Source organism: Heptranchias perlo, chromosome 2 (genome assembly GCF_035084215.1).
Source record: "Heptranchias perlo isolate sHepPer1 chromosome 2, sHepPer1.hap1, whole genome shotgun sequence".
Lineage (NCBI taxonomy): Eukaryota > Metazoa > Chordata > Chondrichthyes > Hexanchiformes > Hexanchidae > Heptranchias > Heptranchias perlo.
In genome coordinates, this window is record NC_090326.1 from 158788808 (window position 1) to 158923389 (window position 134582).

At 46.4% G+C, this 134582-nt stretch overlaps 2 protein-coding genes across 4 annotated transcripts; both read left to right on the top strand.

Moving 5' to 3' along the window:
- The first annotated feature begins 25475 nt into the window (after positions 1-25475).
- Positions 25476-39045, top strand: LOC137299414 (HIG1 domain family member 1A, mitochondrial-like). Its single transcript, XM_067968138.1, has 4 exons — positions 25476-25583; positions 32814-32921; positions 35969-36103; positions 36992-39045. The coding sequence occupies exons 2-4, from the start codon at positions 32819-32821 to the stop codon at positions 37063-37065; spliced, it is 312 nt and encodes a 103-aa protein (XP_067824239.1). The 5' UTR covers positions 25476-25583; positions 32814-32818; the 3' UTR covers positions 37066-39045.
- Positions 39046-50040: 10995 nt separating this feature from the next.
- Positions 50041-121431, top strand: ccdc13 (coiled-coil domain containing 13). 3 transcript variants are annotated; one of them, XM_067968152.1, is made up of 15 exons: positions 50043-50613; positions 64552-64700; positions 69316-69458; positions 73857-73955; positions 75318-75434; positions 75842-75955; positions 78219-78389; positions 79102-79278; positions 85278-85484; positions 86939-87093; positions 89973-90056; positions 97267-97386; positions 97576-97730; positions 115438-115552; positions 119811-121431. In XM_067968152.1, the coding sequence occupies exons 1-15, from the start codon at positions 50411-50413 to the stop codon at positions 119965-119967; spliced, it is 2166 nt and encodes a 721-aa protein (XP_067824253.1). In that variant the 5' UTR covers positions 50043-50410; the 3' UTR covers positions 119968-121431. The 3 variants fall into 3 exon arrangements, with proteins under 3 accessions (XP_067824266.1, XP_067824253.1, XP_067824260.1); XM_067968159.1 differs by having other exon boundaries at positions 50045-50613; positions 75851-75955; XM_067968165.1 differs by lacking the exon at positions 89973-90056 and having other exon boundaries at positions 50041-50613.
- The last annotated feature ends 13151 nt before the right edge of the window (positions 121432-134582 follow it).

Consider the following 134582-nt stretch of genomic DNA (forward strand, 5'->3'; position numbering starts at 1 on the left):
TGTATTGATGAGTTCCATAACTGTTTTCCATTGTTCCGAATGTACCTTGATGGTTCACCTTTTGTCCTGGGATTTCTCCTGCTCGAATGTTGATGTGTAGGTCGGCCATGTTGATGGCTTGCCTCAGGGCTTGAATGCAACTGCATTGTTTAAAGAAACCTGTCTGAAACACGGAACCTGCCATGTGTCTGACCGCAGCCATTTTGAAAGACCCTGGATTTTTTAAAACACAGTCACACCAGGGTTTCTTTAATAACTCCAATAAATCTTCGGGGGGTGGGGGGGGAACATGTGACATTTTGCGAATCCCTTCAGTGGGCAGAGAGGAAGGGCAGGAGAAGGAGGGAAAGGGGGAAGAGGAAGAAGAGGATAAAAGACTCAACTTAGTGAGCTCACAACTTTATTTAAGCGCTCCTTTTAGGGCCCCTTGCTGTGACGAATGTATTGCTCTCACAGTATTTCTCTTCAGGATTTTCTAATCTGTAATATGTGGACATAGTTCTTTTAAAGACAGGTGTACTACCAGATAATGGGCGGTATCACTTCTACTGCCAGTTATAATGAGAGGATACTGAGAGATGTAGAGGAAGTGAGGGACCTTGGAGTGCATGTCCACAGATCCCTGAAGGCAGCAGGACAGGTAGATAAGGTGGTTAAAAAGGCATATGGAATGCTTTCCTTTATTAGCTGAGGCATAGAATATAAGAGCAGGGAGGTTATGCTAGAATTGTATCAAACATTGGTTAGGCCACAGGTTGAGCACTGCGTACAGTTCTGGTCACCACATTACAGGAAAGATGTGACTGCAGTCGAGAGGGTACAGAGGAGATTTACGAGGATGTTGCCAGGGATGGAGAATTTTAGCTATAAGAAAAGATTGGATAGGCTGGGGTTGTTTTCCTTGGAACAAAGGAGGCTGAGGGGAGATTTAATTGAGGTATATATAAAATTATGACAGGACGAGATAAAGTGAATAGGGAGGACCTATTTCCCTTAGCAGAGGGATTAGTGGCCAGGGGGCATAGATTTAAAGTAATTGGTAGAAGGATTCGACGGGAGCTGAGGAGAAATCTTTTCACCCAGAGGGTGGTGGGGGTCTGGAACTCACTGCCTGAAAGGGTGGTGGAGGCAGAAACTCTCAACTCATTTAAAAAGTACTTCGATGTGCACTTGAAGTGCCGTAACCTACAGGGCTACGGACCAAGTGCTGGAAAGTGGGATTAAGCTGGAGAGTTCTTTTTCGGCCAGCACGGACATGATGGGCCCAATGGCCACCTTCTGTGCCGTAACTTTCTATGATTCTATGAACGGGTGGTAGATGCGAAACAGCCCATTTTGCGTCCCGGCTCGAGTCCAATCTCTCCCCCAATGTGTTTTAAAGCTTTATAATGTTGTGTATCAGTGGGACCTCCAGTGGCGATGCTGTGGGTACAAGGATGGGGATCTGCAGCTGTTGGGGCTCATGGAGCTCCCTCCGGTGGTAGAAGTGTGCAGCTGGAGGCGTGACTCTGCGTCACAGAAAGGTGATGCCCAAATAAGGAGGGCACAACATACGTTGCAGATTTAACGTATTCTATATAACGCATAAGGTTATTGACAGTCTGTGCCCGCATGCAGCAAGACCTGGACAACATCCAGGCTTGGGCTGATAAGTGGCAAGTAACATTCGCGCCAGACAAGTGCCAGGCAATGACCATCTCCAACAAGAGAGCGTCTAACCACCTCCCCTTGACATTCAACGGCATTACCATCGCCGAATCCCCCACCATCAACATCCTGGGGGTCACCATTGACCAGAAACTTAACTGGACCAGCCACATAAATACTGTGGCTACAAGAGCAGCTCAGAGGCTGGGTATTCTGTGGCGAGTGACTCACCTCCTGACTCCCCAAAGCCTTCCCGCCATCTACAAGGCACAAGTCAGGAGTGTGATGGAATACTCTCCATTTGCCTGGATGAGTGCAGCTCCAACAACATTCATGAAGCTCGACATCATCCAGGAAAAAGCAGCCCGCTTGATTGGCACCCCATCCACCACCCTAAACACTCACTGCCTCCACCACCGGCGTACTGTGGCTGCAGTGTGTACCATCCACAGGATGCACTGCAGCAACTCGCCAAGGCTTCATTGACAGCACCTCCCAAACCCGTGACCTCTACTACCTAGAAGGACAAGGGCAGCAGGCACATGGGAACAACACCACCTGCACGTTCCCCTCCATGTCACACACCATCCCGACTTGGAAATATATCACCGTTCGTTCATCGTCGCTGGGTCAAAATCCTGGAAATCATGCAGTATCAAATCACTCTCTCTTTCTAACAGCACTGTGGGAGAACCTTCACCACACGGACTGCAGCGGTTCAAGAAGGCGGCTCACCACCACCTTCTCAAGGGCAATTAGGGATGGGCAATAAATGCCGGCCTCGCCAGCGACGCCCACATCCCATGAACGAATAAAAAAAACACGGGGTAACCCTGAACATTACTAAGTCCTTGATCTGAAAGTTAAGCACAGCAAAGGCTCTAAGGTGACATGGGTCTGTGGGTATGTTCCAACTTCAGGACTGCTATGACATCCTGTTGGCTGCCACGCTTCCCAAGTTACAACAGTGACTGCATTTCAAAAACACTTTTTTGGCTGTAAAGCTATCCAATTAGTACCGTTTACCCTGCTCTTTCCCCATGACCCTGTAATTTTTTTCCCTTCAAATATTTATTCAATTCCCTTTTGAAAGTTACTATTGAATCTGCTTCCACCGCCCTTTCAGGCAGCGCGTTCCAGATCATCACAACTCACTGCATAAAAAATGTTTCCTCATGTCGCCTCTGGTCCTTTTGCCCATTTCCTTCAATCTGTGTCCTCTGGTTACCGACCCTTCTGCCACTGGAAACAGTTTCTCCTTATTTACTCTATCAATACCATTCATGATTTTGAACACCTCTATTAAATCTTCCCTTAACCTTCTCTGTTCTAAGGAGAACAACCCCAGCTTCTCCAGTCTCTCCACATAACTGAAGTCCCTCATCCCCGGTACCATTCTAACATACTTCTTCTGCACCCTCTCTAAGGCCTTGACATCTTTCCTAAAGTGTGGTGCCCAGAATTGAACACTGTACACCGGCTGAGGCCTAACCAGTATTTTATAAAAGTTTGATGTGGAGATGCCGGTGATGGACTGGGGTTGACAAATGTAAACAATCTTACAACGCCAAGTTATAGTCCAACAATTTTATTTGAAAATCACAAGCTTTCGGAAGCTTCCTCCTTCGTCAAGTGAATGTCAGGAAATCCTTGAACGTTTCGCATTTATATTCAGAGAACAATACCTGGTGATTACAGATAATCATTGCCCGTTGTCAAGGCAATCAAAGTGTTCAGACAGAGAGGTGTTACCTACAGGTTGTTTGATTGCCTTGACAACGGGCAATGATTATCTGTAATCACCAGGTATTGTTCTCTGAATATAAATGCGAAACGTTCAAGGATTTCCACATTCACCTGACGAAGGAGGAAGCTTCCGAAAGCTTGTGATTTTCAAATAAAATTGTTGGACTATAACTTGGTGTTGTAAGATTGTTTACATTTATAAAAGTTTAGCATAACTTCCTTGCTTTTGTACTCTATGCCTCTATTAATAAAGCCCAGGATACCATATTGCTTTTTTAACAGCATTCTCAACTTATCCTACCACCAACAAAGATTTGTGTGCATACACCCCCAGGTCTCTCTGTTCCTGCACTCCCTTTAAAATTGTACCATTTAGTTTATATTGCCTCTCCTCATTCTTCCTATCAAAATGTCTCACTTCACACTTCTCTGCATTAAATTTCATCTTCCATGTGTCTGCTCATTTCACCAGTCTGTCTATGTCCTCCTGAAGTCTGCGACTATCCTTCACATTGTTTGTTTCATTTCCGAGTTTCGTGTCATCTGTAAACTTTGAAATTAGACCCTCTGTACCCAAGTCCAGGTCATTAATATAATGTCACTGTGCCACATCACCACCTGCTGGCAGAAAATCGACACTACCGGAACATTAAATCCCCATTTTATAACAGAAACAAAGGGCCCGATTTTAGCACCCGCTCTCGGGTGCGTTCTCGGCGGGGGGGGGCGCCTTGAAAATCGGCAAAAGGACGACCCCGACCGGATCCCGCCTCGATCCCGCCCACTTCCGGGTTCCACGCCGACGCGCCAGCGTGCGCGCGCAGACCCCACAGGTGGGAATCCCGCAGGCACTTAAAGCCAGCAGGGTTCCACTTGAGAGTATTTATGTAGCTATTTCAGGTCATTAACTGACCTGATTGAGCTGTTTTTTTTTTACCAAGTGTGGGATTTTACGTTGAACTGAGACTGTTTCCCATACTGGGGGAAACACTCTCACTCCCAACGGACGTGTTGCAGCCAGCAGCCTGTGGCAGCTGCCAAGGTGCATTCCACAGGTGCGGGGGGGGGAGACCCTTCACCAACGCAGGAGGACACTCCGTAACATTGGGCAATGCCTGCCCTCCACCACCCTCCTCCAAGCAAGAAGATTCACCGACGTGGAACCGCAACCACCGGTGCGAGGACACACTTTTCTACCGTGCACAACCCCTCAGACCTACACCTGCCAGATGGGGGCTGCGTTGACATCCTCGGAGGACGAACAGCATGACCAGCCTCAGCAGCCTCGCAGTCCACGCCGTCCGCCTCAGAGACGTGGCTCCCCACAACACGGTGCTGTGGCACACCCACCTGCACAGCAGGAGGGAGGGCAACCGCAGAGAGAGATGCGTCGCAGGAGGCACTACCCTCCGCACAGGGTCTACAGACCGAGGCTCAGCTTCCTGGACCTCTCTGAGGAGCAGTGCATACGGAGGCTCAGAGACAGTCGCCAGGTAGTCGCCGACATCTGCAGCCTCCTTAATGACGAGCTGCTCCCGGATGGACCAAGCAGCATCTTCTTACCCGTCGCCGTCAAAGTCACCACTGCCCTCAACTTCTTCGCCTCCGGATCCTTCCAGGGTGCCACGGGGGACATCACCGGGGTCTCTCAGTCGTCTGCACACAAGTGCATAAGGCAGGTCACCGATGGGTTGTTCCGCAGGGCCTCGAACTACATCAACTTCGCCATGGATGAGCGCAGCCAGACGGAGAGGGCGGTTGGATTCCATGCTGTGGCCGGCTTCCCACGGGTGCAGGGTGTAATCGATTGCACCAACATCGCAATACGGGCACCTCCACATGAGCCAGGACTGTTCATCAACAGGAAGGGGTATCACTCCATGAACGCCCAGCTCATCTGTGACCACCGCCAGAGATTCCTACACGTGTGCGCCAGATACCCTGGCAGCTGCCACGATGCCTTCGTCCTCAGGGAGTCCACCGTCCCGCCCCTCTTCCACGCACCCAACGCCGGCAACGGCTGGCTCCTCGGCGACAAGGGATATCCCCTGCACACGTGGCTTATGACACCTCTGAGGAACCCCATTACCGAGCCGCAGCGTCGATATAATGACAGCCACATTGCTACCAGGTCTACAATTGAGCAGGCTATAGGGCTGCTCAAGATGCGCTTCAGGTGCCTTGATCGTTCCGGGGGAGCGCTCCAATACACACCACTCCGAGTGGGACGAATTATAGTCGTCTGCTGTGCCCCGCACAACATGGCACAACAGAGAGGGGTGCTGCTGGAGGAGGCCCCATGCACACCCGCCACCCACATTGAGGACGACGATGAGGAGGAGGAGGAGGAGGACGAGGAGGAGTACGAGCGAGAGGAGGAGGAACGACCCATGGGCCGAACACCGGCTCACCTGCGTGCTCGTCAGGCCAGGGAGGCACTCATATGCCAACGGTTCTCCTAACATCACACTGTGTGAGGCGTTCACATATCATCACGTGCACAGACGAGGGTCCATACAAGCCCCGTCCACATAAGAGTGGTGCCTGTACACCTGCACCCACTGTATTATGCCCAATGGGCGGGACGGGGTGGTCGTCGTCATGATGAGGCGCACGGAAGGGACCTATTGCACAAGCCGCAGAATTATGGACAAGAGGTGGCAGCATTGGTGAGAAAAATTGAGTTTATTGTGTGGTGCCAATCAAGGACTAGAAATAAAAAGATAACAAATCGTCAAACACCCTGGTGCAATCCCTGTGTGTTCACAGAACCTTGGGTTTTCTTTTTCTGGAGCCCCTACGTGGTGCTACCCCTGTGGCTCCAGCAGAGGTGGTGGCAGGTTGCTCTTGATCGTGCCCTGACCGGGTAGGTGCTTTGGGCCGACGCCCCCTGGGTTTCGGTGCCCGTGAGGGCACCTCCACAGACTGCTCCTCCTGCACCTGTGCAGGGGCAGACTCGGCCACCTGGAGAGGAGGGGCTATTGCGGGCACTGGTTGAGAGGGGGGCAACGGGTGAGACGTGGGGGCACCTTGAGTAGCGTCCACATTTCCATGTCCCCGTTCACCATCTTCCCTCTCATGGCCTAGGCCCACATCACCCCTTCCACCCTGCTGGACGGCAGTTTGGATGACGTGTGTGAGACCTTGCAAGGCCACCTCCAATGTATCTGTCAACCTGTTTATGGCGGCAGAATGTTGCTCACCCTGAATCCAAACAGCCGTTGTGAGGGCCTGGATGGACTCATTGTTGAGCTGTGCATGACGCTCGAGGGAGGCTAGCCTTTCCTCCACCGCAGACATTCCCGCACCTACCCGCGACACTATCTCAGAGATGCCTTCACGTCCCTGCGACACTATCTCGGCGATACCCTCCTGCACCTGTGCCACCATTCCCCTCATGCAGAAGTTGGACTCCTCCATCCTCCGTGCGATTGTGGAGAGTGCACGTGGCACCTCTCCCAGTACCTCGGCAATGTTCTGGTGCCCCTCGACGACTCTCCTTTTGACTGGTGGTCCCCTGGGTTCAGCATCTGGGTCCGGCTGAGCAGAGCCTAGAGAAGAGTGCTCCCACCGACACGGACCCTCCGCGGCTGCCCCTGCCACCAGAGTCTGCTCATGCTCACGTGTGTGCGGTGACTCACCATGTGCAATCCCAACTAACTGAGGGGGGGGACCCACCGAGGTGTATGTATCTGCGCTGATGCATGCTTGGCTCATGTGTGACGATGCACCCTCAGAGACCGGCATGTCCGCTGAGGAATCGCCCTCAACGGATACGGAGCTCGCAGACAGCCCTGCAAGAGAGCAGAGGGCAATATCAGGCATGTGGCCAAATGTTGAGGTGCGGCAGATGCCAAGTGATGCTAAGATCATTCGCGATCATGAGTGCTGAGTTTCAGCTTTCCCTTACCGGCCGTTTCTGCAGACCCAGCCTCGCCATCCGCCACGGACAGGCAATGTAGCGTGTGGCTGATCTCCAAAGCCTCCACCTCGGCGTCTGTCAGAGCCACCTCGTGTGGCGGGCCCCCTCTGGTGCGGGCCCTTTCCCGGGCGTTCTTGCAACTCTTCTCCTGTGAGGGCAAAACACAAAAACGTTATTGAGTGATGATTGCATTGTGAGACGCTTCAAGCATTGGTGTGGGTGGGTTGAGCGTGTGGCAGATGGATGGGAGGATGCGTGTGCCACATGGCCATCCCATTGTATGGGCATTGGGGTGTGTGGTAGTGGTCGAGTGGGGACAGGGACGGTGGGTACATGCAGGCACTGTGAGGATGATAGTTGGGTGGCTGTGAGGATTGTTGCGGGAGCGCAGTGCTGTCAGTGGAGATGGGGTTGTGAGGTGTTTGAGGTGATGTGGAAGACAGAGTGAGGCAGAGTGCGTTAGTGTACTCACTTTCCCAGACCTGGTGAGGTCATTGAATCTCTTCCGACACTGCATCCAAGTGCGGGTGGTGTTGCCCCTGCTGGTGACCTCCGACACCACCTCCTCCCATGCCTTCTTGGTGGCGGAGCCAGGGCACCTCCTTCCATCACTCGGGAACAGCATCTCCCTCCTCATCCGGACCCCGTCCAGCAGCACCTGGAGGGCGTGGTCCGTAAATCGGGGAGCAGCCTTACCCCTGCCTTCCTCCATGTTGCCTGGACTCTTGGTTGTGGCTGGAGGGGCTTTGGTGGACTGCCCCTTTAAATGGAGCTCCACCATCGCTCAGACGTCACTGCGCATGCGCAGCCCGCCGGCGCGCAGCTGAGAAGCGGAGAACCCGTAACTGCCGGCTAATTGCCTCAATCATCCCGCGATCGCGCGCGCAACGCACTCAATTCGGACGCCGCGTTTTTCACGCGCCCGAATGACCACCCGCCGAGAACCCGCACCCCTGGTAAAATCGGGCCCAAAGGTTTAATTTGTTTTTGCTCATTCCAAATTTCCAGATTTTGTTTTTATGGTTTTCATTTTTTTTTTAAATGTTCTCCTTTTCACTGTCACTATCTTCCCTCCTTCACCCAGCTGGCGTGATGTCTCTGCCACCAAGTCGGTTGCTGTACCTTCCTGGTGGTGAAACACTTGACCCATGTTGATATAGATTCAATGGTTAGTGAGGTCTGTGAGATGATGAGCCAAACAATGTTGACTGATTCTCTCCTCATGTCAGAAGCAGATGGGTGTAAGTTTAAACCAAAGCTTTTGATCGTGGTTTTGCAGAAACGAAACATGTCTGAAACTATAATTAGGGGGGGGAAGAGGGTGTAGCGACTTTTGATAAATTGCGATGGGTTGATGTTAAAGGACCAGTTTCTGGAAACTTCCTGCAGATCTACATCAGCAAATCTGAAGCCATTCTGAATGGCTCTTGCCTCTGAAGCGGAAGGCTGTGCGTTCAAGTCCCATTCCAGAGGCTTGAGCGCATAATTTAGGCCGATGCTCCAGCGCAGTACTGAGGGAGTGCTGCACTGTCGGAGGCGCCGTCTTTCGGATGAGATGTTAAACTGAGGGCCCCCTGTCTGCCCTCTCAGATGATGTAAAATATCCCACGGCCACTATTTCGAAGAAGAGCAGAGGAGTTCTCCCCAGTGTCCAGGCCAATATTTATCCCTCACCCAGCATCACTAAAAAGCAAATTATCACATTGCAGTTTTTGGGACCTTGCTGCGCCCAAATTGGTTGTTGCAATTATTTATTTCTTCCCTTCCTTCCTCTGAATCATCTCCTGCACGATGTTTCACATCAGTCCCAGCTCCAGTAGCTCCTTGTGCCTCTGAAAGATCTTGACCTTTGTTGCAAGTCTCCCTACAACCTTGCACAACCCTGTGTGGAAAATCTACATCTTGGCCCACATCGTCGGCTTATCTGACTCTACATTACTGCTCATCCCCAACCCTTCCTTCCACCATTACAGGCCTCCTATTAACTCTTGACTGTGACCACCCCCACCCCCCCACCAGCTGCCCCTTCGGTATTCACTCACTTTCTGCTCCATGTCCCCCCACCCCCGGCTTCGTAATGTGCTCCGAGACATTCTTTTCACTTTAAAGTGGAGTATATACGTAATTTGTTGTTGGTACATTCGGCAAGCCAAGCAGGTGGAGAAGCAAAGTGGCTCAGAAAGTCATCAAAATATTTCATGGGTGAGGAGCATAAGTGGGAACACGGACTCTGACCCTGAAGGGATAAACACTTACGAGGGTTTCAAACCCACTGTAATGGATACAGGTGACTTCTTACGAAGTTATATACAGGAGTTACAACACAAAAACAGGCCATTCGGCCCAACCGGTCCATATCAGTGTTTACCCTCCACATGATCAAATAGTTCTAATCACAGCCTGTTCCCATTTCCCTTCATCCCCTTTTCCTTCATCCCCCTATCCAATCTAGTCTTGAATGTTGACGTAGTTTCTGCCTCAACCACTAACCCTGGAAGTGAATTCCACCTCCTCACAACTCTCTGTGTAAAAGAAGTTTCTTCTCCCCTCTGTTCTAAATCTCTTATATTTAATCTTGTATCTATGGATACATTCTAGACCCCCTCAACTATTGGAAACAGTGTGTTTCTATCTACCCCCGTCCCAACTTTTCATTATTTTTAAGACTTCTTTCATATCACCTCAGGATCTGCATTGTTCTATTGAAAAAAGGCCCAGTTTTTGAAGTCTTTCTTCATATTTGTATTTCTCGTACCAGGCAGCATCCTAGTATTGTACCCGCTCTAAAGCCCTAACATCCTTCGTCCGATGTTAGGCCCAATACTGCACACAGTACCCTAACTTATGTCTTACTAAGGTTTTATTACCTCTTGGCTTTTATATTCTGTACCTCTCGAGATGAAACCTAGAATTCTATTATCTTTCTTTAATAGCCTCGACGTGCTGAGGTGCTGCATTTAATGTCCTGGGAACCTGTACCTCCAAACTCCCCTGCCCTTCCGCAGCACTGAGCCTCCTTCTATTCAGAGTAAAATTACTGCTGTCATTCCTTTTTAAACGAAAATACATCGCCCCGCGCTTACTGACACTGAATTCCATCTGCCGCTTTTTAAGCCTATTCCCCCATCTTATCGCTATCCCTATGCAGCTTTCTTTGGTTGTCAAAGTTGTCCTGTTCACCCTGTCGTGCCTGCTCCTAACCCATTTCGGCAGATTCTGCCTGGGGAGGGAGGGGGAAACTCCAGGTACAGAGCCCTAAATGCTGCAGCTGCATCTCTACACTGAGTGTGCGAGGTCAGTTTATTCAGCGAGAGCTTATATAAACTGCCCTCCAAAGAGAATGAAAGCTTTTCTCTCTTCCCTTGCACATAAGAAAATAAAAAATAGGAGCAGGAGTCGGCCACACGACCCCTCGAGCCTGCTCCGCCGTTCAATCAGATCATGGTTGATCTTCAACCTCAACTCCACTTTCCTGCCCGATCCCCATATCCCTTGATTCCCCTCAAGTCCAACAATCTATCGATCTCAGCCTTGAATATACTCAACGACTGAGCATCCACAGCCCTCTGGGGTAGAGAATTTCAAAGATTCACAACCCTCTGAGTGGAGAAATTCCTCCTCATCTCAGTCCTAAATGGCCGACCCCGTACCCTGAGACTGTGCCCCCTAGTTCTAGACTCTAATCCAAGGAAGGATATACTTGCCGTGGAAACGGTGCAACGAAGGTTCACTAGATTAATTCCTGGGATGAGAGGATTGTCCTATGAGGAGAGATTAAGTAGAATGGGCCTATACTCTGGAGTTTAGAAGAATAAGAGATGATCTCATTGAAACATATAAGATTCTGAGGGGGCTTGACAGGGTAGATGCTGAGAGGTGGTTTCCCATGGCTGGAGAGTCTAGAACTAAGGGAGCATAGTCGCAGGATAAGGGGTCGGACATTTAGGACTGAGATGAGGAGGAATTTCTTCACTCAGAGGGTTGTGAATCTTTGAAATTCTCAACCCCAGGGGGCTGTGGATGCTCAGTCGTTGAGTATAATCAAGGGTGAGATTGATAGATTTTTGGACTCTAGGTGAATCAAGGGACATGGGGATCGGGCAGGAAAGTGGAGTTGAGGTCAAAGATCAACTGTGATCTTATTGAATGGCGGAGCAGGCTCGAGGGGCCGAATGGCCTACTCCTGCTCCTATTTCTTATGTTCTTATGTTCCAGCCTCCTATCCCGGCCAGCACTGCCTGTGCTCTGACACTCGAGGGCATGTTTTAACCCCGAAGAATGGGTGGCTTGGAGGGGGCGGGGTGGGGGGGGGGGGGGGGCAGTAAAAATTTAAAAAATTTGGAGCGGGAACGAATAACAAGTTTCACCGGTGCGTTCGCGCTTCGGAAAACCGGAAGACTCGCCGGCAATTAAAACCGTCGGGATGACATTTAAAGTGGGGGGGGTTAAGACCGTTGGATTATATAAATCACTTAAATTTGTGGGGATTGAGGTAGACAAACAATTTTAACTCTGCCTGAACGTGTCTCCCGTGGCCTCTGAAATACGCCACGGAGACGGAGGCGAGTTGCAGCCAGCAGCCATTTGGACGGTGATTGACAAATGGGAATAAAAGGTCAGTTTTTGCAGCAGGGCAAACAGTTCCCTCAGACAAACCTATGGCTGGGAGTTCTTAGTGTTTAGACTCAGATTTCTTTGTTCTCACTCAGAATTCTTCTGTTCAGACATATTTGCCTGCATTTTGGGCCTCGTCAAACCGACACCATCAGGATTGGGGGGGGGGGGGCGGAATGGATGTATTCAGCACTACATCTGAGGAGGAGGCACATCACTATCTACGCCAGGCCGACATGAAGTTCTGGGAGTTGCAGCTCCACCAGACAGAGGTTCGCCACAGGGACCTGCAGACGAGCAGAGAGGGGAACAATGGAGGAACTGATGTCAAAGGAGGCACGACCCTCGTGAGGCAGAGGCGGAGTTTCCTGGACCTCTCTGAGGGGCCGTGCCTATGAAGGCTCAGATTGAGTCGCCAGGTGGGTCGCAGACATCTGCAGGCTCCTTCACGCGGACCTGCTCCCGACTCGGCCTGGTGGCCACGCATTGCCCGTCGCAGTTAAAGTCACCGCTGCCCTCAACTTCTTCGCCTCCGGATCCTTCCAGGGCGCCACCGGTGACATCACCAGGATCTCTCAGTCATCCGTCCATAAGTATATACGACAGGTCACTTGACGGCTTGTTTGCCAGGGCATCCCACTACGTCAACTTCCCCATCGACGACACCATCCAGACTGAGACGGCAGCAGGTTTCCACTCTCTGGCTGGCTTCCCATGGGTACAGGGTGCAATTGATTGCACACATGTAGCAATCCGAGCACCTCCACAGGAGCCCGGAATGTTCTTCAACAGAAAAGGATATCACTATCAAAGCGCACCTGGTTTCCGACCACCGGAAGAGGTTTCTGCAGGTCTGTGCCAAATTCCCGGGCAGCTGCCGTGATTCCTTCATTCTGTGTGAATCCAACATCCCGGCCCTCTTCCACGCACAAGACACACTTGAGGGATGGCTCCTTGGAGACAAGGGAAACCCCCTGCAGACGTGGGTCATGACACCTGTGAGGAACCCCACCAGCGAAGCATAGAAGCGTTACGACGACAGTCACAGCACCACCAGGTCTGTCGTAGAGCAAGCCATAGGACTGCTGAAGATGTGCTTCCGGTGCCTGGACTGATCTGGGGGAGCCCTTCAGTACTCACCGACGAGGGCCTGTAGAATAATACTCGTGAGCTGCGTCTTGCACAATATCACTCAACAGAGAGGGTTACAGGTGGACGAGGTCCCGTGCACTCCACAAGCAGACGCAACTACCATCAACATTGAAGAAGAAGTCGCGGATGCAGAGGAGGAGGATGAGGATAAGGAGGAGGAGGATGACAGGCAGAGCTGCGTCTCACTTGGCTGCTCGTCATGCCAGGGAGCCATTCATATTTGATAGATTCTCACAGGGAGATCTGCAAGGTGACTGCAGCCAAGTACTCAGACCACCTGTAATGACCACCACAACCACAATCCCACACCCACCCCCACCCCCAGGATGCACCCAGTGGGTGGCATCAAGTCTCGCTTTTAAGACCATAATAGATAGGAGCAGGAGCAGGCCATTCGGCCCCTCGAGCCTGCTCTGCCATTTAATGAGATCATGGCTGATCTGATTTTTACCTCAACTCCACTTTCCCGCCTTTTCCCCATATCCTTTGACTCCCTTGCTGATCAAAAATTTGTCTGACTCAGCCTTGAATGTATTCAATGACTCAGCCTCCGCAGCTTTTTGGGGTAAAGAATTCCAAAGATTCACGACCCTCTGGGAGAAGAAATTCCTCCTCATTTCCGTCTTAAACGGGCGACCCCTTATTCTGAGACTATGCCCCCTAGTTTTAGATTCCCCCATGTGGGGTAACATCCTCTCAGCATCTACCCTATTGAGTCCCCTCAGAATCTTGTATGTTTCAATAAGATCTCCTCTCATTCTTCTAAACTCCAATGAGTAAACACCCAACCTGTTCAATCTTTCCTCATAAGACAACCCTTCCATAGCCGGAATCAACCTAGTGAACCTTCTCTGAACTGCCTCCAATGCAAGTATATCCTTCCTTAAATAAGGGCACCAGAACTGTACGCAGTACTCCAGGTGTGGTCTCACCCGCACCCTGTACAGTTGTAGCATGACTTTCCTGCTTTTATACTCCAATCCACTAGAAATAAAGGCCAATATTCCATTTGCCTTCCAGATTACCTGCTGTACCTGTATGTTGACTTTTTGTGTTTCATGTACGAGGACACCCAGATCCCTCTGTACCGCAGCATTTTGTAGCTCAGAACTAAGTCATACAGCACACCATAAACCTTTGCTGTCTAAATGTAATTGCCAGCTTGATACAGGCTGACTACAAACAGAAAATACATATTTTTTTTTAAACAGTAACAAACTGAAGCAATTGTAAACTGAAGTCATATTCTTTTCCCCACTCAACTACAAAGGTTACTACAAGGGCTAATTAAACATTTAAGTACACAGGATGTTTTTTTGCATATATCAACATCTTGATGTTCTGTATAAATTATCTGCACTGCATATATACTTGGGGTGGGGGAAATTATCTGTACTGAGCTGAGATAAAAGTTTCTGCGAGGGCTTCATTTCTGTCAGGGTAGTGAGAGCCTCAGGTCAGAATAGGATCCACTTGTGCTGCTTATGAAGCACTTTGTACTTTCTGGATAGCAAGCACTTAAACAGTATGAAGACTTCACCACTTCTATACCTGTGCATTAAGCAGGTCACCTCACAGCTGGTCATCGCTTTTCTCCCTCTCGATCTTCCTGCGCCCCCAAATGTCTGGCGCAATATTCACCGCCTCTCTGTTACTCTTACCGTGGACTGAAGTCCCCACTTTCTCCCAGTGCATCCTTCACATTATCCATATTTATTTCTTTCCACGTCCATTTCTCCTCCACCTTTGTGACACAATCGTTGCTCCTTTCTGCTCCTCCAGCAATCTCTGCTATTTTTGCTGCCTCGTTCGCCAACGATCGCTCAACTCGTCTGTCTTCTGATCGGTGCGCGTAAATGTAAAAGATGTCACTCTGCTCTGAGCCACCTATCTGGTACTTCCAGTTATTTCACTCCATTCTGTGCTGGCTGGAATGAAGGTTGTCGGAATATCACTCAAATCAGAAACATAACTCTCCACACAATCCCAGGACCGGAGCTGCAGTACCACAGAGAATCAAAAGAGGGAGCAAGTGGGAGGGCAATTATTTTGCTGTGGCACATTTGGGCAAAAAAAGGTCTTTTCCAATATAAGTGGTGAACAAAAGAAGGAGGTAACCAATTAAAAAGGTAGACAACCACTGTGGAAGAAAGCAGACATGTAAATTCACCAATCATAACATAAGGACTATTAAAATATTACCTTAGATATATTGTAAACAATTTTACAACACCAAGTTATAGTCCAGCAATTTTATTTTAAATTCACAAGCTTTCGGAGGCTTCCTAAGCTTGTGAATTTAAAATAAAATTGCTGGACTATAACTTGGTGTTGTAAAATTGTTTACAATTGTCAACCCCAGTCCATCACCGGCATCTCCACATCATGACCTTAGATATACACACTGGACAGCACTTTCTGGGGCACAAAACATCAATATTTCACCTTGACAGTTAGCTATTCTTCCAACAGAAAATAATATAATTCAAATCACATTCCTGGGCTCTGCTTGCACAATGTTATGCCACACGCATCAGTGCCAAAACCAAGGAACTCCATCAATGAAGGGCTGAATCCAGTAGAGATCTGAGTCTTCTGTGGAGGGTTGATTAAATTCCTGATGTAGATGCATTTTGTGGTTTTCCTGCAATTATTTATGAATTGCACAAGATTATTGAAGGTATAATTGTTCAATCACTAGATACTCTCACAATCCAGCATGCCTCAGCTACCACTGACACAAAATATGCAGACTTTCAGGCATGGCTGACTTGTCTGTGTGTGTCTCCCAACAGTCAATTGGCTTCTACATGCAACAGCTAGTTCGGTCAGGCTTCCAGGTATACCATTGCTCATTTATTTCTTCACTGGTCAGTTTTAAACTTTCAAACATTCAGACAAGTTTACTCATCCAAGCACCATCAGGCTGCCAACAAGTTTACATGTCAGTAGCACATCATATCAATCATCTGAAAAGTAAGTGTTTTGCTGCCTGGAGACAAAATCCCCCCCTTAAACTCCTTAAACGAAAGGCGGTGCCGCTACTTTTGGGGCGGGGGGTGGGGGCGGGGGGGAAGAGAGGGAAAGAGGAAGCGACAAGGGTTAAGAACAAGAAAATGTAATTACAGAGTGACATGTTTACATAAGCAGTTTCCATTGTAAATGTGGACGTAGACATTTATAATGTAATGGCTGGCAGGAAATGGTTGCACTTTTCATAACTAGATAGCTAGATGTTCACACAGGATCACTGCCTATCAAGAAATGGTCAGCTGCAAGATGGGCTTTCCCTGAACCCCGTGAATGGTGTAGAACTCCACAGGCTCCAGAATTCTGGAATGAAATATTACTCCTTTGTGCTAACACTGTAGCTCTTCAACCCATTCCACCATAAGCTCTCCAGTCCTGCAGCTTCTTGTGTTGTATTTAATAAAAAAATTAGTTTTACACATGTAGCAGTTTGTAAGTAATCAGTGACTTCGACATACCACTAAGATGGTTGTCTGGGCAGTGGGGGAAAAAAAACACAATTGTGCAATTATGGCTGCTGCTCTGAACGAGGTGCAGACACATGTCAAAGCAGAGTAAAATGGACATTGCTCTGCAGCTAACTGAGCTATACTTGTCCAGAAAGTACTTGATGCAACAAGGTGACAAAATTGGCATGTTTCCCAGCATTCTATCGTAAGGGGAACAGACAGGGGATTCTATCGTAAGGGGAACAGACAGGCGTTTCTGTGGCCGTAAACGTGACTCCAGGATGGTTTGTTGCCTCCCTGGTGCCAGGGTCATGGATGTCACTGAGCGGCTTCAGGGCATTCTCAAGGGGGAGGGTGAGCAGGCAGAGGTCGTGGTCCACATTGGGACCAACGACATAGGTAGGAAGGGAGATGAGGTCCTGCATCAAGAATTTAGGGAGCTAGGTAGCAGATTAAAGAGCAGGACCTCAAAGGTTGTAATCTCTGGATTCCTCCAGTGCCACGGGCTAGTGAGTATAGAAATAGGAGGATAGAACAGATGAATGCATGGCTAAAGAGTTGGTGCAGGAGGGAGGGTTTCAGTTTCCTGGATCACTGGGCCTGCTTCTGGGGAAGGTGGGACTTGTACAAGTCGGACGGGTTGCATCTGAACCAGAGCGGGACAAATATCCTTGCGGGGAGGTTTGCTAGCACTGTTGGGGGGGGTTTAAACTAACTTGGCAGGGGGATGGGATACAGAGTGGAGCTACAATAGGGGGTGATGTGCAGCCAAATATTGAGAAAAAAACAAGTCAGCTTGGAAGACAGGGCAAATATGTAAGAGCAAGGCTGGATGGCATCTATTTTAATGCAAGGAGTCTTGCAAATAAGGTGGATGAACTGAAGGTGTTGATAAACACATGGGAGTATGATATTGTTGCTGTCACAGAGACATGGTTGAGGGAGGGGCAAGACTGGCAGCTCAATATTCCGGGGTACAGAATCTTCAGGCGAGACAGAGGGGGAGGTATAAGAGGAGGGGGGGTCGCAATATTAATTAAAGAATCAATTACTGCCATAAGGAGGGATGATATATTAGCAGGTTCCTCAAATGAGGCCATATGGGTGGAGCTTAAAAACAAAAAGGGGGCAAGCACTTTGATGGGAGTGTACTATAGACCCCCAAACAGTCAGGGGGAGATAGAGGAACAGATATGTAGGCAAATCTCAGAAAATTGTGCAAATAATAGGGTAATAATAGTGGGGGATTTCAACTTCCCCAATATTAACTGGGATACTCAGAGTGTAAAAGGCTTAGAGGGTACAAAATTCTTAACGTGCATCCAGGAGAGCTTTTTGAGCCAGCATGTAGAAAGTCCTACAAGAGAGGGGGCGGTACTGGACCTAATTCTAGAGAATGTGGCCGGCCAAGTGGAAGAAGTGCTAGTAGGTGAGCACTTTGGTGACAGTGACCATAATTCGGTGAGATTTAAGGTGGTCATGGAAAAGGACAGGGAGGGGCCGGAAATAAAGGTTCTAAATTGGGGGAAGGCCGATTTTAATAGGATAAGGCAGGATCTGGCCAAAATGGACTGGGATCAGCTGCTTGTAGGAAAATCCGCATCGGAGCAATGGGAGTCTTTCAGAAGGGAGATTGAGACCATACAATGGCAACATGTTCCCGTAAAGGTCAAGGGTGGTTCCAAGAACTCCAGGGAACCTTGGATGTCAGGGGATATACGAGAATGGATTAGGAAAAAAAGGAGGGCTTTTGGCAGATACAAAAGGCTAAGGACGGAGGAAGCCCTAGAGGAGTACAAAAAGTGCAGGGGGATACTTAAAAAGGAAATTAGGAGATCAAGGAGGGGCCATGAAAAAACACTGGCGAGCAAAATAAAGGAAAATCCTAAGATGTTTTATGAGTATATTAAGGGTAAGAGGATAACTAGGGAAAAAATAGGGCCCATTAGGGACAAAAATGGCAATCTGTGTGTGGAGCCGGAAGATGTAGGAGGGGTTCTAAATGAATTTTTTGCATCTGTTTTCACTATGGAGAAGGACGATGTAGACATAGAAATACGGCAGGGGGACTGTGATATACTCGAACATATTAACATCGAGCGGGAGGAGGTATTGGCGGTTTTAGCAGGCCTAAAAATGGATAAATCCCCAGGCCCGGATGAAATGTATCCCAGGCTACTTTGTGAGGCAAAGGAGGAGATTGCGGGGGCTCTAACACATATATTCAGAACCTCTCTGGCCACAGGGGATGTGCCAGAGGACTGGAGAACCGCTAATGTAGTACCATTATTCAAGAAGGGGAGTAGGGAAAAACCGGGGAACTACAGGCCAGTGAGCCTAACATCAGTGGTAGGAAAATTATTGGAAAAAATTCTGAAGGACAAAATTAGTCTCCACTTGGAGAAGCAAGGATTAATCAGGGATAGTCAACATGGCTTTGTCAAGGGAAGATCATGTCTGACTAATTTGATTGAATTTTTTGAGGGGGTGACTTGGCGCGTGGATGAGGGTAACGCAGTGGATGTGGTATACATGGATTTCAGTAAGGCCTTCGATAAAGTCCCCCACAGGAGACTGGTCAAGAAGGTACGAGCCCATGGAATCCAGGGTGCCTTGGCACTTTGGATACAAAACTGGCTTAGTGGCAGAAGGCAGAGGGTGATGGTCGAAGGTTGTTTTTGTGATTGGAAGCCTGTGGCCAGTGGGGTACCACAGGGATCTGTGCTGGGGCCCTTCCTGTTTGTGGTCTACATTAACGACTTGGATATGAATGTAAAAGGTATGATCAGCAAGTTCGCTGATGATACAAAAATTGGTAGGGTGGTAAATAGCGAGGAGGATAGCCTCAGTCTGCAGGACGATATAGATGGGTTGGTCAGATGGGCGGAACAGTGGCAAATGGAATTTAACCCGGAAAAGTGCGAGGTGATGCACTTTGGAGGGACTAACAAGGCAAGGGAATACACAATGAATGGGAAGACCCTAGGCAAGACAGAGGGTCAGAGGGATCTTGGTGTGCAAGTTCACAGATCCCTGAAGGCGGCGGAACAGGTAGATAAGGTGGTAAAGAAGGCATATGGGATACTTGCCTTTATTAGCCGAGGCATAGAATATAAGAGCAAGGAGGTTATGATGGAGCTGTATAAAACACTGGTTAGGCCACAGCTGGAGTACTGTGTGCAGTTGTGATCACCGCACTACAGGAAGGATGTGATCGCTTTGGAGAGGGTGCAGAGGAGATTCACCAGGATGTTACCAGGGCTGGAGCGCTTCAGCTATGAAGAGAGACTGGGAAGATTGGGTTTGTTTTCCTTGGAGCAGAGGAGGCTGAGGGGGGACATGATTGAGGTGTACAAAATTATGAGGGGCATAGATAGGATGGATACTAAGGAGCTTTTTCCTTTCGTTGAGGGTTCTATAACAAGGGGGCATAGATTCAAGGTAAAAGGCGGGAGGTTTAGAGGGGATTTGAGAAAGAACTTTTTCACCCAGAGGGTGGTTGGAGTCTGGAACTCACTGCCTGAGAGGGTTGTGGAGGCAGGAACCCTCACAACATTCAAGAAGCATTTGGATGAGCACTTGAAATGCCATAGCATACAAGGCTACGGACCAAATGCTGGAATATGGGATTAGATTAGACAGGGCTTGATGGCCGGCGCGGACACGATGGGCCGAAGGGCCTCTATCCGTGCTGTATAACTCTATGACTCTAAAGTTGTTCACATTAATGCATATGTAAAAGATTAAGGAAACAAAATATATTTGCATACAACAGGCACTTTCACACAAGATATATTTTGCTAGGCATAATCATACATATTTATATGCAAAAAAACATACATCCTCCCCCTTCTCAGTTTCACTTGCATAATTCTGACGCGATCACACACCTATTTGGTTTATTGACTATCTTCAGGTTTTTACAGCAGGCCAGCAATGCTCATTATCTAGCGGCCTTGCTGTCCTGACAACGATAGCTGGAAGCTGTGAGGTAAGAAAGTTCAAGAAAAGGTGTACGATAAAAGATGCCAAGAAAATGAACAGAAGCAGTAGAATGCAATTCACAGTAAAATGCAATATCAAAGTTATTTTACAGTAGCACACCAATTAAACAGCTACTTTTTAGGAATGACATTTTCCTACCACTTTTTTTTCCCCAGAAGGATGTGATCCATGGATCTTAAGGCCATTGCATAGAGTATTTACAACTCCAGGTTTGGCCAGCTTTGCTACAGTTTCACCCATAAGTTGCCTTTCGTATCTTGTGACTATTGTCTCATCACTCTCATGAGCAACCACATGAAAGGGTGCTTTCACAAAAGGGACTCAAGAAAGGACAAGACGTGGCAGTGGTGGTGAGAATCATAACATTTAATGTGATGTTAACATAAACCAATTAGAAATGAAAAAACATGACAGTCTGTCAGACACCCTTGTGCATACCCATCGTGATTACAAAACCTTTGACTTCCTCTTCCTACAGCTTCTACGTGGTGCATCCCCTGTGGCTGCAGCAGAAGTAGTGGCAGGTTGCTTGTGCTAATGGCCGGTCTGCTTAAATGCTTTCGATCTACGACCTCTGGGTTTTGGAGCCGATGAGGGCCCCTCCAAAGACTGCTCCACCTGCATCTATGCAGGGGCAGACTAGGCCACCTGGAGAGGAGGCAGCATCGCGGGTACCAGCTGAGGGGGGGAGGGGGGCCAACGGATGAGACGTGGGAGTGCTTTGAGTGGAGTCCTGACTTCGATGTCCCCTTCGGCCATCATCCCTCTCCTGGGCCAGGGCCACATCACTCCGACCACCCTGCTGGACAACAGCTTGGAGGACATGTGTGATGCCTTGTAAGGCCAGTGCTAATGTATCTGTCTATCTGTCTAAGGCAACAAAATGTAGATCGCCCTGAGTCTGCACGGCCGTTGCCAGGGCCTGAATGAACTCATTTATGAGCCGTGCTTGAAGCTCAACGGAGGCTGCCATCCACTCCATCGCAGACATTGCTGCCCTTACCTGCTCTGCCAGTGCACTAGCGATGGAGTTCGATTCCTCCATCCTCTCCTCTGTTGTGGTGAGTGTGCATGGCACGTTTTCCACTCCCTCGCAAAGTTGCTCCTGTACCTCTTTCAATCTCTTTTTCAAGGATGACCCCCGGCGTTCAGCATCAGTGCCAAGCTTGGAGAGGAGTGCACCCACCGACGCGGACTCTCCACCGCTGCCCCTGCCACCACTGCCCGCTTGTCTAACAGGACCCACCAAGGTGTGAGTATCTGCGCTGGTGGATGGCTCGCTAAGATGTGACGGTGCACCCTCAGAGGCAGGGAGCTCCTCTGAGGAATCGCCCTTGACCACGTCTTCGGTCCATGACTCCCCTGAAAGAGAGCATACAGCAATATTAATAAACATCGCAGAATTAATGTTGCGATGAGCATACTGAGGTGTGCAACAGATCAATCATTGATATCGTCAATCCCATGTTGTGTGTGAGGGATGTTAAAGTTCTGTCACCAGATGTTGGCGGGGTGCCAGTCTCGGCACCCCCGACGGACAGGCACTCCACTGTCTGGCTTATTTGCAAATCCTCCTCCTCTGCCTCTGTGAGGGCCACGATTTGTGGAGGACCCCCTCCAGTCCTCTCCCTCTCCCCTGCATTTTGCGCTCTCTTCTGCTACAAGGGGAGAAAGTACAGACGTGTGAGTGAGTGAGGGTGATGTGGTCACCCGACGGATGCATTGCTTTGGGTCAGGATGACAATGAAGCAGATGCATCAGAGGGTGACTGTCAGACAGATTGATCACATTGCATCAGGACTGGGGTGAGTGGGAGAGATGGGTGCATAAATTGGGGGTGAAGAAATGCACAGAATGTGAAGGTAAGTTGACAATGAACCCTAAGTTGGTGTGAGGAGTGATGTGATGGAGTAGGCTTCACAGAGCAGTGTGAGGTGGGGGCACTGTTCACCACGGAATGCAGGTCAATCAGTAACTGTACTCACTTTTCCTGACCTGGTTAGGTCATTAAATCTCTTTCTGCATTGCAGCCATGACCAGGGCACTGCGCTCCTGCTGCTGACCTGAACTGCCCACCTCCAGCCACGCCTGCTTTGTAACAGAGCCAGATTTTTTACTCCTGTCTGGTGGATAAAGCTCCCCCCTCCAGCTTCTCACTTTGCCCAGCAATGTCTCCAGAGCGGCGTTGGAGAACCTATGTGCTGTCTTGGCTCTGGAATGTTGCATGGTCATTGTAGCCTCCTTTCTCCACCAAAATGCATTGTTGGAGTTGCCCTTTAAATAGTGGGCTTTAAACATGTCATGCGGGTGTGCAGTCCGCCCGCTGCGCAGCTTGAAGACACGAAGCCCGGAAGTGGCTTCAATTTAGTCGCAATCACTCAGGAAACCACACGATTTTTTTTCCACCGGGTTTCCCTCCTGATTATTGACCCCCCCCCCCCACTGCTGAGATCCCTCCATCTAGTTAAAATTTAGGCCCTAGGTTACTGCTTGTGCCCTGTTCCTTCCCTCTACCATTGGAGGCTGTTCTTTCAGTCATTGTGGCCCCACCTCTAGAGTTCTCTCCAAAACCTCTTTGCCTTGATAGCTACCTCCCCCTGTATCGTCTCCAAAACCTTCTCTTTGACCATGCTTTTAGTCTCCTTCTACCCCTAAATTTTCCTTCCTTTTGCTGCTAAATGTAAACTTTTTCCATCTGGGTAAGTTTCTTTTTTTTTATTCGTTCATGGGATGTGGGCGTCGCTGGCAAGGCCGGCATTCATTGCCCTTCTCTAATTGCCCTTGAGAAGGTGGTGGTGAGCCGCCTTCTTGAACCGCTGCAGTCCATGTGGTGAAGGTTCTCCCACAGTGCTGTTAGGTAGGGAGTTCCAGGATTTTGACCGAGCGACGATGAAGGAACGGCGATATATTTCCAAGTCGGGATGGTGTGTGACTTGGAGGGGAACGTGCAGGTGGTGTTGTTCCCATGTGCCTGCTGCCCTTGTCCTTCTAGGTAGTAGAGGTCACGGGTTTGGGAGGTGCTGTCAATGAAGCCTTGGCGAGTTGCTGCAGTGCATCCTGTGGATGGTACACACTGCAGCCACAGTGCGCCGGTGGTGAAGGGAGTGAATGTTTAGGGTGGTGGATGGGGTGCCAATCAAGCGGGCTGCTTTTTCCTGGATGATGTCAAGCTTCTTGAGTGTTGTTGGAGCTGCACTCATCCAAGCAAATGGAGAGTATTCCATCACACTGCTGACTTGTGCCTTGTAGATGGTGGAAAGGCTTTGGGAAGTCAGGAGGTGAGTCACTCACTGCAGAATACCTAGCCTCTGACCTGCTCTTGTAGCCACAGTATTTATGTGGCTGGTCCAGTTAAGTTTCTGGTCAATGGTGACCCCCAGGGTGTTGATGGTGGGGGATTCGGCGATGGTAATGCCGTTGAATGTCAAGGAGAGGTGGTTAGACTCTCTCTTGATGGAGATGGTCATTGCCTGGCACTTGTCTGGCGTGAATGTTACTTGCCACTTATGAGCCCAAGCCTGGATGTTGTCCAGGTCTTGCTGCATGCGGGCATGGATTGCTTCATTATTTGAGGGGTTGCGAATGGAACTGAATACTGTTCAATCTTCAGCGAACATCCCCATTTCTGACCTTATAATGGAGGGAAGGTCATTGATGAAGCAGCTGAAGATGGTTGGGCCGAGGACACTGCCCTGAGGAACTCCTGCAGCAATGTCCTGGGGCTGAGATGATTGGCCTCCAACAACCACTACCATCTTCCTTTGTGCTAGGTATGACTCCAGCCACTGAAGAGTTTTCCCCCTGATTCCCATTGACTTCAATTTTACGAGGGCTCCTTGGTGCCACACTCGGTCAAATGCTGCCTTGATGTCAAGGGCAGTCACTCTCACCTCACCTCTGGAATTCAGCCCTTTTGTCCATGTTTGGATCAAGGCTGTAATGAGGTCTGGAGCCGAGTGGTTCTGGCGGAACCCAAACTGAGCATCGGTGAGCAGGTTATTGGTGAGTAAGTGCCACTTGATAGCACTGTCGACAATCATTTGAATCTCTGAATCTCTCAGTCTCTGAATCATTTTCTTTTAATGTGAGGTGCAGTGTATAAATGTTTGATACAAAATTGTTTACCAACCAGGAATAAGATAATTGTTCATATATTTAAATTGTTTGTATATTTAAAATAAAAGGTGCAGGCGCCTTGTTGAGCAATTGGGGTGAGTGGTGAACATCATTTGTTTCCCAATAGTAAAAATCCCCACTCGGGTTGCACAACCCTCAACCTGTTCTAACCGTTGATTGGCTCTTTATTAACGTCAATCACACGAACGTTCCATGACGTCCGAAAAACTCGAGCGCTCCCGTTTTATGAATGAAACCCAATCTTTTTAATTTTTTTTAATCCCTCTCTATCTCTCAATTATTGTTCAATCAGTGATAAATTCTAATACCTCACGCACATTATTTTTAAAAATAAAAACAGATTTTTAAAAAAAATCTTCGTCACAGAAGCTGTGGGCGCTGCCAGACCGCGTTTCCACAGCAACCAGAAAGCTTCCCGCCCCTTTTTTTGTAAAAACAATTTTTTTTTGTTTTTAATTTGTTGGAGAAAAAGGCATTAAATTATCATCAACTAAACATCAAAACGTAACACTTCGATAAATATTACTTTTTAAAAAAAAATTATAAGGTAAAGTTGAATTTCGTTTTTTTTTTATTTAGGCCCCCCCCCCCTTTTATAAGGCGGGGGGGGGGGAATTTCGGTTTTTTTAAAAAAGGGTGGCGGGAAATCACGTGATCGGATTATGTAATGCCAGGTTGACGTCAGTTCATCCCACCCGACCGATTGACGTCAACTCGACACTCCTCCCCCGAATGACGTCAGTTCATCACTCCACCCCCCCCCCCTCCCCCATGACGTCAGTTCTTTCCGGCTGCCATTTACCGGCACAGTGAGCACGGCGGCAGACGGCGGTTGGACGGAGTTGCAGCTGGCGGTTCTCTCAGACGGTTCTTCAGATCAGGTGAGGAGATACGGCCATTAGAATTTAACCCTATTCCTTTTAACCCCCTTCCTCCTTCCTCATTTACCTGAGGAAGGAGGAAGCCTCCGAAAGCTTGTGAAGTTAAAATAAAATTGCTGGACTATAACTTGGTGTTGTAAAATTGTTTACCATTCCTTTCCAGCCACCATCCTGGGCAGGTTTCGTTGGCAACGAGTTGTATTTGGGAGATAATTGTTCCCCCTCCCCGCCGCCTGTGGCCCCTTCTCCTCCTCTCAAACCCCCCCCCCCCCCATTCATTCTCGGGCTGTGGGAGTCGCTGGCGAGGCCGGCATTTGTTGCCCCTTGAGAAGGTGGTGGTGGACCGATGGTGTCAGCCGTGCTGCAGTGAGTGGGCAGCACTCTTCCCCTCTCAGATCAGATGGTCTTGGGTTCAAGTCCCACTCCAGCAAATCCAGGCTAACACTCCCCGGTGCAGTACTGAGGGAGCGCTGCACGGTCGGAGGTGCCGTCTTTCAGATGAGGCGTTAAACCAAGGGATCCTGTCTGCCGTCTGGGGTGGACGGAAAAGATCCCATGGCACTATTTGGAAAAAGAGCAGCGGTGTTATCCCTGGTGTCCTGGCTGATATTTATCCCTCAACCAACATCACTTATGATGTGGAGATGCCGGTGATGGACTGGGGTTGACAATTGTAAACAATTTTACAACACCAAGTTATAGTCCAGCAATTTTATTTTAAATTCACAAGCTTTTGGAGGCTTCTTGTGAAGGAGGAAGCCTCCGAAAGCTTGTGAATTTAAAATAAAATTGCTGGACTATAACTTGGTGTTGTAAAATTGTTTACAAACATCACTTAAAACAGATTATGATCACATTGCTGTGAGACTTGGCTGCTGTGCTTCCTACCTTCCAAAACTTGAAAAATTGGCTGTAAAGTGCTTTGAGATGACATGAGGTTGTGAAAGGTGCTATATAAATAGTTTGTTCTTTTCTGCTTGATCTGCTGCAGTCCATGTGGTGAAGGTACTTCCACAGTGCTGTTGGGTGGGGAGTTCCAGGATTTTGACTCAGCAAGGAAGGAATGGTTGATATAAATCCAAGTCAGGATGGTGTGTGAGTTGGAGGGGAACTTAGAGGTGATGGTGTTTCTGTGCACCTGTTGCCCTTGTCCTAGCTGGTGGAGGTTGTGGGTTTGGGAGGTGCTGTTGAAGAAGCTGTGATGTGTTGCTGCAGTGCATCTTGTAGATTGGATAGACTGGAACCGCAGTGTGCCGGTGGTGGAGGAGGTAGATGTTTAATGTGGTGGATGGGCTGCTGATCAAGCGGACTGCTTTGTCCTGGATGGTGTTGAGCTGCTTGGGTTTTGCAACTGCACCCATCCAAAGCAGAGAGTATTGCATCACATGCCTGACTTGTGCCTTGTAGATCGTGGAGAGGCTTTGGGGAGTCAGTCACTCCTCCTAATGCATTGTCAGCCTGGGATGTCCCCTTAATCTGCATTAGTGCTGCTTCTTCAGAAGTTTTATTTTATACATTGGTTTAGGCAAAATTAAATCCAATATTTTTTTGATCTCACTGCTAAAAGAGTAATGTCTGTGGGTTTGCAATCTCGATCAGACTCTTAATCAATAGATGCTGTCAGCTTTATAACCCATGTGTCACCTTGTTATGGCATTTGTGATTTGAGGGTGTTCATTAAATGGATTTTAAATAAACATAAGGAAACCTGGGCTTTATAAATAGAGTACAAAAGCAAAGAGGTTATGTTGAACCTTTATAAAACACTGGTTTGGCCACAACTGGAGTGTTGTCCAGTTCTGGGCATTGCACTTTAGGAAAGATGTGAAGGCCTTGGAGAGGGTGCAGAAAAGATTTATAGAATGGCTCCAGGATGAGGGGCTTCACATTACGTAGATAGACTGGAGAAGCTGGGGTTGTACTCAGTTGAGATTTAATAAGTGTTCAAAATCATGAATGGTTTAGATAAAGTAAATAAAGAGAAACAGTTCCCATTGGCAGAAGGGTCGAGAACATGGAACACCGATTTAAGGCGTTTGGCAAAAGAACGAAAGGCAACATGAAGAAAAACTTCTATGCAGCGAGTAGTTATGATCTGGAATGCACTAGTTGAAAGGGTGATGGAAGCAGGGTCAATCGTGTCTTTCAAAAAGGAATTGGATAAATACTTGAAGGGGAAAAAATTTGCAGGGCTACAGGGAAAGAGCGGGGGATTGGGACTAACTGGATTGCTCTTACAAGAGCCAGCATGGGCTCGTATGGCTTCCTTCTCTGCTGTAACCATTCAATGATTGCCTTCAATCCCACCATAGAATCAACCAGTCACTTTATTCCTTTCCCCTTCCCCTTTGTTGGTTGTGTACAAACTTGAGGCAAAAAATGTTTTCAGATGAGCTGATGGTTTCTAAGAGTTGCAATTACAGGTTTGTTTAGTGTCTGTCCTGGAAGAAGTTATTGATAACAAGTAAACTGCAACTTTAAAAAAAAATCACTTTCCTCATTGAATTTTCTGGTGCATGCTTCACAGTTATCTTGTGATGGTTTACTGTCTTCAAGACTAGTTACAGATGGTTTTTGTGAGATCAGAAGGGAGTTCCCTATATAAATACATTAACTAGCTTTATTGACTTTTCCTGTCATGGAAATAAAATAGGGTGTGAGCTGGAATGGTGATGAGTTATACTTAAGGAAATACATGAAGGTCCCATAATTGGTTTGTAGTACTGTATGTTAAAAATTCTGATTGGATGATGTGGCGAGTTAGTCTATGGGTGAGATGTAGTGTCTGCTACGTTCTGGAACTTTGAAAGAGTGTTTTGTTCACGTGCTTGTGGTGACAGTCCTTTTGTTACATTGCAGTAGTCAGGGAGAGAGCCTGTGCTAGCAGTATTAGTGATGAACATTCAGCATTTAATAGATTGTAAACATCAGATTGCAATCTGTCCCCAACTTCCCCTCCCCCCACCATATCTGCAAACTGCTTTTGTGTATTTGTGTTTTTATTGATTATAGCATTCAATGCTTTTTATTTTCAGTACAAGAAAATAAACCTTTTTTGGTAAGAGGCAAAAGGGCCATAGAGGCCAGAAATTACTGTTGATGACAATAGCATAGCATACAAATGCCTAACATGTTTGACTTTCCTCTGTGTGCTATCATAATGGAGGACATTAACTTCATTATTTTAAATGGGTTAACCCTGTTGTAAATATATTAAAAAAGAATATAGTTGTTTGATCAGAAGTGAGGTTGATTTGTAAGGTCCAGATCAATGATCTTGCTTTGCTAGTACCAAACTGTTGGTGCTGGGATATACAGATATATAGTAAATACATAAATAAAGTAGCTAATTTGACTGCTTATCTTGTTTATAGACTAGAGATGCAGTTTGAGATAATGTGACTACTACCAATATACTGGCATATGATCAATACACAGCCCCTTTATTAAAAATGAAGTTTAGTTTTTTATTTAAGATAAATGTGATATTTTAGGACTCGATCACTTTCGCAAAAAGGATTTGGAAGTGAGTTATGTTTGTGTTACTTTATAAAAAAAAAATGAAATAGCATTTTTTATTGAAACTGCAGCTCTTGAAGATGTGAATTAAAGCTAGATGAGCCAGTTTCTGTAATTGCTCAGCGTCTACTTCAGACAGACAGTGAGAATCAAGTGATTCATTAAGCCACAGTGCTCCTTATTCATTATGAAACCCACAGCCCAAAAAGAGAGGAGTAGCAGCTTGTTTTACTGACAGGCCTACTGGTGAATCACTGAACGGGGATGAAATCAGAGGGACAGATTTCCTGCTTGCTGGAAACATGGAGGAAGGGACCAGGGATATGGGGGCAGTCACAGCTAAGTCTGGGGAGGCAGCCTGGCCTCGCGAGGGAATACCTGCTCATCTCAAGCTCCGAACCAGTCAGAATAGTTTGTATTCTCTTGCAATTTATAGAAGTGAGTAGAGTATATTGCCAGTCTGCAGTAGGGGCAGCCATTCACTGCAACTGGGGTTTTTACATAAGTGTTTCTTATTTGCATTTGAAGTGTTTATTTTATTTTCAATATGCTGATTATAAAAATGTGGGACAAACTGTCTATTTATAAAGTTCAGTTTGTAATAGCCTGTTTGTGCAGAATTCTCCTGAGTTACAAAACTCTCACTAATGTTCCACAAATTAACACCTCCTGCTAACCTTGTACTGTATGTGTATGTGTGTTTTTATACCTGTATTTGTCATTTTTGGGCTGGAAACTTTTTATTCCTCGTGGTTAACCATGGCATCCAGAAAGTGTATTAAAGCAGTTAAATAGATATTACCTTAGTTGTGGAAACATAGGAACATTAGTAGGCCATTCAGCCCCTTGAGCCTGTACCACCATTCAATTAGATCATGGCCTCAACTTCATCTACTTGCCTTAGTTCCATATCCCTTAATACCCTTACCTAATGAAAATCCCTCAATCTCAGTCTTAAATTCTACTGACCAACATCCACAGCCTTTTGAGGAAGTGAGTTCCAGATTTCCACTACCCTTTATGTGAATAAGTGCTTCCTGATTTCATTCCTAAATTACCCTTTTATCATTAAGGACCTTGATTAAATCACCCCTCAACCTTTCTAAACTCAAGCGAATACAAGTCAAATTTGTACAACTTATCCTCATAATTTAATCCTTTAAGCCCAGTTATTCTGGTGAATCTGTGCTAGACCTCTTCCAAGGCCAGAATATCTTTCCTGAGGTTTGGTGCTCAAAACTGAATGCAGTCCTCCAGATGGGATCTGATCAAGGTTCTGTTCAACTGAAGTATCTCTTCCTCAATTTTGAATTCCAGCCCACTTGAGATAAAGAGCAACGTTCCATTAGCCTCTTTGATTACTTTTTGTACCTGTGCACTAGCTTTTAGTGATTTGTGTACATGGACACCCAAATCCTCCCCTGCTCCTAATGTCTCAGCATTAAGAAAATATTCCAACCTTTCCCAGATCTAAAGTGGATAGCCCCACATTGAACGCCATCTGTGCTGCTTTTGTTCACTCACTTAGTCTGTCTGTGTCTCTTTGTAACTTCCACCTCCCATCCACACAACTTACTGTGCCTACTAACTTTTATACACGGACGCGCGCGCGCACATTTATTCCTGGGGAACACCACTTGTCATGTTCCGCCAATCAGAATGAACCGCTTAGCCCTCCGTCTCCTACCCAATTACCAACCCATATCTCAAGGTTACCTCCAATTTCATGCGTTTTTTTATTTTTTTACTAATAATCTCTTGTGCAGAATCTTATCAAATGCCTTCCCCACATAGACACTTCCCTATCCACCATGCAAGTGACCTCCTTAAAACATTGAACTACATTTAGTCAGATATGACCTACCCGTCACAAATCCATGCTGACTGATCAGCTGATACTTGTCCAAGTCCTTAGTCACTCTGTCCCTGATAGATTCCAATAACTTCCCCACAATTAATGTTAAGCTGACAGGTCTGTAGTTATTTGGTTTCTCTCTCCTTTCCTTCTTAAATAATGGAGTGACATTTGCAATTTTCCAATCCACAGGCACAATTCCTGAATCTAGAGCTTTGCAAAATTACAATTTTACCATGACGACCTGTAAAACTATGTGTGTTTAGTATCAACACCCTTAAGTGGTGTATGAAAATAGCCCTGAGGCCATTGTGTCATGGGGCCACTTAAAACAGCAGTGGTGCATGTCTTACTGCTCTGAGATGGCACACGCACTCAACTGTGCATTCACTTTCTAAGAGCATATAATTTGTGGAGAGGTCAAATCTCAAGGCAGAATTAGTATTAGGAAAAACGAGATCCCAATTACCTGAAGCGTTTCTCTTTCCCCCCCCCCCCCGCCCCCCCCCCCCAAACCCGATTTTTCTGTGACGTAAGGTAAGTGACCTACTTCATTGGCATCTTTCAGTGATAGAGTTGACCACCAGGAGACAAATGGGTGATGAGCTGCTTCTTCCTCCCTCCCTCCCTCCCTCCCTCAATGTGAAGTATTATCTGTGGCTCAGTGAGTAGCACTCACCAGAGTCAGAAGGTTGTGGGTTCAAGTCCTCCTCCAGAGACTTCAGCACAAAATCTGGGCTGACGCTCCAGTGTGAGGGAGTGCTACGCTATCTAAGGTGCCGTCTTTTAGATGAGACATTAAACCTAAGTCCTCTCTGCCTTCTCAGGTAAACGATCACCTCGCCAATATTTATCTCTCAACTAACATCATTAAAACTGATTATCTTGTCCTTATCACATTGCTGTTTGTGGAACCTTGCTGTGTGCAAATTGGCTGCCTAGTTTCCTACATTACAACATTAACTACGCTTCAAAAGTACTTTATTGGCTGTGAAATGCTTTTGGAATGTCCTATTTACATAGCACCATCATGAAAGGCGCTATATAAATGTAAGTTCGTTCTTTTCCTTTGAAGTGACATTTGGCCTCCACTCAGCCCCATACTATAGTGACGTGGCTTTAAGGTCCCCAACGTATTGGAATAGGAATTGAAGATGCATCCTGTTGCTCAAAAATATCTTTCTCACACCTAGCAGAGTAAGAATTTATTTAATTCTAAGAAAAACTCAATACTATTTCTGCTTTTGAGGTTGAGGTTAGTCAGCCTCTTGACTTTTTTTGTCAAATTTAACTGGCAACTCTCCACCTTGGTTTCTATTTTCCAGTTTTTGTTCACTGATGTAGCAGCTAGCAATTTTGTCATGTCATTGTGAGTAGCTAATGAGACTTTCCTGTAAACCAAACCCAGGGGCTGAAGCAATCTGCTGCGAATGACTCATAAGACTGTACATCATGTGGTTTATGGAAATGGTTTGCAAGTAATTCTAGCTTGGATTACCTATCTATGCAAATCACTTGCAGGTGATGAAATCAAATCCAAATTGAGCTTATTCATTCGCTTCAGGAAGTTATAGTCCTTCCTTGAAATGTTTTTTTTTGCAGGAAGAGAGAAGAAAGGAGAGTGTCAGAGCTTTGGCTGAGGAGTGCAGGTTTCAGTTTTCATAGGTGGGAAGGTGATTGACCAAATATGTAATGCCTCCCTTTTTCTGCTTCATGAAAATGTGACTCTTGCTAATTTAAGGGTAGCTTTTGTGTGTTCGTAGCTATTACTTTGCTGACGTTCATGCAATATGGTAGCAACACCCACAAGACTGACTTTTAACTGGATCACTTAACTGTAATCTTCATTTTTGCAGCCATCATGTCTTCGAGCAGCGTGAGCCTGGTTCCTGTGCTTACCCCAGAAGATGACCAAACCTCAAAGCTTATTCGAAAATCAAAGGAGTCCCCATTTGTTCCTGTTGGTAAGTTACTGTAGACATGCATGAACAGTTACTTGACCATAGTAAAGACGAAATGCATGATGGATATTTGACCAATGTTAACTCCTTGGCTCCCATAATGGGGTAGCTACCACACACACACACACACACACACACACACACACACACACACACACACACAATTACGGTGGCTGTCCAGGTGCTCGGTACTGTCCACCCCCCCCCACCGAGCAGATACGGGTATTGCTGACTATAAAATATAATGCGAATACAGTTGCGTGAGGCCATGTGGCCTTGAGACTGACTTCAGCCCTACTGATAAGCCAGCTTTAGAATTTAAGGAGGGTAGTGTTCTCAGGCCTACGTGCCAAATCAGGAATGAGCTATGGATGTCCAGAGGAGGCAGGCTCACTACTTGATTGACCAACTACCTGAACCAATAGAGAGTGTACATGTACGCCCATATTCTATGACAGGTGGGCATTGCTAATTACACTGTATAAATGTGAACTGTGTCCTTTGTTCAGTGAAGAGGTTATTCTGACCGTTGTTCAGAATACAGCTTCCCTTGTACACAAGTCAATTAAAGTAAAACTTTTCCCTTTGTGATACTGGTCTGAGTGTGTTAGTGCATTGGTATAGTGTTAAGTTTTCGACATTGCTTTCTATATCTCTTTACCATCATCCCCATTTCACCAAAGGCTGTACGGGTGGGGTGGAGGGGGGGTGATTTGCAGGGCTATGGGGAAAGAGCAGGGGCATGGGACTAACTGGATAGCTCTTTCAAAGGGCAGGCATGATGGGCTGAATGGCCTCCTTCTGTGCTGTATCATTCTATGATAAATCCTTGTATTCCAAGTGACTGAGCAAAAAATTAAATGCTATGAATAGAGATAAGACAGCAGCAGGGAGCTGAGACCAAGTACGTAAATATTTTTCTTTAGCTTCAGATTGGTGGCATTGTGGACAGTGAAGAAGGTTATCTAGGATTGCAACGGGATCTTGATAAATTGGGCCAGTGGGCCGATGAATGGCAGATGGAGTTTAATTTAGATAAATGTGAGGTGATGCATTTTGGGAGATCGAATCGGGCCAGGACCTACTCCGTTAATGGTAGGGCGTTGGGGAGAGTTATAGAACAAAGAGATCTAGGAGTACAGGTTCATAGCTCCTTGAAAGTGGAGTCACAGGTGGATAGGGTGGTGAAGAAGGCATTCAGCTTGCTTGGTTTCATTGGTCAGAACATTGAATACAGGAGTTGGGATGTCTTGTTGAAGTTGTACAAGACATTAGTTAGGCCACACTTGGAATACTGTGTACAGTTCTGGTCACCCTATTATAGAAAGGATATTATTAAACTAGAAAGAGTGCAGAAAAGATTTACTAGGATGCTGCCGGGACTTGATGGTTTGACTTAGAGGGAGAGGTTAGATAGACTGGGACTTTTTTCCCTGGAGAGTAGGAGGTTTAGGGGTGATCTTATAGAAGTCTATAAAATAATGAGGGGCATAGATAAGGTAGATAGTCAAAATCTTTTCCCAAAGGTAGGGGAGTCTATAACAAGGGGGCATAGATTTAAGGTGAGAGGGGAGAGATACAAAAGGGTCCAGAGGGGCAATTTTTTCACTCAAAGGGTGGTGAGTGTCTGGAACGAGCTGCCAGAGGCAGTAGTAGAGGCGGGTACAATTTTGTCTTTTAAAAAGCATTTGGACAGTTACATGGGTAAGATGGGTATAGAGGGATATGGGCCAAGTGCAGGGAATTGGGACTAGCTTAGTGGTATAAACTGGGCGACATGGACATGTTGGGCCGAAGGGCCTGTTTCCATGTTGTAAACTTCTATGATTCTCTTCTATTCTAGAATTCTGCGGCAATTCAGTTGGATATAATTTGCTTTTAAAGCCTTGAAAGAAAAGTGTCTCACGCCAGACTTTCTCCTTTCTCCGTCCCCTCTGGGATAAAGTGCTGTAAAGAAAGAAAGACTTGCATTTATGTAATGCCTTTCATGACCTCAGGACATCCATTGGCTGTAAAGCGCTTTGGACTTACAGCCAGTGTAGTCACTGTTGTAATGTAAGAAACACAGCAGCCAATTTGCGCACAGCAAGGACCCATAATCAGCAGAGATAACGACCAGGTAATCTGTTTTTAGTCGTGTTGGTTGAGGGAATTGCTGCAGATTATGAAGTATAGGTTTTTAAATCTGGCCTTTCCTCATCTTTCTCCTTGTTCCCCTCCCTTCCACAGCCATGTTTGAAGTTCTGACATCTTGCCTCTGAGGCAGGAGGCTGTGGATTCCAATCCCATCCCCAGAGACATGAGCACAAACCTAGGCTGACATCTCAGTGCAGTATTGAGGGAGTGCTGCATTGTCGGAGGTGAAATCTTTTGGATGAGACGTTAAACCGAGTCCCCCCATCTGCCTACTCTGGTGGATATAAGAAATCCCATGGCACTGTTTGAAGAGGAGCTGGGGAGTTCTGTGTCCTGGTCAACATTTATCCTTGATCAACTTTTTAAAACAAAAACAGACACACATTATTTGGTCATTTATCTCTGCTATTTGTGAGTCCTTGCTGTGTGCAATTTGGCTGCTGCGTTTTCCCACGTTACAATAGTGACTACATTTCAAAAATAACTCATCAACTGACTGTGAAGTACTTTGAGACGTCCTGAGGATGTGAAAGGCACTGCCTAAATGCTTGTTTTCCTTTTATCCTAGCTCATTATTGAAGCTACTCTGTTTGCAGTGATTTTACAAAGTACGTTGAATGTGCTAGGAACTGCCCACATACCTTCCTTTGGTATCTATATAAGGGGGAAAGCATATAATGGATTATTTAAACTTTCAGCAAATTGTGGCACACGGCAACCGGTTAACAGTGGAAACTTATTCAAATTTAATCAGGTTGGAGTGACACTTTACAGAGTAAGCAATACAATGTGAAAGCATTACAGGAACTGGCTTCCGTAGTTTCATGATTGTCTAAGAATATGATTTTGGCTATATTCTGAATAAAATGGCTATATTCTGAATAAAATAACAATATTCCTTTTTTGTGTTCTAGGGATTGCTGGGTTTGCATCTGTGGTAGCCTATGGACTCTACAAACTGAAGACAAGAGGGAACACAAAAATGTCTGTGCATCTTATCCATATGCGCGTGGCAGCCCAAGGATGTGTAGTGGGAGCCATGACTATAGGTAATCTATTACCTCCAATATTTAAGATCTCTAAGTGCAACACGTTTATAATGAGCAATGTCACAAAATCATGATTGTGCCTTTGCTGCGTAAATATCCAACTCCAGTTATGCAAGTAACTCCAGCTCTCATCTTTTCCAACGTTGTACTCTCCTGAAGGTGCAGACTGATGGCTGGGTTTTGGTTCTACAGGCACTGGCCATTCTTCTGTATCTGATCCTAGACTGTAGCAGGTTATTTGAGTGGGGAAAGGAAATGCTGACCCTCAAAGCCGAGTTTTCATGCATTTTCCACTCTAGCCCACCCCTTGTTCTCAACCTAGGCGAATTGTGCGCCTACCACCATCCCATCTTGGATCTGCTAACAGATTGGGCTTATCTCTGCTTTAAAACACTCTTAAGGATTTGCATTGTCCATTTTATTTCAGAATATTTCTGTACTTGTCACTTGTTAATTATTCTGTGTCTTTGAGTAAAAGCATGAATTGGGAAAGTAGGTGTAGTTTAATATTTTAGATTACATTTTTTTGGAGCTCTAAATATATAAAGTTCATTTCTCAATGGTGTAGAAATTAAAAACGGAAGCAGGCCATTCAGCCCAACCAGTCCATGTTGATGTTCAGTCTCCAAGTCAACAGTAGTCCTGATCCTATGTATCCTGTTTTTGTATTCCTTTATTTCCCCCCCCCCCCCCCCAACCTTTTCCATCAACCACCTATATAAACCTATTCTTAAGTGTTAAAATGGTCCCTGTTTCAATTACTAATTCTGATAGTGCATTCCATGGCCTTATAGCCCTCTTAAAATTGTGTGTTGTATAACTTAGTTAAGGATAACTTGATGAGATTGAGAGCTGATGAATGTTGACATATGTGTTTTAATATTGCAGGAGTTCTCTACTCGATGTACAAAGAATATATTGTGAAGCCCAGGGAACAGAAAAGTGCTGTGCTTCACAAATGAATCTGCTGTTCTCCAAGAATTTTAAATTTTAGACTTTTGGGTGTACCTCATATTGAGGTGATCAGGATTTTTCCTTTCACCTTATACAAGTACTCTTTGGATATTTAAATCTTAGTTTAGACTTGAATCATTTTCAGATATTATGTTCACCTTTACTTAACTGGCTACAAATGTAAGTAATTTTGCCTGAAAGGACTTAATGCTGCAGGGTGCAGAAAATCACAATTTTATCATTTACCCATATTTACAAACAAAACAGACTTTTTTTAATGTATTGTCCCCTTTGCATAGTTGTATTTTACTAGCCTTTAGTAAAGAAGAACTGATTGATTAATTCCACATTAGGGAGATGTAACTGGAACATCTTTGTAGACCCTAGAGTGCTTCAAGACCGTTTGTCATATTGGTTTGTTTGGAGGGTTTTGGCTGGGTAGGTAGACTTATTCCCACCATTGAGTGAGATTTTTTAAGTATCATTAAGATAGAATGATGTATCCAAGACCACTTTTGGACTACAGTATTGTATAATTTATATTTTTTTCCTTGTACTGTTAAGAGTTTGTGAATATTTTAAAGCAGCAGTGCCCTGGTATTGCAAGGTTATTTTTGTAATGCCCAGGCAGGGGAACAGTAAGCTGTTGATATTTCGCAATACAAATTGAAGGTACTCCATTTCGCATTGTGTTGAAATCTTTTAATTTTAAAGTGTGCTGCTTATTCATGTTGCTGAATTGTGCTCTTGTCCTGTTACATGACCAGAACTCCTGAATGCACAACGGTTGTGTTGGTGGTCCTTCTAGTACAGTTTCTTCACAGGCAGTCATCAGCTTCTTCTATCCAGATATTGCTTTAAATTGGAACAACTGGGGGATTGCGATTATCAGTTAGTCACGGGTTTTTCTCCAAGATCTTCTGCAACTTATTAGGTTTTAAGCATCATTAGCTTCATAAAGTATTTGAAGTAGAATAGATTTTTATGCTACATAATTTTCTTGAAATTGCAAATTCCATATCTCAACATTTGTAAAGCTGCAGAAAATGCTGGAAATACCCAGGTTGAGTGTATTAGCATCTGTCAGTACAAGACTGATTAACATTTTGGGAGTAGACAGTTTGTCACAATGTTTAAGACACCTTCTAAAATCTGTTGTGACAACTTAAACTGTACACAAACTTTTGCACATACCTGGGAAAAGTTACCATTTCCAACTCGTTTACAGGTGAATTTTTAAAAAGGGCACTTTGAAGCACTTCGGCTCTGAATTCCAGACGGTTGAAGAGGCATTATTTCCTCACTTTATTCATTTTTATTCACATTATTGGAAGATGCTAGTCTCCAGCACATTCTGGATTCTGCAGCTTTTTTAATTCTAATGTTCACTTTAAATTGCACAAAACACGTGTTTTGAATTGGAAATAATACCAGAAAACAATAGAAATGCACAGCAGGCAGGACTTTTATTTCTACATTGAAGCGGGGCTTTGATGGGTTTAAAGAAGTAACTTTGTACCTAGGCTTTAACCTTAATGGTGGTAAATTTTAAGTGTAACTAGATTAGATTGGATTTCTAAAAACTTGGAAAATGTTAGTGTTTGTGAAAGTGAGACTGATTAGAGGTTAATTTAAACATCAGGTAGTCTTTTGTTTTTCAGTAAAATAACTATTAAACCAGTGAGTCTCACACTTCAAATGAGAAGCTTGATAGGTCTACTTAAATATGTCAAAGCATTATTGCAGTGGGCATTCTGTTCATACAGGTTCCAGTGGGACTCGGCTACATCTTTTAACAATATAATTTAAAGAGTAAACCTCAAGACGAGTTGCAGTCTCAAATTGCAATAAGCATCTTGTACTATATTTTAAATGCCTGAATTGAGGCTGTATTTTGCTTAAACTGATATATTTATGCATTATATTTGTATCCCCCTATTCTGCTGGACCTAATAATACAAAATGCAATAAAAGTGGCTTTTGCTGTTCTTCTGTGATTTTTTTTAAATAAAGACTTATCAATGTAAGAGCCAAGCAGGCCTGGGAATTGAAGAGGCTTGGTTGGTAGTAATCTGCAACAAATTCCAGCTCTGGTCTAACTTGAGTATGTAATCCAGGCTCATACTCCAGTACAGTAACCAAGATTAAATGTGTTTATATACTGTCTTTCATGTTCTCATGACATCCCAACATATTACACGAAGTGTAGTCACTATTATATTGGCAAATATCTGCTATATTGTCAAACATGGCAACTGATTTCAAACAAACTTCCATAAATAGAAATTGAGAGAAATAATTTAATCTGTTTTCAGTTATGTGGGTTGAAGGTGGAATGTTGGCCAGGACACTACAAGAACCTTTTGCTCTTTAAATTGTAGCGTGGAATCTTTAACATTCGCCTGAACAGGCAACTGTGGCCTTGGTGTAACAGTGAAAGCTTGGCACCTCTGACAGTGCAGCGCTCCCCCAGTACAGCATTGAAGTATCTGCCTATATTGCATGCTCTAGTCTTGGAGTGGAGCTTGAACTCAACAGTGGTGAGTGCTACCACTGAACCAAACTCTCACTTGCCAAGCAGTACTGAGACTGCTGCATTATCTTGAGTTACTGACCCTCTGATGAACAGTTAAATTGCTTGATATTAAATGCCATTCAAGGATTTTTTTTTTTGCAAAATATTAGGTGTAGCTTACAGAACTAAAAGCTGACAGCTGTCCCTGGCAATCCTGAACCTCCGCTCTTTTATTCTGCTTCCTGGCACATCAAAATATTTTCAAGTTTTCTTTATCTAGTAAAGTATATTTTTATAAGGCCTCTTTTTGAGTTAATTATTTTTAATGTGGAAGAGTCCTGGCTTATCAAGTCACTGATCATAGATCTTCCTTCGGAGGGTGAGAATCAGCTGTGATGCTCTCCTTTGCACTGACCCTTATTTTACAGCAACTGTGGTATGTGGGAATTTGAACACATTTGGCAATACAACCCAGCTTTGCTTATTGCTGCTTTATTTAGACATAGCAGTGAGTCAACTAAACATCCCACCCCACCTCTGCCTTAGCTTGGCAATTTCTATCCCAGCCATGGAGCCTATTACTTCCAGTCTGCAGTGTTTTGCTTTGTCTATACTGAACTTCATTTGCCCCTGATGAACTCCAGGTACAAACAGTCTTGTCAAGCTCACTTTGTAAGATCTTAAGTCATGTATCTTTCTCTTCCCCCAGCTCCCCAGTTCTAGATTGACGCCTGCCTGCTCCTACATCTTTTGATTTCTGCTTGATCAGGAAGTCTCAGCCTGATCCTGAGCTGACTCATGCAGTCCTGGCCTGATGTATTTTTCCCCCACTCTTCCCCCCCACCCCCACCCCCCCCTCAAAAAAAATGACAATATGTTGAAACAGATGGAGAGACTGGTTTAGGCACCCTCACAATCTGTTTGACTGGAGGGAGAGGAAATGAATCACTGAAAGACTAGAGTCTTAAATAAAGCCAATTACATAGGTACAAGGGGTGAGTTGGCTAAGGTAGATTGGGAAATTAGATTAAAAGCTATGACAGTAAATAAGCAATGGCAAACATTTAAAGAAATATTTCAAGATTCTCAATGAATATACATTCCATTGAAAAATAAAAACTCCATGGCTAACTAAAGAAGTTAAGGATAGTATTAGATTAAAAGAGGCCTATAATGTTGCGAAAAAGAGTCATAAGCCTGAGGATTGGCATTGTTAGAAACCAGCGAAAGAGTTCCAGACCCCAACCACCCTCTGGGTGAAAAGATTCCTCCTCCGCTTCGCTCTAATCCTTCTACCAATTACTTTAAATCTATGCCCCCTGGCCACTGACCCCTCTGCTAAGGGAAATAGGTCCTCCCTAACCACTAGTCCTGTCATAATTTTATATAACTCCATTAAATCTCCCCTCAGCCTCCTTTGTTCCAAAGAAAACAACCCCAGCCTATCCAAACTTTTCTCATAGCTAAAATTCTCCAGCCCTGGAAACATCCTCGTAAATCTCCTCTGTACCCTCTAGTTCAATCACATCCTTCCTGTAATGTGGTGACCAGAACTGTACGCAGTACTCAATATGTGGCCTAACCAATGTTTTATACAGTTCTAGCATAACCTACCTGCTCTTAGAATATAAGCCTCATATGCCTTTTTAACCACCGTATCTACCTGTCCTGCTACCTTCAGGGATCTGTGAACATGCACTCCAAGGTCCCTTTGTTCCTCTACACTTCTCAGTACCCTCCCATTTATTGTGTACTCCCTTGCCTTGTTTGTCCTCTGCAAATCCATTACCTCACACTTCTCTGGATTGAACTCCATTTGCCATTTTTCTGCCCATCTGACAAGTCCATTTATATCTTTCTGCAGTCTACAGCTTTCCTCTTCACTATCAACCACATCAGGCCAATTTTGTATCATCTGCAAACTCCTTGATCAAGTCCCCCACATTCAAGTCTAAATCATTAAAATATACCACAAAAAGCAAGGGACCAAGTACTGAGCCTTGCAGAACCCCACTGCAAATAGCCTTCCAGTCACAAAAACACCTGTCAACCAATACCCTTTGCTTCCTGCCATTGAGCCAATTTTGGATCCAACTAGCCAATTTCCCTTGAATTCCATGGGCTTTTATCTTTTTGACCAGTCTGCCATATGGGACCTTGTCAAAAGCCTTGCTAAAATCCATGTACGCGACATCAAATGCGTTATCCTCATCGACCCTCCTTGTTACCTCCTCTAAAATTTCGATCAAGTTAGTCAGACACGACCTTCCCTTAACAAATCCATCCTGACTGTCCTTGATTAACCTGTGCCTTTCCAAATGACGATTTATGCTGTCCCTCAGAATCGATTCTAATAATTCGCCTACCACCGAGGTTAGACTGACTGGCCTGTAATTACTCGGTTTATCTCCTTCTCCCTTTTTAAACAACGTTAGTAGTCCTCCAATCTTTTGGCACCATGCCTGAAGCCAGGGAGGATTGGAAAATTATAGTTCGAGCCTCCATTATTTCTTCCCTTTCTCCTTTTAACAGCCTGGGATACATTTCATCCGGGCCTGGCAATTTATTTACTTTCAAAGATGCTAAATCCCTTAATACTTCCTCTCTCACTATGTTTATCCCATCCAATATGTCACACTCCTCAACTACAATCTCTGCATTGTCCCCCTCTTTTGTGAAGACAGACGCAAAGTATTCATGAAGAACCATACCAACATCCTTTTTTTTTTATTTGTTCATGGGACCTGGGCGTCGCTGGCAAGGCCAGCATTTATTGCCCATCCCTAATTGCCCTTGAGAAGGTGGTGGTGAGCTGCCTTCTTGAACCACTGCAGGGTACGGTAGCATAGTGGTTATGTTACTGGACTAGTAATCCAGAGGCCTGGACTAAAATCCAGAGTCATGAGTTCAAATCCCGCCACGGCAGCTGGCGAATTTAAATTCAATTAATTAAATTCAATTAATTAAATAAAATCTGGAATTAAAATACTAGTATCAGTAATGATGGCCATGAAACTACTGGATTGTCGTAAAAACCCATCTGGTTCACCAATGTCCTTCAGGGAAGGAAACCTGCCGTCCTTACCCGGTCTGGCCTATATGTGACTCCAGACCCACAGCAATGTGGTTGATTCTTAATTGCCCTCTGAAATGGCCTAGCAAGCCACTCAGTTGTAAAATCTCGCTACGAAAAGTCATAAGAATAAAACCGGACGGACCACTAAGCACCGGACACAACAACGGCAAAACACCAAGCCCAGTCGACCCTGCAAGGTCCTCCTTACTAACATCTGGGGACTTGTGCCAAAATTGGGAGAGCTGTCCCACAGACTAGTCAAGCAACAGCCTGACATAGCCATACTCACAGAATCATACCTTTCAGCCAGCGTCCCAGACTCTTCCATCACCATCCCTGGGTATGTCCTGTCCCACCGGCAGGACAGACCCACCAGAGGTGGCGGTACAGTGATTTACAGTCAGGAGGGTGTGGCCCTGGGAGTCCTCAACATTGACTCTGGACCCCATGAAATCTCATGGCATCAGGTCAAACATGGGCAAGGAAACCTGCTGATTACCACCTACCGTCCTCCCTCAGCTGATGAATCAGTCCTCCTCCATGATGAGCACCACTTGGAGGAAGCACTGAGGGTAGCAAGGGCACAAAATGTACTCTGGGTGGGGGACTTCAATGTCCATCACCAAGAGTGGCTCGGTAGCACCACCACTGACCGAGCTGGCCGAGTCCTGAAGGACATAGCTGCTAGACTGGGCCTGCGGCAGGTGGTGAGCGAACCAACACGAGGGAAAAACTTACTTGACCTCGTCCTCACCAATCTACCTGTCGCAAATGCATCTGTCCATGACAGTATTGGTAGGAGTGACCACCTCACAGTCCTCGTGGAGATGAAGTCCCGTCTTCGCACTGAGGACACCATCCAACGTGTTGTGTGGCACTACCACCGTGCTAAATGGGATAGATTCAGAACAGATCTAAGCAGCTCAAAACTGGGCATCCATGAGGCGCTGTGGGCCATCAGCAGCAGCAGAATTGTATTCCAGCACAATCTGTAACCTCATGGCCCAGCATATTCCTCACTCTACCATTACCAACAAGCCAGGGGATCAACGAGGAGTGTAGAAGAGCATGCCAGGAGCAGCACCAGGCGTACCGAAAAATGAGGTGCCAACCTGCTGAAGCTACAACTCAGGACTACATGCATGCTAAACAGCGGAAGCAACATGCTATAGACAGAGCTAAGCAATTCCACAACCAACGGATCAGATCAAAGCTCTGCAGTCCTGCCACATCCAGTCGTGAATGGTGGTGGACAATTAAACAACTAACGGGAGGAGGAGACTCTGCAAACATCCCCATCCTCAATGATGGCGGAGTCCAGCACGTGAGTGCAAAAGACAAGGCTGAAGCATTTGCAACCATCTTCAGCCAGAAGTGCCGAGTGGATGATCCATCTCGGCCTCCTCCCGATATCCCCACCATCACGGAAGCCAGTCTTCGGCCAATTCGATTCACTCCACGTGATATCAAGAAACGGCTGAGTGCACTGGATACAGCAAAGGCTATGGGCCACGACAACATCCCAGCTGTAGTGCTGAAGACTTGTGCTCCAGAACTAGCTGCGCCTCCAGCCAAGCTGTTCCAGTACAGCTACAACACTGGCATCTACCCGACAATGTGGAAAATTGCCCAGGTATGTCCTGTCCACAAAAAGCAGGACAAATCCAATCCGGCCAATTACCGCCCCATCAGTCTACTCTCAATCATCAGCAAAGTGATGGAAGGTGTCGTCGACAGTGCTATCAAATGGCATTTACTCACCAATAACCTGCTCACCGATGCTCAGTTTGGGTTCTGCCAGGACCACTCGGCTCCAGACCTCATTACAGCCCTGGTCCAAACATGGACAAAAGAGCTGAATTCCAGAGGTGAGGTGAGAGTGACTGCCCTTGACATCAAGGCAGCATTTGACCGAGTGTGGCACCAAGGAGCCCTTGTAAAATTGAAGTCAATGGGAATCAGGGGGAAAACTCTCCAGTGGCTGGAGTCATACCTAGCACAAAGGAAGATGGTAGTGGTTGTTGGAGGCCAATCATCTCAGCCCCAGGACATTGCTGCAGGAGTTCCTCAGGGCAGTGTCCTAGGCCCAACCATCTTCAGTTGCTTCATCAATGACCTTCCCTCCATCATAAGGTCAGAAATGGGGATGTTCGCTGATGACTGCACAGTATTCAGTTCCATTCGCAACCCCTCAAATAATGAAGCAGTCCGAGCCCGCATGCAGCAAGACCTGGACAACATCCAGGCTTGGGCTCATAAGTGGCAATTAACATTCGCGCCAGATAAGTGCCATCTCCAACAAGAGAGAGTCTAACCACCTCCCCTTGACATTCAACGGCATTACAATTGCCGAATCCCCCACCATCAACATCCTGGGGGTCACCATTGACCAGAAACTTAACTGGACCAGCCATATAAATACTGTGGCTACGAGAGCAGGTCAGAGGCTGGGTATTCTGCGGCGAGTGACTCACCTCCTGACTCCCCAAAGCCTTTCCACCATCTACAAGGCACAAGTCAGGAGTGTGATGGAATACTCTCCACTTGCCTGGATGAGTGCAGCTCCAACAACACTCAAGAAGCTCGACACCATCCAAGATAAAGCAGCCCGCTTGATTGGCACCCCATCCACCACCCTAAACATTCACTCCCTTCACCACCGGCGCACTGTGGCTGCAGTGTGCACCATCCACAGGATGCACTGCAGCAACTCGCCAAGGCTTCTTCGACAGCACCTCCCAAACCCGCGACCTCTACCACCTAGAAGGACAAGAGCAGCAGGTACATGGGAACAACACCACCTGCACGTTCCCCTCCAAGTCACACACCATCCCGACTTGGAAATATATCGCCGTTCCTTCATTGTCGCTGGGTCAAAATCCTGGAACACCCTTCCTAACAGCACTGTGGGAGAACCTTCACCACACGGACTGCAGCGGTTCAAGAAGGCGGCTCACCACCACCTTCTCAAGGGCAATTAGGGATGGGCAATAAATGCTGGCCTCGCCAGCGACGCCCACATCCCGTGAACGAATAAAAAAAAAGTCTGTGTGGTGAAGGTTCTTCCACAGTATTGTCAGGTAGGGAGCGCCAGGATTTTGACCCAGCGACGATGAAGGAACGGCGATATATTTCCAAGTCGGGATGGTGTGTGACTTGGAGGGGAATGTGCACACAACTTCCGCTTCCACACAAAGGTTACCTTTCTGGTCTCTAATAGGCCCCACTCTTTCCTTAGTTATCCTTTTGCTCTTTATGGATTTATAATCATTTTTGGGTTTTCCTTAATTTTACTTGCCTGTATTTTTCATGCCCTTTCTTTACTTTCCTAATTTCCTTTTAAATTTCACCCTGCACTTTTTACACTCCTCTAGGCTTTCTGCAGTATTGAGCTCTCGGTGTCTGACATAAGCTTCCCTTTTCTGCCTTATCTTACCCTGTATGGTCCTTGTCATCCAGGTGGCTCTAGATTTGGCAGTCCCATCCTTTTTCTTTGTGCGAACATGTTTACTCTGAACCCCTTGAATGCCTCCCACTGCTCTGACACTGATTTACCTTCAAGTAGCTGTTTCCAGTCCACTTTTGCTAAATCACTTCTCAGCTTAGTAAAATTGGTCTTTCCCCACTTTCGAACTTTTACTCCTGTTCTATCTTTGTCCTTATCCATAACTATGCTAAATCTAACTGAATTATGATCTCTACCACCAAAATGCTCTGCCACTGATACTCCTTCCACTGGCTCGGCTTCATTCCCTAAAACTAAATCTAGAACTGCCTCCCCGCCCCTGCATTGGGCTTGCAACCTACTGACTAAAAGAGTTCTCCTGAATGCAACTTAAGAATTCTGCACCCTCTGTACCTTTTGCACTGATTTTATTCCAGTTAATATTAGGGTAGTTGAAATCCCCTATTATTTATTATACGACTACTACCTACTATTGTTATTTATTATTTCCTCCAATCCAATATCCTTTCTCACCACGCGTGTATATGTGTAAATGTAATGGAGTATTTTTGGTTTGCGTAGTATAACTCTGATCTTTTTTTAAAATTCGTTCACGGGATGTGGGCGTCGCTGGCGAGGCCGGCATTTATTGCCCATCCCTAATTGCCCTCGAGAAGGTGGTGGTGAGCCGCCTTCTTGAACCGCTGCAGTCCGTGTGGTGACGGTTCTCCCACAGTGCTGTTAGGAAGGGAGTTCCAGGATTTTGACCCAGCGACGATGAAGGAACGGCGATATATTTCCAAGTCGGGATGGTGTGTGACTTGGAGGGGAACGTGCAGGTGGTGTTATTCCCATGTGCCTGCTGCTCTTGTCCTTCTAGGTGGTAGAGGTCGCGGGTTTGGGAGGTGCTGTCGAAGAAGCCTTGGCGAGTTGCTGCAGTGCATCCTGTGGATGGTACACACTGCAGCCACAGTGCGCCGGTGGTGAAGGGAGTGAATGTTTAGGGTGATGGATGGGGTGCCAATCAAGCGGGCTGCTTTATCTTGGATGGTGTCGAGCTTCTTGAGTGTTGTTGGAGCTGCACTCATCCAGGCAAGTGGAGAGTATTCCATCACACTCCTGACTTGTGCCTTGTAGATGGTGGAAAGGCTTTGGGGAGTCAGGAGGTGAGTCACTCGCCGCAGAACACCCAGCCTCTGACCTGCTCTCGTAGCCACAGTATTTATATGGCTGGTCCAGTTAAGTTTCTGGTCAATGGTGACCCCCAGGATGTTGATGGTGGGGGATTCGGCGATGGTAATGCCGTTGAATGTCAAGGGGAGGTGGTTAGACTCTCTCTTGTTGGAGATGGTCATTGCCTGGCACTTATCTGGCGCAAATGTTACTTGCCACTTATGAGCCCAAGCCTGGATGTTGTCCAGGTCTTGCTGCATGCGGGCTCGGACTGCTTCATTATCTGAGGGGTTGCGAATGGAACTGAACACTGTGCAGTCATCAGCGAACATCCCCATTTCTGACCTTATGATGGAGGGAAGGTCATTGATGAAGCAGCTGAAGATGGTTGGGCCTAGGACACTGCCCTGAGGAACTCCTGCAGCAATGTCCTGGGGCTGAGATGATTGGCCTCCAACAACCACTACCATCTTCCTTTGTGCTAGGTATGACTCCAGCCACTGGAGAGTTTTCCCCCTGTTTCCCATGGACTTCAATTTTATTAGGGCTCCTTGATGCCACACTCGGTCAAATGCTGCCTTGATGTCAAGGGCAGTCACTCTCACCTCACCTCTGGAATTCATCTCTTTTGTCCATGTTTGGACCAAGGCTGTAAGGAGGTCTGGAGCCGAGTGGTCCTGGCGGAATCCAAACTGAGCATCGGTGAGCAGGTTATTGGTGAGTAAGTGCCGCTTGATAGCACTGTCGACGACACCTTCCATCACTTTGCTGATGATTGAGAGTAGACTGATGGGGCGGTAATTGGCCGGATTGGATTTGTCCTGCTTTTTGTGGACAGGACATACCTGGGCAATTTTCCACATTGTCGGGTAGATGCCAGTGTTGTAGCTGTACTGGAACAGCTTGGCTGGAGGCGCAGCTAGTTCTGGAGCACAAGTCTTCAGCACTACAGCTGGGATGTTGTCGGGGCCCATAGCCTTTGCTGTATCCATTGCACTCAGCCGTTTCTTGATATCACGTGGAGTGAATCGAATTGGCCGAAGACTGGCTTCCGTGATGGTGGGGATATCGGGAGGAGGCTGAGATGGATCATCCACTCGGCACTTCTGGCTGAAGATGGTTGCAAACGCTTCAGCCTTGTCTTTTGCACTCACGTGCTGGACTCCGCCATCATTGAGAATGGGGATGTTTGCAGAGCCTCCTCCTTCCGTTAGTTGTTTAATTGTCCACCACCATTCACGACTGGATGTGGCAGGACTGCATTACTCTGATCACGCCAAGTGGTGTGCTACTAAAAATATATAATCAATGGTACTGGGTGTAAAGTGATGAAGCCTGAATTGTGCAGCATGTTCTATGTTACTGCGTTGTATCTAGGGGATGGAAATGTTTCGTTGAATCTCCTGTGAACTCAGTTGAAAAGCACACCCAAGTGAATAGCAAGCAATAGCAATAGGAACAGGAGTAGGCCATTTAGCCCCTCAAGCCTGTTCCGCCATTTAATGAGATCATGGCTGATCTGTGACCTAACTCCATATGCCTGCTTAGCCCCATATCACTTAATACGTCTGGTTAACAAAAATCTATCAAAGATTTAAAATTAACAATTGAGTTGGCATCAACTGCCATTTGTGGAAGAGAGTTCCAAACTTCTACCACTCTTTGCATATAGAATGTTTCCTGACTTCACTCCTTAAAGTCCTGGCTTTAATCTTTAGGCTATGTCCCCTAGTCCTAGACTTCCCAAATAGCAGAAATAGTTTCTCTCTATCCACCCTATCAGTTCCCCTTAATATCCCTTAATAGGGCTTGGGGAAATCACTAAATACTAAAAACAACCAGACAGCATGTTGTAAAATTATATTATTGTCATCCACCCTTAATTACAGTAGTTACAGGAAGAAATATCATTTGGCAGCAAAACAGTCCATACCTAGGATGTTTTAGCAATACAAGATTCTAAATAAAACTTTTGTGAAGTTTGGCTTGTGTTTATATATATTAATTTTCCCAGTAGAGGGCATATGGCACCTGCTGCAAATTTGTACTGAGAGGAGGAGCAGTGGAAATGTACTGAGATAGGTGGTGAAACAGGGTGTGTAATGAGAGAGGTGGCACAGGGCCTGTACTGGGATAGGTGGGTTGGGCACATGGTCTGTACTGGGAGAGGTGGATGGGGCACAGGGTCTACCAGGAGAGATGAATAGGGAATAGGGTCTGTATTGGGAAGGTGGATAGGGCATAGGGTCTGTACTGGGAGAGGTGGATAGGGCAGTCTCCACTGGGAGAAGTGGAAAGGGCTCGGTCTCTACTGCGAGAGGTGGATAGGGCACAGGGTCTGTATTGGGAGAGGTGGATACGACAGGGTTTGTACTGGGAGAGGTGGATGGGGCATGGTTCTACTGGGAGAGGTGGAATGGGCACAGGGTCTGTACTGAGAGATGTGGGTGGGACAAAGGGTCTGTACTGGGAGAGGTGGGTAGGGAACAAAGCACTGAAAGAGGAGGGAAGCACAGGCGGCTGTCCTGAAAGGAGAAGAATGTGGGGGCATAGCATTTGAACTGAGAGAAGGGGCTAAAGAGTCAACATTAATTTAAACTGAAAACTTTGATTAAAAGCTCTCCCACCAGGGGACAATTGCCACCTTCCTATATTAACACAATCTCAGTTTTGTCGAAATGTTCAATGTTGGGCATTTCTTGAGTTTACTGCTCTTGGGTTTTTTCCTAACAGCTTGAGGAAAAAGTCACAACAGTTTTTGCCCAGTTCCTGTTAACATTCTTCGGCTGTGAATCGGCACCGTGAGAAATGAAATCTCAACAGTAAAAGACGTGGAACTTGTCCGCAAAGGAATCAACTGCAGCAGGGCCGACAACGGCGGGCGGGGGGCGGGGGGGGAATAGCCGAGGGCCCCGTCTCCCCTGGTTACCGTTGCTATGATACGACAGCGGCCTGAAGACTGCGGCCGCCATCAGGTCCTGGAAGCCGAGCAGGAGGGCAAACAACAGCAAGAATTATACACCTCGGGCACCCGAGCAACACAGCGCCCCGGCTTCACTTCACAGAGGCAGAGGGAGGGAAGAAGGAGCCCGGTTAACCGGCCGATGGTTGAATTATAACCGGGTTTCCCCGGGGTGGGCGGCGATGATGAAGGAGGAGGACGAGATGGTGACCCAGAGTCTGAGGCAGCAGTTCCAGGCTCTCCAGGAGCAGCAGCAGAAGCGGATGGAGAGGATGCAGGCCCGCAAGAAAGAGCAGGAGACAAGCCTGGCCGCTTCGGGGCAACAGGATGACTTAAAGCTGCAGCTGGTGGCTGGCCATGCCAGCAGCACCGACATCAGCACAAGGTAGATTCAGACAGACACACAGGAGGACGTGGGCTGCTGTAACTTGCTTCTTCTCTCCCAAAAACACCAAAAAGTTTTTGACTAAGTAGAGAAAGCTGCAAAGTCACCGCTCCCCCCACCCCCACCCACACCCAGACTGGACTTTCATCTGTTGGCTTTTAAGGCCAACACATTGAGCCAGATTTTGTTGTCAAAATAAACGGTGAGGCTAATGGCGCTTGCTGTTATTTATGCGTAAATGGTACAGCAACTTCGGGCCGAGGTGCAGATGGGCAGATAAAGGCGAATGTCCGAAAGTTGCTGTCCGGGTTGCGCCGCTCCTCTGTTAGCTTTGCGAAAACGGCATCTCGCTGCCTGCCTCACCATTGTAAGGAGTCTTACAACACCAGGTTATAGTCCAACAGCTTTATTTGAGATCACAAGCTTTCGGAGCTTTCCTCCTTACTCACCTGACGAAGGAGGAAAGCTCCGAAAGCTTGTGATCTCAAATAAAACTGTTGGACTATAACCTGGTGTTGTAAGACTCCTTACATTTGTCCACCCCAGTCCATCACCAGCATCTCCACATCATGCCTCACCATTGACACACATTGAATGTCGTGAAGTTGCTGTGTTTGCGCAGTCAATACGAACTAAACCCGCCGCTGATATTCAGGGTTAGTAATTACAAACGTAATTATCCTTTTAACGACGTGGTAAGTGTTAATTACTGCCAATCAACCTCTCTGGCACTGAAAATTAACTGCTACAAGTGTGGAGCCTCATTCCTTCAGGTTTTGAATTTTTCAGGGAGATTTAAAAAATGTCAAATTTTAAATTTATTTTTTTTTTCTTTTCCTTTCTGTCTCTTATTTTTTTCTCTCTTCATCCAATCTTTCTTTCCCTCTTTTTTTTCTCTTTTTGTACCTGATTTGACATTGAATTCACTCCCTTTAATTCACCCTTCCTCTCAGTCCTTCCACTGTTTATTTCCTAATCCTTAAATCTCATTGATTAAGGAGATACCCTGTTGGTTGCCCTGTTCACTCAGGTCCCAAATGCCCTGTTTCCCTCACTGCTCCATTATCAGCTCGCACTTTCAGCAAATTTGTGGGTAAACATTTCTAGAGCTGAAGGGTGCAGGGGCAAGTCTAACTAATGGCAGATGCCGTTAGATGCCCTGCTACAGCAAATTCTGGCCCCATAGGTAGGGTGAGCCATTGCTGTAGATCCTATTTATGTAGACAACATATCAATATTTACAGTGACTGAATAAGTTAAATTCCAGTTTAATTGCATGAGTGTTTGGGGACAAAATTAAAACAGAAGACTAATTAACTACTAAATCAAGCTAAATCCATTTACTAAATATAATCTAGATCTCAAGTGATTCTATTAATCCTAGAAATAAACTACTGATTAAATAAATAAAAACTAGAGATGGCAGTACAGACTGTGTGTCGGGACTGTAATATGTGGGAGTTTGAGGACAGTGAGTCTGTCCCAGATTGCCACATCTGCAGGAAATGTCTCTGGCTTGAGACACTCTGAATCAGAGCCTTTGAGCTAGAGTGCGAGTTAGAGACACCCTGATACATAAGGGGGGGGAGGGGGTATGGAAGGAGGTTCCACAGTCACTGGTCCTCTCCAACAGGTACGAGGTCCATGATGCCCGTGAGGATAAGAATGAAGCCTGCAGGGAGGATGCCTTGAATGCTAACCAAGGCACCGTGGAGCACGAGACAGTCCAAGGGGGATGGATCAGAATAGAAAAGTTGTAGTCGTAGTGAATTCTATAATCAGGGGACTAGATAGCGTCCTCTGCAGTCGCAATCGAGAGTCCAGGAGGGTGTGTTGCCTACCTGCTGCAAGGGTAAAGGACACCTTGGAGCAACTGGAGAGGAACTTGGAAAGGGAGGTGGAGGATCCAGTTTTCATGGTTCATGTCAGCATCAATGACATAAGGAAGAACAAGGAGAAGGTCCTGCTTGGGAACTATTAGAAGCTATGAACTAAATTAAAAAGGACCTCATGGGTGGTAATCCCAGGTTTACTACCGGAGCCACATGCTAATTGGAATAGGGATAGGCAGATCAGAAAGATGAATGCATGGCTGAAAGAGTGGTGTGGGAAGGAGGGGACACTGGCACCATCATAAGGTCAGAAATGTAGATGTTCGCTGATGATTGCACAGTGTTCATTTCCATTCACAACCCCTCAGATAATGAAGATGTCCGTGCCCGCATGCAGCAAGACCTTGGGCTTGGGCTGATAAGTGGCAAGTAAAATTCGCACCAGACAAGTGCCAGGCAATGACCATCTCCAACAAGAGAGAGTCTAACCACCTCCCCTTGACATTCAATGGCATTACCATTACTGAATCCCCCACCATCAACATCCTGGGGGTCACCATTGACCAGAAACTTAACTGGACCAGCTACATAAATACTATGGCTTCAAGAGCAGGTCAGAGGCTGGGTATTCTGCGGCGAGTGACTCACCTCCTGACTCCCCAAAGCCTTTCCACCATCTACAAGGCACAAGTCAGGAGTGTGGTGGAATACTCTCCACTTGCCTGGATGAATGCAGCTCCAACAACACTCAAGAAGCTCAACACCATCCAGGACAAAGCTGCCCGCTTTATTGGCACCCCTTCCACCACCCTAAACATTCACTCCCTTCACCACCGGCGCACTGTGGCTGCAGTGTGTACCATCCATAGGATGCACTGCATCAACCCGCCAAGGCTTCTTCGACAGCACCTCCCAAACCTGCGACCTCTACCACCTAGAAGGACAAGGTCAGCAGGCACATGGGAACAACATCACCTGCACGTTCCCCTCCAAGTCACACATCATCCCGACTTGGAAATATATCGCTGTTCTTTCATCGTTACTATACCAAAATCCTGGAACTCCCTACTTAACAGCGCTGTGGGAGAACCTTCACCACACGGATTGCAGCGGTTCAAGGCAGCGGCTCACCACCACCTTCTCAAGGGCAATTAGGGATGGGCAATAAATGCTGGTCTTGCCAGCGACGCCCACATCCCATGAATGAATTAAAAAAATACTGGGTCAGGAAGGAGCTGTACCGCTGGGATGGGCTCCACCTGAACTGGAATGGGACCAGAGTCCTAGCGGAAAGGACATATAGGGCAGTGCAGAAGGCTTTAAACTAGCAAGATGGGGGAAGGTATCTGGTAGCAATAACAAAAGCTTAACGATAAAGGAACAGGTATGGTAGCATAATGGTTATGTTACTGGACTAGTAATCCAGAGGCCCGGACTAATAATATGGGGATATAAGTTCAAAATATGGGGAATTTAAATTCAATTAATTAAATAAAATCTGAAATTAAAAAAAAGCTAGTGTCACTAATGGTGAAACTATTGGATAGTCGTAAAAAAACCCATCTGGTTCACTAATGCCCTTTAGGGAAGGAAACCCTGCATCCTTACCTGGTCTGGCCTACATGTGACTCCAGACGCACAGCAATGTGGTTGATTCTTACTTGCCCTCTGAAATGGCCTAGTAAGCCACTCAGTTGTAAAATCTCGCTACAAAAAGTCATAAGCATAAAACCGGACACAACAAAGGCAAACCAAAGCCCAGTCGACCCTGCAAAGTCCCCCTCACTAACATCTGGAGACTTGTGCCAAAGATTGGGAGAGCTGTCCTACAGACTAGTCAAGCAACAGCCTGACATAGCTATACTCACAGAATCATACCTTTCAGCCAACGTCCCAGTTTCCTCCATCATCATCCCTGGGTATGTGCAGGACCGACGCACCAGAGGTGGCGGTACAGTGATTTACAGTCAGGAGGGTGTGGCCCTGGGAGTCCTCAACATTGACTCCGGATCTCATGGCATCAGGTCAACACATGGGCAAGGAAACCTCCTGCTGATTACCACCTACCGTCCTCCCTCAGCTGATGAAGCAGTCCTCCTCCATGTTGAGCACCACTTGGAGGAAGCACTGAGGGTAGCAAGGGCACAGAATGTACTCTGGGTGGGAGACTTCAATGTCCATCACCAAGACTGGCTCGGAAGCACCACTGCTGACTGAGCTGGCTGACTCCTGAAGGACATAGCTGCCAGACTGGGCCTGTGGCAGGTGGTGAGTGAACCAACACGAGAGGAAAAAACTACTTGACCTCGTCATCACCAATCTACCTGTCGCAGATGCATTTGTCCATGACAGCATTGGTAGGAGTGACCACCGCACAGTCCTTGTGGAGACTAAGTCCTGTCTTCACACTGAGGACACGATCCAACGTGTTGTGTGACACTACCACCGTGCTAAATGGGATAGATTCAGAACAGATCTAAGCAGCTCAAAACTGGGCATCCATAAGGCGCTGTGGGCCATCAGCAGCAGCAGAATTGTATTTCAGCACAATCTGTAACCTCATGGCCTATCATTACCAACAAGCCAGGGGATCAACCCTGGCTCAATGAGAAGTGTTAAGAGCATGCCAGGAGCAGCACCAGGCGTACCGAAAAATGAGGTGCCAACCTAATGAAGCTACAAGACAAGACTACATGCATGCTAAACAGCGGAAGCAACATGCTATAGACAGAGCTAAGTGATTCCACCACCAACGGATCAGATCAAGGCTCTGCAGTCTCTGCCACATCCAGTCATGAATGCTGGTGGACAATTAAACAACTAACGGGAGGAGGAGGCTCTGTGAACATCCCCATCCTCAATGATGGCAGAGTCAAGCACGTGAGTGCAAAGGCAAGGCTGAAGCATTTGCAACCATCTTCAGCCAGAAGTGCCGAGTGGATGATCCATCTCGGCCTCCTCCCGATATCCCCACCATCACAGAAGCCAGTCTTCAGCCAATTCGATTCACTCCACGTGATATCAAGAAACGGCTGAGTGCACTGGATACAGTAAAGGCTATGGGCCCCGACAACATCCCGGCTGTAGTGCTGAAGACTTGTGCTCCAGAACTAGCTGCGCCTCTAGCCAAACTGTTCCAGTACAGCTACAACACTGGCATCTACTGACAATGTGGAAAATTGCCCAGATATGTCCTGTCCACAAAAAGCAGGACAAATCCAATCCGGTCAATTACCGCCCCATCAGTCTACTCTCAATCATCAGCAAAGTGATGGAAGGTGTCGTTGACAGTTCTATCAAGCGGCACTGACTCACCAATAACCTGCTCACCGATGCTCAGTTTGGGTTCCTCCAGGACCACTCAGCTCCAGACCTCATTACAGCCTTGGTCCAAACATGGACAAAAGAGCAGAATTCCAGAGGTGAGGTGAGAGTGACTGCCCTTGACATCAAGGCAGCATTTGACCAAGTGTAGCACCAAGGAGCCCTAGTAAAATTGAAGTCAATGGGAGTCAGGGGGAAAACTCTCCCATGGCTGGAGTCATACCTAGCACTAAAGGAAGTTGGTAGTGGTTGTTGGAGGCCAATCATCTCAGCCCCAGGACATTGCTGCAGGAGTTCCTCAGGGTAGTGTCCTAGGCCCAACCATCTTCAGCTGCTTCATCAATGACCTTCCCTCCATCATAAGGTCAGAAATGGGGATGTTCGCTGATGATTGCACAGTGTTCAGTTCCTTTCGCAACCCCTCAGATAATGAAGCAATCCGTGCCCGCATGCGGCAAGACCTGGACAACATCCAGTCTTGGGCTGATAAGTGGTAAGTAACATTCGCGCCAGGCAACGACCATCTCCAATAAGAGAGAATCAAACCACCTCCCCTTAACATTCAACGGCCTTACCATTGCCGAATCCCCCAGCATCAACATTCTGGGGGTCTCCATTGACCAGAAGACTGAGGGGTGATAGAGGTCTTTAAGATTATCGAATCGAATGATACAGCACAGAAGGAGGCCATTCGGCCTATCGTGCCTGTGCCGGCTCTTTGAAAGAGCTATCCAATTAGTCCCACTCCCCTGCTCTTTCCCCATAGCCCTGAAATTTTTTCCATTTCAAGTATTTATCCAATTCCTTTTTGAAATGTATTATTGAGTCTGCTTTCACTACCCTTTCAGGCAGTGCATTCCAGATCATCACAACTCGTTGTGTAAACATTTTTTCCTCACGTCGCCTCTGATTCTTTTGCCAATTACCTTAAATTTGCGTCCTCTAGTTACCAACCCTTCTCCCACTGGAAACGGTTTCTCCTTATTTACTCTATAAAAACCTTTCATTATGAAAGGGTTTGATAGGGTGGATGTAGAGAAGATGTTTCCACTTGTGGGGGAGACCAAAACTAGGGGCCATAAATATAAGGTAGTCACTAATAAATCCAATAGGGAATTCAGGAGAAACTTCTTTACTCAGAGAGTGGTTAGAATGTGGAACTCGCTACCACAAGGAGTAGTTGAGGCGACTAGCATAGGTGCATTTAAGGGGAAGCTGGATAAAAACATGAGGGAGAAAGGAATAGAAGGATATGCTGATAGGGTTAGATGAAGAAGGGAGGGAGAAGGCTCATATGGAACGTAAACACTGACATAGACCAGTTGGGCCGAATGGCCTGTTTCTGTGCTGTACATTCTATGTAATTCTATGAATTCTGCCACTCCATCAACTTTTCTATGAAAACTGTAAATCGGTGGCCTTGATTGTTGAAGGGGTGGTTCCACACTCTCAGCATAGAGCTGCGCTGGCAGGGATCACAAAATCAGCCCCTGTAAACCTGTATCTAAGGTGAAAATTTGTAAGTAAATCAAGGAGAGATCACAATTTCCAGTCAGTGAGAAACTTTTCTCCATCATTGAATCATAAATAACACTCACTGACCATGGTGATGAAACTGCACGCTACTAAGCGATGTTCAAACTCTTAGAGTTTACATTTGTCGACTTCTCCAGTTTGGATGCTGTCACACATCTGTACAGATTGTATTTGTCGTTTCTGTCTGTGGTGGCAGCTGGTGTCAGCTAAATAAGAAAGGACCCGAAATTTAAGTAAGACCTCCCCGTACAGGGTTTAGAAGCAAAGTCTGAGCCACTTTTCCGATTTTATGTTATAATCTGAACCCATTAATTAAATTATGGCTGGGCCATCACTTCCAGCCACCCATCACTATGTATTTGTAACAATTTTTTTCCTCTTTCAAGAGATTTTTAAAAAATGTATATAATTCCTTTAAAAAAATGTTTTGCACTATTTTAATTTAAATTGTGAGTGTTGATGGCATGATCGGGATAACTGAGTTTGAGGCATTGTTAACCTTTACCATGGGAGGAAACTTAATTAATACATGTAGTTGGAATGATGGGCTTCTAGTCTTTATGAACAATACACAAAGAAGAGAGTCCAGTAATGATAAAATTTGCTGATGGTACCAAGCCATAGGACTACTGTGAAAGGAGATAAAGGGCACGATTTTAAGATCATCACCAAAAGGACAAGGGGAGAAATTAGAAGATTTTTTTTTTACAGAGGGTGACCAGGATATGGAATGACCTACCAGAAACAGCAGTGGGAGCAGAATCTGTAATAACTGTATATTCAAGGCTGAGATGGATAGATTTTTGGACACTAAGGGATATGGGGGTAGGGCGGGAAAGTGGAGTTGAGGCCGAAGATCAGCCGTGTGCTTATTGAATGGCGGAGCAGGCTCGTGGGGCCGTATGGCCTACTCCTGCTCCTATTTCTTATGTTCTTCTCATGTTCTAACTTTTGAGAGAGATGTGGATCATTACTTGAAAAAGAAAAAAATAAATGGCACGGTTAAAGGGCAGGGGAATGTAACTAAGTGAAAACCTCTTTGAGAGAGAGGACAGGTGTGATGGGCTCCTTCTGTGCTTTAAAATTCTATGACTGCATTCAAAGGGGTTATGGGCATTTAAAAAAAATTGATAAGCCCTGAACAAAACCTGGAGAAACATCGACCCATGATGTAGGACACTAACAAGGCTGAAAAGAGCGGGAGAAAAGGCAAGGCAATCAAGCCGTGGTTGGATGATGCTAAGCTTGTATTTTAAAAGCTTGCAGATTGTAGGAGGAGTGGAAGACTGCGAGAGATAAGGAGTTCCACTTTTTTGAATGCACTAGAGTGGGAGACAGTGTGCAGCACACTGATTTCAGCGCATGATGATGTAGGAAGGAAGATGATTGTGTAGGATGGCATACTTGGAACTTAGAAGGAACAAGATAGGGAAGTTTAAGATGAAAAGGAGAATGAGTTAAGGGATGTTAGAATTGGATAGCCGTGTGGTGAAGGATAGAATCCTAGATCAAAAGCGTCAGTTCTGACGACAGGTCGTCGACCTGAAACGTTAACTATTTCTTTCTCCACAGATGCAGCCTCACTTGCTAATCTTTTCCAGCATTTTCTATTTTTATTTTATGACAGAATACTAGAGCCTGGTCTTCAGTTGCTTTCAAGCCTTTATCCACAGAGATTGCCCTTACACACCACGCCCTAGATAAGCTCTCCTATAAAAAAGGATACAGGAGAGTCCCCAGTTGATACCCACCACCTGAATATAATTAATACTCATTGATATAAATTATACAATTAACAGGGATGGCAGTCAAGGTCAGTCACCTTCCTTAAGGGGTTTAAAGTGTGGGAAGTACAGACTGATTAACAACAACAACTTGAATTTATATAGCACCGTTAATATAGTAAAATGTCCCAAGGCACTTCACAGGAGCGATTATCAAACAAAATTTGACACCAAGCCACATAAGGAGATATTAGGACAGGTGACCAAAAGCTTGGTCATAGAGGTAGGTTTTAAGGAGTGGCTTAAAGGAGGAGAGAGAGGTGGAGAGGTTTAGGGAGGGAATTCCAGGGCATCGGGCCTAGACAGCTGAAAGCACGGACTCCATTGCTTGGGCGAAGACAATCGGGGATCCGCAAGATGCCAGAATTGGAGGAATGCAGAGATCTCGGAGGCTGTAGTGCTGAAGGAGTTTACAGAGATAGGGAGGGGGGAGGCTATGGAGGGATTTGAACACAAGGATGAGAATTTTAAATTCGAGGTGTTGCTGGACTGGAAGCTAGTGTAGGTCAGTGAGCACAGGGGTGAAGGGTGAACGGGGCTTGGTGAAATTACATGGCTATATTATCCTTGCGATGTTTCAGGAGACAAACTTGCCCAGATCATAGGATCATAGAATGATACAGCGCAGAAGGAGGCCATTTGGCCCATCAAGCCTGTGCTAGCTCTTTGATAGAGCTATCCAATTAGTCCCACTCCCCTGTTCTTTCTCCATAGGAATTAAAGTTTGACTGCCAGCACCATTATTGATATATCGCAAATGATTTATTTTCAGTTCGTAGTGGACTTGTAATGCTCAGATTTTTTTTTAAAATGTAGTTGTATCTTAACAATGTCACAATTTCCAGGCCTGTCCTCTGTCTCATGATGACAAAGCCTGTGGGTCCGCAGTAAGCGGTCAGAGTGGCAAGGGAAAGAAGAGAAAAGGGAGATGGAACATACACGTTTATCTATGAAGAGACGATAAAGTTAGAGAAGCCAGGGACTTGGTGAAACAGAAATGGGAAGTTAAAAAAAATACAGCAAAGCAAAAAGATAAAAGAATGGATGTCTCCGCACCACTGAAGACCCGCCCCTGCAGGCCCCGCCCACTGACCCTGCAAACTTTGTTGGGGGGGCAGTGGTGGTCAGTGGTGGAAGTTCGTGTCGGAGGCAATCCTGCCTGCATCGTACCCCTGTGCATTTTCCCAGTCAAAGTGTGGAATGAGAGAAGTCCGCCTGTGCTCCCAAGCTGGTTCCTTTCTTAGATTCTATCGCAGGCTCTCCACAACTCAGTCTATCTACTAGAGGGAGGCCAGGTTTCATCCTTGCTTTGAGGAGAGTTAGCTCACCACAGGGTTCTGCACTGGGGCATTAGAATTAGTCTTTATAGGCCTTGGAGGGAACAAGATGCTTCTCCCAAAGTTCAATATAGCCAGGTAAAAATTCCAAGCTGATGCATCTCTGCTTCCTGGAGTCTTCATCTGTGGCTGGTCAGACCCCATCAAACTGAAATGTTAGTGAAATCTACAGACAATATTGCTCCTTATTTTAGTAACAGTATCAGACAGGAGAGGACCTTCAGTCCATCTAACTCATCTATCTACAGTATTCCATTGGTGCATTTCTAACAACCCTGTATCCCATTTGTTGACAAGAACCTGCCTAATTCCTTCTCAAAACCCACTGAAAACGTTTCTTGTTCGGTCACCCATGCCGGTAATCTGTTCCACGTATTTGACACCCCTTACAGTTAAAACAGTTCCTCGTGCATTTCCTATTTTCTTTTGATGTACTTAAGTAGTAAATGTGACCCCTTGAAGTAGTAATAATAAGTAGGAACTTTCTGGGCATGGTGATATGTTAAGAGACTTTAGTGCCTTTGGAAAGTGAATGTTACTGTAAGAAAATTAATTTATAGCCCAAGAAAATGGCAGCCAGATAAAATTTAATTTCTGTTTTGTTTGGGTTGGATGTGATTTGAACCCATGTTCCATGTAGAAGTCCATGTTATAACATACTGTGACAGAAGCCTCTTCTTCCCCACCCACTTTCTGTGTTCTAACAATCTACTGGCTATATTGAACTTCGGAAGAAGCATCTTGTTCCCTCCAAGGCCTATAAAGACTAATTCTAATGCCCTAATGCAGAACCCTGAGGTGAGCTAACTCTCCTCAAAGCAAGGATGAAACCTGGTCCTTCTTAGTTTGTATGTCTCCGAACTATACATTTGCCACTCAACCATCGGGGGAGCTTTTTTAAAATTCATTCATGGGATGTGGGCGTCGCTGGCAAGGTCAGCATTTATTGCCCATCCCAAATTGCCCTTGAGAAGGTGGTGGTGAGCCGCCTTCTTGAACAGCTGCAGTCCATGTTAGGTAGGGAGTTGCAGGATTTTGACCCAGCGACGATGAGGGAACGGCAATATATTTCCAAGTCGGGATGGTGTGTGACTTGGAGAGGAACTTGCAGGTGGTAGTGTTCCCATGCGCCTGCTGCCCTTGTCCTTCTAGGTGGTAGAGGTCGTGGGCTTGGGAAATGCTGTTGAAGAAGCCTTAGCGAGTTGCTGCACTGCATCTTGTAGATGGTACACACTGTAGCCATGGTGCGCCAGTGGTGAAAGAAGTGAATGTTTAAGGTGGTGGATGGGGTGCCAATCAAGCGGGCTGCTTTGTCCTGGATGGTGTCGAGCTTCTTGAGTATTGTTGGACCGCACTCACCCAGGCAAGTGGAGAGTATTTAATCACACTCCTGACTTGTGCCTTGTAGATGGTGGACAAGAGCAGCAGGCACATGGGAACAACACCATCTGCATGTTCCCCTCCAAGCCACACACCATCCCGACTTGGAAATATATCGCCGTTCCTTCATCGTCGCTGGGTCAAAATCCTGGAACTCCCTTCCTAACAGCACTGTGGGAGAACCATCACCACATGGACTGCAGCGGTTCAAGGCAGCGGCTCACCACCACCTTCTCAAGGGCAATTAGGGATGGGCAATAAATGCCGGCCTCGCCAGCGATGCCCACATCCCATGAACGAATATAAAAAAAAAGTCAGGAGGTGAGTCACTTGCCGCAGAATACCCAGCCTCTGACCTACTCTTGTAGCCACATTATTTATGTGGCTGGTCCAGTTAAGTTTCTGGTCAAAGGTGACCCCCAGCATGTTGATGGTGGGGGATTCGGCAATGGTACTGCCATTAAATGTCAAGGGGAGGTGGTTAGACTCTCTCTTGTTGGAGATGGTCATTGCCTGGAACTTGCCTGGTGCGAATGTTACATGCCACTTATCAGCCCAAGCCTGGATGTTGTCCAGGTTTTGTTGCATGAGGGCACGGACTTCTTCATTATTTGAGGGATTACGAATGGAACTGAACACTGTGCAATCATCAGCGAACAACCCCACTTCAGATCTTATGATGGAGGGAAGATCATTGATGAAGCAGCTGAAGATGGTTGGGCCTAGGACACTGCCCTAACTCCTGCAGCGATTTCCTGGGGCTGAGATGATTGGCCTCCAACAACCACTACCATCTCTCTTTGTGCTAGGTATGACTCCAGCCACTGGAGAGTTTTCCTCCTGATTCCCATTGACTTCAATTTTACTAGGGCTCCTTGGTGCCACATTCGGTCAAATGCTGCCTTGATGTCAAGGGCAGTCACTCTCACCTCACCTCTGGAATTCAGCTCTTTTGTCCATGTTTGAACCAAGGCTGTAATGAGGCCTGGACCCTAGTGGTCCTGGAGGAACCCAAACTGAGCATCCGTGAGCAGGTTATTGGTGAGTAAGTGCCGCTTGATAGCACTGTTGAGGCCACCTTCCATCACTTTGCTGATGTTTGAGAGTAGACTGATGGGGCGGTAATTGGCCGGATTGGATTTGTCCTGCTTTTTGTGGACAGGACATACCTGGGCAATTTTCCACTTTGTCAGGTAGATGCCAGTGTTGTAGCTGTACAGGAACAGTTTGGCTAGAAACACTGCTAGTTCTGGAGTACAAGCCCTCAGCACTACAGCTGGGATGTTGTCAGGGCCCATAGCCTTTGTTGGATCCAGTGCACTCAGCCGTTTCTTGATATCACGTAGAGTGAATCGAATTGGCTGAAGACTGGCTTCTGTGATGGTGGGAGTATCGGGAGGAGGCCAAGATGGATCATCCACAAGGCACTTTTGCTATCATCTTTATATCTCCCACTTAGAGAAGTTTGATAACATGCATTTGAATACTCAGGAACAAAACCTGAAAATGTTGGAAGCACTCAGCAGATCAAGCAGCATCTGTGGAGAGAACAGAGGACTTAAAGTTTCAGGTATGGACCCTTCAACAGCACTGGAAGATATTAGTTATGACGAAGGGTTCACACCTAAGACATTAAGTCCTCTGCTCTCTACACAGATGCTACCTGACCTGCTGAGTGCTTCCTGTTTTTTGTTTCAGATTTCCAACATCTACAGCCTTTTGGTTTTTGATCTGCTCTGAATATTCAGACCCGTTTTGAGTATCTGGTTGAAAATCCATTTTGAGAAATTGTATTGCCTCTGTGTGTCCAGCGGGTGGCGCTCCAGGTACATTGTACACCTGTCCTGCCTGGGTTTCTGTGGTAACTATGAGCAGTATTGTATGATGTTGACTGGTTAGGAACACAGCCGAATGTTATTCCAGTAAGTATGGGCAGAGGTGTTCAAAAAAAAAATCCACCAATCATGGTTCCTGTGATGCTGGGACCATAGAAATGTCAGATAGAGAAAGAAATTGGTTTGGGTTGAGTAATGTAAGTTGTAAGGTTCTGGAGTTTTGTGAGATTGTCTTCACAGTTAGGGGTGAATTTGACCAAACTTTCCCAAATAAGTCGGCTAGGGTCCTTGACAGGGAACTTTGTATATAACGGGGGATTTTGCAACTTGGGCTATTCCTGCAAGAATGACAGTCTTGACTATTCCAGTTCTCTCTTGGACTGATCTCCCATCTTCCAATCTCCATCAACTTGAGCGCATTCAAAACTCTGCTGCCCCTATCCTAACTCGCTGCTTAAAACCTACCTCTTTGACCAAACGTTTGACCAACCACCTGCCCTAATGTCTCCTTCTTTCGCTCGGTGTCAGTTTGTGTCTGATTACGCTCCTGTGAAGCGCCTTGCGATGTTTTTTCTACGTTAAAGGCGCTGTATAAGTGCAAGTTGTTGTGCTAAATTTCACTCTGCTATTTTTAATTCAGGTGTTCATTAATCTGCTTAAAATGAAGACCGCATTAAATAGTGCAGAGGGGGTTTAGTACAAGCACATTAAGCAGTTGTAGAGGAGTAGCACTGGTTGGAAAATATGAGCCAAATAGCCCTTTCCCCACTCTGTGCTTTCAGGTCAGGTGGCTGCTGAAGGTGCTAATTCCAGAGAAGTGAAAGGCGACGTTCTATAGCTGGCTATGTCTGCTGGCCCCCTCAGTTTGTCAGTTGACTAAGGACTGGTGTGAAACCCTTGAATTTTCCAGATTGTTGGAGAATGAGAACGAGCAGCTGCAGGAGCAGACCCGGGAGCTGCGGGATGAGAACGGCCGGCTCTACAAACTCCTCAACGAGAGGGATTTCGAGATTAAGCACCTGAAAAGGAAAAGGGAGGAGGATCGATTTGCTCTCGCAGGTAAAGGGGCCACCGGGGGGCGGGGGGGTGCGGGGCGGTGGTCGGCTGATGCCTTGGTAGACGGGTTACTGTCATTCCAGCGGCTGCTGTTCGAATGACTTCAGGGGGAAAGAGACGCTCCCTCCCCGCAGACTGTTTCAGTTAATCCTGGGAGGTGGTTGTCTGCCTAACCTCTTGGCCTCAGAGAGGTTTTGAGGCAGGGACAGAAGATAATTGAAAAAGAACATAGAAACAAGAAGAGTAGTCCATTCAGCCCCTCAAACCTGTTCTGCCATTCAGTTCAAGAAGGCGGCTCACCACCACCTTGTCAAGGGCAATTAGGGATGGCCAATAAATGCTGGCCTCGCCAGTGACACCCACATCCCGTGAACGAATAATAAAAAAAAAAGTTAGACCATGGCTGATCTATACCTCAACTCCATTTACCCACCGTTGATCCATATCTATGTTGGTGTTCAGAGAGATGTGGGTGTCCTCGTACAAGGAACAGAAAGTTAACATGCTGGTAAAGCAAGCAACAAGGAAGGCAAATGGCATGTTGGCCTTTATTGCAAGGGGTTTGGAGTACAAGAGTAAGGAAGTCTTACTACAATTGTTACAGGGCTTTGGTGAGACCTCACCTGGAGTACTGTGTACAGTTTTGGTCTCCTTATCTAAGGAAGGATATACTTGCCTTCGAGGCAGTGCAACAAAGGTTCACTAGACTGATTCCTGGGATGAGAGGGTTGTCCTGTGATGAGAGATTGAGTAGAATGGGCATAAATTCTCTGGAGTTTAGAAGAATGAGATGTGATCTCATTGAAACATATAAGATTCTGAGGGAGCTTGACAGGGTAGATGCTGAGAGATTGTTTCCCCTGGCTGGAGAGTCTAGAACTAAGGGGCATAGTCGCAGGATAAGGGGTCAGCCATTCAAGACTGAGATGAGGAGGAATTTCTTCACTCAGAGGATTGCGGATCTTTGGAATTCTCTACACCAGAGGGCTGTGGCTGCTGAGTCATTGAATATATTTAAGGCTGAGATCGATAGATTTTTGGACTCTAGGGAGTCAAGGGATATGGGGATTGGACGGGAAAGTGGAGTTGAGGTTAAAGATCACCCATGATTTCATTGAATGGCGGAGCAGGCTCGAGGGGCCATATGGCCTACTCTTGCTCCTATTTCTTATGTTCTTATCCCTTGATACCCTTACCTAATAAAAACCTATCAACCTCAGTTTTGAAAATTTCAATTGGCTCAGCATCCATGGCCTTTCGGGGGAGAGAGTTCTAGATTTCCACTACCCTTTGTGTGAGGAAGTGCTTCCTCGCTTCCCTCCTGAACATCCTGGCTCTAATTTTAAGATTGTGTCCTCTTGCTCTGGACTCCCCCACCACAGGAAGTAGTTTCTGTTTATCTTCCCAAATCAAATCCCTTCATCATTTTAAACACCTCGATGAGATCACCCCTCAATCTTCTATGCTCAAGGGAATACAAGCCAGGTTTATGCAACCTGTCCTCATAATTTAACCCTTTAACCCCGGTATCATTCTGGTGAATCTGTGCTACATCCTCTCGAAAGCCAGTATATCCTTCCTGACGTGTGGTGCCCAGAACTAAACGCAATACTTCAAATGGGTGTCTAACCAAGGCTTTATGCAACTGTACATAACTTCCTCCCCTTTGTATTCCAGCCCTCTTGAGATAAAGGCCAACATTCCATTAGTCTTTTTGATTGCATTTTCTACCTGTCCACTTGCTCAATGATTTGTGTACATGGACGCCCAAAATCTCTTTGCTCCTCTGCAGTTCCTAGTTTCTGACCATTTAGAACATACTCCGATTGTCTTTCTTGGGTCCAAAGTGGATGACTTTATAAAGAAGAACAGAGAGCTTTTCTTTATGTCGACCAAGTCCCTTTCTCGAAGCAATGCCTTCAACAACAAATTAACTGGTCTTCCATCTGTGGGATTGTGAGATCTTGCCTTGTGCAAGATGGGTACTGGGTTGTCTGTATAACAGTCGCTGGACTTCAAAGTAAGTCATTCGCTGAAACTGTCAACTTCGTCTGGAGCGTAAAACTGCCTCCTGTTATACGTGCCACCAGATTTTCCCTGCCCTGGACTTCGGTGGAAAGGATAATTGGGCCGAGTGTATAGCGGGAGGACGATCCCATCCCGCCCATTTTACGCTCCTGTCGCAGTTAAAAATTCCACCCTTTGTGTGCGAAGTGCTTTGCACTACATTTCAATTTTTAAAATTAATTATCAGTAAGGTTAGAATGCCCGAATTAGGCAGAAGGAATGTAATTCAGCCTTGTTAAATTAAAAAATTGGACAGAAAATAAGAGAAGTCTGGGAGCGATTATAAGAACATAAATAGGAGCAGGAGTAGGCCATACGGCCCCTGGAGCCTGCTCTACAATTCAATAAGATCATGGCTGATTTTTGGCCTCAATTCCACTTTCCCGCCCGATCCCCATATCCCTTGATTCCCCTAGAGTCCAAAAATTTATCGATCTCAGTCTTGAACATATTCAACGACTCAGCATCCACAGCCCTCTGGGGTAGAGAATTCATAAGAACGTAAGAAATAGGTAGCAATCTCATCAACAGGTTCAGTGAGGACATCAACTATAAAAGTGACTCTAATCATCTTCCAAAGCCTAAGATGAGAGCACATCTCATTCCATTTGTCTTCTGTTCTTTTTGTAAACATATTTATTCCAGAGTTGAAGGTACAGATCGAGCTACTTTCCCTTCATTTTCCTTTCATTCTCTTTTTTTTGCACCTCTGATGATTTAAGATTGTGGAGATCTACCAACTTTTAAAGTTTATTTTGTTAACAGCAACAAATCTTGTTTTACTACTGTGGAGTGCAACGTGTTTGTACATAAGAATGTACAGTGAAAAGGATAGGACCATTAGGCCAGTGCATTTCAAACTTTTCTGTATGGGGACCCCTGCAAATATTGACACACCCCCGTGGTCCCCTCTTGAGAAAGTAAGAACATAAGAAATAGGAGCAGGAGTAGATCATACGGCCCCTCGAGCCTGCTCCGCCATTCAATAAGATCGTGGCTGACCTTCGACCTCAACTCCACTTCCCCGCCCGATCTTGTGCCTTAAAACTTCTGAAAGGCAGCGTCAGAGACATCACCGCAGAAAAGGTATTAGTATTTTCAACAGTAAGACTGCAGGCAACACTCGTCGTGCTGCCTTTTTAACTGCTAGCAGCTCCTTTTCAGTGGATGACTTCTGTGCTTGGCAGTCCTTATCCTGCACATTATTAGCTCGTGCATGGTGTAGGAAACGATGCGACCAGGCTGGTACTGAGAGTTAAGTAACGCAGCACAACACAAGACCTTTGGCGACCTGATGCGCTCCATTGATCTGTGGTGATACACAGTGCAATTACTCCTACAAAATCATAACGGAGCTCCTCCCAGTTACCTGCTGGGATTGAGCGGTCCAGATGTGCAATGCCGATCTGTTGGAATTACCGGCACACACTAACAGAGATCCAGGCTTTTCACCCCTAAAGTTTTCTTTGACGCTAATAAGTCTGCCCCTTGCTAATAGATCAATCCTGCCCGTCAGCACTTCAGACTGAAAGAAGCAGCTCTACTTTAAATTGATTTCAATCTTGTTAGATTCAAAACTATGCAAAAATACCCGGGAATGATTATAATCCCGGCAAATCTCTTTTCTCCAGAAGTGCATCTACTTGTCCTCTGATACCATCTGCTTCAATGACATTTACTGCTAACTTCTGCCACAACTCTGGTAGGTACTCTTTGGACAGGAAAAGTGCTCTCCCATTTCTGTTTCTGCTCCTAATTTCCTAATTTTTAATTGTACCTCCTGGTGCTCGAACCTTTCACCACAGCGCGCAAGTTGACTGAACCAGGCTTTTCAATTCCCGTCGTATCTTGAAAATTCCAATTAGGTCACCTTTAAATCTTCTCTTTCTGAAAGAAAACAAGCTCAACTTCCTTAACATTCCCTCACAGCTTAAATTCTCGATTCCTACAATCAGCTTCACCACTTGTCTTTGTATCCTTTCAAGGTCAAGAATATTCTTCCTACAATTGAAGGTGACAGGAATTGTGCACTGTAGTCCAGTGGACCTTTTGCAATCCAGAAGAGCTATATGTTGGGCTATTTTGTCCTGGCCAATATTTATCCCTCAATCAACACCTAAAAACAGATTACAACAACAACAACTTGCATTTGTAAAGTGCCTTTAACGTAGTAAAAGATCCCCAAGATTATCTGGTGATCATCGCATTGCTGTTTGTGGGATCTTGCTGTGCACAAATTGGCTGCCACGTTTCCTACATTACAACAGTGACTACACTTCAGAAAGTACTTAATTGGCCGTAAAGTGCTTTGGGACGTCCTGAGGTTGTGAAAGGCGCTATATAAATGCAAGGCTTTCTTTATTTTTATTGTGAGGTCGCACTGCTTATTCTGGGATCCCGGGAAAGCTGCAGCGAAGGGAATGAAATGGAGGCTGACGGGAGGGTTAGTTAACGTTGCATACCGTTTGCTGTTAATGAAATAAACGCACCTTGTGCAGGCTGCTCGTTGAAGCGCTGCGCCTACCAGCTGAAGCGTGTGATTGTGTTGCAGGAACCGCTGGCATGGCAGGCGACGCGGCAGCAACGAAAATCGTCGAGCTGTCAAAGAGGAACCGCGAGTTGACCGTGGAGAATGAGAGCCAGAAATCCAAAGTCAAGCAGCTGGGCAACAAACTGCAAGACCTCGAAAAGGAGGTGCGGTCGCAGTCTGGTCACAGAAACTCTGAGGCCCGATTAGCAGTTGATAAATGTTACAGCAGACATAGTCAATTTTTCACCATCTCACCCAAATAAGATGGCAGATAGGTTGAATATATTTTATCTACATACTAACAGTCACTGTATGTCAAAAAGTAATTCATTGTATGTGAAGCGATTTGAGATGTAGAATTCCACAGAATTTGACAGCATAGAAACATACCATTTGGCCCAGCAGATATATGCTTGTGTTTATGCTCCACATGGGCCTCCTCCCTCCCTACTGCATCAAAACCTATCAACCTATCCTTCTATTCTTTTCTCCCTCGTGTGCTTATCTAATTTCCCTTCAAATGCGTTTTATTTTTATTCATTCATGGGATGTGGGCGTCGCTGGCGAGGCCGGCATTTATTGCCCATCCCAAACTGCCCTTGAGAAGGTGGTGGTGAGCCGCCTTCTTGAACCGCTGCAGTCCGTGTGGTGAAGGTTCATCCACAGTGCTGTTAGGAAGGGAGTTCCAGGATTTTGACCCAGGGACGATGAAGGAACGGTGATATATTTCCAAGTCAGGATGGTGTGTAACTTGGAGGGGAACATGCAGGTGGTGGTGTTCCCAGGCGCCGGCTGCCTTTGTCCTTCTAGGTGGTAGAGGTCGCGGGTTTGGGAGATGCTGTCGAAGAAGCCTTGGCGAGTTGCTGCAGTGCATCTTGTATATGGTACACACCGCAGCCACGGTGCGCCGGTGGTGAAAGGAATGAATGTTTAAGGTGGTGGATGGGGTGCAAATCAAGTGGGCTGCTTTGTCCGGGATGGTGTTGAGCTTCTTGAGTGTTGTTGGAGTTGCACTCATCCAGGCAAATGGAGAGTATTCCATTACACTCCTGACTTGTGCCTTGTAGATGGTGGAAAGGCTTTGGGGAGTCAGGAGGTGAGTCACTCGCCGCAGAATACCCAGCCTCTGACCTGCTCTTGTAGCCACAGTATTTTTGTGGCTGGTCCAGTTAAGTTTCTGGTCAATGGTGACCCCCAGGATGTTGATGGTGGAGGATTTGGCGATCGTAATGCCGTTGAATGTCAAGGGGAGGTGGTTAGACTCTCTTTTGTTGGAGATGGCACATTGCCTGGCACTTATCTGGCGCGAATGTTACTTGCCACTTATCAGCCCAATCCTGGATGTTGTCCAGGTCTTGTTGCATGTGGGCACGGACTGCTTCATTATCTGAGGGGTTGCGAATGGAACTGAACACTCTGCATTCTTCAGCGAACATCCCCATTTCTGACCTTATGATGGAGGGAAAGTCATTGATGAAGCAGCTGAAGATGGTTGGGCCTAGGACACTGCCCTGAGGAACTCCTGCAGCGATGTCCTGGGGCTGAGATGATTGGCCTCCAACAACCACTACCATCTTCCTTTGTGCTAGGTATTTCTCCAGCCACTGGAGAGTTTTCCCCCTGATTCCCATTGACTTCAATTTTACTAGGGCTCCTTGATGCCACACTTGGTCAATTGCTGCCTTGATGTCAAGGGCAGTCACTCTTACCTCACCTCTGGAATTCAGCTCTTTTGTCCATATTTGGACCAAGGCTGTAATGAGGTCTGGAGCCTAGTGGTGCTGGAGGAAGCCAAATTAAGCATCGGTGAGCAGGTTACTGGTGAGTAAGTGCCGCTTGATAGCACTGTTGATGACACCTTCCATCACTTTGCTGATGATTGAGAGTAGACTGATGGGGCGGTAATTGGCCGGATTGGATTTGTCCTGCTTTTTGTGGACAGGACATACTTGGGCAATTTTCCACATTGTCGGATAGATATAATCATAGAATCATAGAAGTTTACAACATGGAAACAGGCCCTTCGGCCCAACATGTCCATGTCGCCCAGTTTATACCACTAAGCTAGTCCCAATTCCCTGCACTTGGCCCATATCCCTCTATACCCATCTTACCCATGTAACTGTCCAAATGCTTTTTAAAAGACAAAATTGTACCCGCCTCTACTACTGCCTCTGGCAGCTCGTTCCAGACACTCACCACCCTTTGAGTGAAAAAATTGCCCCTCTGGACCCTTTTGTATCTCTCCCCTCTCACCTTAAATCTATGTCCCCTCGTTATAGACTCCCCTACCTTTGGGAAAAGATTTTGACTATCTACCTTATTTATACCCCTCATTATTTTATAGACTTCTATAAGATCACCCTAAACCTCCTACTCTCCAGGGAAAAAAGTCTCAGTCTATCCAACCTCTCCCTATAAGTCAAACCATCAAGTCCCGGTAGCATCCTAGTAAATCTTTTCTGCACTCTTTCTAGTTTAATAATATCCTTTCGATAATAGGGTGACCAGAACTGTACACAGTATTCCAAGTGTGGCCTTACTAATGTCTTGTACAACTTCAACAAGACATCCCAACTCCTGTATTCAATGTTCTGACCAATGAAACCAAGCATGCTGAATGCCTTCGTCACCACCCTATCCACCTGTGACTCCACTTTCAAGGAGCTATGAACCTGTACTCCTAGATCTCTTTGTTCTATAACTCTCCCCAACGCCCTACCATTAACGGAGTAGGTCCTGGCCCGATTCAATCTACCAAAATGCATCACCTCACATTTATCTAAATTAAACTCCATCTGCCATTCATCGGCCCACTGGCCCAATTTATCAAGATCCCGTTGCAATCCTAGATAACCTTCTTCACTGTCCAATCTTGGTGTCATCTGCAAACTTACTAACCATGCCTCCTAAATTCTCATCCAAATCATTAATATAAATAACAGATGCCAGTGTTGTAGCTGTACTGGAACAGCTTGGCGAGAGGCGCGGCTAGTTCTGGAGCACAAATCTTCAGCACTACAGCCGGGATGTTGTCGGGGCCCATAGCCTTTGCTGTATCCAGTACACTCAGCCATTTCTTGATATCACGTGGAGTGAATCGAATTAGCTGACAACTGGCTTCTGTGATGGTGGGGATATCGGGAGGAGGCCGAGATGGATCATCCACTCGACACTTCTAGCTGAGATGGTTGCAAACTCTTCAGCCTTGTCTTTTGCGCTCACGTGCTGGACTCTGCCATCATTTATGCTATTTGCCTCAACCACTCCATGTGGCAGTGAGTTTCACATTCTAACCACTCTCCGGGTAAAGAAGTTTCTCCTGAATTCCTGATTGGATTTATTCGTGACTATCTTATATTTATGGCTCTAAGATGACCTACCTGGTGATGAAACATTGGAACAGAATCAACCCTCTATGGCAGACTGAGTAATCCCAATTCCTGAGCACGGCAGGTCCGTGGACTGGAACCCCCCTGACTCAGCTCCAGATATTCCCGCAGGCCAAAGCCTAAAGGATAGGGTGGCCCTAGCCAAACAAGCAGCGGGGAGGTAACCAAGTGATCTGCTTTGGTAAGCTGCATGGTTTGAGCTGGCTAAACTCTCTTTGGGGTCCCTAAGCCGCAATTAAACTTCTCTGAACATAGGTAAGTGGAATGTGTTGTAGAGGGACTCCACGTTGGGCGAACAAAAACCCTACAGGTGGGTGTAGATTTCTCAATAGCTCGGACTTTCTTAAACGCGGTGATGGGTTGCTTGGCTCTGTACTTGCTTAAAAACTGTTAAATCTTTAACTTCTTCCAGTTCTGACGAAAGGTCTTCGACCTGAAACATTAATACTGTTTCTTTCTCCACAGATTCTGCCTGACTTGCTGAGTATTTCCAGCATTTTCTGTTTTTATTCCACCTGTCAGACACCCGGTTGACCAAAAAGAAAAACATCTGTCAGATGTACTTTTTGCACTAGTAGACCAATCATAAACTATTGTGTTTTATGATGATCTGATTGTCTGAAGAGCACCATAGACAAATGATAAGTGTTTCAACCTGAATCAGATTGTTGAATCTAAACTAGTGTTTGGATTTTATTAGAGTAAAGCTTCAAAAAAAGGAGGGGGCGTGTTCTGTAATATCCTGGGGTCCTGGTGCTGTGGAATCTATCCCATTTATATTGTGGAGGTGCAATTCACAGTACTGGCAGCACCAGATATCTGTGCCTGTAGCAGCTTCAACCTGACCGGTTGCTTTGAAAGACGCAATCTGAAACTTCGATTCTGCTCGCTGGACCTATCGTGAAGTCCATTGGTGGAGGGACTGCACTACTGCCCTGTACGTGCAGGCTGACTGCCCACAACCAGAACAAAAACCGTGCCAGGGTCACTGGGGGTTAGTCGTTTCATTACCTGCTGCTGCTTTTGACAGTGCTGTCAGATAAATATGTTACACAAGCTCAGGATTGAGAGCATAATGGCCTTACGTTTCTGTCATCTTTTTGATGTTTACTTTGGTTTGATGGCTTTATAATTTTGATGCTCTCAATGATATAATGTTTGGTTTTGTAGCTTCAAGCCACTCTAACAGGCAGCCAAATACTCAACAGCAAAGAAGCATCTAGACAAAGCAACAAAGATTTATCTCCCAGGATACAAAATGGATCACTGGTCAGTGGGATATACTGGAAATAGTCCCTTTTCCCCCTTCTATTCTCTCTGCCTCTTGCTCTGTCTCTCCTCCATCTACAGGTGTTTCTCTCTCTTGTGTCTATTCTCGGTTTCTCTGTTTCCTTCTCTATCTCCAGTCTCTTTCTCTTCCCTTGTGTATCCATCTTTCCAGTTGTCTGTCCCTCTCTCTTTTCCTGTCTGTCTGTCTTTCTCTTCAGTTATCTTTTTCTTTTCTTTCTTTCTCCCTCTGTATCTCCAGTTGCCTTTTTCTCTGTTTATATTTTTCTGTCTATTTCCTGCTCTCAGGTCGTGTTTCTCTCTCTCCTTCGCTCTGTCTCCTCCACCACCCCCTCCCCAAGCCTTGTGTCCTTTCCTGCCCATCACACTCGCTAATGCCGAGTCTTTCTTTGTCTGTATTTTCCTTGTCTGTCCTCAAGTCTCAAGTTGTGCGTTTCCTTCCCTCTCCCTCTCCAGTTGCCTTTCTTTCTCCCTTCCTCCGTCGTTCCTTGCCTGGCTTCATCTCTGCAGTTGTCTCTCTCTGGGGGTGAATTTCCTCGGGCCTATACTCTCTGGAGTTTAGGAGAATGAGAGGTGATCACATTGAAACATGTAAGATTCTGTGAGGGCTTGACAGGGTAGATGCTGAGAGAATGTTTCCCCTGGCTGGAGAGTCTAGAACTAGGACATAATCTCAGGATAAGGGGTCAGACATTTAAGACTGAGATGAGGAGGAATTTCATCACTCAGAGGTTCATGAATATTTGGAATTCTCTCCCAGAGAGCTGAGGATGCTCAGTCGTTGAGTATATTCAAGGCTGAGATCGATAGATTTTTGGACTCTAAGGGAATCAAGGGATATGGGGATCGGGCGGGAAAGTGGAGTTGAGGTCGAAGATCAGCCATGATTTTATTGATTGGCTTGGCAGTCTCGAGGGGCCGTATGACCGACTCCTGCTCCTATTTCTTATGTTTCTCCCGCTTGGCATAACTTGGGTGGAAGTTTGGAGGAAACCCCGTTTACATTACATACGGTGGTGGAGCGGAGTAAACCCTGGGGAAGTTCGCCCCCTCTGTCTCTTTCTTCTCTTTGTCTCCTCATTTCTACTCTTCCTGTATAAATTTTCACAATTGCTTATTTTCATTTGACACTGAACAACCTTTGCTATTCACAAAAAAATTTGTAGAAACTGTGATGGTAACTGTTACACTCTGATTGTGCCCTAGATCTGAGTAAAACTTTTAAACACATTTTAATTAATTGTTACATTTTTCGTTAGGGGATGTACACATTTTTAAAAAGTTAATTCATTTTCTTAATCTTCTCAGATATTAATTGTTGATTCTGGTCCTTGTCCTCAACAGTTTGATAGCCTTGAGGCGAAAGCCCTTCACGAAAAACTTTCTGCAGCCAACCTAAAACTGGTTGAATCCCGGAACCAAATACTGAGTCTCAAACAGGAGTTGAAAATGGCACACAAGGTACACCATCTAAATAATTGTACTGCTAGTAAAATTCAATTTAAACCTGTTACAGTAAAAGCCCACAGTGATTAGTGAACTTGCTGTTGCACAAACTTAAACATATTGGGTGGGGGGGGGATTTTAACCTAACTCACCGGGCGGGAAACCCACCAGATCGGGTGGAAGGCCAGTTTTACACTAATATTACTCTCAATTGACTTCAAGGGAGAGTAAAGTCGGGCGGGGTGTAAAACCAGCGTTGCCCCCGACTCTGTCAGTTTCCCGACGGACGGGTTAGGTTAAAATTGTCCCCTATAATCTCAGTTGACACTTCAGTCAGTACTGAGGGAGTGCTGCACTGTTGAAGGTGGGAGCTGTTGTGTTTATGGCCGAGATAATCTTGAAGATCTCTTCATGAACTAAAGATTTTCCAGGTATTGACTAATGAAGTGGGTGAAGAGGTGAACGTACAACATTTGCTGAATAACAAGGGGACTTGGCGTGGCCGAGCCCAGCAGATCCTAATCTTGCAGAAGAAGGTAAGGAATCCCAACTTGGGGCAGGGGTGGGGGGGTATTCTCTTGTGTTGATGACTATCTGGTTTTATTAAAATTATTCTATCTGTGCTGCCGTTGATACCTCATCGTCTGACTCTCTGGCCTTGGTTTTCCTTTTGGGGACCACTTCTGGTGGGCCGGAACTCCCCCAACGTGACCCAGGCCATATTTCTGGTTCCTGGGTGATTGGCATGTGGGAGGTGAGGGCACCCAACGATCTACCTGAAGACATTTTTTTTTGTGTGTAACATTTTTACTCCTGCTGATGGGCCTGTGCACGGCAGCGCTTTGAGAATTCTTACATAGAATGTACAGCACAGAAAGAGGCCATTCAGCCCAGCTGGTCCATGCCGGTGTTTATGCTCCACACGAACCTTTATGCTCCAAATGAGCAAGTTCTCACAAAGGCTCCCTTCTTCCACTGAATTCCCAAGACCCCTCTCTGTTGACCGTAGAACAATGAACCTAACAAGTGGCCCCACCTCCAGCATTCAATCAGGACAAATGGCGGGAAGCTCAGCAGAGGCGGCATTTCCCTCATTTTAATTTTGTCAGCATGTGCCTGCTCGCATATGGGCAAGCACGTTTTAGGGGGCCAGGCCCGCCCTCCGGAAGAGGGATGAGGCCCGGACGTAGCAGAGCTTGTCCCTGGGCACAATACCGGCACTTGTCACAATACCGGCCCTTGTCTGTCCAAGCACACGGGGCCGGAAAGCCTAGGCCATTTTTTTCCCCATTAACTTAGCGGTTCCCCAGGGCTTTGTTTTGTTTCCTAAATTTAGAATCATAGAATATAACAGCACAGAAAGAGGCCATTCGGCCCATCATGCCCTCTTTGAAAGAGCTGTCCAATTAGTTCCACTCTCTTTCCCCATAGCCCTGCATATTTTTCCTTTTCAAGTATTTATCCAATTCCCTTTTGAAAGTTACTATTGAATCTGCTTCCACTACCCTTTCAGGCAGTACATCCTGAATCACAACAACTCGCTGCGTAAAAAATTCTCTTCTGTCTCTTATCTGTCTCTTCTTCAAATCGCCCATCCTTATCGGCTCGTGTGGTGTTGATTTCACTTTACATTCATCAACTTCCTTTGCATTGCACACCCTCAGTGCTCACAGCCTCCAGTCCTCTCACAGTGCTCAGTGAGCATATCTGGATCTCCTCCATGCCCTTCCACAGGGCTGTGAAAATCTCGTTTCTCCCCGTTCTTCTTCAGCCAGTTTCTTCATGCCTCTGACAACTCTAACTAACAGCCACCAGCACTTAGCTTTGATGGATCCAGCCTTAATCATTGTTTACCTGTCCGCATGCTTGGATTCACTGGCTTAGGTTTTCCGATTGTAACGCTGATGGTAACCCATTCATTTTAAATAGATTACTTTAGGCATAATGGTTAGAAAATCTGGGCCACCAGCTCTACTGATCTGTGGGCACAATTCTTTTGCACTTCTGAATAGGATATGAAATAGAGCTTGTCATCTAATAACAAAACCTCCTCTCATTTCTGGTCTCCAATCGCTCTCATTTTCATTATTCTCCTTAAAACTGTACAGCACGTTCAGTCTTCCCTTCCTCTTGAAATCTGCAGCTTGTTAAAGCCCCAGCTTTGTGCCATCTAACTACACTCTGCACCTGTACTTAGGTGTCAACGTTGGCTCAGTGGTAGCACTCTCTCCTCTGAATCAAAAGGTCATGGGTTCAAGTCCCACTCCAGAGACTTGAGCACAAAGTCTAGGCTGACACTCGAGCGCCGCACTGTTGGAGGTGCCGTCTTTCAGATGAGACGTTAAACCGATGGACGTAAAATGTCCCATGGCATTATTTAGAAGAAGAGGAGGGGAGTTTTGGCCAATATTTATCCCTCAACCAACATCAAAAAAAACAGATTATCTGTCGTTTATCACATTGCTGTTTGTGGGACCTTGCTGTGCGCAAATTGGCTGCCACATTTCCTACATTACAACAGTGACTGCACTTCAAAAGCACCTCGTTGGCTGTAAAGCGCTTTGAGATGCCCTGAGGTCATGAAAGGCACTATATAAATGCAAGTTCTTTCTTTCCTGATCTACCTTCTACTCTTTTTAGCCTTGGTGATGTTCTATACAGTTGACCGTGGCATTTTGCCTAAGTTTCTCAATTTAAAAATGAAACTGCAGGTGATTATCAATGCTGCTCAGAAAATATGGGGTTCTTAATAACATGTGGCATGGACTGTTCTTGTCTATCTAATTGCTCGTACAATAGGTCCGAGATTTGGAACGCCAAATGGGGCTAAATACCCAGAAGGGACGGACATCTGAACTCAGTGTTGAAGAGGAAATGCTGGGCATTTTGGGGCCACGTCGTTTGTCAAACCAGGACAAAAATGTAGCATACATTCGGACAATGGAGAAAGAAAGAAAGGAGGCGTTGGAAGTAAGTACTGTTTTTTTAAAATCTCTGGATAATACAACACCACCCTTAGGAAATTCACCATTTTTTTTTGCATTCATGAAGCTCACCTGATAAAGTCAGGGCTGAGTTACCGTAAGTATTGCTATTGGGAAACTAGGAGATATTTGTATTTGATGCAGAGTTGTTCAGTATTCTGTTTGTCACAGTCTGTGTTTTTCCACCTTTCTAGTGCGTTGTTAGGAGCTATTGTTTGTTCAAAATAGCAAGCAGAGAAAATAGCTCTGTGACCTAGCAATTCTTTAATTATGAAAAGTAAGTAGCAGCTTCTACAATCATTTTTGAACTAGAGTTAGAGTGAGAGAAGGCATGATGAGTGTTGGTTCCAACATAGTGAGGAAAGGAAGAGCACAACAAAGGGTTCAGAATTGGATGCAGAGCTGAAGAATGAAGAGTGTGGGGAGAAAGATTTTCGATAGCTATTGGGTGGTTATTAGATTGAAACAGGGGCGTTAGATAGGGAAGAGGGAGAGAGAGTAAGAAAGGGTGTGGCATCACACCAGGACCATCGAAAATTCTTGTGGGACAGAGCAGCGTCCATGAGAGGTGGTGACAATACTAACCCAAGCAATACAAGATGATCTACTACCCAACAGTAAAAGCTGTCATGCCAATAGTAATTTAATTGCAAATCCCATTATATATACAAGCTGCACTTGTTTGTGTATTTGCATAGAAAATGAACGGTGACTATGAGAGGCTGAGAAAAGATCACGAGGAACTCAAGAACAAACTCGATGGATCAAAAGCCAGAAACAAAGTTCTATCCAACGAGCTGAAGACTTTGAAGAGTCAAGTGGTGACCCTTCTCGAAAAAGGGAAGCACGATGATGAGTTAGTTGGTGCGTTGCTGGTAAGAAATCCCATTGCTGATTGCAGACCTTGCTGTATGCAAATTGGCTGTTGCTGCATATGTCTAATTAACACCATAGAATCATAGAAAGTTACGGCACAGAAGGAGGCCATTCAGCCCATTGTGTCCGTGCCGGCTGAAAAAGAGCTATCCAGCTTAATCCCACTTTCCAGCACTTGGTCCGTAGCCCTGTAGGTTACGGCACTTCAGGTGCACATCCAAGGACTTTTTAAATGAGGTGAGGGTTTCTGCCTCTACCACCCTTTCAGGCAGTGAGTTCCAGACGCCCACCACCCTCTGGGTGAAAAAAATTCTCCTCAGCTCCCCTCTAATTCTTCTACCAATTACTTTTAATCTATGCCCCCTTGTCACTGACCCCTCTGCTAAGGGAAATAGATCCTCCCAACCACTCTATCTAGTCCCGTCTTGATTTTATATACTTCAATTAAATCTCCCCTCAACCTCCTTTGTTTCAAAGAAAACAACCCCAGCCTATCCAAACTTTTCTCATAGCTAAAATTCTCCAGCCCTGGCAACATCCTCGTAAATCTCCTCTGTACCCTCTCTAGTGCAATTACATCTTTCCTGTAATGTGACCAGAACTATACACAGTACTCAAGCTGTGGCCTAACCAATGTTTTTTACAGCTCTAGCATAACCTCCCTGCTCTTATATTCTATGCCTCGGCTAATAAAGGAAAGTATCCCGAATGCCTTCTTAACCACCATATCTACCTCTCCTGCTACCTTCAGGGATCTGTGGACATGCACTTCAAGGTCCCTTTGTTCCTCTACACCTCTCAGTATCCTCCCATTTATTGTGTACTCCCTTGCCTTGTTTGCGCTTCCGAAATGCATTACCTCACACGTCTCTGGATTGAATTCCATTTGCCACTTTTCTGCCCACCTGACCAGTCCATTGATATCTTCCTGCAGACTTTCCTGCAGCTTTCCTCCTCACTATCAACCACACAGCCAATTTTTGTATCATCTGCAAACTTCTTGACTGCACTTGAAAAATAATTCACTGGCTGTAAAGCACTTTGGGACATCCCGGGGATGTGAAAGGCCTTGTATAAATGCAAGTTCTTTCTTTTGATTCTGATCAGGAGAATGGAGGAGTCTCCTTACATGTTATTTCTCATCAAATCTTTTGTCAGTTTGAGAATAATTCAATAAATAAAAAATTGAAAAGAAAAGAGCCATATCATTGTATCATAGTAGGACAGCACACGAGGAGGCCATTCGGCCCATCGTGCCTGTGTCGGCTCTTTGAAAGAGCAATCCATTTAGTCCCATTCCTCTGCTATTTCCCCTGTAAATATGTTCCTTTCAAGTATTTATCAAATTGAAAAGTTAACATTGAATCTGTCTCCAACACCCTTTCAGGCAGTGAATTCCAGATCATTACAACTCGCTGCGTAAAAAATGTTTCCTCATGTTGCCTCTGGCTCTTTTGCCGATCACCTTAAATCGGTTTCCTCTGTTTACCAACCCTTCTGCCGCTGGAAACAGTTTCTCCTTATTTATTCTGTCAAAACCGTTCATGATTTTGAACACCTCTATCAAATCTCCCCCTAACCTTCTCTGTTCTAAGGAGAACAACCCCAGCTTCTTCAGTCTCTCCTTATCCCTGGCACCATTCTAGTAAATCTCTCTGCACCCTCTCTAAGGTCTAGATATCCTTTCCTGGTACAGCAGTGGTTTTCATCTATGACATCCATTCAGGTTTCTATATGTGTCTCTGGAAACAAGTCAGCTTGAGTTGACTGAACATGTGGAGCTATATCCTAGTTCCTTAAGAGACAATATACAGCTTTCCTTTTAAATAAATACTTAGAGTAGAATTATAGACTCCTTCAGCACAGAAGGAGGCCATTCAGCCCATCGTGCCTGTGCTGGATCTTTGAAAGAGCTGTCCAATTTAGTCCCACACCCCAGCTTTTTCCCCATAACCCTGCAAATTAGTCCTCTTTAAGTACATGTCAAATTGCCTGAACTTACCTATGGAATCTGATTCCACCACTCTTTCTGGTAGGGCGTTCCAGATCTTAACAACCCTCTGTGTGAAAAAAATTCTCTTCATTTCCCCTCTAGTTCTTTTACCAATTATTTTAAATCTATGACCTCTGGTTACCAACCCACTTGCCAGAGGAAACTACTTGCACTATCAAAACCCCTCATTAATTTGAACACCTCTATTAAATCTCCCTTTAACCTTCTCTGCTCTAAAGAGAACAATCCCAGCTTCTCCAATCTCTCCACATAACTGAAGTCCCTCATCCCTGGTATCATCCTGGTAAATCTCCTCTTTACCCACTCCAAGGCCTTGACATCCTTCCTAAAGTGTGGTGCCCAGAATTGTACACAGTACTCCAGCTGAGGCCCAAACAGTGATTTGTAAAGGTTTAGCATGACTTCCTTGTTTTTGTATTCAATGCCCCTATTTACAAAGCCAGGTATCCCTTATGCTTTCTTAACCGCCTTATCAACTTGCCCTGCCACCTTCAGAGATTTATGAATATGCATCCCCAGGTCCCTCTGCTCTTGCACCCCCCTCAAAATAGTATCATTTCAAAGTTCTCTAGATTCAGGAACTGTCCCTCTAGATTGGAAAATTGCACATGTCACTCCACTTTTTAAGAAAGGAGAGAGAAGGAAACCGGGGAATTATAGACCAGTTAGCCTAACATCTGTTGTGGGGAAAATGCTGGAGTCTATAATTAAGGATAGAGTGACTGAACACCTCGAGAATTTTCGGTTAATCAGAGAGAGCCAGCATGGATTTGTGAAAGGTAGGTCGTGCCTGACAAACCTGATTGAATTTTTTGAAGAGGTGACTAAAGTAGTGGACAGGGGAATGTCAATGGATGTTATTTATATGGACTTCCAGAAGGCATTTGATAAGGTCCCACATAACAGACTGTTAGCTAAGATAGAAACCCATGGAATCGAGGGAAAAGTACAGACTTGGTTAGGAAGTTAGCTGAGCGAAAGGCGACAGAGAGTGGGGATAATGGGACGGTACTCACATTGGCAGGATGTGACTAGTGGAGTCCTGCAGGGATCTGTCTTGGGGCCTCAGTTATTCACAATATTTATTAACGACTTAGATGAAGGCATAGAAAGTCTCATATCTAAGTTTGCCGATGACACAAAGATTGGTGGCATTGTAAGCAGTGTAGATGAAAACTTAAAATTACAAAGCGATATTGATAGATTAGGTGAATGGGCAAAACTGTGGCAAATGGAATTCAGTGTAGACAAATGTGAGGTCATCCACTTTGGATCAAAAAAGGATAGAACAGGGTACTTTCTAAATGGTAAAAACTTAAAAACAGTGGCTGTCCAAAGGGACTTAGGGGTTCAGGTACATAGATCATTGAAGTGTCATGAACAGGTGCAGAAAATAATCAAGAAGGCAAATGGAATGTTGGCCTTTATATCCAGAGGACTAGAGTACAAGGTGGCAGAAGTTATGCTGCAGCTATACAAAACCCTGGTTAGACTGCACGTGGAGTACTGTGAGCAGTTCTGGGCACCACACCTTCGGAAGGACATATTGGCCTTGGAGGGAGTGCAGCGTAGGTTTACTAGAATGATACCCGGACTTCAAGGGTTAAGTTACGAGGAGAGATTACACAAATTGGGGTTGTATTCTCTAGAGTTTAGAAGGTTAAGGGGTGATCTGATCGAAGTTTATAAGATATTAAGGGGAACAGATAGGGTGGATAGAGAGAAACTATTTCTGCTGGTTGGGGATTTTAGGAGTAGGGGGCACAGTCTAAAAATTAGAGCCAGGCCTTTCAGGAGCGAGATTAGAAAACATTTCTACACACAAAGGATGGTAGAAGTTTGGAACTCTCTTCCGCAAACGGCAATTGATACTGGCTCAATTGCTAAATTTAAATCTGAGATAGATAGCTTTTTGGCAACCAAAGGTATTAAGGGATATGGGCCAAAGGCAGGTATATGGAGTTAGATCACAGATCAGCCATGATCTTATCAAATGGCGGAGCAGGCATGAGGGGCTGAATGGCCTACTCCTGTTCCTGTGTTCCTATTTCGATTATACTGCCTCCCCATGTTGTTCCTCCCAAAATGCATCACTTCACACATATTCGCATTAAATTGCATCTGCCATGTGTTTGCCCATTTCACCAGTCTGTCTAAGTCCTCCTGAAGTCTGCTACTATCCTCCTCACTATTTACTACGTTGCCAAGTTTTGCATCATCCGCAAACTTCGAAATTGTATTCCCTATACCCAAGTCCGGGTCATCTACATACAACAAAAAAAGCAATCGTCCTTATATCGATCCCTGGGGGACCCCACTGCATACTTCTCTCCAGTCAGAAAAACATCCATTCACCGCTACTCTTTACCTCCTATCCCTTTACCAATTACGTACCCAATTTACCACCGTCCCTTCAATCCCATGTGCTTCTATTTGTAAATAAAAAAACACAAGCTTTTTCTTTCTGTACCCATTGAATTCAGTTATGTGTTTAGAATAATTTTAACTTTTAATTGAATCATGCTGTCCCTTTCTAAGTAACATTTTGTATGACTTCTGGTGTTTTAACAGTCTGCCAAATTAAGCTTGCACATTGAAAAGCGTTTCCCCCCTCCTCAATCTCAGTAGTATTTATGAACGGAGCCCAAGTAGCCATCCAGAGGAGACAAAAAAATCAAAGGCTGTCATCTCCAGTCGGTTTCACACAACTTCTGGTAACTGCCTCAGAGGTTATGGCAGTAGAGGGTGGAAAAGGCCACAGCTTTCCACTCCCTTAGGGTTCGATTTTAACTCAGGGTAGGAATCGGGGGGGCGAGGCGGACGGCAAACTGCCCAGCCCCCCTGGAACGTGAGGCCCGGGAGATTTTAACTCCTGATCATCATTTGCATGCCGACACTGAAACCCACCCGAAGCCAGCAGGAATTACATCACCGCCGGCGGACGGGAGTCAAAATCAGTCGGGGGTGGGGTGGGGGTGGGGGTGGGGGTCAGGCCGCTGCCAGGGACACAAGGAAACGTTCCCTGGCATGGTAAGTAGGGACTGGAGGAGGGCTTCGGCAAGTCTGCGATCGGAGGCTCCTCCTGGGCCACAAGGAGCCTTTAAAAGGGTCTTACTTGGGCCTGGATCCTTGCTGGCAGAGTGGAGACCGTGCGGGCCGTAGTTGGGCCCGTGGTTAAAATGGCTTGCACGTCCCGATGATGTAATTGATACACAACAGTGCCATTTAAAAAAAACATTGTTTTTTATTCGTTCATGGGATGTGGGTCTCTCTGGCAAGGCCAGCATTTATTGCCCATCCCTAATTGCCCTTGAGAAGGTGGTGGTGAGCCACCTTCTTGAACCGCTGCAGTCCTACTCCCACAGTACTGTTAGGTAGGGAGTTCCAGGATTTTGACCCAGTGACAATGAAGGAACGGCGATATATTTCCAAGTCAGGATGTTGTGTGATTTGGAGGGGGAACGTGCAGGTGGTGGTGTGCCTGCTGCCCTTCTCCTTCTAGGTGGTAGAGGTCGCGGGCTTGGGAGATGCTGTCGAAGAAGCCTTGGAGAGTTGCTGCAGTGCATCTTGTATATGGTACACACGGCAGCCACGGTGCAGCGATGGTGGAAGGAGTGAATAGTTAGGGTGGTGGATGGGGTGCCAATCAAGTGGGCTGCTTTGTCCTGGATGGTGTCGAGCTTCTTGAGTGTTGTTGGAGTTGCACTCATCCAGGCAAGTGGAGAGTATTCCATCACATTTAAATTAGGTCCCTGCTCCTCTAGGGTGGACGTTCTTCCCATGGCTGAAGACAGGTAAATAAAAATAGTGAGGGGCAGAAACGCGCCTGGAACGAGGCGCAAACCTCCTGCAATTCCTCCCCCTCTGCACGATGGGCAGTGGGGGTTAAAAATCGACCCATTAATGTTTCGTTGCAATGACTAAAGAGAACAAAAATGTTGCAATTAGACATTAAGACTTTCCTATCACATGAATATTTTATAGAAACAACAGAAGCAAATGCAGGAGGTTGTGGGACGCTTGAGTCAGCATGAATTGAAGAACAAGGAGACCGAGCAAAAGTTGAGCCAGCAGCTGAATAGTGAAGCCCAGAAACAGGGCTTCCTGATTGGAGAGCTAAAGCAGATGGTAACTGAGCGGGAAGCCAAAGTGAAAGATCTTGAGGAAGAGATCAAACAGCTGTTACTAAAGGTACGCAAATAGGACTTGATCGGCACAGTAACTTGCTGATGTCTCTGTGGTCTAAAATCTTGTATAGAACCTGTCTGTGACTGGCTTGAAATAAGCCTTTAGTCCTTCCAGCATTAAAGAAGTTTTCAATCCAAAGACCATATTTAGTCTGATTAGAACATGAAATCTGGGGCAAGAAAAGGCATTTTGGCCCAAGAAGCCCCTTCCATCCAAAGTCTATGGTCGGGGGGGGGGGGAATTATGCTCAGTGATTCCACCCCACAGCAGCTCCTACCCTGGACGCTGTGTGTGCAGATAACAGCGAGAGGGTTGAGGGCAGGGCCTAAGCCCCCAGAGGATTTCCATCCCGCCTGCTCGACTTAACCGCTGCCTCCCAGTGTAGGGAGATGGCCTTGCAGCAGCTACCTCTGCCTTCAGTGAACCTTCCAGTGAGCTGCAGACACTTACAACAGGGCTCCAGCTGCAGCACTGCCAGGATTTTCCACCCTTGCGCTGGTGGGCTCCCTCTTGGCACCGGGAATCTCACAGGGAGCCGACCATGCATATCGAATGAACCCCCTGACCTAGGGAAATGGGTTGGGATGGGGGCACATTCGGAGGGGTGGGAGGAAGTCCCGTTTCCCAGAACTGCTCCAGGAAGAGAATCTTAGCATATTTACGCTTATTCTATTGTAGACTTCTTCACCATCTCCACTACCTGTTGATCCCCTACTTTAACGACCACTAAATTCCTTCCACCACTTCCCCTGAAAAAAAATCATGTGGTGCTATTAATTTCTCTATAACCCTCAATAAACCTTCTAAACAATCCAACCCCCTTTTAAAGGTGTCAGTTAACCCCAAATCAACGGCCATCTCTGGGAGTCTGTTCCACGTGTCCCCTTTAGTGATCCGTGGAATTAATGGGAATGCGGCATCATAGATAGAGAGATAGTGGAGCAGAAAGCAAAGGGTAGGGGTAAAACTAAGTTTCTCACTGGAAATATTGGTGAGTGGTATTCCACAGGGGTCTGTGTTGGGGTCACACTTATTCACTATATATATATTATATATATATATATATATATATATAAAAATGACCCGGCCTTAGGAACTGAGAGAGCAATATTGAAATTTATTGATGACACCAAATTGAGGGAGGGTGCTTCCATAGTTTGGGAGGCTCTTCTGGTACCTCTTTAACACTAATAAAAATTCTTAAGTTTTTATGTGGCCAGAGGCAACCAAAAATAACTCAAGTAGAATTGATCATTGGGGCAGTTCCAAGCCAGAATAGATTGTCAGATGAAATGATCAGTTTGACATCTCCCTCAGCCTGGCCAAGCTGGTGGCCCCAGTTAGCTGCGTTAAACTTTTCTTGCCACCACCATGTATTATTTTGAGGGCACCAATTTTTGCATCTTGCTTGTTGCAATAAAATGGCCATGATCAGATTTATATATTGTATTATGCAGCAACGTCAGGCGAAGAAATGTTCAGCTGATCACATGGAGGCAAATCTCCCTGAATGTCGTCCTTCCTCAGCTCAGCTAGACAACTTCAGTGGACATTCAAGCCAGAATCCTCTGACGGCTGAGGATGAACTATCAGGGAGACCACTTTCTGCTCGGTAAGAAATTATCGAATGAGAAAAGGCCATCATCAAGCCCAGACCGTGCAATTGTTGGTTGCTCTCCACAAAACATAAGCAGCCTCTGCCATTTTCCAGTTTTACAACACCAAGTTATAGTCCAGCAATTTTATTTTGGCCAGAGGCAACCAAAAATAACTCAAGTAGAATTGATCATTGGGGCAGTTCCAAGCCAGAATAGATTGTCAGATGAAATGATCAGTTTGACATCTCCCTCAGCCTGGCCAAGCTGGTGGCCCCAGTTAGCTGCGTTAAACTTTTCTTGCCACCACCATGTATTATTTTGAGGGCACCAATTTTTGCATCTTGCTTGTTGCAACAAAATGGCCATAAAATTGGTAAAATTGCTGGACTATAACTTGGTGTTGTAAAATTGTTTACAATTGTCAACCCCAGTCCATCACCGGCATCTCCACAACATTTTCCAGTTTGTGAACTTTGCTTCCAAATAAGGGGCAGAGCAAAGCAACTCAAGAATCCAAGGTCAAGGCTGTAATATGAGTTGGGTGGATAGGTTCCAAACCAGCAAGGGAGACAAAGGGATTCAACTTTAGACAATTGTACACATTTCACTCTGACATGAGTACTCGTTGTTTCCTACCCTTCAGCCAGTTTCTTATCCGTTCCCAGGGTTTACCCTGAATCCCCACTGCTTTGAGTTGAACTAGTAGCCTTCCATGTGGAGCTTTATTAAAAGCCTTTTGGAAGTCGAGGTACACCACTTCTTTGTAGGTCTTACCACAATCCACTTGGGTTGTCACTTCCTCAAAGAAGTCGAGGAGGTTGGTCAGGCAGGAACTTCTCCTTCTGAATCCATGCTGACTGTCGTTAACTAGGTTGGTGTTGTACAGATGATGCTCAAGTTTGCTCCTGATTCATTATTTAACATGGAATGCAGGTCAGACTAATGGGTCTGTAGTTGCTTTTATCTGTTTTGTAATCCTTTTTTGAATACCGGCATCACATAGCCTGTCTTCAGCCTTCTGAGACTTCCCCAGTGTCCAATGATTTCCTCGTAATGACTTCCTCAAAATGATTGCTTGTGCTTCACAAATCCCCTCCCTAGTCTCTCTCAGCACTCTGGGATAAATATCTTCTACCCCGGAAATGTATTTGTTTTGAACCCGATTTCTTGTCTAGGACTTCCATCTGATTTATAACATTTATAATAATTATATCTGATTTACTTGGGATATCATTGTTAGGAGAGGGTATGTTGCTCATGTATTCCCTTGTGCAAAACTTGGAGGAAGTAGTCATTCAGAATATTTACCATTTTGTGCTCATCCTTGGTTTCAAGCCCCTTTTGCAACTTTTATGGTTTTTGCTTCTTCTCAGCTGGGGCGCTGTAAGAATTATTTACTGTTGTGCTTAGTTTCAGCTGCTGTGCTTTTCTAGGACTCGCTTTGCCTCTCTGATCAACTTTTTACCGTGTTTCTGTGTTTTCCTGTATTTATCCCAATGAGCCCCTTCTCCTTTTTTCCTGCAAGATTTATACATGCCACTTTTCCTTCTTATCTTACTTTTAATTTGTTGCTCCATTTTGGATCAAGTTTGCTTGGTCTGAGGTTGTTGGTTACGGGAACTTTTCACTGTTACAATTTAAAGACTACAGTAATGTTTTCTGCGTTGAAACAAAACAGGGATTTACAATGCAGAGCAGCATACAAGAATAGCTGACTCTCTCACCAGCTTTTCCTTCCCTAGGAAGAGTCACCTGGTGTCCCTGAGCCTGGGAACTTGGTGGAGTGTGGGATGGAACACAGGTCTCACCAATCGATGGTACAGCCCAGCAAATCACACTGCCGCTAAAGCTCAATTTTAAAAATGCACTAGAAATTATTTTTTTTTGGGCAGATAAACATGACCACAGTCATCAAATTCCAAAGACTAAATTCACTGCTCCCAGCTGGGAGCCCAGGATAGAGAACCAGGGTTACGGTAGCCCTATCTTCAACCTAGGTGGTTTCCTGCTAGGAGCACCCTTAAATGCTTGCCAATTAAATAACAGTAGATAATTGGACTCTCATTCAGAGGGCCTATGATCAACAGAGGAACATAGGAACAGGAGAAGGCCATTCAGCCCTTCGAGCCATTCAGTTAGATCATGGCTGATCTGTATCTTAACTCCACCTACCCACCTTGGTTCTGTAACCCTTAATACCCTCGCCTAACAAAAATCTACCAATCTCAGTTTTGAAATTTTCAATTGACCCCCAGCCTCAACAGCTTTATGCGGGAGAAAGTTCCAGATTTCCACCACCCTTTGTGAGAAGAAGTGCTTCCTGACATCACCCCTGAACGGCTTCGCTCCAATTTTAAGGATATGCCCCCTTGTTCTAGACTCCCCCGCCAAAGGAAATAGTTTCTCTTTATCTACCCTATCAAATCCTTTAATCATTTTAAACACCTCAATTGGATCACCCCTTAATCTTCTTAATACAAGCCTAGTCTATGCAACCTGTCCTCATAATTTAACCCTTTTGAAATATTAGCCTTGACTGATATTCAATTGCTTTGCCCTGGGTGGCTCACAACAGAAGAGTGCTTCAATCGAGGAGGAGAAAGAAATCAGCTGGGAGGTCAATCCCAAGCAGCCGAGGGCTACTGCTGGCCAGGGTGGAAGCCGCACCGATGGCAGGTGGGGTGAAATCTGTGCTTCAGCTCCTCTAGTCTCAAGAAGTGAGGCATCATGGCAATATGAACATTAAAAAAGTACGGGAATAAACATGGGAGGGAGGAATAATATTGATAAATCTGAAAACCCAGTAAGTGTCAGAGCTTTTCAGCAAATTGAACAGAATGAGATAATCATACTTTACCCAGAGGCTGTGCGTTTATTTGCTTGATCTCAACAGCTCGGTGTCTAAAATGGGCCACACCCTGATTGAATCAGCTGCAACGCGACCTGATTCAGGGAATGCTGTGGGAAGATGCGCCAGGTTTGTCCATCTTTCTTGTGTAAAGGAGTGTTTTGTGCTAAGAATCAAAGTAAATAATCTTTTAAAATTTTACAATTTTGAATATAGGTCTGAATTTTCTATCTCATAACCGTGCAAAAGTGTTACTCCCAGCAGGCTTTCCATTCCACAAAGGAGAGCGGACTTGTATTCATGTAGCACCTCAGAATGTCCCAAAGCACTTCACATCCAATGAAGTACTTTTTGAATAGTAGTCACTGTTATAATGTAGGCAAACATAGCAGCCAATTTGCTCACAGGAAGGCCTCACAAATAACAATGAAATAATTGACCAGATAATCTGTTTTGGTAATGTTGATTGAGGATAAATGTTGGCTAGAAGTACTCTCCTGCGCTTCTTCGAATGGCACTGTGAGATCTTTCACATCCACCTGAGAGGACAGATGGGGGAATTAATTCAAAAGATGACACCTCCAACAGTGTAGCACTCCTTCAGTACTGCACTGAAGTGTCAGCCTAGTTTATGTGCTGAACTCTGTGGCTTGAACTTACAACCTTCTGACTCAGGCGAGAGTGCTACCACTGAGCTATGGTTAATAAAGTGGCAATAATAATGTATTCCCGGCAATCTTAGAATTTCTTTCTTCATCTCCCCTCCATCTCCTCTTCCAGGACCATTGGAGTAAAGAGCACTTACACTTATGGTTAGTGCACCCAATTGACATTAGCCCTTTTGCTTTTCCCATTTTCCCCTGTGTGCCTGCCATACAACGCCACAGTCAGTGGGCACAATGCAAGATAAAAGCCGATGGCCTCCTATACTGGTAACTGACCCTGGAATCCCCTGTCATCCTGGCCAGCAGTGAGGCAAGTAGACATCAAAGGAGTTTGGCAGTGCTTTATGGTACATACATCAATGCAAGGAATCTAGTGAATAAGGCAGATGAGCTAAGGGCACAGATAGACATGTGGAAGTATGATATCATAGCTATTACTGAAACATGGCTTAAAGAAGGGAAGGAATGGCAGCTCAACATTCCTGGTTACAGGGTTTTCAGACGAGATAGAGAGGGGGATAAAAAAGGAGGGGGCATCGCAATGTTGGTTAAAGAAACAATAATAACTGTGAGGAGGGATGATATGTTAGATGAATCATCAAATGAGGCCATGTGGGTTGAATCGAAGAACAGAAAAAGGGCAGTCACACTGCTGGGAGTGTACCATAGACCCCCAAACAGTCAGAAGAGCAAGTATGTAGGCAAATTTCTGAGAAGTGCAAAAACGATAGGGCAGTAATAGTGAAGGATTTCAACTACTCCAATATTAACTGGGATAGAATCAGTGTAAGAGGTATAGAGGGCACAGAATTCTTAAAATGCATTCAGGAGAACTTTTTTAGCCAGTACGTAGCAAGCCCAACAAGAGAGGGGGCAGTTCTGGACTTAATTTTAAGGAATGAAGCCGGGCAGGTGGAAGGAGTATCAGTGGGAGAGCATTTTGGTGGTAGTGATCATAATTCAGTTAGATTTAGCATAGTTATGGAAAAGAACAAAGATAGAACAGGAGTTAAACTTCTCAAATGGGGAAAGGCCAATTTTACTAAGCTGAGATGTGATTTAGCAAAAGTGGATGGGAAACAGCTACTTGAAGGTAAATCAGTGTCAGAGCAGTGGGAGACATTCAAGGGGGAGTTAGTGAAGGTTCAGAATAAATATATCCCCACAAAGAAAAAGGGCGGATCTCCCAAATCTAGAGCCCCCTTGATGTCAAGGAGCATACAGGGCAAGATAAGGCAAAAAAGGGAAACTTATGTCAGATACCGAGAGCTCAATACCACAGAAAACCTGGAGGAGTATAGAAAGTGCAGAGGTGAAATTAAAAAGGAAATTAGGAAAGCAAAGAGAGGGCATGAAAAACTATTGGCAAGTAAAATCAAGGAAAACCCAAAGATGTTTTATAAATACATAAAGAGCAAGAGGATAACTAAGGAAAGAGTAGGGCCTATTGGAGTCCAAAAAGGTAACCTATGCGTGGAGGCGGAAGAAATGGTATAGTTCTTATGAATACTTTGCGTCTGTCTTCACAAAAGAGGGGGACGATGCAGACATTGTATTAAGGAGGAGGAGTGTGAAATATTGCATGGGACAAACATAGTGAGAGAGGAAATATTAAGGGGTTTAGCATCATTGAAAGTAGATAAATTGCCAGGCCTGGATGAAATGTACCCCAGGCTGTTAAGAGAAGCAAGGGAGGAAATAGCGGAGGCTCTGACCATCATTTTCCAATCCTCACTGGTTGCAGGCTTGGTGCCGGAGGACTGCTAACGCTGTACCATTGTACAAAAAGGGAGAAAGGGACAGACCGAGTAATTACAGTCCAGTCAGTGGTGGGCAAATTATTGGAAAAAATTCTGAGCGTCAGTATTAACTGTCATTTAGAAAGGCACGGATTAATCAAGGACAGTCAGATTTGTTAAGGGGTGGTCGTATCTGACTAACTTGATGGAATTTTTCGAGGAGGCGACAAGGAGGATCGATGAGGGTAGCGCAATTGATGTAGTCTACATGGATTTTAGCAAGGCTTTTGACAAGGTCCCACATGGCAGACTGGTCAAAAAAGTAGAAGCCCATGGGATCCAAGGGAAAGTGGCTCAGTGGCAGGAAGCAAAGGGTAATGGTCGACGGGTGTTTTTGTGACTGGAAGGCTGTTACCAGTGGGGTTCTGCAGGGCTCAGTACTAGGTCCCTTGCTTTTTGTGGTATATATCAATGATTTAGACTTAAATGTAGGGGGCATGATTAAGAAGTTTGCAGATGATACAAAATTGGCCATGTGGTGGATAGTGAGGAAGAAAGCTGTAGACTGCAGGAAGATATCAATGGACTGGTCAGGTGGGCAAAAAAGTGGCAAATGGAATTCAACCTGGAGAAGTGTGAGGTAATGTATTTGGGAGGGCAAACAAGGCAAGGGAATACACAATAAATGGGAGGATACTGAGAAGTGTAGAGGAACAGAGGGACCTTGGAGTGCATGTCCACACATCCCTGAAGGTCGCAGGACAGGTAGATAAGGTGGTTAAGAAGATATACGGGATACTTTTGTTTATTAGCCGAGGCGTGGAATATAAGAGCAGGGAGGTTATGCTCGAACTGTATAAACTGCTAGAGTACTGCGTACAGTTCTGATCGCGACATTACAGGAAAGATTTGATTGCTCTAGAGAGGGTACAGATTTAAGGGGATGTTACCAGGACTGGAGAATTTTAGCTATGAGGAAAGATTGGATAGGCTGGGGTAGTTTTCTTTGGAACAAAGGAGGCTGAGGGGAGATTTAATTGGGGTGTATAAAATTATGAGGGGCCTAGATAGAGTGGATAGGAAGGACCTATTTCTAGGATTAGGGCTGGATAGCTCTTTTCCGGCTGGCACAGACATGATGGGCTGAATGGCGTCCTTCTGTGCCGTAACTTTCTGTGATTCTATGATTCACTCCGTGACAGCCGTGGCTCAGTGGGTAGCACTCTTGCTGCTGAGTCAGAAGGTTGTGGGTTCAAGTCCCACTCCAGGGACATGAGCACAAAATCCACTGTGTGGGTGACCAAAGCACCCGTTCCACTGTGCGCGTGACCAAACCACCCGTTCCACTGTGTGTGTGACCAAACCATCCGTTACACTCCCAGTGAAGTAGTGAGGGAGTGCTGCACAGTCGGAGGTGCCGTCTTTTGGATGGGAAGTTAAACCGAGGCCCCGTATGACCTCTCGGGTCAGCTACTATTCGAAGAAGAGTAGCGGAGTTCTCCATGGTTTCCTGGACAATATTTATCCCTCAACCAACATCACTAAAAAACTGATGATCTAGTCATTATCACATTGCTGTTTGTGGGAACTTGATGTGTGCAAATTGGCTGCCGCGTTTCCCTACATTACATCAGTGATTACACTTCAAAAGTACTTCATTGGCTGTAGAGCGTTTTGGGATGTCCTGAGGTCGTGAAAGGTGCTGTATAAATGCAAGTTCTTTCTTTTTCATTTTTTCTTTCTTATCTCTGTTGTGATTACAGTGGCTTTCAGGTGACCAAACCACCCGTTCCACTGTGCATGTGACCAAACCACCCGTTCCACTGTGCATGTGACCAAACCACCCGTTCCACTGTACGTGCGACCAAACCACCTGTTCCACTGTGCGTGTGACCAAACCACCCGTTCCACTGTGCGTGCGACCAAACCACCCGTTCCACTGTGCGTGTGACCAAACCACCCGTTCCACTGTACGTGCGACCAAACCACCTGTTCCACTGTGCGTGTGACCAAACCACCCGTTCCACTGTGCGTGTGACCAAACCACCCGTTCCACTGTGCGTGTGACCAAACCACCCGTTCCACTGTGCGTGTGACTAAACCACCCGTTCCACTGTGCGTGTGACCAAACCACCCGTTCCACTGTACGTGCGACCAAACCACCCGTTCCACTGTACGTGCGACCAAACCACCCGTTCCACTGTACGTGCGACCAAACCACCCGTTCCACTGTACGTGCGACCAAACCACCTGTTCCACTGTGCGTGTGACCAAACCACCCGTTCCACTGTGCGTGTGACCAAACCACCCGTTCCACTGTGCGTGTGACCAAACCACCCGTTCCACTGTGCGTGTGACTAAACCACCCGTTCCACTGTGCGTGTGACTAAACCACCCGTTCCACTGTGCGTGTGACTAAACCACCCGTTCCACTGTGCATGTGACCAAACCACCCGTTCCACTGTGCGTGTGACCAAACCACCCGTTCCACTGTGCGTGTGACCAAACCACCCGTTCCACTGTACGTGCGACCAAACCACCCGTTCCACTGTGCGTGTGACTAAACCACCCGTTCCACTGTGCGTGTGACTAAACCACCCGTTCCACTGTGCGTGCGACCAAACCACCCGTTCCACTGTGCGTGTGACCAAACCACCCGTTCCACTGTGCGTGTGACCAAACCACCCGTTCCACTGTGCGTGTGACCAAAGCACCTGTTGCACTGTGTGTGTGACCAAACCACCTGTTGCACTGTGTGTGTGACCAAACCACCTGTTGCACTGTGTGTGTGACCATACCACCTGTTGCACTGTGTGTGTGACCATACCACCTGTTGCACTGTATGTGAGACTATATCACCTGTTGCACTGTGTGTGACCAAATCACCTGTTGCACTGTGTGTGTGACCATACCACCTGTTGCACTGTGTGTGTGACCAAACCACCCGTTGCACTGTGTGTGTGACCAAACCACCCGTTGCACTGTGTGTGTGACCATGCCACCTGTTGCACTGTGTGTGTGACCATGCCACCTGTTGCACTGTGTGTGTGACCATACCACCTGTTGCACTGTATGTGAGACTATATCACCTGTTGCACTGTGTGTGACCAAATCACCTGTTGCACTGTGTGTGTGACCATACCACCTGTTGCACTGTGTGTGTGACCATACCACCTGTTGCACTGTGTGTGTGACCATACCACCTGTTGCACTGTATGTGAGACCATACCACCTGTTGCACTGTGTGTGTGACCATACCACCTGTTGCACTGTATGTGAGACTATATCACCTGTTGCACTGTGTGTGACCAAATCACCTGTTGCACTGTGTGTGTGACCATACCACCTGTTGCACTGTGTGTGTGACCATACCACCTGTTGCACTGTTTGTGACCATACCACCTGTTGCACTGTGTGTGTGACCATACCACCTGTTGCACTGTTTGTGTGACCAAATCACCTGTTGCACTGTGTGTGTGACCATACCACCTGTTGCACTGTGTGTGTGACCAAATCACCTGTTGCACTGTGTGTGTGACCATACCACCTGTTGCACTGTGTGTGTGACCATATCACCTGTTGCACTGTGTGTGTGATGAAATCACCTGTTGCACTGTGTGTGTGACCAAATCACCTGTTGCACTGTGTGACCATACCACCAGTTGCATTGTGTGTGACCAAATCACCTGTTGCACTGTGTGTGACCATACCACCTGTTGCATTGTGTGTGACCATACCACCTGTTGCACTGTGTGTGTGACCATACCACCTGTTGCACTGTGTGTGTGACCATACCACCTATGTGTGGAGCCAACACCAGTAACCTCCACAGTGTGCAATGTGTGTTGACATCTTTTGGGGATGTAAAAGTTTGTCATAGAAATAAGGCTGAAAGACCCTTTTTCTTGGCTTACAGATTTTAATTTCTAACTGACAATCACTATAGATGCAGTAAACTGTAATGACCTGGAATGCGCTGCCTGAAAGGGTGATGGAAGCAGATTCAATAATAAAAGGGAATTGGATAAATACTTGAAAAGGAAACATTTGCAGGGCTATGGGGTAAGAGCAGAAGAGTGGGACGAATTGGATAATTCTTTCAAAGAGCCGACACAGTCACGATGTGCCAAATGCCCTCCTCCTGTGTTAGAATATTATGATTCTATGAACATGGTGATCATATAAATAAGGATTCCTGCTGTCAAAAACAGCAATTAGAAGCAGATTACAACAACCTGTTTTGATGAGTTTCGTCCTTTTTTTATTTGTTCTTGGGATGCGGGTGACCCTGGCAAGGCTGCCCTGAGTAACCCTGGAATGTGGCGTCTCTTCTGTAGCGACTGTTTTTACGACTGAGTACTATAGCCACTAGGCTACAGTACGTCCGACTGGGAGAGAAAAGCTCAAGTCGATTGTTGGGCGACTGTGCGATGCATTAGGTTAGAACGTTGTCCTCTGACTGTCAGGACTTGGGCTCAAATCTATCTCAGATGGGTAGACTGAAAGTCTCCTCTGTCTGCTAACAGGAAGAGTCCCAGGCAAAACATCGGTCAGATTGGGCTGTCTCAATCTAGTTCCTAGCAGACTTGAAGCTGAGCGCAAAACTGTCCATAATCCAGTACAAATTGGACTAAATAAGCAATCTTACTGGGAGGCCATGAGGTGTGGCTGGCATTGGAAATGATGCAGGGCTATGTGGAAAGAGCAGGGGAGTGGTCTATTCAGACTGGTGCATTAGGGGTTGAAGTTAAGGTACATAGTTAGGACAGTTTAGAGGGAGCTCTGACCTGCATCTGATCCCACTATGACTTTATGATGATACTGGGTGGCAAAAACAAAAAAATGAGCATCATGAATGCAAAATTTCACCAAGTAGCAAATGGATTTAAAATGAATGAGGCTGTGGGCCTTTTACGTGTTTTTGTTCCTCCTCAGCGTGAATGGAATTGATGCAAAAGCTCTTCAGTTACAGTGCACAGAGTTCAAGGCTTTTTACCAAGCCGCAGAAGTAGAAAGGGACAAACTAACAGAGTTAGTTACCATCCTGCAGAAGAGGTAAGATCAAGACATGAATTGACTCTGTTCTCCGGTTACCGGTCCAGATGGACAAAGATTGCCTGACATTTTCAGGGAGTTTTTAACATTGGGATTTAGCAAGTGAATGATAATTATTTCATTCTCAGTTTAATTTGAGAAATCTGCTTATCTGAACGAAAAAACTGATGGTCACTGATTACGCTTTAGGCTGGAAGATAGCAATGACAAGATTTTGGAGGCTGAGCAAAAACTTCTAGAGCAGCGCCGGCGGTCTGTGATTTTGGAGCAACAACTCGGAAAAGCCAAGCTGGATGCAGGAAAGACCCATGACGCTATCAAGCCTACCAATAAGAACAAAGCAAGTAAGTGCATTGTTAGAGCCTTACATTAACTGGCATTTCCACAGGACTACATGCATGCTAAACAGCGGAAGCAACATGCTATATAGGCAGAGCTAAGTGATTCCACAAACAACGGATCAGATCAAAGCTCTGCAGTCCTGCCACATCCAATCGTGAATGGTGATGGACAATTAAACATCTAACGGGAGGAGGAGACTCTGTAAGCAGCCCCATCCTCAATGATGGCAGAGTCCAGCATGTGAGTGCAAAAGACAAGGCTGAAGTGTTTGCAACCATCTTCAGCCAGAAGTGCCGAGTGGATGATCCATCTCGGCCTCCTCCCGATATCCCCACCATCACAGAAGCCAGTCTTCAGCCAATATGCTTCACTTCACGTGATATCAAGAAAGGCTGAGTGCACTGGATACAACAAAGGCTATGGGCCCCGACAACATCCCGGATATAGTGCTGAAGATTTGTGCTCCAGAATTAGCCGCGTCTCTGGCCAACTGTCCCAGTACAGCTACAACACTGGCATCTAACCAACAATGTGGAAAATTGCCCAGGTATGTCCTGTCCACAAAAAGCAGGACAAATCGAATCCGGCCAATTACCGCCCCATCAGTCTACTCTCAATCATCAGCAAAGTGATGGAAGATGTCGTCGACAGTGCTATGAAGTGGCACTTACTCACCAATAACCTGCTCACCGATGCTCAGTTTGGGTTCCGCCAGGACCACTCGGCTCCAGACCTCATTACAGCCTTGGTCCAAACATGGACAAAAGAGCTGAATTCCAGAGGTGAGGTGAGAGTGACTGCCCTTGACATCAAGGCAGCATTTGACCGAGTGTGGCACCAAGGAGCCCTCGTAAAATTGAAGTCAATGGAAATCAAGGAAAAGCTCTCCAGTGGCTGGAGTCATACCTAACACAAAGGAAGATGGTAGTGGTTGTTGGAGGCCAACCATCTCAGCCCCAGGACATTGCTGCAGGAGTTCCTCAGGGCAGTGTCCTTGGCCCAACCATCTTCAGCTGCTTCATCAATGACCTTCCCTCCATCATAAGGTCAGAAATGGGGATGTTCGCTGATGATTTCACAGTATTCAGTTCCAATCGCAACTCCTCAGAAAATGAAGCAGTCCGTGCTCGCATACAGCAAGACGTGGACAACATCCAGGCTTGGGCTTATAAGTGGCAAGTAACATTCGCGTCAGACAAGTGCCAGGCAATGACCATCTCCAACAAGAGAGAGTCTAACCACCTCCCCTTGACATTCAATGGCATTACCATTGCCGAATCCCCCACCATCAACATTGACCAGAAACTTAACTGGACCAGCCACATAAATACTGTGGCTACAAGAACAACTCAGAGGCTGGGTATTCTGCGGCGAGTGACTCACCTCCTGACTCCCCAAAGCCTTTCCACCATCTACAAGGCACAAGTCAGGAGTGTGATGGAATACTCTCCACTTGCCTGGATGAGTGCAGCTCCAACAACACTCAAGAAGCTCGACACCATCCAGGACAAAGCAACCCGCTTGATTGGCACCCCATCCACCATCCTAAGCATTCACTCCCTTCACCACCGGCACACCGTGGCTGTAGTGTGTACCATCCACAGGATGCACTGCAGCAACTCGCCAAGGCTTCTTCGACAGCACCTCCCAAACCCGCAACCTCTACCACCTAGAAGGACAAGGGCAGCAGGCACATGGGAACAACATCACCTGCACATTCCCCTCCAAGTCACACACCATCCCGACTTGGAAATATATCGCCGTTCCTTCATCGTTACTATATCAAAATCCTGGAACTCCCTACTTAACAGTACTGTGGGAGAACCTTCACCACACGGACTGCAGCGGTTCAAGAAGGCAGCTCACCACCACCTTCTCAAGGGCAATTAGGGATGGGCAATAAATGCCAGCCTTTCCAGCGACGCCCACATCCCATGAATGAATAAAAAAAAAACGGCAGAGACGATCAAAGATCTCAGACTTCAGACAGCCTGGGATGGCACAGTGCTCTAAGAACATAAGAACACAAGAAATAGGAGCATGAGTAGGCCATACGGCCCCTCGAGACTGCTCTGCCATTCAATAAGATCATGGCTGATCTTCTACCTCAACTGTACTTTCCCGCCCTATCCCCATATCCCTTGATTTCTTTAGTGTCCCAAAATCTATCGATCTCAGTTTTGAATATACTCAACGACTGAGCATCCACAACCCTCTGGGGTAGAGAATTCCAAAGATTCACAACCGTCTGAGTGAAGAAATTCTTCCTCATCTTGGTCCTAAATGGCCGACCCGTTATCTTGAGACTATGACGTCTAGTTCTCGACTTTCCAGCCAACGGAAATAGCCTCTCAGCATTTACCCTGTCAAGCCCTCAAAGAATTTTATACATTTCAATGCGATCAACTCTCATTCTTCTAAACTCCAGAGAATAGAGACCCATTCTACTTAATCTCTCTGAAGTGCCGTGACACAGAGTGTTCGACACTGCTTCACACCCGAGTAGCTCTGACTGGCCTAGAGATTTCTGAATCCCAACCTTGCCACTTGAAGCTGACACCTTTTCTTTTCCCCCTCCAGGCTGCACTTACTGTTAAAACTGTAGGATTGGATGTAAAAATGAAATTGCAGCTGGCAGACCGTGCAGAAAGAAAGAACTTGCATTTATATGTAGCGCCTTCCACAACCCCCAAACGTTTTACAGCCAATGAAATACTTTTGAAGTGTAGTCACAGTTGTAATGCAGTTTGACAAAGATTTTAGTGCATAGTTTTGTCTCCATTTAAAAAGTGACAAGGTTATGTACACAGTGAATTACGGCACTTTGCATTGTAAAGATACTGAGTGATCAGCACTTTTCAAGTCCTTGAAATCAGGGATGCCCAACATGCGACTCTGGAATCCGGGAAATTCGGCCCTTAAAGGCCAGGCAACTTAGTCATAGAATTAATAGAATCATACAGCACAGAAGGAAGCCATTCGGCCCATTGTGCCTGTGCTGGCTCTTTGCAAGAGCTATCCAATTAGACCCATTCCCCTGCTGTTTCCCCATAGCCCTTCAAATTTCTCCTTTTCAAGTATTTATCCAATTCCCTTTTGAAAGTTACTATTGAATCTGCTTCCACCACATTTTCAGGCAGAGAATTCCAGATCTTAACAACTCGCTACGTTAAAAAAAAAATTCTCCTCATCTCCCACCCCAGGGTCTTTTGCCAATTATCTTAAATCTGTGTCCTCTGGTTACTGACCCTTCTACCATTGGAGACACTCTAATTGAGGCCTAACCAGTGATTTACAAAATACTGAAATAGTCTCTATTTACCCTCCAACAACTTTAACGTCATTCTAGTTTTGGCAACAAAAAAAATCTGTCCCTAGTTTACCCAATGATCACTCCTGTGTAATAGTAGTTGTCACATCTGGCTTGTTCCACTTATATTTCTTATTCACTGGTTTGTCTTGTTAGAATTTTATCGGTCAGGAGGTAGGAAATGCTGCCCCATAGGTGGATAAATCCTCAGTGAGAATACCAAGATGTGTTGAGATCAGCAATTTGAGATATATGCAAATGATGGGTATATGGATTTAAACTCTATATGTCGCCCCCCCCCCCTCCCACCCAAGGCCCCATGATGTGCACCTACGCAGTCCATGAAGGCAAACGCTTGGAAACCCCGGCTTTAAATCGTTTCTTTGCTTTCACCAGAATGATACCGGAGTTAAAAGGGTTAAATGATGAGGACAGGTTGCCTAGACTAGGCTTGTATTTCCTCGAGTATAGAAGATTAAGGGATGATCTAATTGAGGTTTAAAACAATTGAAGAATTTGATAGGTCAGATAGAGAGAAACTGGGGGAAGTCCAGAACAAATGGACATAATCTTAAAATTATAGCGAGGCCGTTCAGGGGACATGTCACAAAGCACTTCTTCACACAAAGGGTCGTGGAAATCTGGAACTCTCTTTCCCCCAAAAGGCTGTTGAGGCTGGGGGTCAATTAAAAATTTCAAAACCAAGATCAATAACTTTTTGTTAGGTAAGGGTATTAAGGGTTACGGAACCAAGGTGGGTAGATGGAGTTACGATACAGATCAGCTATGATATAATTGAATGGCGGAACAGGCTGGAGTGACTGAATGCATTTAACCCGAAAAAGCAGAATCTTTTTTAGATCTGAAATTTAAAAGGCAATGAAATTTTATTACAAGGTCAGTTGCAAATGTAATGGTGATTTAAGGTTTTCCTCATGCCCTTCAAATAAAAATCAATTGATTTAAAAAATGAAATAACCATTTTGAAATTCAAGCCAATAAACACTCTAAATTAAACACCGATTTCATATGAACCGAAGAGACGCGGATTGAAGATTGGCATTACTTCTCACTGGCGGAGGGCTCAGAAAGCACGTTGGCATATTTGCAGATGGTGCCCTCAAAGCGATTTTATTTTTTAATCGTTCATGGGATGTGGGCGTCGCTGGCAAGGTCATCATTTATTGCCCATCCCTAATTGCCCTTGAGAAGGTGGTGCTAAGCCGCCTTCTTGAACCGCTGCAGTCGTGTGGTGAAGGTTCTCCCACAGTGCTGTTAGGAAGGGAGTTCCAGGATTTTGACCCAGCGACGATGAAGGAACAGTGATATATACCCAAGTCAGGATGGTGTGTGACTTGGAGGGGAATGTGCAGGTGGCGTTGTTCCCATGCGCCGCTGCCCTTCTCCTAGTTGGTAGAGGTCGTTGGCTTGGGAGGTGCTGTCGAAGAAGCCTTGGCGAGTTGCTGCAGTGCATCCTGTGGATGGTACACACTGCAGCCACAGTGCGCTGGTGGTGAAGGGAGTGAATGTTTAGGGTGGTGGATGGGGTGCCAATCAAGCAGGCTGCTTTGTCCTGGATGGTGTCGAACTTCTTGGGTGTTGTTGGAGCTGCACTCATCCAGGCAAATGGAAAGTATTCCATCACACTCCTGACTTGTGCCTTGTAGATGGTGGAAAGGCTTTGGGGAGTCAGGAGGTGAGTCACTCGCCGCAGAATACCCAGCCTCTGACCTGCTCTTGTAGCCACAGTATTTATGTGGCTGATCCAGTTAAGTTTCTGGTCAGTGGTGACCCCCAGGATATTGATGGTGGGGGATTCGGCGATGGTAATGCCGAATCCCCTTGTTGGAGATGGTCATTGCCTGGCACTTGTCTGGCGTGAATGTTACTTGCCACTTATGAGCCCAAGCCTGGATGTTGTCCAGGTCTTGCTGCATGCGGGCATGGACTGCTTCATTATTTGAGGGGTTGCGAATGGAACTGAACACTGTTCAATCTTCAGCGAACATCCCCATTTCTGACCTTATGATGGAGGGAAGTTCATTGATGAAGCAGCTGAAGATGGTTGGGCCTAGGACACTGCCCTGAGGAACTCCTGCAGCAATGTCCTGGGGCTGAGATGATTGGCCTCCAACAACCACTACCATCTTCCTTTGTGCTAGATATGACTCCAGCCACTGGAGAGTTTTCCCCCTGATTCCCATTGACTTCAATTTTACTAGGGCTCCTTGGTGCCACACTCAGTCAAATGCTGCCTTGATGTCAAGGGCAGTCACTCTCACCTCACCTCTGGAATTCAGCTCTTTTGTCCATGTTTGGACCAAGACTGTAATGAGGTCTGGAGCCGAGTGGTCCTGGCGGAACCCAAACTGATCATCGGTGAGCAGGTTATTGGTGAGTAAGTGCTGCTTGATAGCACTGTCGACGACACCTTCCATCACTTTGCTGATGATTGAGAGTAGACTGATGGGACGGTAATTGGCTGGATTGGATTTGTCCTGTTTTTTGTGGACAGGACATACCTGGGCAATTTTCTGCATTGTCGGGTAGATGCCAGTGTTGTAGCTGTATTGGAACAGCTTGGCTAGAGGTGCGGCTGGTTCTGGAGCACAAGTCTTCAGCACTACAGCCGGGATTTTGTATCCAGTGCACTCAGTCGTTTCTTGATATCACGTGGACTGAATCGAATTGGCTGAAGACTGGCTTCTGTGATGGTGGGGATATCGGGAGGAGGCCGAGATGGATCATCCACTCTGCACTTCTGGCTGAAGATGGTTGCAAACGCTTCAGCCTTGTCTTTTGCACTCTCATGCTGGACTTCACCATTATTGATGGAGAGTTGTCAGGTGTCAAGGGCAACCTCCAAGAGAGGAATCTTTGGAATATCCGGCAGGTGCTCGCCAGCAGGGTGATTGCTCTCTGCACCATCAAAGCACCTGGCTGCAAATGTGAAAGTAGGTGGCAGACCTGAGGAAAGGTGCCTCGGTAATGCTAACTAAAGGATTCCTATAATGAGGATCTGTCCGAGTATACATGCCAGAAAGCACGTCCTCAGAGGCTGTTACTCTTTTGCTGCTTGCCCCTTTAAAGCTTTGATGCCACCTTACAGTCCTTTCAGTGCTTAGCTTGCATTGATGCCCACATAGCATCATGGCACGCATACAGACTGAAACTTGCATTTGAAACACTTGTCACACTGAAACGTTAAAAGTGCCTCACACAGCAAATTCTCTCAACCCACCTTAGGTGCATGATGCATGTCCAGTTACTGACGCACAGGAAGGGCTGTAGAATTCCTCACGGATACGATTATTGATGACCCCCCCCCCCCCCACTCCCTGTACTTGTGAAATGCAGCAGTGCAGCGATATTGAGCAGTCATGTTATGGGAAAGGAGATGAAAGTGCCAGTCCTGTTGAACAATGCATTAGATACTTGTGCAATATATCTATACCTGATTCTGTACATGATTGCCACATTGGTCTTCAAGGAGGCGGGGGTATAAGAGTTGACGGAGAAGGTGACATCAGTTGTCATTGACTATGGGGGAGTTTGGCTGCAGGTGTTCTTAAAGTGGATGCACAACACTGCAGGTGTTTTTACCTGGGGCTTGTAGAGATAGTGCTCCTTATTCATTAATAGATAAGTGCTCCAGCACCTGCAAATATACTTGGTGGCAAAACAGGGGTGCGGACAGTCAGTCTGTTGATCTCCCCCTATATATCTGTGTCAGCAGTGGCTCAGTTGGTCGCACTCTCGCCTCTGAGGGTTGTGGGTTCAAGCCTCACTCCGGAGACTCGAGCACATAATCTAGGCCGACAATCCCGGTGCAGTACTGAGGGAGTGCTGCACTGTCGGAGGTGCCGTCTCCTGGATGAGATGTTAAACCGAGGCCCTGTCTGCCCTCTCAGGTGAACGTAAAAGATCCCACTGTACTATTTCGAAGAAAAGCAGGTGTCCTGAGCAATATTTATTCCTCAACCAACATCACTAAAACAGATTCTCTGGTCATTATCTCATTGCTGTTTGTGGGACCTTGCTGTGCGCAAATTGGCTGCCGCGTTTCCTACGTTACAACAGTGACCACACTTCAAAAGTACTTCATTGACTGTAAAGCACTTTGGGATGTCTTGAAGTCGTGAAAGGCACTAAAGAAATGCAAGATCTTTTTCATCTTCAAGCATCAGAAGCTGAGTCAGGAGTGCTTTGAATGCAAGTTCTGTACTTACAGAAAAATGATAATTGAAAAAAATGGCATTGGTAGCTATAAGAGCTCCCTTCCCCACATGTGCTAATGCTGCTGGCCGTTAACACCCACTTTCACTGGATGGACCCAATAGGGAATGGGACCTTATCCCGCCCACAAAAAAAGGAAAATAAAGGGCTTCCTTAACAATGCCCTCTTTGTCGTTTTACTATGTTAAAGGCGCTATATAAATGTAAGTTGTTGTCGTTGTAGTAATATGTCCCAAGGTGCTTCACAGGAGCGATTATCAAACAAAATTTGACACGAAGCCACATGAGGAGATATTAAGACAGGTGACCATAAGCTTGGTCAAAGAGGTTGGTTTTAAGGAGCGTCTTAAAGGAAGAGAGAGATAGAGAGGCGGAAAGGCTTAGAGAGGGAATTCCAGAGCTTAGGTCATAGGCAGCTAGAGGCACGGCTGCTAATGGTGGGGCGATGGAAATCGGGAATGCACAAGAGACCAGAATTGGAGGAGCGCAGAGATCTCGGAGGGATGTAGGGCTGGAGGAGGTTAGGGAGGGGTGAGGCCTTGGAGGGTTTTGAAAACAAGGATGAGAATTTTGAATTCGAGGCGTTGCTGGACCAGGAGCCAATGTAGGTCAGCAAGCACAGGGGTGATGGGTGAATGGGACTTGGTGTGAGTTAGCATATGGGCAGCAGAGAATACCAGAAAATAAATATAGATGAGGAATGTCATTCTGCCCATCCCAGCTCATCTATTTAGAAAAACCTACAACCCCACCACCAAATGAGTCCACCCCAAGTGTTGATCACTCTATGTGAAGAACTTCTGACATCAGTCACAACTTTGCCTTTAATCACTTTGAACCTGTGCCCTCTTGTTCTTCTATCAAAGTGTACCAGAGACATTGTGCTGCATATTTACGTTTTCAATACTGTTTAACATCTCCTATAGCTCCATAAGGTCCCCTCTCCACCACCACCTGTCAAGGCGAAAGAAAACCAAGTTTCTCACCTTTTCTTATAACTATTGCACACTTGGATGCTAATTCTGATTTCCTTCAGGGTATCAGGTTGTGATAGAGTGTAATATGAGACCAAAACAATGTATTTTCATGACTCTGAAAGGATATATAGTGCTGTAGAAGTGAAATAGGAGGTGGGCGGGAACACAAAACAGCCAGAATCGAATTTGCCGACCGTTACAGGACAGGCCTGATATTCAATTCTATTGAAATCGGAATACAGGACGGAGCGTATAACAGGGGACAGGACGGAGCGTATAATAGGGGACAGGACGGAGCGTATCATAGGGGACAGGACGGAGCGTATAATAGGGGACCGGACGGAGCGTATAATAGGGGACCGGACGGAGCGTATAATTGGGGACAGGACGGAGCGTATAATAGGGGACCGGACGGAGCGTATAATAGGGGACAGGACGGAGCGTATAATAGGGGACCGGACGGAGCGTATAATAGGGGACCGGACGGAGCGTATAATAGGGGACCGGACGGAGTGTATAATAGGGGACAGGATGGAGCGTATAATACGGGACCGGAAGGTGCGTATAATAGGGGACCGGACGGAGCGTATAATAGGGGACAGGACGGTGCGTATAATAGGGGACAGGACGGAGCGTATAACAGGGGACAGGACGGAGCGTATAATAGGGGACAGGACGGAGCGTATAATAGAGGACAGGACGGAGCGTATAATAGGGGACAGGACGGAGGATATGACAGGGGACCGGACGGAGCGTATAATAGGGGATAGGACGGAGCGTATAATAGGGAACAGGACGGAGCGTATAATAGGGGACCGGGCGGAGCGTATAATAGGGGACAGGACGGAGCGTATAATAGGGGACAGGACGGAGCGTATAATAGGGGACTAGGTGGAGCGTATAATAGGGGACAGGACGGAGCGTATAATAGGGGACAGGACGGAGCGTATAATAGGGGACAGGACGGAGCGTATAATAGGGGACAGGACGGAGCGTATAATAGGGGACAGGACGGAGCGTATAATAGGGGACAGGACGGAGCGTATAATAGGGGACCGGACGGAGCGTATAATAGGGGACAGGACGGAGCGTATAATAGGGGACCGGACGGAGTGTATAATAGGGGACAGGACGGAGTGTATAATAGGGGACAGGACGGAGCGTATAATAGGGGACAGGACGGAGCGTATAATAGGGGACCGGACGGAGCGTATAATAGGGGACAGGACGGAGCGTATAATAGGGGACAGGACGGAGTGTATAATCGGGGACAGGACGGAGCGTATAATAGGGGACAGGACGGAGCGTATAATAGGGGACAGGACGGAGCGTATAATAGGGGACAGGACGGAGCGTATAACAGGGGACAGGACGGAGCGTATAATAGGGGACAGGACGGAGCGTATAATAGGGGACAGGACGGAGCGTATAATAGGGGACAGGACGGAGCGTATAATACGGGACAGGACGGAGCGTATAATAGGGGACAGGACGGAGCGTATAATACGGGACAGGACGGAGCGTATAATACGGGACAGGACGGAGCGTATAATAGGGGACAGGACGGAGCGTATAATACGGGACAGGACGGAGCGTTTAATAGGGGACAGGACGGAGCGTATCATAGGGGACAGGACGGAGCCTATAATAGGGGACAGGACGGAGCGTATAATACGGGACAGGACGGAGCGTATAATAGGGGACCGGACGGAGCGTATAATAGGGGACCGGACGGAGCGTACCATAGGGGACAGGATGGAGCGTATGACAGGGGACAGGACGGAGCGTATAATAGGGGACAGGACGGAGGGTATGACAGGGGACCGGACGGAGCGTATAATAGGGGACAGGACGGAGCGTATAATAGGGGACAGGACGGAGCGTATAATAGGGGACAGGACGGAGCGTATAATAGGGGACCGGGCGGAGCGTATAATAGGGGACAGGACGGAGCGTATGACAGGGGACCGGACGGAGCGTATAACAGGGGACCGGACGGTGCGTATAACAGGGGACAGGACGGAGCGTATAACAGGGGACAGGACGGAGTGTATAACAGGGGACAGGACGGAGCGTATAATAGGGGACAGGACGGAGCGTGTAATAGGGGACAGGACGGAGCGTATAATAGGGGACAGGACGGAGCTTATAATAGGGGACAGGACGGAGCGTATAATAGGGGACCGGACGGAGCGTATAATAGGGGACAGGATGGAGCGTATAATAGGGGACAGGACGGAGCGTATAATAGGGGACAGGACGGAGCGTATAACAGGGGACCGGACGGAGCGTATAATAGGGGACCGGACGGAGCGTATAATAGGGGACAGGATGGAGCGTATAATAGGGGACAGGACGGAGCGTATAATAGGGGACAGGACGGAGCGTATAATAGGGGACCGGACGGAGCGTATAATAGGGGACCGGACGGAGCGTATAATAGGGGACAGGACGGTGCGTATAATAGGGGACAGGACGGAGCGTATAATAGAGGACCGGACGGAGCGTATAATAGGGGACAGGACGGAGCGTATAATAGGGGACAGGACGGAGCGTATGATAGGGGACAGGACGGAGCGTATAATAAGGGACAGGACGGAGCGTATAATAGGGGACCGGACGGAGCGTATAATAGGGGACAGGACGGAGCGTATAACAGGGGACAGGACGGAGCGTATAATAGGGGACAGGACGGAGCGTATAATAAGGGACAGGACGGAGCGTATAATAGGGGACCGGACGGAGCGTATAATAGGGGACAGGACGGAGCGTATAATAGGGGACAGGACGGTGCGTATCATAGGGGACAGGACGGAGCGTATAATAGGGGACCGGACGGTGCGTATAATAGGGGACCGGACGGTGCGTATAATAGGGGACAGGACGGAGTGTATAATAGGGGACAGGACGGAGCGTATAATAGGGGACAGGACGGAGCGTATAATAGGGGACAGGACGGAGTGTATAATAGGGGACAGGACGGAGCGTATAATAGGGGACAGGACGGAGCGTATAATCGGGGACAGGACGGAGCGTATAATAGGGGACAGGACGGAGCGTATAATAGGGGACAGGACGGAGCGTATAATAGGGGACCGGACGGAGCGTATAATAGGGGACAGGACGGAACGTATAACAGGGGACAGGACGGAGCGTATAATAGGGGACCGGACGGAGCGTATAACAGGGGACAGGACGGAGCGTATAACGGGACAGGACGGAGCGTATAATCGGGGACAGGACGTAGCGTATAATAGGGGACAGGACGGAGCGTATAATAGGGGACAGGACGGAGCGTATAATAGGGGACAGGACGGAGCGTATAATAGGGGACAGGACGGAGCGTATAATAGGGGACAGGACGGAGCGTATAATAGGGGACAGGACGGAGCGTATAATAGGGGACCGGACGGAGCGTATAATAGGGGACAGGACGGAGCGTATAATAGGGGACAGGACGGTGCGTATAATAGGGGACAGGACGGAGCGTATAATAGGGGACAGGACGGAGCGTATAATAGGGGACAGGACGGAGCGTATAATAGGGGACAGGACGGAGCGTATAATAGGGGACAGGACGGAGCGTATCATAGGGGACAGGACGGAGCGTAGAATAGGGGACAGGACGGAGCGTAGAATAGGGGACAGGACGGAGCGTATAATAGGGGACAGGACGGAGCGTAGAATAGGGGACAGGACGGAGCGTAGAATAGGGGACAGGACGGAGCGTATAATAGGGGACAGGACGGAGCGTATAATAGTGGACCGGACGGTGCGTATAATAGGGGACAGGACGGAGCGTAGAATAGGGGACAGGACGGAGCGTAGAATAGGGGACAGGACGGAGCGTATAATAGGGGACAGGACGGAGCGTATAATAGGGGACAGGACGGAGCGTATAATAGGGGACAGGACGGAGCGTATAATAGGGGACCGGACGGAGCGTATAATAGGGGACAGGACGGAGCGTATAATAGGGGACAGGACGGAGCGTATAATAGGGGACAGGACGGTGCGTATAATAGGGGACCGGATGGTGCGTATAATAGGGGACAGGACGGAGCGTATAATAGGGGACCGGGCGGAGCGTATAATAGAGGACAGGAAGGAGCGTATAATAGGGGACCGGATGGTGCGTATAATAGGGGACCGGATGGTGCGTATAATAGGGGACAGGACGGAGCGTACAATAGGGGACCGGACGGAGCGTATAATAGGGGACAGGATGGTGCGTATAATAGGGGACCGGATGGTGCGTATAATAGGGGACAGGACGGAGCGTATAATAGGGGAACGGATGGTGCGTATAATAGGGGACCGGAAGGTGCGTATAATAGGGGACAGGACGGAGCGTATAATAGGGGACCGGAAGGTGCGTATAATAGGGAACAGGACGGAGCGTATAATAGGGGACAGGATGGTGCGTATAATAGGGGACAGGACGGAGCGTATAATAGGGGAACGGATGGTGCGTATAATAGGGGACCGGAAGGTGCGTATAATAGGGGACCGGAAGGTGCGTATAATAGGGGACAGGACGGAGCGTATAATAGGGGACCGGAAGGTGCGTATAATAGGGGACAGGACGGAGCGTATAATAGGGGACAGGACGGAGCGTATAATAGGGGACCGGACGGAGCGTATAATAGGGGACAGGACGAAACGTATAATAGGGGACAGGACGGAGCGTATAATAGGGGACAGGACGGAGCGTATAATAGGGGACAGGACGGAGCGTATAATAGGGGACCGGACGGAGCGTATAATAGGGGACCGGACGGAGCGTATAATAGGGGACAGGACGGAGCGTATAATAGGGGACAGGACGGAGCGTATAATAGGGGACAGGACGGAGCGTATAATAGGGGAGAGGACGGAGCGTATAATAGGGGACAGGACGGAGCGTATAATAGGGGACAGGACGGAGCGTATAATAGGGGACAGGACGGAGCGTATAATAGGGGACAGGACGGAGCGTATAATAGGGGACAGGACGGAGCGTATAATAGGGGACCGGACGGAGCGTATAATAGGGGACAGGACGGAGCGTATAATAGGGGACAGGACGGAGCGTATAACAGGGGACAGGACGGAGCGTATAACAGGGGACCGGACGGAGCGTATAATAGGGGACAGGACGGAGCGTATAACAGGGGACCGGACGGAGCGTATAATAGGGGACAGGACGGAGCGTATAACAGGGGACAGGACGGAGCGTATAACAGGGGACAGGACGGAGCGTATAACAGGGGACAGGACGGATCGTATAACAGGGGACAGGACGGAGCGTATAATAGGGGACAGGACGGAGCGTATAATAGGGGACCGGACGGTGCGTATAATAGGGGACCGGGCGGAGCGTATCACAGGGGACAGGACGGAGCGTATCACAGGGGACAGGACGGAGCGTATAATAGGGGACAGGACGGAGCGTATAATAGGGGACAGGACGGAGCGTATAATAGGGGACCGGACGGAGCGTATTATAGGGGACAGGACGGAGCGTATAACAGGGGACAGGACGGAGCGTATAACAGGGGACAGGACGGAGCGTATAATAGGGGACAGGACGGAGCGTATAATAGGGGACAGGACGGAGCGTATAACAGGGGACAGGACGGAGCGTATAACAGGGGACCGGACGGAGCGTATAATAGGGGACAGGACGGAGCGTATAACAGGGGACCGGACGGAGCGTATAATAGGGGACAGGACGGAGCGTATAACAGGGGACAGGACGGAGCGTATAACAGGGGACAGGACGGAGCGTATAACAGGGGACAGGACGGATCGTATAACAGGGGACAGGACGGAGCGTATAATAGGGGACAGGACGGAGCGTATAATAGGGGACCGGACGGTGCGTATAATAGGGGACCGGGCGGAGCGTATCACAGGGGACAGGACGGAGCGTATCACAGGGGACAGGACGGAGCGTATAATAGGGGACAGGACGGAGCGTATAATAGGGGACAGGACGGAGCGTATAATAGGGGACCGGACGGAGCGTATTATAGGGGACAGGACGGAGCGTATAACAGGGGACAGGACGGAGCGTATAATAGGGGACAGGACGGAGCGTATAATAGGGGACCGGGCGGAGCGTATCACAGGGGACAGGACGGAGCGTATCACAGGGGACAGGACGGAGCGTATCACAGGGGACAGGACGGAGCGTATAACAGGGGACAGGACGGAGCGTATAACAGGGGACCGGACGGAGCGTATAACAGGGGACCGGACGGTGCGTATAATAGGGGACCGGACGGAGCGTATTATAGGGGACAGGACGGAGCGTATAATAGGGGACAGGACGGAGCGTATAATAGGGGACAGGACGGAGCGTATAATAGGGGACAGGACGGAGCGTATAATAGGGGACCGGACGGAGCGTATAATAGGGGACCGGACGGTGCGTATAATAGGGGACAGGACGGAGCGTATAATAGGGGACAGGACGGAGCGTATAATAGGGGACAGGACGGAGCGTATAATAGGGGACCGGACGGTGCGTATAATAGGGGACAGGACGGAGCGTTTAATAGGGGACCGGACGGAACGTTTAATTGGGGACAGGACGGAGCGTATAATAGGGGACCGGACGGAGCGTATAATAGGGAACAGGACGGAGCGTATAATAGGGGACAGGACGGAGCGTATAATAGGGGACAGGACGGAACGTTTAATTGGGGACCGGACGGAGCGTATAATAGGGGACAGGACGGAGCGTATAATAGGGGACAGGACGGAGCGTATAATAGGGGACAGGACGGAGCGTATAATAGCGGACCGGACGGAGCGTATAATAGGGGACAGGACGGTGCGTATAATAGGGGACCGGACGGTGCACATAATAGGGAACAGGACGGAGCGTATAATAGGGGACAGGACGGAACGTATAATAGGGGACAGGACGGAGCGTATAATAGGGGAGAGGACGGAGCGTATAATAGGGGAGAGGACGGAGCGTATAATAGGGGACAGGACGGAGCGTATAATAGGGGACAGGACGGAGCGTATAGTAGGGGACAGGACGGAGCGTATAATAGGGGACAGGACGGAGCGTATAATAGGGGACAGGACGGAGCGTATAATAGGGGACAGGACGGAGCGTATAATAGGGGACAGGACGGAGCGTATAATAGGGGACCGGACGGAGCGTATAATAGGGGACAGGACGGAGCGTATAACAGGGGACAGGACGGAGCGTATAACAGGGGACAGGACGGAGCGTATAATAGGGGACCGGACGGTGCGTATAATAGGGGACCGGACGGTGCGTATAATAGGGGACCGGACGGAGCGTATAATAGGGGACAGGACGGAGCGTGTTATAGGGGACCGGACGGAGCGTATAATAGGGGACCGGGCGGAGCGTATAATAGGGGACCGGACGGTGCGTATAATAGGGGACAGGACGGAGCGTATAATAGGGGACAGGACGGAGCGTATAATAGGGGACAGGACGGAGCGTATAATAGGGGACCGGACGGAACGTATAATAGGGGACCGGACGGAACGTATAATAGGGGACCGGACGGAGCGTATAATCGGGGACCGGACGGAGCGTATAATAGGGGACAGGACGGAGCGTATAATAGGGGACAGGACGGAGCGTATAATAGGGGACCGGACGGTGCGTATAATAGGGGACCGGACGGTGCGTATAATAGGGGACCGGACGGAGCGTATAATAGGGGACAGGACGGAGCGTATAATAGGGGACAGGACGGAGCGTATAATAGGGGACAGGACGGAGCGTATAATAGGGGACAGGACGGAGCGTATAATAGGGGACAGGACGGAGTGTATAATAGGGGACAGGACGGAGCGTATAATAGGGGACAGGACGGAGCGTATAATAGGGGACAGGACGGAGCGTATAATAGGGGACAGGACGGAGCGTATAATAGGGGACAGGACGGAGCGTATAATTGGGGACAGGACGGAGCGTATAATAGGGGACAGGACGGAGCGTATAATATGGGACCGGACGGAGCGTCTAATAGGGGACCGGACGGAGCGTATAATAGGGGACCGGACGGAGCGTATAACAGGGGACAGGACGGAGCGTATAATAGGGGACCGGACGGAGCGTATAATAGGGGAGAGGACGGAGCGTATAATAGGGGACAGGACGGAGTGTATGACAGGGGACCAGACGGAGCGTATAATAGGGGACAGGACGGAGCGTATAAGAGGGGACAGGACGGAGCGTATAATCGGGGACAGGACGGAGCGTATAATAGGGGACAGGACGGAGCGTATAATCGGGGACAGGACGGAGCGTATAATCGGGGACAGGACGGAGCGTATAATAGGGGACAGGACGGAGCGTATAATAGGGGACAGGACGGAGCGTATAATAGGGGACAGGACGGAATAATAGGGGACCGGACGGAGCGTATAAGAGGGGACCGGGCGGGATGTATAATAGGGGACCGGGCGGAGCGTATCAGAGGGGACAGGACAGAGTGTATAACAGGGACCGGGCGGGATGTATAACTGGAGACCGGGCGGGGCACGTAATGGGGGACCGGACGGGGTGTGTCATGGGGGACCGACCGGATGTGTAACGGGGGTCTGGGCGGGATGTGTTACGGGGGACAGGGCGGGACATGTAACGGGGACAGGGCGGGACATGTAACGGGGGACCGGACGGGGCGTGTAACTGGGGGACCAGGTGCGGCGTATAATGTGGGACCAGGCGGGGCGTGTAACGGGAGGACCGGGTGGAGTGTATAACATGGGACTGGGTGGGGCATGTAACGGGGGGATCGGGCAGGATGTGTAATGGGGGGACCGGGCGAGGCGTGTAATGGGGGGACCGGGCCGGGTGTGTAACGGGGGGGACCGGGCGGGGCGTGTAACTGTACCGGCCGGGGCGTGTAATGGGGGACCGGGTGGGCCCATAACGTGGGGACCGGGCGGGGCATATAACGTGGGGACCGGGCGGGGCATGTAATGGGGGGACTGGGCGGGGTGTGTAACGGGGGAGACCGGGCGGGGCGTGTAACTGTGTACCGGCCGGGGCGTGTAACTGGGGACCGGCCGGGGCCTATAACGGGGGACTGGATGTGATCCTGCCCTGTTTTGCGTCCCAGGCCCATGTCCAATTTCACCCCCTATCTCTCTGACGATTGCTAAAGTAAAACTCACACCGATATCCTGTTTTTACAAATGAAGGTTCGTCCACCAGCACCAGCCGTCAGTGCCAGAACCTGTGCAGCAGCGGGGATCTGTCTCCAGGGAGGCCACTGACTGTTGCTTTGGATACTCAAGTAGAAGAACTGAATGCACGGTAAGAGGATGTTTGAATTTTAAAGGGGATTTTGTCCTTGTGCAGGTAAGGTGACAAAATTTGTTCTGGTGTGCAGTGTAACACTGTTAAGTGAGCGTGTTGGGATAATTTTATGAAAGTACATTTCTGCAATGGATTTTTTTTATTGAAACCACTGGGAAAATATGAAATTGCAGCTTATGGGGCATCTCCTGCAGATTGAGTCATATCAAAATACAGAACAAGAAAATACACCAGTTCAAGTGCCATCTTGCATCTGACACAAAATGCAGAACCAGTACTGGCTTGCTGGAAGCTGCTTTACAATGACGCAGAAATGCAGCATACTCGGTCCGTATTTCCAGCTCCATCTACCAATTCTTATTTTGAGGGTATTTTGCATGTTTAGTGCCCCCCCCCCACCTCCCCAGAAGCTTCAGAGAGGCAGACAAGCAACCTTCGGATGAGACGTTAAACCGAGGCCCTGTCTGTCCTCTCAAGTGGAAAGTAAAAGATCCCACGGCACTATTTTGAAGAAGAGCAGAGGAGTTCTCCCCGGTTTACTGGCCAATATTTATCCCTCAACCAACATCACTAAAACAGATTATTTGGTCATTATCTCATTGCTGTTTGTGGGATCTTGCTCTGCGCAATTTGGTTGCTGCGTTTCCTACATTACAGCACTTCAAAAATACTTCATTGGCTGTAAAGCACTTTGGGATGTCCTGAGGTTGTGAAAGGCGCTATATAAATGCGAGTTCGTTCTTTCTTTCTGCTAATCTTTTGCATGTGGCACTCTTGAGCCAGCTGCCAGTAAAGGCTGGCTGTAACGGTGGCCTGACAGTGGCTCTCCCTCTTCTCTACTGCATATTTTTCTTCCTATGGAGTGGTCCTGTCTCAACCTCTCCACCTTGCCACAGCAGTGTAGCTGAGTTGGGGAACTCAGTAAAGGGAACAGGAATCAAAGGCTACACTCTTTGTATCTTTTTAAATTGAATTTTCAAGAGTTACATTGACGTACAAAGCCATTGTTTGGATTATATGGTACTTGCAGGAGGTATACATCAAGATACTGTTTTTTTTTGGAATGGTTGTTCTTGCACTGGGAGCAATAATAGTTTACGGGTTGAGGCAACTTTTCTTGAATTTTGGAGTTAAGTAGTCATGTTGGACAGGGTTAGGGGTGGACAATGGGAGGCTCCTACCTACTAAGTAGTCACGTTGGATGGAGTCAGGGAATGGAAGTGGGCAATGGGAGGCTCCTGCCTGCTAATGGTCATGTTGGTGGGGGTTGTTGGCCATCTATGGGCTGGGTCACTGTCACTAATCTGCGTTGTCCTCTTGGGAGATGGTTTGGGCCTTTTGGATGAGAGAGTTGTGCCGCAACAGTTTCTTGTACTAATGTTTTGAACTCCTATAAGTAGAACACACGATAGATAAACGTAGAATACATTTTTAAAATTAATATTCCATTCATAGCGTGTATGATCACAAGCTTCCTTTACCCTGTTCGGAAAATCTAACCTTGAAGTTTAAAAAATAGTGGTGCAGAAATATTACACTCAGCCAGAAATGCTAGCTCATTATACTGGTGACTTTGGTGTTTTGAGAGTGCAAATAAATCTCTTTAACATTTCGATTCCCTTGTTTAGAGGTTAATAAAGCAGCCTTTCTCAGCTGTGCAGCTGCTCTCGACACTCACTGATGAATCATCCCACCCCTGCTGCTTAATTCCTTGACTCGCACAAAAGTATCATCTGTTTTGAAGTTCAGACTGGTTGGGTATCCCACACGAGAAACCATCGATTTTTAGTTTAAAGCTAATTAACCGTTTAATATGTAATTAATTTTTTTTTTAAAGTAAGCGGTGTGCACATACAGTACAATATTCAAATATTGTACTCTAGCATCTTAGCCAATTCTTATCAATACAAATCGGACAAGGACCGCTCCATTTTACTGGAGTACTGCACTCGACAAAGAACAAGCAATCCCAACCGGATCAATCAAAGGGAGGATCGTGTGATTCGAGGTTCTTGATTGATTCTTTCAATCACAGAGCTCCAAGTTTTGAGCCGTTCTGTTGGCGATGATGGCCTATTTTTTGAGGCTGGAATTGGCACCCATAAAAAAGTTTGTTTTACGACTCAAGTAACAATGCCAGTTTGAAATGTTTCCTTTTGGCTACCTGATCTGTTAATGTAGCCACCTAATAATGACAAGTGGGAGAGAGTGCTTGTTTATGGTGTGTGATGCAGGTAAAGTCCTGTTTAAAAGGCTGAGTCCCTTCATTATGTTCAGGATTGTTACTGGAATGGCTTAAATTCTCTTTTCTATTTTCCTGTCATTTCTTCCTACTTTTTTCATCATCCTCCCTTTTCTTTTTTTTATTCATTTACCTTGTTTCATAGTTTTCAGCCACAAAACCTCAGTAAAGTAAGAATTAAAAAGAAAGAACTTAGCGCCTTTCATGACCTCAGGATGTCCCAAAGCGCTTTACAGCCAATGACGTACTTTTGAAGTGTAATCACTATTGTCATGTAGGAAAAAAGAACATAAAATACGGGAAAGCATCTGAAGGGGAATGAAAGGTCCCATCCAAACCGTAAACCCGTGTTTCTCTTTCAGATACTGACGGGCCTGCTGTGTATTTCCTGCTTTTATTTTTTATTTCAGATTTCCAGCATTCATGTTTTGGACAATGATCCTGGTTGCTTTCCAAGAACTTTAGGAAGAAAAAGAAAGAACTTGCATTTAGATAGAACTTTCATGTCCTCAGGATGTTCCAAAGTGCTTCATAGCCAATTAAGTATTTCTGAATTATAGTTACTGTTGTAATGTAGGCAAACATGACAGTCAATTTGCTCACAGCAAGGTCCCACAAACAGCAATGAAATAAACGACTAGATAATCAGAATTTGGTGGTGTTGATTGAGGGATAATGTGAGCCAGGACACATAAGAGCATAAGAAATAGGAGCAGGAGTAGGCCACACGGCCCCTCGAGCCTGCTCCGCCGTTCAATCAGATCATGGCTGATCTTCAACCTGAACTTCACTTTCCTGCCCGATCCCCATATCCCTTGATTCCCTTAGTGTCCAAAAAACTATCAATCTCAGTCTTGAATATACTCAACGACTGAGCATCCACAGCCCTCTGGGGTAGAGAATTCCAAAGTTTCATAACCCTCTGAGTGAAGAAATTTTTCCTCATCTCGGTCCTAAATGGCCGACCCCTTATCTTGAGACTATGACCCCTAGTTCTAGACTCTCCAGCCCAGGAAAACAGCCTCTCAGCATCTACCTGTCAAACTCTCTAAGAATTTTATACATTTCAATGAGATCACCTCTCATTCTCCTAAATTCCAGAAAATATAAGCCTGTTCTACTCAATCTCTCCTCATAGGACAACCCTCTCATCCCAGCAATCAATCTAGTGAACCTTTGTTGCACCCCCTCTAAGGCAAGTATAGGTAAGGAGACCAGAACTGTACACAGTCCTCCAGGTCTGGTCCAGACCCCTATATAATTGCAGCACGACCTCCTTACTCTTATACTCCAACACCTTTGCAATAAAGGCTAACATACCATTTGTCTTCCTAATTGCTTACGTACCTACATGTTAAGTTTCTGTGATTCGTGTACAAGGACACCCAAATCCAACATTTCTTAATCTCTCACCTTTTAAAAAATATTCTGCTTTTCTATTCTTCCTACCAAAGTGAATAATTTCACATTTCCCCGCATTATACTCCATCTGCCACCTTCTCACCCAGTCACTTAACCTGTCTATATCCCTTTGCATCCTCTTTGTGTCCTCCTCACAGCTTACTTTCCCACCTAGCTTTGTATTATCAGCAAATTTGGATAACATTACACTTGGTCCCCTCATCTAAGTCATATATATATATATATATATATAGTAAACAGCTGAAGCCCAAGCACTGATCCTTGCGGCACCCCACTAGAGACACCGGGGAGAACTTCCCTGCTATTCTTTGAACAGTGCCTTGGGATCTTTTACATCCACCTGAGAGGGCAGTTGGAGCCTTGGTGTATCATCTCATCCAAGAGATAGCAACTTTGACAGTGCAGCACTCCCTCAGTACTGCACTGAAGTGCCAGCCTAAATTATGTGCTCATGTCTCTGGAGTGCGTCTTGAACCCACATCTTTCTGACTTATAAGTGAGAGTGCTGCCACTGAGCCACGGCTGATACCTATCTCGGTTTACGTTGGTGGATTAATCTGAATGTAAAGCTGTGGTGTTTTTTGATTTTAGACTTGCCATACAGATGGATGAGAATGAGGCCGTAAAGATGGCTTTGCAAAGCACTTTAAAAGCCAAAGAAGAAGACCTGAAATTGTATCATGACACTATGGGTCAGGTGAAGCAGGTCTTCCTACAGGCTCTTCGACAGCACAAAGAAAAAAATTAAATTGGCTACTTCAGCTGAAGAAGGGTTACTTGATTTAGTGTTGAAGAGGTATCCAATCTAATGCTCTGGCATTTGGAGAATAGACACAGTCAAAAGAGAAAAGAACAAACCAAATTCAGTACCACATCAGCCTGGATTCCTTTTCATCGAGGACCCCATAGACCGTGGACTATTGCAAACTAGATAATGGGCTAATTGGGTGATTATCGGACAATTATTTTGCTTCACTGATGCCTTTTATAAGTCAAAGGACTGAGGAGTCAGATTCACGTAAAATGATATATGAGGCAGGTCACTCAACCCATCTGCCGTTCGCTCCCATCGCAGCACCCACTGGCTCTTAAATGACTCCCAAGGTTTTTATTTCTTCTATCCCAGCCGTGAATCCATTCCAAGTATTGATCAATTGCAGTAATTGTACCAGGAAGGATAAGGAATGCAGGAAACATTTGGAAGCACATACAGCCATGTGTTTATGGATGGGGCTAGTGTTTTCTTCCACCTGCATGTCAAAGAAAAGGTTTAAAATTGGTTTTGTAAGAATTGTACCTTTTGAATAGGCTCAGCAATTATTGTTAAAGTTATCTCTAAATGGAAACAAAAACACTTGTCACTTTGTTGTGTGCAACTACATATCAAAGGCTGCTGGTCTACCCTTTGGAAAACGGACTATCAGTATTACAGTTGATGTGGGACCAGTCTTTCCTGTGTCTTGCAGGTACAAGCAGTCAAGAAAAGGATTTATTATCTCACTGATACCTAAATATTGGTTTCCATATTCAGAAAACATTTTTTTCGGTGATGCAGGTTTTTAAAAAAAAATTTCATCAAGTCGAATGTTGCGGTCATCCCAACAGGGAACCATTTTGTAGAGTAGGGATGAATCCAAGTCACTTTTCTTAGCACAATCAATGCCAGTTGTTCTTTTCTCAGACTCCCACCTAAAAACCTTCACGTTCATCTTCTGTAGCGTTCTACGTTGTTTTCCATTTCTCCAGGATTTAAAGATAAAATCACAGTAGTTTGGAGTTACTAAAGACACAGCCCTTCATCTCTGGAACCTAAGTTCAAATCTTTTCATGATCATTAAGGTCAGCCTCCATCATGTACTTATCAGTACAGAGCAGCTGATAGTAAAAAAAAACTTGTCTGAACAGGTTGCCACCAATTCAGCAATCTCCCTCTTCGATGCCAAAAGGTTGGAGTGCACAGAACATGGACATTCCTTCTTATATCGGGATTGAGATGTATTGCCAGAGGAGCTTCTGGTCCTTGCTGTGCCTGCCCAAAGAGCGCATGAGCTGTCAATATCAGCACTGCAGGGGGGACTCAATTCCCCAGCACTGTTCTCCTTCACCTCAGTGAACACTTGTACACTCCGAATAAATGCAGGCCGATTACTGCATGTAAATGTACAAATATATTAACTTCATTTGAAAATAAATGTATCCTCACGCTATGGAACAGGAAGCGTTTACACAGCTTGCTTAATTCTTCATGATACAAAACGCCAGTAGTCAATCAAAGCACAGTTGAAGATATGAGAAATAAATCTTACTAGATTTAATATATTTTTTAAAATGGTAATGGAGAAAATAATGAGACTGAAGATAGATAAATCTTCAGGACCTGATGGTTTCCACCCCAGGGTATTAACAGAAGTAGGTGAAGAAATTGCAGATCTTCCAAAACCCTCTTGATTCAGGAATTGTCCCCATTGGATTGGAAAATTGCCAAAGTATCTCCATTATTTAAGAAGGGTAGGAGAGAGAAACCAGGAAGCTATAGACCTATTATTAGTCTTAACGTCTGTTCTCGTGAAGTTAATAGAATTTATTATTAGGGACAGAATGACTGAGCACTTGGACAAATATTGGGCCAGAAATTGCTGGGAGCAGTGAGGCAATGGTCATCGACGTTCCTACGAACTAAATTAACAATATTACTTACTGCGGGCTCAGTGGCGTCAAATTGCTTGAATTTGAACTTTAAAAAAAAATTGTCCACCATTAACCCAGCCTCTGAGCAGCGTGAGTTGACGCGGCTGGAAAAGTCTGTGAGAGGAGGAGACACGCCCACAAAATCTGTCAGGAAGAGAAGTCCCGCCCACAGATTCAGGCTGCATTGCTCAAGCAGGCAAGCAGACTTCATTCATTTAAAGTTAGTATTCTGTTTGTAATTGTAAATAAAAGTTTTATTTTTTTTTTATAAAAAGCCAAATAATTGAATTAAATTAAAAGAGACAGAAGGGAGAAGTAAAAAAAAATTTAACATTTTTTAATTAAAAAATTTTTTTTAATGACCAAAAACTATTAAAATAAGGATTCATATGAGACTCCACATTAAAAGTTAATTTTTAGTTGTTGGGAAGTCATTAAGATTTAAAGTGCTGTTAAAACTTAGTTTAGACCTGTATTTTTAAGTATACCTGTTTGGTGGTGTAATTAGTTACTTTCCAGCTAGGCAGATAAGCAAGTTGGCGCTTTTTCAATCATTTCCCTGATTGCAACGTGCGATGGCCCTTTAATTCGAAGCTGTCATATTGCCGGTGAACCACTAGGAGCAAGTTCCAGATTTCCGCGTTTCACTGCGCGTGTGCGAACTTGCTCCTTCAATTCGCCACTAAAAACGGAGAGCGCTGATGAGCTCCTCTGTTATTTCGGGAGCGATTTCTGCCCCATTAACTGATGAGCCAGCATGGATTTGTAACGGGTAAGTCAGGTCTAACTAACCTAGTTGAACCTTTTGAGGAGGTTATTAACATGGTAGATAAGGGAGCATCTATGGATGTTATTTATATAGACTTGCAGAAGGAATTCGACAAGGTTCCACACAGAAGTCTGTTAGCAAAAATGAAAGCACATAGAATTGGAGTTAAGCTATTGACATGGGTTGGGTATTGGTTAGGAGTTTTGAGAGAGAGAGTAGGGATAATGGGTATGAACTCCAATTGGTAGGATTTGACTGGAATCTGTACTGGGGTCTCAGCTTTTCACTGTATTTATCAATGACTTGGATGAAGGAATAGAGAGCTGTATATCCAAGTTTGCTAATGACATTAAGTTAGGTGGTACAGTAAGTAGTGTAGATGAGAGCAGAAAGTTGCAAAGGGATATTGATAGATTAAGTCAGTGGGCAAAACTGTGGCAGATGGAGTTTAATGTGGGGAAGTGTGAGGTCATCCACTTTGGACCTAAGAATAATAGATTAGCGTATTTTCTAAATGGTAAGAAGCTAGGAACTGCGGAGGAGCAGAGAGATTTAGGGGTCCATGTACAGAAATCACTAAAAGCTAGTGGACAGGGACAAAAAGTAATTTAAAAGGCTGATAGAATGTTAGCCTTTATCTCAAGGAAGCTGGAATACAAAGGGGTGGAAGTTATCCATCAGTTGTATAAAGCTCTGGTTAGACTGCACCTGGAGTATTGCATTCAGTTCTGGGCACTGCACCTCAGGAAGGATATATTGGCCTTGGAGGGGGTGCAGCACAGATTCAACAGAATGATACCGGGGCTAAAATGATTAAATTATGAAGGCAGGTTGCATAGACTAGGCTTGTATTCCCTTGAGTATAGAAGATTAAGGGGTGATTAAGATGATTAAATGATTTGATAGGTAGATAGAGAGAAACTATTTCCTCTGTTGGAGGAGTCCATAACAAGGGGGCATAAACTTAAAATTAGAGTTGCCAACCCTCCAGGATTGCCCAGGAGTCTCCAGGAATTAAAGATTAATCTCCTGAACACTGCTGCGAGCAAACCAGGAAAAAATAGGAACATAGGAATATAGGAACAGGAGTAGGCCATTCAGCCCCTTGAGCCTGCTCCGCCATTTGATAAGATCATGGCTGATCTGTGATCTAACTCCATATACCTGCCTTTGGCCCATATCCCTTAATACCTTTGGTTGCCAAAAAGCTATCCATCTCAGATTCAAAATTAGCAATTGAGCTAGTATCAATTGCCGTTTGCGGAAGAGAGTTCCAAACTTCTACCACCCTTTGTGTGTAGAAATGTTTTCTAATCTCACTCCTGAAAGGTCTGGCTCTAATTTTTAAACTGTGCCCCCTACTCCTAGAATCCCCAACCAGCGGAAATAGTTTCTCTCTATCCACCCTATCTGTTCCCCTTAATATCGTATAAACTTCGATCAGATCACCCCTTAACCTTCTAAACTCTAGAGAATACAACCCCAATTTGTGTAATCTCTCCTCGTAACTTAACCCTTGAAGTCCGGGTATCATTCTAGTAAACCTCCGCTGCACTCCCTCCAAGCCAGTATATCCTTGCGAAGGTGCGGTGCCCAGAACTGCTCACAGTACTCCAGGTGCGGTCTAACCAGGGTTTTGTATAGCTGCAGCATAACTTCTGCCCCCTTGTACTCCAGTCCTCTAGATATAAAGGCCAGCCTTCCATTAGCCTTACTGATTATTTTCTGCACCTGTTCATGACACTAGGGGTATTAAAAAAAATTGTGATTTTTTTTCAATTTCTTTTTAATGCTTTTGTTTTTGAGCTATAAAAATATTGAAGATGGCAAAAAAAGCTGGGTGGGGAGGTTGGAAATGAGAGGTCATATAATGGAACCTCCAGGAATATGTCCAACCTGAGTTGGCAACCCTATTATGAGGCTGTGGTCATTGCTGTCCTCAGTTTTCATTTCCTCCTATTGTCGTCAGGCTTTTAAAGCCCAAGGCTACTGATCACTGCTTCTTCATTTGTTTTTTTTTCTCCTGATCTAGGGGCCATAAATATATGATAGTCACTAATAAATCCAATAAAGAATTCAGGAGAAACCTCTTTACCCAGAGAGTGGTGAGAATATGGAACTTGCTATCACATTGAGTGGTTGAGGCAAATAGCATAGATGTATTTGAGGGGAAGCTAGATAAGTACATGAGGGAGAAAGGAATAGAAGGTTATTCTTAAAAGGTCGAGATGAAGTAAGGTGGGAGGGAGGAGGCTTATGTGGAGCATAGACCAGTTGGGCCGAGTGGCCTGTTTCAGTGCTGTAAATTCTATGTAATTTTAATCTGCACAGTGGTTCTCGGCCCATCAGCCCTTTTCAACTTAAAAAAGGCAAAGCGGAGCTCTGTGCGAGTGTACTTAAAACAGTCAGTGAGATTTCTGAAGGTGGGAAAGAGCTAATGAAGTGGCCGTTGGGAAAACTGAGCTGTACAGACCCAGGAAGATCTGAGGTTCGATCGCCTTTTTCTGCTGAGTTAGCTGATCTCAACTGGGGCGGAGGTACGTGTGTGAAAATTTGCCCCTGCACCTCGGCTAGGGAAGGGGAAAGAAAATCACCCTGCAAAAAGTCTGAGTGTGCGGTTATCGGTGAGGACAAGATCGGTATTGGTTGTAATGTCACCACGGTCAAATAGCCTGCCACCATTCACTGTCTAGACTCACGGATGGACAGGCAGTTGGGTATGGTGCTGGGATCTATGGAATTGATGCCAGCTCCTTAAAAGAGATGGGGGGGTGGGGGTTGGATATTTTAAAAGCGGGTGTAATTAAGACACAGATATAGAAAATAAAAAACATTCACTACGCTAAAGCAATGCAGCCACACTGCAGTATAAGTCTTGTATTCTAAATATGGACCTGCAGTGAGTGGAAGATTTCTCAAGAGTCAAGTTTCTCCCCATCATCGCCTCTGAAATGTTTGAGACAGATGTCCGGCTCTGTCTAAGAATGCCATGGCATAATTTATAGAAACTCAGCAGCTGGGAGGGGCAGGGGGAGGGGTTTGAGGCGAAGTATTTCCCCAAAGAGAGGGAAATAAAACAGATGGAGACCCTCACTCTCGTCTGGCTGATCGCTGCTGAATCAGGTGCGGCGTCGACAGGGATCTGGAAATAGCGGTGGTAATAGCAGGAAAATGAGGCACCGAGACCTGCTGCCAGTTCCCTGCTCTGACCTCCAACCCCCTCTATTGAGGGAGCGGATCCTGACCGTGCCCCTTCCCTTCCCGAACCCCCACTAAAGGAATGTGTTTGCTGCAGTGTGGTCAGGCAGGTGGGTGGAAAAACCACAAAACCTAATGTTTAATGTCTAGGCGATGCTACAAAGCAATTAAAAGTGCTTAAAAGTGGATTTTTGAAACGCTGAGGAGAATGGAAACAGATTGTTGAGTTCTGCTAACGTAGAGCGAAAGGGCGTTCGAATAAAATGGACAAGCTCAAGTGGCCCCTTTGAGAGTAGAAGGAATTTCTTCTTCTGCAAGCGGATATGTGAAATGGAGCCGGGCGGATTAGCACTTTTAAAAAAAGAGCTGAATGAGTATCTGGTTAGGGACAGGGTTGAGGGATCGAGAGGGCAGAATGCTGTGTGGGCCATGATGATTTCAGAGCTGCCGGGACCACGGGTTTGATACGTCCATCAAGAAGTGGACTAAACCTTGGTCTATGGATTGAATGGGTCCAATGGCCTTTCCTCACTCCACGCTTTCTTATGTTCCACGTTCAAATCCCAAATTACAGAACACAATCTACCCCATGGCTAAGGATCTGTAATTTCTTACAACTCCACGTTTTAAATCTATTTCTGTCCCACCCCCATTACATTCAAAAAGTTATTTTCTCCCGTCCTTTTTGGACCCAGCCTTTGGTCACCCACACATGGATTGCCCAGACACTGCTCCCACGCACATGAAGTACCCGTCAGGTCACCTGGAGGAGTTCACGGCCGACATGCATCAGACCATGAGGAAGGGATTCCCAGCGCTGTAAACAAAAAAGAAAGGAAGAACTTGCATTTATATAGCGCCTTTCACGACCACAGGACTTCCCAAAGCGACTTAAAACCAAGGAAATACTTTTGAAGTGTAGTCACTGTTGTAATGTAGAAAACGCAGCAGCCAATCTGCACACGACAAGGTCCCACAAACAGCAATGAGATAATGACCAGATAATCTATTTTTTAGTGATGTTGGTTGTGAGGTAAATATTGACCAGGAAACCGGGAAGAACGTCCCAGCTCTTCTTCGAAATAGTGCCATGGGACCTTTTACGTCCACCTGAGAGGCCAGATGTTCCACTGCAGACCCAGAGGTAGGGTCACATTGATATACAGTCAGCTAGGAATCATTAACATTGACTCCAGACCCCATGGCTTCAGATCAAACAAGGCCAAGGAATCCTCTTGCTGATTACCACCTACCACCTTTCAACTGACAACTCCATGTTGGACATCATTTCTTTACCTCCTCCAGCCCTACAACTCTCCGTGATCTCTGCGCTCCTCCAATTCTGGCCTCTTGTGCATCCCCGATTTTCATCATTCCATCATTGGCGGCCGTGCCTTCAGCTGCCTAGGCCCTAAGTTCTGGAATTCCTCTTACCGCCTGTCCGCCTCTCTCTCCTCCTTTAAGACGCTCCTTAAAACCTACCTCTTTGACCAAGCTTTTGGTCACCTGACCTAACACCTCCTTCTGTGGCTCAGTGTCAAATTTTGTTTGATAATGCTCTGTGCTGCGCCTTGGGACATTTTTACTATGTTATAGCGCTATATAAAACAAGTGTTGTTGCTGTTGTTGATGGAAACGCTGTGGAAAGCAAGGGCACAAAATGTATCACCAACTCAGCCACTGATTCCTGAATGACATATGACATGCCTAAGCCAGATGATGAAGGAACTACACGAGAGAGTAAGCTACTCAACCTCATCCTCACTAACCTACCTGTCACAGACATGCCTTGCTCTGATAGCATTGGCAGGAGTGGCCACCTCGCAGTCCTTGTGAGGGCACACCCCATTGTATAGTGTGGCACTACCACAGCGCTAAGTGGGACAGACTAAGGACGGATCTAACAGGCTAGAACTGAGAATCCATCAGGTGCTGTGGGCCATCAGCAGCAGCAGAACTGTATACCACTGCGATCTATAATCTAATAGCCCAACACATCCCTCCCTCCTCCGTCACCATCTAGTCAAGAGAGCTCAACTTTGTAGAACAGCTTTGCTCCTGTAATCATGCAGTCAGAATTAACCCGCACTATGTTTCAATGCAATAAAAACAGAAACTGCTGGAAAATACTCAGCGGGTCAGGCAGCATCTGTGGAAAGAAAAACACAGTTAACGTTTTCATCTGAACTATGAAAGGCCATCGAGCTGAAATGTTAACCCTGCTTTTTGTTTTTATTTCAGATTTCCAGCATCCGCAGCATTTTGCTTTTGTTCTGGTTTCATTGTAAAGTGTGGGGAAATTACGCTGAAAAGATGGGCCTTTAAGAAATGATTGGAAGATGCGAGGACAGTTTATTTTCTGATCATGTTGCTCCTCCTCTGCTTAATGAAATACCTTTTGAAGTGTAGTCACTGTTGTAGGAAACGCGGCAGCCAATTTGTGCACATCAAGCCCCCACAAACAGCAATGAGACAATGACCAGATAATCTGCTTCATTGATTTTGGTTGAGGGATAAATATTGGCCAGGACACCGGGGACAATTCCCCTGGTCTTCTTCAAAATATTGTGGATGGGACCTGTTACGTCCACCTGAGAGGGCAGAGAGAGGCTCGGTTTAATGGCTGTTGGCCACCCAATGCCACCAAGCCAGCAGTGAAAGAGTTAAGAGACAGACCCGCCCCCTTCCCCCGGTTGCTGTTTTACAGGAGGTCAAAGCAATTCACCTTTCTAAGAATGAAAATCAATGCTCGGTTTAGACAAAAATCATTAAAAATCAAATCAGCAAAGTCTCTCTGGGAGCAGCAAGCAAGCAACAGACAGCAGGCAATTGCGTACTGCAATTTCAAAGCTTTTGTTGTGGGGGTGGGTTTCGGGGGTGAAATTAGCTAGGAGGTTCGATGCGGTTTATCTCAGATCCATAGACTCTGCACATTTCTCCCGGGCTCCATATTCTCGATGACGGGGCCCTGACCCAATTCCAGCCGCCTCAGCTTTAATTGTGCAGCGGCAGAAGACTCTGTCTGCGCTGGAACACATTTTCCGCACAGCCACTGGAGAGATCTACTCTCTTTTTCTTCCTGCTGTATCAGTCCGTTGAACCCTTGGAGGCTATGGCAGGTATTTTATGTGCCCTGTCGATGAATATAACAGAGTTAGCACCTTCTCAGTCAACCCGGATTTCACTTTTGAAGGTAAAACACTAATAACTTTCTACCCGTTGCATTCAGGGTTGGAGCAAAGATTTCATATTTGACTGGCTCCATTTGTCTATCACTTCCATGTTACCGCAGCCTCCCACATTCCCAGTGGCGCTGCTATTAATATTAATTTGGATCTGCCTTGACACTCCTCCTCTGAAGACCGTCCATTCCTTCACTTGAAGGTTAGGCCTATTTTTATTTTAACAAAAGTTCAATTAAAAATCCGACCTTATTGTTGCTGTTCCAAAAAGGTAAATCACGAAAGCAAGACGTGTTGAAGATTGTTTTATATAATGGAAAGAAAGAAATTGCATTTATATAGCGCCTTTCACGACCACAGGACATCACAAAGCACTTTACAGCCAATGAAGTACTTTTGAATTGCAGCCACTGTTGTAATGTAGAAAGCATGGCAGCCAACTTGAGCACAGCAAGCTCCCACAAACAGCAATAAGACAACAACCAGATAATCTCTTTCAGTGATGTTGGTTAAGGAATAAATATTGGCCAGGACACTCTTCTTCAAAGTAGTGTCAAGGAATCTTTTACATCCAACTGAGAGGGAAAACAGGGCCTCATTTTAAGGTCACATACCTCAGTGCAGCACTGGAGTGTCAGCCTGGATTTTGTGCTCAAGTCTCTGGAGTGGGACTTGAACCCACAGACTTCTGACTCAGATTCAAGACTGCTACCCACTGAGCCACAGCTGACACCTTGAGAAAGAAGAAATAAGATGCCTTGCGTTTTTGTTGACAGTTTCCACACACCAGCACACGCATCAACCTGTTTTCTACATTCTTGGTTCCAATTTTCTCCTGAAGGTGCTGACTCACACTCGGGTCGGGTTTCACAGGCACTGGGATGCCATCTGGTGCCTTGCCTAATTGGTCAGTCTTCACCTGTCATCTCAGGCATTGAGGGGTAGAAATTGGTCATCGTTGCGCCCGTTTTCTGGATGCAAAAAAGGGGGGCAAAAATGACCGATTTTGCGGTGTCATATTCTGCGCCCCGAGGACACCTTTTTTTTTATTCGTTCACGGGATGTGGGCGTCGCTGGCGAGGCCAGCATTTATTGCCCATCCCTAATTGCCCTTGAGAAGGTGGTGGTGAGCCGCCTTCTTGAACCGCTGCAGTCCGTGTGGTGACGGTTCTCCCACAGTGCTATCAGGAAGGGAGTTCCAGGATTTTGACCCAGCGACCATGAAGGAACGGCGATATATTTCCAAGTCGGGATGGTGTGTGACTTGGAGGGGAACGTGGAGGTGGTGTTGTTCCCATGTGCCTGCTGCTCTTGTCCTTCTAGGTGGTAGAGGTCGCGGGTTTGGGAGGTGCTGTCGAAGAAGCCTTGGCGAGTTGCTGCAGTGCATCCTGTGGATGGTACACACTGCAGCCACAGTGCGCCGATGGTGAAGGGAGTGAATGTTTAGGGTGGTGGATGGGGTGCTAATCAAGCGGGCTGCTTTATCTTGGATGGTGTCGAGCTTCTTGAGTGTTGTTGGAGCTGCACTCATCCAGGCAAGTGGAGAGTATTCCATCACACTCCTGACTTGTGCCTTGTAGATGGTGGAAAGGGTTTGGGGAGTCAGGAGGTGAGTCACTCGCCGCAGAATACCCAGCCTCTGACCTGCTCCCGTAGCCACAGTATTTATATGGCTGGTCCAGTTAAGTTTCTGGTCAATGGTGACCCCCAGGATGTTGATGGTGGGGGATTCGGCAATGGTAATGCCGTTGAATGTCAAGGGTAGGTGGTTAGATTCTCTCTTGTTGGAGATGGTCATTGCCTGGCACTTATCTGGCGCGAATGTTACTTGCCACTTATGAGCCCAAGCCTGGATGTTGTCCAGGACTTGCTGCATGCGGGCTCGGACTGCTTCATCATTACCTGAAAAAGTCCAAGTGAAAAGAGAAGGCCGAGCGGCAATGTACGAACATACAAAAATTGACGGGCAGGAAATGACCAGCTGGTCCACCAAACCTGCCCCACCAAGTGCCTAAGGACATGATATAAATGTTTAAAATTATAAAAGGTTGGGACAAGTTGGCTCCTAATTGCATCGTCACACAAAGGGTAGGATGTCGATCGCCTCTGAAAACAGGTGGGAAGGAGGCAGGGAGTGCGCTGCATGCGTCTGTTCACGTGGTCGCAACGACCACACGAAATTCATGCTGGGAGCTTATTATCATGAGACAGAGTGCAGCCAGCGCTACCCACACTATTCACTGGCTGCAAGCCATTTTGGAGGGGGGGGGGGGAAGGAAGGGGATGTTTGGGAAATCGGGGCGTGATTTGAACTTGGAGCAGGGAACTCAGCGGGTGGGTGGATTTGTGAGTGGGGAACCTGGAGGCAAAGTGAGTGCGTTTAAATCTGTGATCGCAACTCGATTGCAGTCAATTATCTTTGCTTCCGGGTTTCGCGTCTCCAAGCTGCGCAGCGGGTCTACTGTGCATTGAATGACGCGATTTAAAGCCCACTATTTACAGGGCCAGTCCAAGAATGACTTTTGAAGGAGAAATGGAGTCCAGGAAAGCAAAGGCTGCCCCTAGATTTAATGATGCCTCCCTGGATGTACTGCTGGCTGCAGTGAGAGCCAGGCGGGAGGTAATGTTTCCAATGGATGGCAGGAAGAAACCTGGCTCTGTAACCAAAAATGCTTGGCTATAGGTGGCAGAAGAGGTGAGCAGCAGGAGCATGGTGCCCAGGTCTTGGGTTCAGTGCAGGAAGCGTTTTAATGACCTAACTGGGTCAGGAAAAGTGAGTACAGTTGCTGATTCACCCACATCCTGCGTTGTTCAACAACCGCCCCCCTCCCCCCGTCACTCTGTGTTGGCTCGCCTCCCCATCACATAACTCCTCACATCCACTTAAGTGTCAGCAGCAGAAACCATCCTTCACTTTCTATGTGCTTCCTCAACTGCCCATTTATTCACTGCCACTCACCCCAATCCTGATGTAATATTATGTCTGATAGTCACCCTCTGATGCATCTCTTTCATGGTCAGCCTCACCCAAAGCAATGCATTCAAAGGGTGAATACTTCACCTTCAGTCACTCACAGGTCTGTTCTTTCTCCCCTTGTAGGACAAGAGAGCATAAGGCGCAAGGGAGATGAGCAGAACTGGAGGTGGCCCACCACATAACGGAGGTGACAGATGTGGAGGAGGTGGCCATGGAAGTAAATCAGACCATCACACGCCTATCGTCGGAGATGGAGAGACTGGCAACCCGTAGATGGCTGGTGACAGAACTTTAACATCTTTCACACACTGGATGAATTGTTTTAATCAATAATGTAACTGTGCCAGAAAGAATGTCACTTTTGCGATGAATCATTAATATCGCTTTCTGTTGCCTTCCAGAGCCTTCACACCTTCACGAGGAATCAGCAGAAATGGAAGAAAGCGATTCCTCAGAGGATCTCATTCCTTCTGAGGGTGCACCATCACAGGACATAGAGCCAGGCACCAGTGCTGATACTCGCATTTCGGTGGGTCCTGTTAGACAGTTAGTTGGCTTGTCACCTGGTGATTCACCACTCACAAGTGAGCACGAGTAGACACTGGTGGAAGGGGCAGCTGTGGAGAGTCTGCCTCGGGGGGGCACACTCCTCTCCAAGCTCTGCTCAGCTGGCCATAGATACTGAACACCGGGGGCCATCATTGAGAAGGACAATGATAGCGGTGCAGCGGCACCTTTGCGAGATAATGGAAAAAGTACCACGCACATTCCTCACAATAGTGGAGAGGATGGAGGAGTCCAACTCCATTGCTCGTGGATTGGTGGCGCAGGCAAGTGCGAGAAAGTCTGCGATGGAGAGAACAGTAGACTCCATTGAGCTTCAAGCACGGCTCTCAAATGAGTCCATGCAGGCCGTGACAACGTCCATGCAGACTCTGGATGCCAACATGTCTGCTGCCTTAAACAGCAGACAATATGTTAGCCGTGGCCTTACAACGCGACACATCCTATCACCAACCTGCTGGCCAGCAGCGTGGTGGGAGTGATGTTGCGCTGGCCCAGGAGAGGGATGATGGTGAAAGGGGACATGGAAAGGGGACTCCACTCAAAGCGCTCCTGCGTCTTACCTGATGCCCCCCCTCCCCCTCAACTGGTACCTGACATGCTGCCTCTCGATGGCCGAGTCTGACCCAGCACAGGTGGAGCAGTCTTTGGCCCAGAGGTTGTAGGCCGAAAGCATCTAAGCAGTCAGGGCAGGAATCTGAGCAACCTGCCTCCAGCTCTGCTGAAGTCACAGGGAATGCACCACATAGAAGCAGCAGAAAGAGAAAGACTAAGCAATTGTATGCACAAGGGCGTTTGACGAGATGTCGTGTTGTTAATTTATATATTTTTTTTGTTATGGCACATTAAATTTAATCATTATCACCACCACTGCCACATGCTGGCCATTATTGAATCCCTTTTGTGAATTCGCCTTTTCATGTGCTTCATCATGAATGCCAAGACATGCTATTACCAATTGGGCGTGTGTGCAGTGGGTGTATGTATGGTTGAAGGACTGTTTTGTTCAAAGGGAGGAGGGGGCGGGGTTGGTGGGGGGTGTTGGTGGTGGTGGTTGTTCCAGGCGGCCTGAGTATTTCAAAGTCTTCAATTTGTACATCTCATTATGAGAACCTGTTAGAGATGAGGGCATCCCTGACATCATGGGCAGCAATGTGTGCGGCTGCTCTGGCGATGGGTTCCCCATCTTCATTTTCCTGATCCTCAGAAGTACTGTGGAATCGATCCATTGTGGCCCCATCCTGATCTTGCCAGTTTGAGGGGCTCCAAAATGTAGGTAAATTTGTCTGAAGCCAAGAATTCTCAGTCTCAACAAATAAATCTCAGTCTAAACACAAAGAGCTCCCAGCCAAATGTTTGTCTGAGAGAACTGAGTGCCCAGCTACAATACCTCATCTTTTATTGAGATGTGTCAATCACTGGTTTAAAGGGCCTTTGGCTGCAACTCACCTCCATTTCAATGGCATGCACCAGAAACTACGGGAGACATGTTCAGGAGTAGTTAAATCCGTTTCTGTTTCAGAATCCATAAAAAGTTAAGTACCCAAAGTGTTTCAACTACCTGAATTGGCCCTTTAAATATCGGCCCGCCGGCTTTAAGTGGGGACGGGACTTCCGCGTGGGTTGAACCCGGAAGTAGGTGCATTGGAGCCGGGATGTGGTCCTGATCTACAAAGCTGCTACTTTAACCTTCCACCTGCCCCCAGCCCACCCATTCTTGGGGGTTAAAATTACCCCCCTAGTGTCATAGAGGTGAATCATGAAGGTAAATTCTTTAGCCTTGAAGGACCTAATTTGAACCAAAGTCTTATAAGCGGTTCCTCAATCTACTCCTGCCTCCATCGTAATCTACAGAAAGGACCTGGATTCAGAAACAAAATGCAATTCGGTCAAATTCTCAGATAATAGAAACTTAGAAACATAGAAAATAGGAGCGAGAGTAGGCCATTCGGCCCTTCGGGCCTGCTCCGCCATTCAAAATGATC

What these genes read in the sequence shown, in the direction of transcription:
- LOC137299414 (XM_067968138.1), top strand. Translation starts at nt 32,819, where the DNA reads ATGTCTTCGAGCAGCGTGAGCCTGGTTCCTGTGCTTACCCCAGAAGAT. An exon ending in GTCCCCATTTGTTCCTGTTG is followed by an intron (nt 32,922 to 35,968) that starts GTAAGTTACTGT and finishes TTTGTGTTCTAG; the next exon opens with GGATTGCTGGGTTTGCATCT. An exon ending in AGTGGGAGCCATGACTATAG is followed by an intron (nt 36,104 to 36,991) that starts GTAATCTATTAC and finishes TTAATATTGCAG; the next exon opens with GAGTTCTCTACTCGATGTAC.
- ccdc13 (XM_067968152.1), top strand. Translation starts at nt 50,411, where the DNA reads ATGATGAAGGAGGAGGACGAGATGGTGACCCAGAGTCTGAGGCAGCAG. An exon ending in GGATACAAAATGGATCACTG is followed by an intron (nt 73,956 to 75,317) that starts GTCAGTGGGATA and finishes TGTCCTCAACAG; the next exon opens with TTTGATAGCCTTGAGGCGAA. An exon ending in TCAAACAGCTGTTACTAAAG is followed by an intron (nt 85,485 to 86,938) that starts GTACGCAAATAG and finishes TGTATTATGCAG; the next exon opens with CAACGTCAGGCGAAGAAATG.